A 105,886-nucleotide genomic window follows, 5' to 3' on the forward strand; every position below is an offset into this window, starting at 1 on the left:
TTGCCTGCTGCTGCCCATTGAGTGGATGTTTTCAGAGAACTATCCAAGATCTCTCTCTTGAGTGGTAACAGCTAATTTTAGACCCCATCATTTTATATGTATAATTGGGATTATGTTTTCCAATGTGCATTACTTTGGATTTATCTATATTGAATTTCATCTGCCATTTTGTTGCCCAGTCACCCAATTTTGTGACCAATGACCAGTTTTTGTGAGCTATTTAATGACTTCATTTAAAGCTATTTTAAAATCTATTTAGTTGTCCTCATTAACATCTAATTTTTGAGTGGCCAACCCCTCCAAAATTCATAGCTTTTGCTAAGTAATGTAACTTTTCTGTAAACATTGTCTACTTTTCATGTGAGTGCAGGTAATTCCTTTCGTTGTAGAAAAGTGGAAAATGCTCCTTTGTTTTAGTGATCTTCCAGATTGTAAAATTATTCTCTGTGCCCTCAGGCTCGACCCATCCAAAAAAGGTGGCCTTTACTCTCCCTAAGGATGACTGACAAGCAAGATTAGGTAGCTGTTGTAACAAATGGATAAAACCAATAAAATCAAAGCTGAACTTGACCCCGTGACGCTGAATGAAAGTAAATAGCAATAAGAGGCAAATAGGATAAATTAGTGGCCTGAACCCTGAGGCCCCTTCCCCCCCACCTTCCCTGCCCCTGCTTTGTGCTGCTGTTATAGTGCAAAAGGGAGTGGAAAGCAGCTGGATCCCCTCAGTGGGTGCTGCAAAATGTCTGAAAACCCACCTGCTTCCTGAAGCTTTTCAGCAATTCAATAGAACACTGTGCCTATGTCTGCTCTGCAGTTAGACACCTGTGGCTGACCCATACCAGTGAACTCGGGCTTGCCGGGCTCAGGCTAAGGGGCTGTTTAATTGCGATGTAGAGGTTCAGGCTTGGGCTGCAGCCTGGTAACCTCCCACCTCGCAGGGACCTAGAGCCCCGGGCTGCAGCCCAAGCCTGAACATCTACACCGCAATTAAACAGCACTTTAGCCTAAGTCCTGCAAGCCTGAGTCAGCTGGCACGAGCTAGCCAAGGGATTGCTCATGTGCATACAGTTAGGTACATGATAAATGTTCGCAGTATTGGGACCCAAGATCATTAAAAAAAAAAAATTGGGGGGCGGGGCAAAAATCCAATTATTAGCATGGTTTCCCTCTTTTACAATACAAGGTGCACCTCTGATGCTATATAAATAGGTTTTCGTGATCTTTGGCTTTATTCCTAATTTTCTTATTTAAAAATCTATTTGTGTTCTCCGTATAATTTCACTACCATTAGCCTTTTGAGAAGCAGAAACTGGGAATTTCACAAGTCTGTCATTCTAGCCTCCTGAGGAGCAGACAACATCCTCTAACTAAACTCTAAGAGAACATAAGAATGGCCATACTGGATCAGACCAAAGATCCACCTAGCCCAGTATCCTGTCTTCCAACAGTGGCCAATGCCAGGTGCCCCAGAGGGAATGAACAGAACAGGTAATCATCAAGTGATCCATCCCCTGTCGTTCATTCCCAGCTTCTGGCAAACAGAAGCTAGGGATACCATCCCTGCCCATCCTGGCTAATAGCCATTGATGGACCTATCCTCCATAAATTTATCTAGTTCTTTTTTGAACCCTGTTATAGTCTTGGCCTTCACAACATCCTGTGGTAAAGAGTTCCACAGATTAATTGTGCGTTGTGTGAAGAAATACTGCCTTTTGTTTATTTTAAATCTGATGCCAATTAATTTCATTTGGTGCCCCCTAGTTCTTGAAATAACACTTCCTTCTTTACTTTCTCCAGAGCAAAATGACACCTCATTGTTTGGACTGTTTCCCAGTGTCTTCAGGAACTGACATCTTTGTAAAGTTAAAGGTCCTTTTTTCCAATTTGCTGATTCTTCCCTATTCAGATTTCTGCAATATATTTTGAGAGCTGTCTGGACAGTGGTTCTCAAACTGTTTCATATTGCAGAACACTTTCTAAGGTTGAGGGAGATCTTTTCATGGGCACTTTTCCCTTTCCATCTTCCAATCCTAATACCTTGCTATAGCTAACCTGCATGGTTACATTCAAAAGTATTAGTATTAAGGAGAAAAAGGAGAAAATAAACTCAATTAAATATGACAAGTGGCAGCAGCATGGCTATTTCTCCCTATTATGTGTCAGTGCTCTCTAGCTCCTCTCCCTTTCTGTAGTATTTTATATATTAGTTTATATTAGTTAATTCCAAACCTCCTCATGCTAGCTGATATCCCTACTGCTCTATTCATGACACTTTACAATCTGAACTTTTCTTTTATTTGCACCTCTCCAATTTTGGTGCCATCCGCAAACTACCTTTTTTGGTTTTTTAAATATTCCATGGACTTGTTTCATCTTTTCTCACAGCCCTTCCCTTTCTGCTCTTCTCACTCCCCACCTTACCACCAGCATCAACACCTTGTTGTCTACTCCCAGATATCTCCTTATCCCTCCCCAGAATTCCACATTCTTGGTGAAAGACATCCTCTGTTGCTCTACCTCAAAGCCCCAATTCAGCCAAGGCACTTAATACGTGCCTAACTTTAAGAATGTTACTACTGAATCAGTCCCCAACTTTTCCATCTCCTCTCAAATCTCATCTTAAAGCATATCTTTCACCCTAGCGTATGCCTCTTACTTTTCTCTCTTTCTGTTATCTAATTATCTGTGATATTTACAATAATTCTATAAATTTTTTTGAAGGCACAGTTTTAATAAAAAAACAGAATATAAAATAAAATTGTATCAAACTATATTGTTTTAATAGAATAAGAGAGAATTGGCAGCGAGTGGTAGCTTCATATCCAAAGCTGCATATAACCCTACAGCTGCGTCATTTCCATTTGTGCTGAGCACTTAAACTCACCTTAAATCTATGCCAGCCTACTGTCTCTCTCAATATATTCTAGAGACATGAATTTTATGAACATTTTAAAGTTCCTTAAATCGTTGCTAATGAAAACAGCAAACAAAATCTTGAGGTGCACAGTAATTTATGTAAGACTCAAAAAAAGATTATGGTATTACTGACATGCTTTTCGACTTTAATCCAAAAGCAAACTGATCAAATAGCTTTATATGAAATAGATTGGAATATACTTGTCTAAAATATGCTTGCTTTACGCCCTAAAATCATACATTCAGCTCCTTGGTTGGTCTAAATTTGACTTCAACTGAGCTATTTTAATTTATAACATCTGACCCATTACATTTACCCCAGGATCCTGCCAGACTGTCACAATTAAAGGAATTAGAATCAAAGTACTATCAGACAACTCAGCTAAAATACCTACTGGATTGCCTATCTCAAACATCTTTTTTTCCCCTGGTTAGGCATTTTATTGCACCCATCATGGTCATATATAGGAGCCATACATACTTTTTTTTAAAAAAACACGATAAATTCTAGCTGAAAGAACTCTATGGCATGAATGCAAATGGAACTTATCAAAACTATATACAGGTAATTGAAATCAGTGTCCTTTAAAGAACTTCCAGAAATTAAAACAGATCTAAACAAAGGAATGGGTCATTAATCCCATAAATATCTGGAAACTCACAAACAGGAAAATGAACACCAACATTGCTCTTTCTTGCCTGCTAAGCATCTTTGACATCCCAGAGTTTAACCTGGGTTTTCCACACAATACCAAAGCTATATAGAAACAGGCAATTTAATATAATAAATTTAATATAGCATTCCAAAAAATAGCATTTTTTGGAATGCTAGCCTAAACTCACTTGACTCGGTAGCTCCAGAGGAAACTATCAAGAACAGGGGCCTGATTTTTTACTTTTGTGGCACTGACTTTACACTCGTGTATCTCCACTGGGGCCAGTGGAGTTACATCACTTTAAAGTGAATGAAACAGAGTAGAAAATAGGGCTCCAAAGTTTTACAAATATCTTCAGGTGCAGCATTATCTCTTTGCCAGAACTCATAGCAGCCCATGAAACACACCAAAAGAATCAGATTAAAGACTGGAACTAAGTCCTAGGTCACACAAAAATATGACATTCTGTAGGTGTCTCTCTAGATGTTTTAACCAAGTTTGTTGCTAGAAAGATACTAATGCCATTTCCATGACCAATTTAAACACGGCATAAACATATTAGAAAATAATTTAAAAAGACCATACTATAGCTAATGCTATCATATAGCATGGTTCTGTAAATCATTTTACATTTGTCTATGCCTGCAATTAGCCAAGTATTTCTTGCTGCAAGGAATTTATATCTATTTAACGGATGATAAGGTTGGATTCATTGGGTGCTTTTGTCCAGGAATAAATATTATGTCTCTCTGGCTGTTTTGGTCAGTTTTGCTTTCTGAGATTCTTGAGAAACTCAAGGAGTTCTGACTTGTGAGCTGGACTCATGCCCCAATGGCTTATTAAATTCAATCAGTGCGGGAGGGCTGGTGTTAGGTCCATTGTTGGCTAAGATAACATTTGGGCAGCCTGCCAGCTCCCTTCAAATGAGTTGCCATTAGAACCATGCTCAAGAACGTGTATTCATGTTGGAGATCTCACCAGTTGTTATCCCCTTGTTTTAGTTAAGGTTACTGAGAAGGGGTTGTGGTCCTGCAAGTTTGGCTTCATCTGAGGTTTCTTGATCCCTAACAGTCTGCCAGGTAGCTTGGGTATGACAAAGAGACCTGCTATTGCTGTTGGGCTTCTTATAAAAAAAATCTTCTAGTGATGGGTAGTCAATAGTGATCGGGAATCCAGGATGTTTTTTTGTCTTTTTTTTAAGGCTCTGTAAGTAGCTTTTCATTATAGTTGAACATAAAGTTTGGGGGGTTTCTTTACTCACCTATGGACCCTTACTGGATTATGAATTACCAGGCAAGAGAGTTCAGTGTTGATGTTCAGGGATTTGGTATGTATGTATGTATGGTATGTTCTCACTGTACTGATAAATCACTGCAGGAGGGGGGGCAGTGTTGGATAATTGCTCATCAGCCTTGATGGCTCCCTTGTACCAGGGTTCCAGTCTGTCAGCTCTTCTGTACAACACGTATATGAGACCACCTGGGGGGTGATAGATGATTTGGGCTACAGTGCCATCGTTCCATAGATGATGCATAACTTGGCATTTTTTAATTTAATTTTTTTAAAATTAAAATTAAAAAAAGATCTCGTACAGAGGCACTGTGTAAAATGAGGCATTGAGATCCATATGAGGAATTTCAATATCCGATAGCCTGAAGGCTTATAAGAGCCATACAAGACTCATTACATTATGGGAACAACAGGACTCCACGATTATGTAGAAAGCCCTGTTACAGAAGCATGACTAAACCCTGCTCCTTAAGATACTTCGCTCTACACTGATTTCATTGAACCCAGATGTTGTAGTGTCTCTCCTTTCCCAATGCTTGGCTGAACTAGGGACTTGGATGAGAGCAAGCTGGCTGAAACTCAGTCTGGAGAACACAGAGATGTTGGTGATGGGTTGTGGGAAGCACTGTGTTCAATTGTGTCTATCCTCATTATTCAGAGGGCTTGCCTGTCCTTTGTTAAAAAGGTTCACAATGCAGAGGGTTCTCTGGATCCCTTTTTCTCAAATAGCATCAGTGGATAATCATGTTTTTCTAGACGTCAGTGATTGGCACCAGGAAGAGCTCAGGTAGATCTAATGGATCCTGATGTAAAGGACTTGCAAATCCCTTTTTGGGATTATCATTTTGGTCCCACATACAAAATACCTTTGGGACAAAGTTAATAAGAAGCCAGTTAGAAATATTTGTAAGAGACACACACAATAAGGTAGCTGTGGAATGACAGTGTGTCTTTCTATAGACCCCATTTCTTAATTGAAAACTATAATTTATTTAAATAGGGAGAGAAAACTCTCAGTATTGTAATGGAATCCAGGAGACTGCTGCAGAATTACCTCTAATGACAGAGTAGTCTTTAAAGAAACTTTAATTAAATATAAAAGTTGGAGTCTATTGCAAGTAGTTTTAGATGAAATAATTGTGGCACTGTCAACTTTTTGTACATTTATTTCTTATACCTGAGAAAATATATAAGGAGAGATGGTAACTTTTAATTTGGTGCTATCATGTCTGATAGTCATGTGGGTGGGGTAATAGTTATATATATTAATTTTATATATAGTAACTATTAGTTTAGTTCTGAAGCAAAACTGTAGAACTGAAACTAAAAGGCACATGGAAATAGCGGGACAGTTATACAGACAACTTGTACTTTGATTGTTTGCCTCTGCTCAACTTCACAGGGATTCATGTATGTCACAAGTATTATAATAGGAACAATTCAGAAAATATTCACATCATTGCTTAGAAATGAAAATGAAATACATTTTACACATATGCCTGAGTGTGATTCAGTGTTTGGGGTACTCTGGCATCTGTGGTCATTTTGTGTCAACTGGATAGGTTCAAGTGCATATGGGGAGGAAGGATGGAGTTGGAAGGCATGAGATGCAGGTTGTGTTCCCAGCTCTGTGGCAAACTTCTTATGTGATCTTGGGAGCAAGGCACTTAATCTCGCTGTGCCTCAGTTTCTCTTTATATAAACTAGGGGGAGAATAAGAGTAGTACCTTAATTACTTGGGTATTAGGCTTAATTCATTAATGTTTGTAAAGCACTTTAAGGAAGCTGGATAGAAGTTACTAGAAGCGGCTGATTCAGCACATCCCACCACCAGGATTTCTCTGGATCCCAAGGCTAAATTCCTCCTGGAGCAGTGTCTATGGCTGGTGCTGTGTGCTGTAATTTGCAGCTCCCAATACCAGTGGAGGTAAATTTGACCCCCATTTTCTTCTGTCACAGATAATTAATATAATTATGTATCTGTCCAACCATTTGAATTTTTACAGCTTTTCCTTGTTAATACTACAATAAACACACCCAGCCTATTTACAGGAAATCTTCCATAAATTACTTCTCCCCTGTGAATGGCTAGGTCCGTACAGGGATCTCTTAGAAAACAGTATTTGTGACCTATATTAAATTGTATTTAAGAAATAATTTTATCCATGTACTTTTACTGCACCCATCATAGTAATATTGAGATAAATGAGAGTTTTGCCATTAACTTCAATGGGAACAAGTCCCATATGCACAAATGAAAAATGGTACAAATTCCATCTGAGAAGACCCATGTTCTCCATTGTTTACATAGGTCTCTTAATTGACCCAACTTCTAATAACTACATGCATTACTCATAACATCAGTTGTTTAACACTGCACTGTATTATTAGTGTCAACTACTGTACTTAACTGTATACAAAATACATACTTATGTAATCTGTATAACTATACTGTGCCAAACGTCAGTCTGTGTACTTACAAGTTTGTGCTTTCTATCAACATGTGTCTGAGTCATTAAAAAGAAATTGTTCATTAATATATTTTTGCTCAGTATTCGGAAAGACTGAAATGTACCATAACCAGCGCTTGGCACTGTGGAATGTGTTTGATAATTAATATTTTTAAATTACAGTTTGCACTTTTAAAACTGTTACTAGTGACCTCAGTTGTACACACCTTTGCCATCTCTCTGGCCTGGATAAAAGCAATGCATTATCCTGGGATGCAAAGCCCTTTAGAAAATTCCAGCTGGTACAGCAATACTGGCTACTGGGAGCACATAAAACCTGTCCTCTGCTCTCTGCACTGGCTTCCCTTAGACTATTGAGTTAAAATTCAAGATCATTCCTTATCTTCAAGGCGCTCAGTGTGTTGAGCCCAGGATAGCGACAGTATCAACTAAAATTCTGGGCTGAGGCTTGTCGTTGAAAACTGTGCCCCTCTGGCACAATGGAACTTCCCACCAGTTCCAGGGCAGAAACCTGAGCAACCCTCTGGAAATCAGTGTAACTTCTCCCACGAGTAAAATAAACAGGGCTTGGGCTGTGGTGCAATGTATTGATCCTCCAAGGTGCTGAGGGCTCAGTACCTGCTTCGCACCTTGCAACATCAAGCCCCCTTACAATTTTTAAAATTCTTTCATCCTGCCTACATTGCACGGGCTGAGATTCTGCGAGGCGCTTCCAGGAGGTGAAGCACAGACGGGCAAAGCCCATGGGAAGTGGGGGGGAGGGGCGGCAGTGGCTTTAAGCCCATCCGGTTCTGGGCTGGCCCGGGGGGCCAGTGCAGCCCCTGGCGGGAAGTTAAACGGAAACCTCCAGCCGCAGGTGTCTGGGTAGCGCGGTTCGGTAGGAAGGTATTTGTACAAAGCCTCTACGCCGTGGCAGCATCGCTTTATTCGCTGCCAGGTGCGCCGAAGATGCGGAGTGCGAGGCAGGGGCGGCGGAGTGTTGTGAAACCGGCCCCTTTGGCCAGGGGCTGGTCCTGACGGAGCACCGAGAGCCGTGCCGGGCTATCCCCCCGGAGGCTGCCGGAGGGGAGCGGCTCGCTGGAGCTCGGGGTATTTGCTCGACGCCGCTCCCCGGCGTCCTTCGCTTCCCCGGCGCCCCTGCTGGCTGCGGGCGGCGCTGCCGCGCCCCCCTGCACCCCCCGCGCGCTGGGAGGGAGCGCGAGGGGCTCGCGGCTGCCGCGGCCGGGCGGCTCCCACAGCAGCCAGGATTAGCCGCCGCCGGAGGCCCCCGCAGTTCAGCTTTCAGCGCAGCGCGGCGGGGCGGGGGGCGGCGCTGCGAGTGCCTGGGAGCGGAGCGGCGAGCAGCTGCGCTGCCCTGCATCCCTCCTCACGCCGCCGCCGGGGCCCCTAGACTTTTTTTTTTGCTCCCTCCAAACATGGATTTGTTCTTCCTGAGGTTACTCGCGGTGGCCTGGCTTCACCTGGAGGCTGCGGCGGAGTTTGACGGAAGGTAAGGCGCGCCTTCGGGGGGAGAGAGCCCCTCGCCAGCACTGCCCTGGCCGGGGGAGGCAGGTCTGTGGGGAGAGGCAGCAGAACACTTAAGTGTAGTGGCTTTCCCTGGAGGTTTTGCTTAGAGCAAAATGTAACGAAAAGCACCTGCAACCCCCCCCCCCCCCCCCAGCTCTCAGGCACGGAAGGGGCTCGTGGGGGAGAGAGAAAGGTACAGGGCTGACAGCTTGCAGGCACTTGAACTGAGGGGATTTGAGTTGTGCAGTGGAGTTGATAGAGGCACCTGTGAAGCTCAAGAGACACCAGCCATTCAGCTCTCTCCGACCCTTTCTGGCAGAGCCAGTCCTGAAGACTTGGCATCTAAATATAGTCCGAAGTTTTCAGTGCAGCGATCTAAACCTATTTTTTCCCCTCGTGGTGGGAAGCTAAGAAAAGGAACTAAGGAAAACTCAACGCTGATTGTCAGGTCATAAACAAGTTGTTCTCATTGTTTGTATCTTCAGTTTAGGGAATGACTGAGCAGCCGCAATTGATTGTCCTCTTTTGAAACTTTGACTTACCTAATGGCAGGATTTTATTTTTTCTAAAGAGACATCTATGATAGACAAAAGTGAAGAACTGAATAAACTGTTTTACATGTGCAGTGGAGGGATGAGACTTAGCATCTTATTTGTTTTTCTTTCCACCACTAAAAAAATTTGTGGCCACTCCAGATTTAACCTTCATAAGTCTCTCTCCCCCTGTGCATATCTCCCTTTCGCACTCATATATATTAGTGTGTTAAAATAATTCTGAAAAGCTATACGTATTATAGTGTCTTACATGAACATATCTCAGCTGTAAAGAGATGTGAGATATGCATGCTATGACAGGTTTGAACAACTCCAGAGTTCTTTTAACTTTATTATGCAGCTGATACTCCTACAGGCTACATCAGTACAGCTGAAAATTCCAACCTGTGTATTATCTATGTATAATTCATCACAAGAAGTCCTGGATGATTTGATCCTTTAAAGCAGGGAACCTATGGCACACAAGCTGATTTTCAGTGGCACCTCACACTGCCCGGGTCCTGGCCACCGCTCTGGGGGGCTCTGCATTTTAATTTAATTTTAAATGAAGCTTCTTAAGCATTTTAAAAACCTTATTTACTTTACATACAACAATAGTTTAGTTATATAGTATAGACTTATAGAAAGAGACCTTCTAAAAACATTAAAATGTGTTACTGGCACACGAAATCTTAAATTAAAGTGAATAAATGAAGACTCAGCACACCACTTCTGAAAGGTTGCCGACCCCTGCTTTAGAGGATCATTAAAAATGTATGTAGAAAGTCTGACTGATGCAAAGCATTCTCACTTCTGGAGATTGGAGTTCAAGCTAGGGTCAAAAACAAGTGAAGCCTTGAGGTTTTAGCCTCCAGTGGAATCCTCTCTACATTCTCTCTTCTCCACTCTTCTTCCCCACTCCCCAAGCCAAAAAAAAAACCCACACCTGGCTGTTGTAAAGCTTACTGTGGTCTTGAAATGAATGAACTGGGAAGACTGAATTGGTTTCTTGCTTCTCAGGACTTTGTTGACAGAGGTGAACTAGCTGAGGCTAGTAGAGAAGTAATGCACCCTCCTGCGTATCACCTGGCATAAAGCAATTTAAAGAGGTATGGGGCTTGGTAGGCAGTCTTTCATGGCATCTAAATTATACAAATTTTATTTATACAAAGTGTGCGTATACACACACACACACACATTTTGTATATATATGTGCCTATAAATTAACTATTGTTCCTGATGATTATTATTAAATCATCAAATAAATTATTATGATTATTATTAAAAATTATACACAAGTGCTTATGGACATATACCGCAAGATTTTAAAAATGCTTCATATAACATACAAACCTAAGTAGTGCCAAGAGGCATTTAAACAATATACTGAAAAAAATAGCAACTCAAGTTTAAACATGAATCTAGATAAATGAAATGTGAAAATAAGTGTTGAGGTACAGGAATGTGTGTAATCAATATTGTTAAACTGTGTCAAATTTGGTGAAATATTTAAACACAAATATGGGAGTAGTTCATGTATAATGAAAGACTGAATAGGTTTTCAAATGAAAACATTAACTTTGCTTTGCTGTACATGGAAATCAATTAACATGCACATACCAAATATTTATTTTTATTATTTGTTCAAATAGTTTTTTCTTGTTTTGTTTTACATTGTTGTTAAAATGTAATAATTTTATGACAATGCTTTCTGAATATTTAAGACTCCAAATGTAACCTATTTCATTTCACAGGGATGAGACCCAAAAAAAAAAAAAAAATTAAATTCCCCTTTTCCCATTATTGCCTGTTTGCAAGACAGAAACTTGTCTTAATTTTTGATTTCTAGGACAGGTTTTAAACTTAGCCAACTTAACTTTCAGATTTGTGAAATCAAGTTGAAACACTGTTGATGACAGTTTATTACTTATAAATGTTGTAAAATTCAGATATCTAATATTGCTTATGACCATCCTGTGAGTGGCAGCAGTGAGCATGCTACAAAGTATATTAGTATATTAGCTGCTATTTCTGGTTTTAAAATGTCTCTTTGGTTAACACCCCCCGCCCACACACACACACTGTCAGAGTTCTACACTAGGACAGAAATACTACAGACTAATATTAAAGCAGATATTATAAATATTTATGTTAACCAGAAAGATACTTATTTTAAAAAGTAGCATGGACGTTCTTTAAAAAAGATTTATGAATTGTAGATAAGGGTGTTTTTGTTTTTGTTTTTGTTTTTTAACTATCTTGTGTAGGTGGCCCAGACAAATAGTCTCCTCTATGGGATTGTGTCGGTTTGGAAGTAGAATTGATTGCTGCTGGGGCTGGGCCCGTCAGTCATGGGGGCAATGCCAACGTGAGTATTATCACTGCTGGGGCTTTTAGCCACTTAGAAGGGGCTTGTACACACCTATGACTAGATTTCACATATTCACATACACACATAATTGCAGGGTTTATGACATAAATGGAGCATATTTAAGGGACACGGTCAGGTTAAAAAAACGTACATTTTAAGAAGCAATTTGTGTTATTAACAGCACTATAGATAATTAAAGCTGAAAGAAATATTGAACCTAATTTACTCTTTTGCTATTAATACTGTTGGTTGGTATATTTTTTCATTAAATTTTGTTTAGGCAATGAAAATAGACAAGTCAATTTCTCTTTTGTTTCTCATCAATTTCACTTTCTAGCTCTCATGGCCTAGGAGAAGGCTGCAGTGTTTTGGATTGCAAAAACTGCAGGGAGGAAATATTTACATCCTAGGGAAAACAAACAACCTACTGCTAGAATTTGAACAAAAAACATCTTGGAAATGTTCCTTATTGGTGTTAGGTTAAAGCCCTTCTTTTATAACCCAATCTACGGGTTTAAATCAACCTGACAGTGTCCTTTTAATAGATCACATATTAACAGAGACATATCTGAATTTTTTTCCATTGTTATAATCCTTGTTATAACTATTGATAATCATATAAATAAGACTTCATTAAATCAATTTTAAAAAATAGCATTACACTGGTAAGCAGAGCAATGCAAAAGTGCAGATTTTTTTCCAGGGTGGGAGAAAGAGATCTCAGTTACATTTATAGGTTTTTGCCCTGAAAACACTTAATATATACTTAACTCGTGGGTAGTTTCCCATAGGTGTTTGCAGGATCAGATCTTTGGAAACTTTTGCATTTTAATCCAGAGGCAAAAGCTTGCAAAATTAGATGAATTTCTGCCAAACAATATACAAGCAGAGCTAAGAGGTGAACATTGATTACTGCTCATTTTGCAGTGCTGTGAAAGTAAAGCAGCAGGTGAAAATGACAGCAGAGATCCCAGTCTAGTCTCTAAGCAAAGGTTTTGGTCAAATCTGTAAATAAAAATAATAGTTACCACTTATAAAGGGAGAAGGTTAATACAGTACAGCATTGAAAGGATAATAAGATGACTAATTAAAAATAGATGTAAAGTGCTACTGGAATATAACAAGCATGGAATTCTATTTAGCACCCATGAGCTCACATCATCAGTCCTTTGGATTTTAGAACTGCAGTTTGTAAGAGAAATAGTCATTTCCCTGATATAAACATTTGTAAAGGGAAGGATTGCGCCCAAGGGTAATAGAATCTATGGCCATCTTTTATGACACAAATATACAAATGCAAATCAAACCGAGAGCATGTGTATCATACTACAAATACTCTAAGCAGCAAGGCATAAGTGAGTTTCACTAAATAGTTCTCCTGGTTTCCCTTTCCCCAGCTAAGTTCTCACTTTTGTTGTGACAATGAGCTGAGCTCACCAGGGTGGTAACATTCAGATGGAAACCAATATGTATTTCATATTTGACCTTCAATTCCCCACCACTGCCAATTCTGCTTTGATGTACGTCCTGTATTATAGTTTCAGGAAGTGAATGGCTCATGGTGATAATGGCACAAACTATGTAATTAAAGTGGAAAGTGAATTTTTATTGCCCTATAGCAAAAGTAGTGATGAGCTTAATTTTTTCAGTTTTGTGTACAGTTGGCATGAAAATGTCCCTACAGTTCTAGGAGTAAAATTTGATACTGTCTTGAAAGTTACAGTGTTGCTGTCCTAAAGCAATTACCAGCTATGAAATGGGAGGGTGACAGAGTCCCCCATTCTGTCTCTTGGCAGCATGGAAGACATCACACAAACTTTAAAGATTTCTCCCCCTTTTCCCTGTGGTCTGTATTCTCTTTAAGGGTGTATGTTCCATGTTTCAGAATTATGGTAGTGTTCTGAATATGTCTCAAAGACACAATTAACCATTTTCTAACAGAAAATAGAGGAGTATTCCATCTCTTTAAATCATACTTTCATAATATTTCTTATTTAGTCACAGGAGCTGTTTTTAGTTGACCCATAAATTGTCCTTGAAAATCTGATGCACAGATTTCAAAATCATACTGCTTAGATTTGATTCAGGCACAGAGTCAAGTCCAAAATTATTCTAAAAAGGAAATTAATTATGGATGGGCCTCCCTCTACTTATTTCTTAACTGACATGTCTAAGTGACTTTGTGGGCATGCTTTCAAGTCTACTTATATGAAAAATGGGCATTTGTTTGCTATTCTGAAAATTTCATATCTTCTGTTTCAAACTCGGTGGAATATTTGGTAATTTATTCCTGATCTCACTGCTTCCAACAGGGATAACTGGAAAGTATGTCAAGGCTACAAAATTATTATTATTACTTATTTAACTGCAAAGAGGCATCTGATCCTAATGCCTTTAGAATTCAGTCATAGAAACAAAAGAAGTCAGATGCTTCCTACATGTGTATTTCATGAACTATGGGGAAAATGGTTCTATTGTTACTGTGAGGTTTTTTCATACACACGGGTAACCATATTATTCCAGTCTAAATTTTGTATTAGAATTTTATTTTAGATTAAGGGAAATAACAAAACAAGGAAGAACAAAAGCTAAGTGTTCATGAGATAATACATAGTTAGCATTGTCTCTGTCACATGCTGCATCAACTATGCCTGACAAAATGGCAGCAGCTCCTACAGACCACCAGTTTTCAATTATTTACAGATGTAGTACAAAGAAAACAGTTGCATAGCTAAATCCATCCTTTTGGATGTCATGGTGTCTCTCTGCTGTTTGTTCACATTATGCTACTTACTGCTTTCATTACTGGATGGTACACCCTTCCCCTTTTGCTACTGATTCTGTTTTTGAATGATGTTAAAAGCTTAGAAACATTGACTGGCTGCAGTTCTGATGTCATTATTTGGGTGGCCTTGTATTATAAGGGGCTGCTCTGTTGCAGCAAGCACATCTATACTAATTCCCACTACTTAAATCTTTCATATTTTTTCTGTTTGGATTTTGGAATTGAATAGGGATGATGTCATTCATAGTGACTGTAAGAATAATTTTTTTTCAGATTCCCTTTAAAATATTTTGTAGACTAAAATGGGGGCAAAAATCTCCCCCTTATCTCTCTTCTGCTATATTTTTAAAAACATAAAACTCCAAGCCTATTATTTACATCGTCTTCACTCTCAACTAGCTTTTCAAAAGAGCTCAAAGATGGATTTTTTCAGTGCTCCATGCCCACAGTTGAGGCCACATTTTCAAAAGACCTCAGCACCCAGCAGCTCCCATTGAGACACTTGTGGCCAAATGACTTCCAACATACTGAGCTCTTTTGGAAAAACTGGCAATTCCTTTTGGTGCTTAAATGGGAGACAAACTCTTGTGTGGGAGGGGAAGGAAATCTGGCTGATTATGGATGCTGAGTCCTTTAGAAAATTCTGTCCTGTAGCTCATGATGGGAGGTTAAACTAAATGAAAGTGAATCTTTCTGATGCTGGCAACTAAATTGCAAATCTGCCCTCAGCTATCCATTTCAGGGTGCTGGTGGTCAATATGAGAGAGCGAGCTGGAATAGAAAAAGGCAATCCAGGCCTCGCTGGGAACTTTCAGAGTGTTTACTGTACAGAGGGAAATCACTGAAAAGTTTCCAAAAATGCAGGTGTGCAATTATTCTCCTACTCCCATTATGGTAAAATAAAACTCCCACTGAGAGCAGAATCGCTCTCTATAAGCAGGGCTCTCAATATACACAGGGCTTCTTCTACTAGCCATGTGTTTTCTTTGCCACTTCTGAGCCCACTATTCAGTGGAACAAATCTCATTTATGCAAAGACAAAAAGTATTGAGTGAGAATTAAAAATAAACCTACAATGGACCAGACTCAGAAGGGAGAAGAAAGTCTGGAGGGAGTTTAAATTGGGGTAACTTTAGGGTGACCATATTTCCCTGAATACGGGGATCTGGTAAAATTACTCATTCAAGCGAGTTCAATGGCAATCAATCAGAACTATGCTGTATAACGGTCTGTTGTACAATGTTGAAATTAACATCAAGCTGACTGAGTCTCCATTAAAAAGAAATATTGTGTAGCTGGATTCTTTTTATTTACCTTCTTATCTTTAAGGCTTTAGGGTTCACACAGGGAAGGGTGACACATGACCCTCCCCCCACCCCCCAGACAGGGAGGGGTGACCGACTGACCCGACCATCCCTGCCCGGCGCTCTCTGCCCTCCATGCTTGGCTGGGCCCTTGGGACAGACCCGCCTCTCTCGGTACCTGGAACCGTGTCTTCCCAAGGCAATACATTGGGGGAAGAGGGGGAAAGCACATTCAGGGTCACATGCCCTCTCTTCCCCAGATTTCTGCCAGGCTTCACACCAGAATGTGGACAGCAGCTGCCTTTTGGCACTGTGTGGGAGGGAAGGGACGGGAGCTGCTTCCAGCTGCAGGGGAGGATGAAGGGGAAGAGATGACCTGGCCCGTGTCTTTGCTGAGCTTATCTCTTCTCCTTCGAGAGTTGTCCCTATGGGTGCTCCACTTCAGGTCAAGGTGCGTCCCTGCACCTTTGATCAGAGATTTTCTCAGCAGTTCCCATACGGGCCATGCACATGTGGTGCCTGCCTTACACGCTGTCAGTGCTTGAACAGCGTGTGCATGGCCCGGACTCCTCAGTTCCTTCTCTACCATCCACTGCCAGAGACAGAGTTTAGCAGTCCCACTAGTTTCACTCTTCATAGCCTTTATTTAGATACAGTTCAAGTAGTTCATTAGTTTTTTGTTACTTATTTAGATAAGTTTTAATTATTACTTATCTCCTATTAAAAAAAAAAAAAGTCTTTACCTCAGAGTTAGTGACTCCCAATATACCTGGTTCTCCAGGCTTCAAGAGACGTATAACATGCAGAGACGCCATCCCCAACTCTGATGGCATTCTCAGTGCATACGATGTTTGGGGGAATCTCATGTACCCCCAAAATGCGTACTATATAGTAAACTTAAAGCCCGGACTCGGAAGGACAGTGACCTCAGACTGAAGCTCACCCTCCTGGAAAAGTCCCGGGCCAGCAGTCTTCCTCCCGACAAAATTCACCACCGAAATCCTCAAAGGATTTAAAAAAAATGGCAAAGAAATGACTGGCTTCCTTCCCTCTCAGGGAGCACAATCTTCCAAGCAGTGGTTGACGACTTCAGCTCCGTCAGTGCTGGCCGCTCCGTGGCTCAGCACATACACTTCTCCAGGCCACTTCCGGCACCACTGTCCATCGATGGCCACACGCTCCGGTGCCGAGGCTCAAGGCTTTGAGTTGCCCGCTTCCAATGTGGCACCGTTGGTCACTGAAAAGAACCCAGTACCGACTAATGTGACGACACTGATGCCATGAACTACTGCTGCAGCGCTGACGGATCCAAATTTGGCACCGATTCAAGCTCCGACCCTCCATGCTGCCTGTGCCATACTTCTCAATGCTGACCCCTGGGTCTACAGCGCCTACACCATCGGCACTGGCTCAGCATGAGGTGCCTACAGTGCAGATACTGCCTCAGGCAGCTATATCAGCACAGCACAGAGCACGGCCAGTACAGACTCTGCCTCCTGCATCGGCCCATTCTCGATACACGGCGCTTCACCATTCAGCACTGTCAGCCGCCACACTGGCCCAGTTTCTCCACCATAGAGACCTGGCTATCTCTCCCACCCCAGAGTCTCCTCTACTAGGCACTGATCTCTCACCGGAACCATCAGCACCTTACTTACAGTTAGCCCCTGCTCCTTCACACCTCTCAAGTGAGGAGGAGGAGGATGTTGACGGCGTTTTTTCTCCACGCTCTTCTTCCCCTGTTAAGACATCTGTGACTGGAGGACATCTTCGATCCCACTCCTCATATACCAGGGAATTCCCACTGTGGTATGGCCACCCTTGGATGGGACCACCCATACCTTTCCCCCGGCCAATGGCCATGCTGGAATCCCTGGGAATCTTATAAGAGACATTCTAGCACTCATCCTACCTCACGCAGAGAGGATCATAGATCTCCTCCCCCAACCACAAACAATGATGCTGAGCTACAAGACGAACCAACAGCTTCACCAGCAGAGAACGTTGCACCTGACACCTCTCCAACTAATAAACACTCATCTGTCTTGCCCGAGGAGGCTATTATGCCTCTGCCACTAACAGCTGACAATTTCACACACTTCCAGGACTTATTTAAAAGAGTTGCCGATCAGCTCAAGATTAATCTTGAGGAAGTGTCTGAACACCAATACGAGCTTACCGACATTTTACAACTCACCGCATCTTCCAAAATAGCATTGTCGATCAATGGAGCCATCATGGAACCAGCTAAAACCATATGGCAGACCCCGGCCACTATATCCCCAACCCGCAGGAGAGCAGACTGCAAATAGTACATCCCCTCCAAAGGTTCTGTTTTTCTCTTTACACACCTGTTGCCCAATTTGTTGGTGGTTGAGGCGGCCAACTAGAAAAATAAACAGCAATATTTCTGGTCTACCCCATCTGATAAGGATAGCAAGAGGATGGACTTATTTGGCCATGAAGTGTAATCATCTTCCACCTTACAATTTAGGGTGGCAAATTATAAGGCTCTATTAGCAAAGTATGACCACAGGAACTATGCTAAATTAATGGAATTTATTAATGACATTCCTGAGGGCAAGCAGCAACAATTTAAAGCCATGGTCTCTGAGGGACAGATGATATCCCATACGGCTCTTCAGGCCACCGTTGATGCTGCTGACACGGCCGCCAGACCAACAGCACAGCCATTGTCATGCGGTGAGCTTCATGGTTCAGCTGCTCCTCCTTCCCACGGGAGATATAGAACACTGTCAAAGATCTTCCTTTCGATGGTGAGATGCTATTTGCAGCAAAAACGAAGAACCCAACAATGACGCCCCCCACCATCCACAGCATCTCAACCCCCTCCACCGAACAAGCAGATTTGAAGCCTTGGTCAAGGGTATAGAAGACCTCCCACGCACTCCAGCGCCTACTGCAACCATCCATCCTTTTGGACACCATCTGCTCCCATTCCTCACCAACTGGGAAGCTATCACTACAGGCAAATGGGTCCTAGAAATCATCCGATCGGGCTATATCATGCCCTCCCTCCGCGTCCTCCTTCACGGACCCCTTTCACGAACACTTGTTCTGTCAAGAGGTGCACCATCTTCTATAACTAGGAGCAGTGGAGAGGGTACCCACTCAACACCAGGGGAAGGGATTTTATTCCCACTATTTCTTGACTGAAAAGAAAAGTGGGGGGATGGCGACCTATTCTTGATCTTCAATAACTAAACAGGTTTGTCAAGAAACAAAAACTCAGGATGGTTACACTGTCAACAGTCATTCCGGCGTTGGAGACAGGACATTGGTTTTCAGCCCTCGACCTGCAGGATGCATATTTTCATGTTACTGTACACCATGCCCACAGACTCTTTCTCAGATTTGTGTTGGGCGTGGATCATTACCAGTACAGGGTTTTGCCCTTTGGCCTTTCAACTGCTTCCTGAGTTTTTTCCAAAATTCTAGCACACCTCAGAAAAAAGGGAATCATTATTTTTCCTTACCTGGATGACTGTCTCCTGAAGTCTCATACCTGGTTGGAAGCCATTCGAGGGACCACACAACCGTACATTGCTTCCACAGCCTTGGCCTGCAGATAAACATAAATAAATCTACTTTACATCCTACCCAGCAACTAGACTTCATAGGAGCCCACCTCGATTCCACCACAGCTCTCGCATCACTTCCAAAGGACAGATTTCACACACTGAGTAACTTAATTGTGAGCATACAGAGAAGCCCATAGGTCACCGTTCGAGACTGCCTAGAACTGTTAGGCCACATGGCCGCATGCACATTAATCATCATAAACGCACGCCTGCATGCGATGCCTACAGGACTGGCTGGTTAGTCAGTCTACAAACCCAACATGCATAGACTAAGCAGACTGCTAACTATGCCCTCAAAAGTCAAAGATTCACTCATATGATGGACCCTTTCTCTCAACCTGTGTTTTGGGGTCAGCTTCCGGCAGGATCCTCCCTCCATTATCATCATGACAGATGCATCCCTCACCGGCTGCGGAGCACACATGGACCATCTCACGCCGACTCAGGGTCTCTGGTTTTTCTACACAAACAATGCTTCATATAGACCTCCTAGAGCTCTGAGCTGTCTGCAATGCCTGCCTCCATTTTCTTCCCCTCATCAGAACCACATGATCAGAGTCATGACCGATGATATCTCATGTATGTTTTACATAAACAGACAAGGGGGAGCTCAATCCCAGTCCCTGGTGCAACCGAGGCTATAAAACTTTGAAACTGGTGCCTCCAACGCAATATTCACATCTCAGCCTCACATCTCCCAGGTTTCTCCAAACGCCACAGTGGATGAGCTCAGTCGATCCTTCCCCCTCCATCATGACTGGAGCTAAACGACACCATTCTACACAACATTTTCCAGAGCTAGGGCTATCCCCAGCTGGATCTCGTCACAACTACAATCAACAAAAAATGTCCAACATTCTGTTCCAGAGCAGGTCTGGGAAAGCATTCTCTGGAATACGCATTCATGATCACTTGGCACGACACTCTGCTGTATGCATTCCCACCAATACCTCCGCTAAACAGAGTGGTACAGAAAATACGGGCAGACAGGTCCCAGGCCATTCTAATTGCTCTGACATGGCCCAGGCAACCGTGGTACCGCTTTGTCCCGATCTCGCTTCCCCCACTCCCCAACCTACTATCACAACACAGGGGCCAGTTATATCACCCCAATATAGCGATGCTCCACCTCAAAGCATGGCTACTCAGTGGTTCTCTAATGAGGAACTAGCATGCTCAGTACAAGTCCAGGCAGTTTTACTACACAGCAGGATACACTCCACGCTCACTACCTATCTGCAGAAATGGAAAAGGTTCAGCACTTGGTGTTCTGCCAGATACACCCCTCCGGCTTCCGCCCCTCTTCCGCTGATTCTAAACTACCTTCTAGAACTTGAAGTAGCTGGGCTTTCTCTTAGCTCAGTAAAGGCTCACCTAGAGGCAATCAAAACATTCCACCACAAGGTAGATAATGCTACTGGTTTTTTGGCCCATCCTGTCGCCAAAAGATTCCTCAAAGGTATCCAAATGCTCTACCCAGATATAAGACCACCGCTGAGCCATGGGACCTACACCTGGTCCTCCAGCTTTGATATACAACCTTTGAACCCTTGGCTACCTACTCCCTTTTACACCTATCCATGAAAACTGAGTGAGTAGCAATTACATCCACCAGCTGCATGGGGGAACTTGGAGTGCTGATGGCCGAACCTCCGTATACTGCCTTCTTCAGAGACAGTTACATTTCGTATACATCCTAAATTCCTTCCTAAGGTGCATTCGTCCCTTCACCTAAATAAACCTATTCACCTTCCAACATTCTTCCCAAAACCACATGCTAATGCATTTGAGGCAGCAATGCACACGCTTGGCATTCGTAGAGCGTTATCCTTCTATCTTGACAGAACTAAGCCATTTAGACAGATCCTTAGGCTCTTTATAGCTATCACTCGATCTCAGGGCAAAGGGATCTCCACCCAGAGACTATCCAAAATGGATATCAGACTGCATAAGTTTGTTACCAGTTGAAACGAGTCAACCTCTTGCTGCAATCAAGGCACACCTCTACTAGGACCCGTGTCCACTTCCGTAGCATTTTCTGCAACGTCCCGCTTTCCGACATATGCACGTGGCCACTTGGGCGTCAGACCTTACGTTTACTAAACTTTACAGTCTCACTCAGGGTCCATCATCGGACACCCGACTGGGTCGAGCTGTCTTAACAGCTTTCTTACCAGATCCAAAATCCTGACCATTCTAAGAGATACTGCTTTCAGTCCATCTGGAGTGGAGCACACACAGGGACATCTCTCGAAGGAGAAGAGGTGGTTACCCACCTTGTGCAGTAACTGACATTCTTTGAGCTGTGTCCATGGAGGTGCTCCACTACCCACCCTCCTCCCCTCTACCTCGGAGTTTGGAGCAGGCTCCATTGTAGAGAAGGAACTGAGGAATCCGTGCTGTGCACGTGCTGTTCAAGCACTGACAGCGCACCAAGGCAGGCACTGTGCATGCGAGACCTGTATGGGAACTGCTGCAAAAATCTCCAATCGAAGGTGTTGGGATGCACTTTGATGGAGCACCCATAGGAACACTCATCTCGAAGAATGTCAGTTACTACAGAAGGTGAGTAACCTCCTCTTCTCTTCCTCTTCTCTTCTGTGACTGGAAGCAGCTTGTCCATTCCTGCCCGCACACTGTCGGAAGGCAGCTAACATCTCCAGGCTGCTGCTGACCACCAACATAAACCCCAGCCGCCTCCTGTGCCCCACCCTGGCTACAAGCGTGGGCAGGAAGAGGTTAAGCTCTAAGAATGCATGTGCACCAGGGCCTAGGAAATTCTGACTGCAGGGGCTTCAGTCCAGCCAGAGGGTGGCTCGGCAGGGGGAGGGTGCCTAGGGGGACAGGAGAAGCCCCACGCTCCCTGGCGGCAGGACTCAGGGCGGAGGGGTAGGGAGTGGAGAGGCTGCTGTGGAGAATGTAAGTCTGGGGCTTGAACAGGCTGGAAATCACTTCCCCTCCATTCCCCTGCCACTTCCATAAGTTAGCTGAGGGGGCAGGAGAGGCTTTCCCGTGCCAGCGCTGAGGCAGGGCTTTGGCACATGCAGGGCTTGGCTCCTCCAGCCCAGTGCCCACCGGGCACCGAGGGTCTTGGGCTTTCCCAGGGTGCCAGCCCAGCCGGAGGCAGTGGGGGAAGGAAGGAGTCTGCCGGCCAGGCTGTTGGTGAGCTGAGCACTCCGACCAGGGGCTGGTTCCCCACACAGCATTGGGAGCAGGCTATGTCCCGCTGGTGGGGATATGGAGGAGCAGCAGATTTGGGGGGAAGGGAGCAGTGAAGAAGCAAAGCAGGGAGAGGACATTGAGAGGTGGAGCATGTAAAGGGCTGATGGGTGGGCAGCAGAGGTGATATATAACTGGCTGCTGCATGGCGCCTCCCCGCACTCACCAGCCACTACAGCTCTCAGGGCGCAGCCAGTGCCGGCTGGAAACAGGATGCGGGGAGGGGGGCACGGTCCTACTGGCTGAGAGGTGGCATGCAGTGGGGGCTGTGCTGATGGACCAGAGTGGGGAGCGGCCAGCCCCGTGTGCTGCATCTTTACCGCACCATCAGCCTTGCACACCCAACTCCATTGTCAGCCACTAGACCCCCACTCTCACCACTGGTGGGAGGGCGGCTGGCAAGCAGGGATCTTCCCAGCAGCAGGACCCACCAGTACTGATGGGGAGGGTGGGAGACAGAAAATACGGGACAATGTGCCCGTTTTTAAGAAAAAAAACTGGGACTCCTGCAGGAGGGCTTAAATATGGGACTGTCCCTTTAAAAACAGGACATCTAGTCACCCTAGATAACTTATGCCTTCTTATGACCTCTCTAATGTGCATATTTTACCATTTAATACTCCTCCTACACTGGCTTAGACTTCCTTACTTCTCTAGACTAACACAGACTCGCACCTACTTACCAAGATGTAATTTATGCTTCCCGCACTCATCACCTCTGAATTTGGCCTACTGAGGCTTAAATTAGTGTCAGGGAATGGAAGGTGGGTAATTTGTAGCCATCAGACACGAGAGTAGGAAGGAATAATAAACAAGTGGGGGAAGAAGTTGGTTCTTGCTTTAATTTACATCTTTTTTCACCTTTCTAGTGCCTCAGTTTGTAAATTTGCACAAACTTAGATTGTTACACATAGATAAGCAGGTATGCATTAGTCTACTTGACGGTTAGTGAATTTGCAATGCCTTGAACATCACCACTAACTGGGCCCCTCACATCTGTACCATTTCAGTAAAAATAACCTGCCTCATTGTTAAGAAAGGAGATAAAGACCTATGCTAAACATTATGATGATACTCCCAAACTCTCCTTCCAAAACTGGCACATTCAGATTGTGTAACATCCTCTAAAGAAATAATTGAAAGAGCTCCCAGCATTTTGGATTATGCCTCTGATGTTTTCCCAGAATCAGTTTGTGACACCAGCACAAATTCAAGTTAGCTATCTAAGTCCATATTGGGGTTCCTAAATAAAAATAGCAAGATTTTACAAAGGCACTGATCACCTGCAGCTCCAGATGATTACAAAGAGACTTGTATGTGCTCAGCAACTCGCAAAATTGACCCAGGGGGATTTAGGAGCCTAATTTTAGAGACTTTTAAAAATAATTCTTATTTAATACAGTGAAGGATCAAACAGTGTTTCTGGGATTTATAGGTCTGATGTGGAGATTTGGCTTGTGGATTAAACCTGGCATACAGGCCTAAGTTTGAAGTGACTGAAACTTTTAAAACCAATATAATAATTTAATTGGTAGTTTATGTTTATATATTAATAAAAATGGAGACATTCAGCTATTGAGGCCCTGATCCTGCAAATTGCCTTGCACAGGCAGATCATTGCAGTTGTTTGGAGCTCCCTTGATTTCAGTGGGCCTGTGAGTGTACACAGCGATTGGTCCATGTGGCGTGATCTGTAGCATTTCAGCTTTCGTTGCTTTTTGCATCTTTTAAAAGTCCAAAACTGAAATTATTTCATAAATTCCCAGTTTGTGCAACTCTTACTTATGTAGTAGTATTTGTCTGCAGCAAGTGCAGTATGATTCTTAAAATATGACAGGTTTCAGAGTAGCAGCCATGTTAGTTTTGTATCTGCAAAAAAGAAAAGGAGTACTTGTGGCACCTTAGAGACTAACCAATTTATTTGAGCATAAGCTTTCGTGAGCTACAGCTCACTTCATCAGATGCATACTGTGGAAAATACAGTAGGAAGATATATATATAGTTAATGTAGGCCTCAGACTGCTTGAATTGTTCAGCCCTCCATATCTATGATAGGAAACTCCTGGGCAGAAGGAGATTCCAGAGGCAACAACAGCTCAAGGGAATCCTGGTAGCCTATCTCCAATGGAGCTTCCCTGCCAGTGAGCTGACGGGGCACTGAGAGTCCCAGAGCTGGTGATAAGTACCTCTTTCTGACCAGTCCCTGGCCTCTGTATATTCTAGGATATCCACAGAGCTTGAGGGCAGTCCTCTGGTGGGAGAAACTGCACTCCTCTGATGGAATGGTTCAGAGACTACCCTATGAAGGTAGTTTCTTCTCACCAGGGGTTGCCTCCCCTGGATATTTCTATACAAGAGGACAATCCAGGTCTAAACTTGCAAATGTCTCTATTGGGCCAGATGTTGGTATAAATCAGCAAAGCTTTCACTGAAGTCTGTGAAGCTGTGCTGATTTACACTAGCCGAGGATCTGGCTCAACCATGCTGAGGAATATGTTAACCGGCTAGATGACATTTATAAATGATGCATCCAACATTACTGTATACTGAAGAGGATTAGTCTGGGGTTTAAGCATAACAGATAGCTAAGGTACAGGATGAAAAAGATATTGTTTCAATGCAGCGCCTTATAATAGAAATTATATGGCCCATGAAAACACCCTCTTGATTTTTCAGCATGAGAGTGGCAGTTCTGTACCTGCCAACAATTCAGTGTGGTTTGTTTGAGGTTTCGCCCCCCACGCGCATTACTTTATCTAAGCAATAACCTGAGTTCCTCGTAGGAGCAGGTATTCTTTTTTTGACTTATTGGTCCATTTGACTGAATTATTCACTTCTATGTTGCTAAACAAGAACCTAGATTCTATTCAGATTACAAATGTATGGCCACTGAAAGAACCACTGAAACAAGATTGTTTCTATATGTCCATATATTTCTTATGTAAGATGCACCTGCTTTGGACCTGCCTGCATGCCTATTTGCAGCTCATTTGTATGCCAGTTTTACACAGTTAAGCTACACTAAACATTCATGCTGTGCGTTGCCCAGTGAACATTTGTCTTCCATTTTAAATTGTCTGAAATTGTAGTTGAAGTATAACAGCCAAGATATAAACTTCTTTTAGTAAATAAGGTTTTGAGAATGAGAAACGTTATTAAGATAAAGTAGAAATCAAAATGTAAATCTTTTGAAAGAATAGCTATAAAAAGCAATTTGAAGTTTCATTTTGAATGCAGATTGGACAACTCCTTTGCTAGGGACAGTGGTAAGAAGAAATCTTCCTACATTCAAATATGTGCAAATATGAAGGCTAAATCCTCAGCTGAAAAAAACTGGTGGTAGCTATTCTGTCAGCTCCTCAGCTGGTATGAACTGGTACAGCTCTATTGAAGTCAATGGAGCTGTACCAATTTATACCACCTGAGGATATTGCCATCTCTTCAAATACATAATGCCATTGGACAGAAAGTTAGAAGTGGCATATCAGTAGGAAGTGTTTAACTGAAATAAAATTCTTACTGTAGATTTTTTTAAATAGTGATACAATTTATTACCATCCAACAGCCATCCAACAATGGAACTCTCCTTAGCAATAACAAAGTCTATGTGAGATGTCCTGAGAAGTCTTTAATAACGGTGGGTGTACTTAAAATAGCATCTATCTGTCATCTTCCACCATTGAGGTAACTGAGCATCTTATAAAGAAATCTTAACAAAAATAGGCCAATGATCAAATTTCGTACCATCTTCCACTGAAGTAATTGTGATTATGTTTTAATGGCATAGGTGCAGGGCAGTCAAAGGAAAATTAAACAATTCAATACTCATCCCATTGGTAAAAGTACTGTATAAGACTACACAAACCAGCTTCAGTAATGCAGAAGTGGCTTGGTAGTTTTAGCCAATCGTAGTAAAATGCACTATCACAGAGCTGTCATATTACCAACACCAAGGAGTGGGGCTTTCACAAGTATACACAGAGGGTGCTAGAATTGTAGATGTAACCAAGTGCTTTGCTGGAAATTTTGCATGATGCTGCCTTCTCACAATAGCTGCGGAGAAGCTATATGGTAGATGCTGCTGCTGCTGCTCTTGTCTTTATGAGATAAAATACATATTTTTCTAAATTGTGTAATATATTGATAAACATTTTAAAGAGAACTGAAAACACAAGGGTTTATACTCTCATTGATGCCTGCATGGAGGTTTTTTGTAGCTCTCATTAGCATTGATGGGAGTTACCCATATAAATCCCTTCATGCATTGATGGGAGAATAGGCCTCATTGTTTAGGATTCCTGTATTCTGGGCATAACAATGCTTTAAATGGAAATGCAATTCTGTATGGTCTAAAATGCACTAATCTCAACTAAAAGCAAAACCATGCTTTGTGTCGCTAATGAGCCTTGGAAATACTGAGTTGAGACAGATTGGCTGTTTCCTAGAGGGCCCATTAAAATCAGTAGGATTTTTGACATTGACTTCAATGACTGCATGATTGGGGCCTAATTTAATCTGGTATAATTCACTAGATTTGCACATATGCAATATATTGATATATATCTATTTTATTCATATCTTTTTTTTTGTAAAGAAACAAGTTTTTTGTTCATCTTTAAATATTCTAAAAAAAGAACAGACATTTGTATACAGAACTGCACTACTGCTTTAATATTGCTATGTAAAACAATACTGTGGTTTTGCTATTTTTATTCAATTACGTTTTCAGTTCAAAAGCATATTGTTTTAAAATATCAGAAATATTTTAAGTGGTGTTAAAGAAACAGTATCCTCCTCTCTCAGATTGCACCCATTCCACCTGCAAAATACAAGAATTTTGTAATCTGTTTTTTTCCAGTAGTGTGGTTTGGCTATTTAGATTTTTCTCTTGTAGCACTTAAATGTTATACTTAGGGCCTGTTCCAAAATTGATGGAAATCCTTCCACTGACTTCAATGGGCTTTGGAACAGAACTTTAGGGACTTATTATTCTTTCTCTCCCTTGTTTACGTTGATGTAACTAGTGTAAGTGAAATCAGAATCACATTCTGTGATGCTAGAAAACCAAGAACTGTAAGTTTCAGGCTCTTATAGTAAATTAACATAGTGTACCAATCTCAGCTACTTAATGTAACTGACCGTCCATTTTATTTGCAAATATTTGAACTGGGAAACACAGATCTGGTGTTTGGATTTTATTTTGTTTTAGGTTATTTAATTACATATGTTAATAAGAGTAGAAAAGGTTGCTAAGTATTTAATTCAGATGACAATCAAAATTTAAACACTGTAAAGATGACCAGCAATTTATATGCCAGCATCTTTATTGGTGACAGCTGTTCCGATACTTAAAGTGCACATTATTTTAATTACACAAAAGTTAGTATCCAGATGCTAACTCTTTTTATGTTGGCTATATGGGAAAATCTACATAAACTTGTATATTTAAATGAAAGGATACTGTTTCTTTAAGAAAACCATGTTTATGTTCTGTTATTGAAAACACTGAACTTTGAACCCTGAAATAAGATAATTTTTACAGCTGGATGAAGTGGCTATTATACTTTGCCAAATTGGAGCTCATTGACTGAATAAGAATAGCATAACATCATTAATTGCCATCACTTTTATATCACATAATGTATTTGTTAAATCTCATAACGAAATAGTAAGGTGTTTCCATTTTTAAATATGTCCCAGAATTTTTTTTTATTTCAGAGAAGCTTTGACTGTTAAATGTGTGTAAGTCTCCAGGAATGTAGCAAGTTGATAAAAACCCAAGCCAAGTCCATCTTCCTTACAGAAAAAAAAAAAGCTGGAATTTCTTTTTTTGGACATTTGTTTTGCAGCTTTCTACGTCTTAAGGCAGAGAATAGCCAGAATAAGGTGCCAGCCCAAAGGTTAGCTAAACATATTTCTTGAAATAATTTTGGCAAGCCTATGTCTTGGTGGCATGGTCTCAAAATCAGAAGTTTACATGAGAAGTATAAAGAAACTTTAATAGATATTAATTTTAACATTTATTTTTTACTTATTTTGAGGGGGTGGGAGGAAATTTATAGAGAGATGACTGTTTTAACCACAGATCTAATGACTAATGTAAATTTAGAATTCAAATAATCCATGGGCTTTTGTTCAAGGCCCAAGCAATGTTTTTCCTGTCTGGAAATCTAATGTACTTTCAATGCCACATTTACAATCTGATGAATTCAAGAGGCCTGATTCTGCTCTCACCTACATCACTGTGAATAAGGAGTAACTCCACTGAAGCCAATGGGTGTTAAATTTGTGTAAATCAGATTAGAATCAGATCCCAGTTCTGCAGTGCAACCAAATATGATGGTACTCACACTAACCTGCCTTTATCAGGAATTTAAAATTCAGTGATTATTGAATCCATGAAAAATTCAGGTAACAAATGTTTCAAAACAAACATTTGTGTTGGTAAAAAGCACTTGTATAAAATATTGTTGTGACGTGACTAAAGCCATTTAACATGTAAACTAGAAAATTTGCCCCCCAAAATTAAATAAATAAATGATTATTACCTTTTTGGAGGGAAATTTTCACTTGGTTTCTAAGGAAAATACTTAAGCATGTGGTTAAAGTTAAGTGTGTGATTAAGTCCCATTAATTTCAGTGGGGACATTAGCATGTGCTTAAAGTTAAGCATATGCCTAGGTGCTTTGCTGAACAGGGATTGTGGTCTGAATTTACATGTGCATTGTAGGACCCTGCAAATAGCTATAATCAAGCATAGAGTTTATTACCAGAGATAGTCCCCCATTGTTTGCCATATATTATCTTGATGATCAATTGACACATGTGTATGTGCAAACTGAATAGTCCTGACTTATTTGAACAAATGTAGTAGTTGTGCATCTAACATTAGAGACTTAAGCTTAACTTTAACGTTGACATTGTGCCTCCTGAATGCTATAGGTAAGTGTGAATGGTTTTTGAAAGATGTTTTGAATGAGTCTTTAGAAAAAGCATGCATATGTACGTAATATTTTATATAATATGTATTAAGGAGCTGGCAGGTGGGGCCAGGGGGCGGAGAGGAGCCTGTATCTGGCTAGCTGGCTGAGAGAAGCAAGTGGTGGGCAGCGGAGAGCCAGTGGGCTGGTGAGGTCTCAGGGCGCAGTAGAAGTAGAGCAGGTCGGGGCCCCTTCGGAGCATGGGCCCAGTTCCATGGCGCCATTGTAAACCAGATACTGCCTAGAAATTGTACGTTGTACTTCTAATTCTGTTATTTAGGAAATAACATTAGTGAGTAATTCTGTACTGTATGTTATGGTTATAGTATATTGGAAATGTGTCCTTGGGTAAGACGTATTTTTATAATCTAATCTATTGTATAGTAGGTTAGACATTATTTTATATACATTGGGGCAGTAAAACCATGTTGAAAGAGCTTATCTGGTCCATTTTATAAGGTAGATAAACCACAGAGATTAACTAGGTCAAAATTGACGTGGATAAAGCAGATTGTTAAAGTTTTACTTAGTGTGTGAAAATAATGTACTGTTGTTTGTACCTGAAAATGTGCTAGGAAGGTGATGGGGGCATAGTGGCCAAGCTTCAGGGAGAAGACATTGGTAGTTTTTAGAGAGAAATAAGGAGTCATTAACCAGAGGGGATAGTCAGTTGGTCACAGCGTAACAGGGATCCTGTTTCAAGGTTCCTATATGTGAACGCATTTATTTCCTTCAGTGTAGAAGTCTGGCATTAGGGGAACACAGGGAATTGGTGAAGGGGATTCAGGGGAAGTATGTGGAGGATTTGAAGATTAGGAAAGAGATTTTGTTCTGTATTCTGAAGTGAACAGGCATCCAATACAGGTATCTGAGACTGAGTGATGTGTTACTGTCTCCAGGCAGGTGCATACATGAGGAGCTGCATTTGGACAAATTGAATTTCAAAAAATTGTGTTTTAGGTGGACCATAAAGAAAGAGTTTATATTACTTAGGAAGAGCAGATGAAAGCAGAGGAGTTTTGGCTGAAGAATGGTCAAGACAGTTTGTTTCCAATGTAGGCGATCTGGGGAAGGTAGAAAACAAGTGAATTCAAGGTCAAGTTGAACATCTGAGTTCTGAAGATTTGAGGTGAAGTTCAGATTTAAATTGAGGAGGCAGAGAGCAGATGGCAATTTGGATGAGGCAGTTCTTATGGATAGAATACCGTGTGGATATAATATATGAAGGAAGTTCTACAGAATAAGAAGATGACAAGCCAAAGAGAGAGAAACTGAGAAAAGGGGGAAAACAGTGATGAGTAATACAGATTGAATGTATTCTGCGTAGAAGTGATATTCAAGGATGAATTCAAAAGAAGTAGCTGGAGACATTTTAAAAGGCTCTCAGAATGCTGGGGGACACCTTAGTAGAAAAATCTGGAATTTCTATTGTCTGTCACAATATCCATCTCTTACTCCTGGGGGAATTCTGTACCACTGCACGTGCGCAGGATTTATTTCCCCCACAGATTTCTTTGCTTCCCCACAGAAAAATGACTTTCTGACGGAAAAGCAAAGGGAATCCACAAGAGCGGTCACGCTCCCCTCCCCGCCAGTGTGGGTGTGTCGTTTCAGGCACTTGGAGGAGCTGTCGGAGAGAGAAATCACCATGGGTTGGGGTGGTCTGGGGACACCCAGGCTGGTGCTTCCTGCCCTGCAGTGGACTTGGCTGCTAGTCCTGGCTGGGCAGGGGAGGATGGGTCTTATTCCTCTGCAAGGAGTGGTTAGGGCTGGGGCCAGATTAGACCCACACCTAGAAACCTCCCCTGGCTGCAGGAAGCTCCGCCTCCCCTCACTTCGTGCCCCCATCACTCCTCAGCCATGGAGGGGAGGGCTCACTGTATGGGGAGCTGTTCCCCTATCTGCCCAACCCCTGTGCAGCTGGATCCCCCTCCCCCCCCCCAGTACACAGAACCACCACCCCCACTGAGCACTCTGCACCAGAACCCTCATCCGTACCCTGGCTGAGCTCCTCCCCCCTGCATCTGAACCCCCGTGCACCCAGATCCCTCCCCCCGCATTGTGCCCTGCTCCCCCTGCATCCAGACCCCCCACCCCTCCATCTGGATAACTCACCACTGAGCCCCTGAAACTCGAACCCTCACTCTGAGGAGCCCCACCTGCCCTGCACTTGGACCACCCCGATGAGCCCTCCAAACTTGGACTGCCACCCTGATGAGCCCCAGTACCTTGACCCTCCCCAACTAAGCCTCTCTCTCCCAACGCCCCCCCGCTGAGCCCCCGGATCCCCCGCTGAGCCCCAACCACCTTCACCGGGACCCCGCTGCAGAGTCTCATTCCCCTGCACCTGGAGCCCTACAAGAGCCTTGGTGCATCCAGATCCCTCCTGCGCCCAGACCCCACACCAAGCCACCTGCATGCAGATTGCCCCACACAGAACTCTCTCACGCCACAGCTGGATTCCCCCATACGAAGCCCCTCCACATTTGGATCCTGCCAGGCTGAGCCTGCCTGGTCTACACTTGGATCAGGGGCCAGGGCTTGGCATGCATGTGAGACTGTCCCTCTGGCTATCTTGGTGAGCATGGCATGGAGGTGCAGGGCCCTGGGGTGTTTCTGGGGCAGGCCTGGCCCTTGTACTGTGTCAGGGTAGGGTGCAGCTTCACTACTGAGACAGTGTTCCAGGGGGGTGGGGTGCCAAGAGGCTGTAGGATGATTTCGCATCTCCCTGCAGCCAGTGGCCTGTGCTCCCCACTGCCATGTTGGAGCCTCCACATTTATTTATTGACAAATAAAATATGCAGAATTTTAAAATGTTGTTTGCAGAATTTTTAATTCTTTGGCACAGAATTCCCTCAGGAGTAATCGCCCTTGGAGGTTAGCTTAGAAGCTAATTCTGTGTGGCTGCAAAAACAACTGGTTTGCCTGAGCCTATGCTAGAGTAGTCAATGTGAATCTTGTTCCACAAGCATTTTGTGAAATCACTGAGAACCTACACTACAAAAAGAAGGATTCTGAGTGGACTCCTCCTGAAGGTCGGAACAACAGACTGGACTTCTACATAGCGTGCTTCCGCTGACATGCACGGGCTGAAATTGTGGAAAAGCAGCATCACTTGCCCCATAACCTCAGCTGTGCAGAACACAATGCCATCCACAGTCTCAGGAACAACTCTGACATCATAATCAAAAAGGCTGACAAAGGAGGTGCTGTCGTCATCATGAATAGGTTGGAATATGAACAAGAAGCTGCTAGGCAGCTCTCCAACATCACTTTCTACAAGCCATTACCCTCTGATCCCACTGAGGGTTACCAAAAGAAACTACACCATTTGCTCAAGAAACTCCCTGAAAAAGCACAGGAACAAATCTGCACAGACACATCCCCAGAGCCCCAAGCAGGGGTATTCTATCTGCTACGCAAGATCCATAAACCTGGAAATCCTGGATGCCCCATCATCTCAGGCATTGGCACCCTGACAGCAGGATTGTCTGGATATGTAGACTCCATCCTCAGGCCCTACGCTACCAGCACTCCTAGCTATATTTGAGAAACCACTGACTTCCTGAGGAAACTACAATCCATTGGTGATTTTCCAGAAAACACCATCCTGGTCACTATTGATGTAGAAGCCCTCTACACCAACATTCCACACAAAGATGGACTACAAGCCTTCAGGAACAGTATCCCCGACAATGTCACGGCAAACCTGGTGGCTGAACTTTGTGACTTTGTCCTCACCCATAACTATTTCACATTTGGGGACAATGTATACCTTCAAGTCAGCAGCACTGCTATGGGTACCCGCATGACTCCACAGTATGTCAACATTTTTATGGCTGACTTAGAACAACGCTTCCTCAGCTCTCGTCCCCTAACGTCCCTACTCTACTTGCGCTACATTGATGACATCTTCATCATCTGGACCCATGGAAAAGAAGCCCTTGAGGAATTCCACCATGATTTCAACAATTTCCATCCCACCATCAACCTCAGCCTGGACCAGTCCACACAAGAGATCCACTTCGTGGACACTACGGTGCTAATAAGCGATGGCCACATAAACACCACCCTATACTGGAAACCTACTGACCGCTATACTTACCTGCATGCCTCCAGCTTTCATCCAGACCACATCACACGATGCATTGTCTACAGCCAAGCTGTAGACACAACAGCATTTGCTCCAGCCCCTCAGACAGAGACAAACACCTACAAGATCTCTATCAAGCATTCTTAAAACTACAATACCCACCTGCTGAAGTGAAGATTGACAGAGCCAGAAGAATACCTAGAAGTTACCTACTCCAGGACAGGCCCAACAAAGAAAGTAAGAGAATGCCACGAGCCATCACCTTCAGCCCCCAACTTAAACCTCTCCAGCACATCATCAAGGATTTACAACCTGTCCTGAAGCACGATCCCTCGCTCTCACAGATCTTGGGAGACAAGCCAGTCCTCACTTACAGACAGCCCCTCAACCTGAAGCAAATACTCACCAGCAACCACGGAACAGAACCACTAACCCAGGAACCTATCCTTGCAACAAAGCCCGTCGCCAACTCTGTCCACATATCTATTCAAGGGACACAGTCATAGGACCTAATCACATCAGCCACACCAGAAGAGGCTCGTTCACCTGCACATCTACCAATATGATATATGCCATCATGTGCCAACAATGCCCCTCTTTCATGTACATTGGCCAAACTGGACAATCACTACTCAAAAGAATAAATGACACAAATCAGACATCAAGAATTATAACATTCAAAAACCAGTCAGAGAACACTTCAACCTCCCTGGTCACTCAATTTCAGACCTAAAAGTTGCAATTCTCCAACAAAAAAAGTCAAAAACAGACTCCAACGAGAGACTGCACAATTGGAATTAATTTGCAAACTGGACACCATTAAATTAGGCTTGAAAAAAGACTGGGAACGGATGGGTCATTACGCAAAGTAAAATCTATTTCCCCATGCTAATTTCTCCCCCCCCCCCCGCCCACTGTTACTCTCACCTTCTTGTCAACTGTTTGAAATGGGCCATCCTGATTATCACTACAAAAGGGTTTTTTTTTCTCCTGCTGATAATAGCCCACCTTAATTAACTGGTCTTGTTACAGTTGGTATGGCAACACCCATTTTTTCATGGTGTGTGTGTGTGTATATATCTTCCTACTGTATTTTCCACTGCATGCATCCGATGAAGTGGGTTTTAGCCCACAAAAGCTTATCCCCAAATAAATTTGTTAGTCTCTCTAAGGTGCCACAAATACTCCTCAGTTTTTTTTTGCTGATACCAACTAACACAGCTGCCACTCTGAAACCTGAGAACCTGTTGACATTTTTAAACAAACATTTATACATGGATCTTTGGTCAAATTAAAAAGGACTGTTATTGCCATGCCTATTTTCATCAGTAGTATCTGGCTTGTCAATCACTGAAGGGCTTATTTTCACTGCAAAATGGATTGATTCAGCTGTCCAAGATTTTTTTCAGCCAAGTGCCAACAGGTTCAATGAATAAAGCTCAAAATAGAGATAGTTAAAGTTTCTTACCAAATGTGTGCAAATAATATATCATTGCTTGTTCTTTCAAATCCACTTTACTACCTGTTGGGATGTCAGTTTCAAAACTGGCAGAGAAGGAGTTTTTGGGGAAGAATTGATATTGAAATTTTATAGTAGTATTAATAGCTACAAAGTAGAAATCCTATTCAGGAATCAGTCTACATTATAGAATTGTATTTTGTAGATGCTTTTGACTTTATGGAACAAAATTACTCTTTGGACTTAAATTTCTCATGCTGCTTTTCCACCCAAATGTGATTATAAAAAAATGTTATGATTCCATATGGCAGCTTGTGAAGTCTGTGGTCCTTTGGAATTCACTTTCTCCTTCTCTGTAACAGTCTGAATTTGTCAGCCTTCAGATTGTGCTTCAAAGTCCACCTTTTCTCCTTGCCTTATGCAGAAATATGTGTTGAATAGTGGTGGAAATGCTATAAACTGTATGCACAGCATAGCTGAGTTACAGCTGCTGTGAGACTTCCTCTGAAATCTTTACTTTTATGTGTTCACATTCTTAATCAAAACATATTGAATTTCAGCTACCAAGCATAACTGTATGTGGCTTAAAATACACAACGTATGCCCTAATAGAGTTCTTCATGCATAGTGTTTAGTGTCAACTATGGATTTCCAGACACTTGTTTCATATGTGAAGTAATGCATCATCACATCGTACTTACTCTTGGGCATGAATGTATCAGTTTTGGTTTTTTAGCAGGTAAAAGCGGATTTGATTTAGTAACAGAACCTGCTTTCTATATTTAATGACTGACTTTCATCTTACAAATAAATAGTTTGACAGCGTCTTTTTTTCATTTAAGTGTAACGACATAGTATATGCCTTCTGTTTTCTATGCTATGACCACATTCTAGTGCAATGTCATCTGCTTGGTTGATTGACAAGATCTTGATTGATTGATCTTCCATTGTTGTTGTTTGCAGTGTTGTAGCTGTGTTGGTCCCAGGATATGAGAGACTCAAGGTGGGTGAGATAATGTCTTTTATTGGACCAACTTCTGTGAAAGGTAATCACTCTGATTACATCTCTGATCTGAAGAAGAGCTCTGTGGAGCTTGAAAACTTGTCTCTTTCACCAACAGAAATTGTTCCAGTAAAAGACATTACCTCAACCTCGTTGTCTCTCAAGCAGGATCAAAGCAACCACATGAATTGGATGATAAAGTTACAGGACCTCTTCTCTAAGATCTTGTCTACACAGGGATAATTAGGAAAGTTCATCCAAATAAACCTACGGTGTGAATTTAAAATAGATTAGTTAAACTGCATTAAGCCCCTGTGTTGGCTTTCTCATCCAGAATTAAAGTGGCCTTAATTCCATTTATCTTAATTCACTTTGGAATGGAGGCTAACTAATCCAGTGGCTCTCAACCTTTCCAGACTACTGTACTCTTTTGGGAGTCTGATTTGTCTTGAGTACCCACAAATTTCACCTCACTTTAAAACTAGTGGCTTACAAAATCAGACATAAAAATACTAAAATGTCATGGCATACTATTACTGAAAAATTTCTTACCTTCTCATTTTTACCATATAATAATAAAATAAATTAATTGTATTTACATTTCAGTATATAGTATATAGATCAGTATGAAGAAGTCATCGTCTGTATGAAATTGTAGCTTTTACTGACTTTGCTAGTGCTTTTTTTGTAGCCTGTTGTAAAACTAGGTAAACAGCTAGATGAGTTGATGTACCCTGGTTGAGAACCACTGAGCTAATCCACGTTAAAAATTCAATCGAATTAACTTTCCTGAGTGTCCCCGTGTAGACGAATAGTAAGAATCAAATATTCCTTCACTAAAATATGCAAACATTTTCTTGTTTGAGTTTTAACAAAGATAAAAGCCTGATTCATCTGTCACTTAGAGTAGTGTAACTCTACTGAATTAATTTGAGTCATCCTAGTGGGCCATATCCTGAGCTGGTGTAAATTGTCAGAGATCCAATACTGGAGCTCTGACAATTTACACCAGCTAAGGATATGGCAATAGTGCTTAATATTTTTAAAAGATCTGTTATCTAGAAATATCCATCTTCAATATATGAATCTTTTTCAAGATCCATTGAAATCTAATATAAAATCTGTTTGAAGATTTTCTGTTTATACTATATCAGTATATCCCTGTTTAAGTCTTTTTTTAATTTATTATTAAAATTTACATGAAAATGGGGTCTTTGTTGCCTAGTAGTGGTTCACTCATATTGCTCAGCTGAAGGCACTGACCCAGTCCTGCTCCCATTAAAGTCACTTTTTCCATTGATTCTAATGGGAGGAAGATTGGTCCCACAGGCCCCTTTGCATCATCATCATCGCCCTTTGTTACTGGGGTGAAGTTATTGTGATATCACAAACAGATGGTTATGGTGAGCAAGTAGAAAGTAGAACTCTAAAGCAACAAAGATCCTGTTTTCATGTAAGTATCCTTTTTAATTAAAAAAAAAAGAAAAGGAGAACCAAAATGAGAAAATAAATTTGATGCCAGCAGAATTGTTACTCAGTAGAGTATTTTTATTTTTCCGTGAGGCCTCAACTGCTCTTTAATCAAAATATACTTTCCATCAGTTCCCTAAGTAAGGCACCACTTTAAACAAAAATTGGATAAGCAGATAATTGCTTTGGGAATTTTAGAGAATTCACTTTAGGAATGTATCATGCTTTCTTTTGCTGGTTGACGGATAGTATGATATTCTCTCTCTCATTGGTGTTTCAACATCATCACAACAATAACCATTTTTAAAGAGGAAGAAGCTATTTAATTGAAAGATGTTGACCTAGACTAGGGTGACCAGACGTCCTGATATTAGGGGCTTTGTCTTATATAGGCAACTATACCTCCCTCTAACCCCCACCCCTCCAAAAAAAAGTGTCCCGATTTTTCATACTTCCTACCTGGTCACCTTATCCTAGACTACAGAACAATCTAATTTCTATAACTGTATTTATTTGGATACTCTTTGGAGGAAAACATCTTGCATTTTACCAACAGTGACCCCTATGCCTTTCAAATAAAGTGGCAACTAAAAAAAACTTTAAAATTACTACCCACATGCTCTTTAGGACAGATTTGGCAGCAAGTCAGTTACAAATCTGCCAGGGAAAGGCATTAAGTGTAATGTTCTGTGTCAAAAACAAATCTTAAATTGGAAGAATGTTGATCAAGGTCTTATTGCTCTCTCTGGAATGGAGAAGAAACTTCACGGGCCAGATGATTTTTTTTCTTTTTTTCAGTTTCCGGGTGGTAGAGTACAAGCATTGCTTGTGATTTATGGATGCAGGTAGAACAAACTCTTTCCACCCTAAATTGCTTTAGTGGGTGCAATTGTGTAAACTGCGAATTCTGTGATCTTTTAATCAGATGGCATGGGAGCAGGGGCACAGATGCAGCAAACAGAGCTGTAAACAGGGGAGATTGAGTGGGTGTTCTGTTGGAGGAGAAGGGAGGAACAAGTTCCTGATCCTTAGGTGCAATGAGTGAGTTTTTTGTGGATGTTGTGGGTTTTTTTTCTGGTTTGCATAGGTTTTTTCCCTCGTTCAGTTTGTAGAAGCTGGTAGGGGGCAGTGTGCTGTGAGAGAAGCAGAGTCCTGATTGCGGGTGGGGCTTCCCTGATTAGAGGGCCTATAAAGGCAGCCAAACAGTCTTCCAGCAGCATAGGTGCAGCACACAGAGCTGTGAACAAGAGAGTTTGTAAGCGGAGTTTGGGGTGGGGGTGCAGTGGTCTTGTTTTGTTTCGGTGTGTGTGTGTATGGAGGCGGGTGGCGGTGGTCGGGGACTCTCTCCTCAGGGGGACTGAGTTATCTATCTGCCGCCCCGACCGGGAAAACCGAGAAGTCTGCTGCTTGCCAGGAGCTAGGATTCGCGATGTGACGGAGAGACTGCCGAGACTCATCAGGCCCTCGGATCGCTACCCCTTCCTGCTTCTCCACGTGGGCACCAATGATACTGCCAAGAATGACCTTGAGCGGATCACTGCAGACTACGTGGCTCTGGGAAGAAGGATAAAGGAGTTTGAGGCGCAAGTGGTGGTCTCGTCCGTCCTCCCCGTGGAAGGAAAAGGCCTGGGTAGAGACCGTCGAATCGTGGAAGTCAACGAATGGCTACGCAGATGGTGTTGGAGAGAAGGCTTTGGATTCTTTGACCATGGGATGGTGTTCCAAGGAGGAGGAGTGCTAGGCAGAGATGGGCTCCACCTAACGAAGAGAGGGAAGAGCATCTTCGCAAGCAGGCTGGCTAACCTAGTGAGGAGGGCTTTAAACTAGGTTCACCGGGGGAAGGAGACCAAAGCCCTGAAGTAAGTGGGGAAGTGGGATATCGGGAGGAAGCACGAGCAGGAGTGCGTGAGAGGGGAGGGCTCCTGCCTCATACTGAGAAAGAGGGGCGATCAGCGGGTTATCTCAAGTGCCTATACACAAATGCACGAAGCCTGGGAAACAAGCAGGGAGAACTGGAAGTCCTGGCAAAGTCAAGGAACTATGATGTGATTGGAATAACAGAGACTTGGTGGGATAACTCACATGACTGGAGTACTGTCATGGATGGATATAAGCTGTTCAGGAAGGACAGGCAGGGCAGAAAAGGTGGGGGAGTTGCATTGTATGTATGAGAACAGTATGACTGCTCAGAGCTCAAGTATGAAACTGCAGAAAAACCTGAGAGTCTCTGGATTAAGCTTAGAAGTGTGAGCAACAAGGGTGATGTCATTGTAGGAGTCTACTATAGACCACCGGACCAGGGGGATGAGGTGGACGAGGCTTTCTTCCGGCAACTCGCAGAAGTTACTAGATCGCAGGCCCTGGTTCTCATGGGAGACTTCAATCACCCTGATATCTGCAGGGAGAGCAATACAGCGGTGCACAGACAATCCAGGAAGTTTTTGGAAAATGTAGGGGACAATTTCCTGGTGCAAGTGCTGGAGGAACCAACTAGAGGCAGAGCTCTTCTTGACCTTCTGCTCACAAACCGGGAAGAATTAGTAGGGGAAGCAAAAGTGGATGGGAACCTGGGAGGCAGTGACCATGAGATGGTCAAGTTCAGGATCCTGACACAAGGAAGAAAGGTAAGCAGCAGAATACGGACCCTGGACTTCAGAAAAGCAGACTTCGACTCCCTCAGGGAACTGATGGGTAGGATCCCCGGGGGGAATAACATGAGGGGGAAAGGAGTCCAGGAGAGCTGGCTGTATTTTAAAGAATCCTTATTGAGGTTACAGGGACAAACCATCCCGATGTGTAGAAAGAATAGTAAATATGGCAGGCGACCGGCTTGGCTTAACAGTGAAATCCTTGCAGATCTTAAATACAAAAAAGAAGCTTACAAGAAGTGGAAGATTGGACAAATGACCAGGGATGAGTATAAAAATATTGCTCGGGCATGCACGAGTAAAATCAGGAAGGCCAAATCACACCTGGAGTTGCAGCTAGCAAGAGATGTTAAGAGTAACAAGAAGGGTTTCTTCAGGTATGTTAGCAACAAGAAGAAAGTCAAGGAAAATGTGGGCCCCTTACTGAATGAGGGAGGCAACCTAGTGACAGAGGATGTGGAAAAAGCTAATGTACTCAATGCTTTTTTTGCCTCTGTCTTCACGAACAAGGTCAGCTCCCAGACTACTGCACTGGGCAGCACAGCATGGGGAGGAGGTGACCAGCCCTCTGTGGAGAAAGAAGTGGTTCGGGACTATTTAGAAAAGCTGGACATGCACAAGTCCATGGGGCCGGATGCATTGCATCCGAGAGTGCTAAAGGAGTTGGCGGATGTGATTGCAGAGCCACTGGCCATTATCTTTGAAAACTCATGGCGATCGGGGGAGGTCCCGGACGACTGGAAAAAGGCTAATGTAGTGCCCATCTTTAAAAAAGGGAAGGAGGAGGATCCTGGGAACTACAGGCCAGTCAGCCTCACCTCAGTCCCTGGAAAAATCATGGAGCAGGTCCTCAAGGAATCTGAAGCACTTAGAGGAGAGGAAAGTGATCAGGAACAGTCAGCATGGATTTACCAAGGGCAAGTCATGCCTGGCTAATCTAATTGCCTTCTATGATGAGATAACTGGCTCTGTGGATGAAGGGAAAGCAGTGGACGTGTTGTTTCTTGACTTTAGCAAAGCTTTTGACACTGTCTCCCACAGTATTCTTGCCAGCAAGTTAAAGAAGTATGGACTGGATGAATGGACTGTAAGGTGGATAGAAAGTTGGCTAGATTGTCGGGCTCAGCGGTTAGTGATCAATGGCTCCATGTCTAGTTGGCAGCCGGCATTAAGTGGAGTGCCCCAACGGTCGGTCCTGGGGCTGGTTTTGTTCAATATCTTCATAAATGATCTGGAGGATGCTGTGGATTGCACCCTCAGCAAGTTTGCAGATGACACTAAACTGGGAAGAGAGGTAAATACGCTGGAGGGTAGGGATAGGATACAGAGGGATCTAGACAAATTGGAGGATTGGGCCAAAAGAAATCTGATGAGGTTCAACAAGGACAAGTGCAGAGTCCTGCACTTAGGATGGAAGAATCCAATGCACTGCTGCAGACTAGGGACCGAATGGCTCGGCAGCAGTTCTGCAGAAAAGGACCTAGGGGTTACAGTGGACGAGAAGCAGGATATGAGTGAACAGTGTGCCCTTGTTGCCAAGAAGGCCAATGGCATTTTGGGCTGTATAAGTATGGGCATTACCAGCAGATCGAGGGACTTGATCGTTCCCCTCTATTTGACACTGGTGAGGCCTCATCTGGAGTACTGTGTCCAGTTTTGGGCCCCACACTACAAGAAGGATGTGGGAAAAATTGGAAAGAGTCCAGCGGAGGGCAACAAAAATGATTAGGGGACTGGGACACATGACTTATGAGGAGAGGCTGAGGGAACTGGGGATGTTTAGTCTACGGAAGAGAAGAATGGGGGGGGATTTGATAGCTGCTTTCAACTACCTGAAAGGGGGTTCCAAAGAGGATGGATCTAGACTGTTCTCAGTGGTAGCAGATGACAGAACAAGGAGTAATGGTCTCAAGTTGCAGTGGGGGAGGTTTAGGTTGGATATTAGGAAAAACTTTTTCACTAGGAGGGTGGTGAAACACTGGAATGTGTTACCTAGGGAGGTGGTGGAATCTCCTTCCTTAGAAGTTTTTAAGGTCAGGCTTGACAAAGGCTGGCTGGGATGATTTAATTGGAGATCGGTCCTGCTTTGAGCAGGGGGTTGGACTAGATGACCTCCTGAGGTCCCTTCCAACCCTGATATTCTATGATTCTAAGTGTCGCTTTTATGGAGAAGATCCGAGGCTTGAAGATGCAGGTGGAAATTATGGTTGCTCAAAGCCCCTTCGAAACTCAGATGATGGAGCAAAGGCAACAGGAGGCTGAAGGAAAAAGTCAAGACCTGCAGATGCAAGCTGGACTGAAGAACTCGGAGGGGAGACTACTGGGTGAGGAAAGTGGTCTGTGGTAGCATGTGACTACAAGAACCAGGCAAAGGAAAAGACTGACTAGTGAAGGAGAAATAGAGCTCAGGAACAGGTTTGCTCAGTTGGAAAATGAAGAAGGGGCATGACAGGCTGTAACTGAAGGAGGAGAGGGCAAGGAAGAAGAGAAGAGCGGCTAGTCCTGTAAGAAGAGAAGAGCCGATGGAAATACCCAGAGTTCAGAGCCCCAGGAGGGTACAGGATGACTTGCAGAAGATTGCAAGGGAGAATAAAAGAGGACTCGCAGCCAGAAAATCACACCATCACCAGGAAAAGGCAGGTCTACGTGATTGGGGACTCCCTATAAAGAAGAACAGACAGGCCTGTCGCTAGAGCTGATCTGGAGAACAGAAGAGTGTGCTGTCTGCCAGTAGCTAAGATACAGGATGTGGACCTGAGACTGAAGAGGATCCTAATGGGAGCAGGAAAGAATGCATTGATTGTCCTTCATGTGGAAACAAATGACACACAGCTAGATTCTTGCTGGAACATATCAAGGGAGACTCTGCCAGGCTGGGGAAGATGTTGAAGCAAATGGAGGCTCAGGTGATCTTCAGTGGGATTCTGCCTGTCCCTGGAGGAGGAGAGTGAAGGAGAGACAAGATTATGATGCTCAACAGATGGCTCAGCAGTGGTGCTATAAGGAGGATGTTGGGATGTTTGACTACTGGGAGGCAGTTCTCATGGGATGGACTCCACCTGAGTAGGGAAGGAAATAGACTTCTGGGATGGAGGTTGGCACAACTGATTAAAAGAGCTTTAAACTAGAAACTCAGGGGAGACCATTGTGAGATGCTATATATAATCATATAATCTCCACGCCTGATTTCAACATTGAGAGGGAGGAAAATCAAGTAAGAAAGGATACAGCAAAGAAGAAAGGAACTGCAGTGGGTAGGAGAATGGAAATTAAGAGGAAGGATCGTGATGATACCAGTCAAATGATAGGCGATACTGGCAGTAGAATGACTGTACCCACTTGGGCATGAATGTGCGTGAAGTCAAGCAGCAACAGTTAAGATGTTTGTACACCAATGCAAGGAGCCTGGGTAACAAAATGGAGAAACTAGAACTACTAGTACAGGAAGTTAAGCCAGATATTATAGTGATAACAGAAACATGATAGAATAGTAGTCATGACTGGAGTACAGATATTGAAGGGTATGTGCTGGTCAGGAAAGACAGAAATAAAGGCAAATGTGGTTGAGTAGCATTGCTTATAAATGATATGGTAGACTATAAAGAGATTAGAATGGATAAGACAGTGTCTGTTTGGACCAAAATCACTTTGGGGAAGAAAGCTACTAGAGGTTCCCCTGATATAGTGCTTGGGGTGTGTTACAGACCACCAGGATCCGATTTGGATATGGATAGAGACATCTTTAATGTTTTTAATGAAATAAATACTACTGGGAATTGTATGATTATAGGAGACTTTAACTTCCCAGGTATAGATTGGAGGACAAGTGCTACTAATAACAGTAGGGCCCAGATTTTCCTGTATGCGATAGCTGACAGATTTCTCAACCAAGTAGTTGCTAAACCAACAAGAGGTGATGCCATTTTAGAATTGGTATTAGTGAGTAGTGAGGACCTCATAGAAGCACTGGTTGCAGAGAACAACCTTGGTTCAAGTGATCGTGAGTAAGGCTGCGTGTTTGTCATGGAAGTCACGGATTCCGTGACTTTCTGGGACCTCTGCAGCGGCTGGTATGGCTGGCCTAGGGGCCACCTGAGCAGCTCAGGCAGCCTCTGGGCCAGCCACATCAGCTACTGCTGGGGCAGTCTTGGGCCATGGCACCCTCCTCCCGCAGCAGCAGCTGGAGTTTGGGTGTGGGAGGGGGCTCAGGGCTGGGGGTTGGGGCACAGGAAGGAGTGAGGGTTCTGGGCGATGCCTACCTTGCAGTGGGGGTTCCCTGGAAGCGGTGACATCCCTTGGCTCCTAGGCAAAGGGGTGGCCAGGGGGCTCTGCGTGCTGCCTCCACCTGCAGGCACCGCCCCCCACAGCTGCGGAGCCAGCGCTTGGCTCAAAGCCAGAGCGCAGAGGTCACTGTCCACGCCTTCGCCTAGGAACAGAGGGAGGGGGGTGTCGTTGCTTCCAGGGAGGTGCAGAGCCAGGTAGGGAGCCTGCCAGCCCCACCAAACTCCCCTCCTCCCTCCCCCCAGCAGGGGTTCTGGGCCATGCACCACTGCCCCCTCCAGCACCCACAGTGCCCCCAGGCCACCCCCACCCCCCGAAGATTTAGTCGGGGCATATTGTACAGGTCATAGGCTGTGAATTTTTGTTTACTGCCCTTGACCTGTCCATGACTTTTACTAAAATTTCCCCTTGACTAAAACGTAGCATTAATTATGAGTTAATTTAGTTTAAACTAAATGGAGGATAAACAAAAATAGATCTGCAACAAGTGTCTTTGATTTCAAAAGAGCTAACTTTAATAAATTAATGGAAGAACTCAAGAATCTGAATTTGGACGAGGCTTGGAATTACTTTAAGTTGAAGCTGCAGAAGCTATCTGAAGCTTGCATCCCAAGCAAGGAGAAAAAGTTCATAGGGAAGGTTCTTTAGCCATATAAATAAGAAGAACACAAGAAGAGAAGAAGTGGGATTACTAAGCACTGAGGATGGGGATAATCTAGACGTGGCCCAACACCTAAACAAGTACTTTGCCTCAGTTTTTAATGAGGCTAATGAAGAGCTTAGGTGTAGTGATTGAAGTCCAAGACCTCCCTGGTAGCATTCTCTGAAATGCTTCCAGTTCCACGCGCAGGGCCAGTTAGACAGGCAGAACTGCAGAGTCTCAATGCGTGGATGAGACGAGGGTGTAGGGAGGAGGGGTTTAGATTTATTAGGACGTGGGGAAATTTTTGGGAAAGTTGGAGCCTATACAGGAAGGATTGGCTAAACCACCTAAATCAAAATGGAACCAGATTGTTGGCACTTAAAATTAAAAAGATCATAGAGGAAAGATCGTGGGGGAAAGCTGACGGATGCGGAGGAGCACATGGTTTGGACAGAGACATCTCTTAGGGGAGGATCTATTAATGGAAATTTTCTATGTCCTAGTAAGGAGGAGAGGATGGAAGATGATAAAATACGGTTAGGATCTGATGAGAAACAGTCAAATGAAAAAGAGGCCCTTTCAATTACATGATGGAGCTAAAAACTGACAGATTTTTAAAGTGCTTATGTACAAATGCTAGAAGTCTAAATAAGGTGGGTGAATTAGAGTGCCTTGTATTAAAAGAGGATGTTGATATAATAGGCACTACAGAAACTTGGTGAGACACAATAATACCAGGGTACAAAATATATGGGAAGGACAGAACAGGTTGTACTGGTGGGGGAGTGCCACTATATGTGAAAGAGTAAAATCAAATGAAGTAAAAATCTTAAATAAACCAAATTGTACCATAGAATCTCTATGGATAGTAATTCCATGCTCTATTAATAAGAATATAGCTGTAGGGATATATTCCCAACCACCTGACCAGGATGGGGATAGTGACTGTGAAATGCTCAGGGAGACTAGAGAGGCTATAAAAATTTAAAAACTCAATAATAATGGGGGATTTCATATTGACTGGGTACATATCACCTCAGGACGGGATGCAGAGATAAAGTCTGACTTCGGTACTGGGCAAACTGGTTAAAACTATAGTAAAGAACAAAATTGTCAGACACATAGATGGACATAATTTGTTGGTGGAAAAGTCAACATGTTTTTTGTAAAGGGAAATTGTGCCTCACCAATCTACCAGAATTCTTTGAGGGGGTAAACAAGCATGTGGACAAGAGGGATCCAATGCAATTAGTGTATTTAGATTTTCAGAAAGCATTTGACCAGGTCCCTCACCAAAGGCTCTTAAATAAACTAAGCTGTCATGGGATAAGAAGGGGGAAGGTCCTCTCATGGATTGGTAACTGGTTAAAAGATAGGAAACAAAGGGTAGGAATAAATGGTCAGTTTTCAGAATGGAGAATGGTAAATAGCGGTGTCCTCCTGGGGTATGTACTGGGACCAGTCCTATTCAACATATTCATAAACGATCTGGAAAAAGGGGTAAACAGTGAGGTGGCAAAATTTGCAGGTGATACAAAACTACTGAAGATAGTTAAGTCCCAAACAGACTGTGAAGAGCTACAAAAGGATTTCTCAAAACTGGGTGACTGGGCAACAAAATGGTAGATGAAATTCAGTGTGGATAAATGCAAAGTAATTCACATTGGAAAATATAATCCCAACTATACATAAAAAATGATGGAGTCTAAATTAGCTGTTACCACTCAAGAAAGAGATCTTGGAGTCATTGTGGATAGTTCTCTGAAACCATCCGTTCCATGTGCAGTGACAATCAAAAAAGTGAACAGAATGTTGGGAATCATCAAGGAAGGGATCGATAATAAGAGAGAAAATATCATATTGCCTCTATATAAATCTATAGTACGCCCACATCTTAAATACTGCGTGCAGATGTGGTCGCCCCATCTCAAAAAAGATATTGGAAATTGGAAAAGTTCAGAAAAGTTCAAAAATGATTAGGGGTATGGAACGGCTGTCATGTGAGGAGAGGTTAATAAGACCGGGACTTTTCAGCTTGGGAAAGAGATGACTAAGGGGGGATATGATAGAGGTCTATAAAATCATGACTGGTGTGGAGAAAGTAAATAAGGAAGTGCTATTTACTCCTCATAACACAAGAACTAGGGGTCACCAAATGAAATTAATGGGCAGCAGGTTTAATGCAAACAAAGGGAAGTATTTTTTCACACAAGGCACAGTCAACATGTGGAACTCCTTGCTAGAGAATGTTGTGAAGGCCAAGACTATAACAGGGTTAAAAAAAGAACTAGATAAGTTCATGGAGGATAAGTCCATCAAGGGCTAGCCAGGATGGGCAGAGTTGGTGTCCCTAACCTCTGTTTGCCAAAAGCTGGGAATGGGCGACAGGGGATGGATCACTAGATGATTGCCTGTTTTGTTTGTTCCTTCTGGGGCACCTGACATTGGCCACTGTTGGAAGACAGGATACTGGGCTAGATGGACCTTTGGTCTAACCCAGTATGGCTGTTCTTATGTAGTGGCAGGGTGGCTAATGGCAGCAAGGATATGGAGGTGGAAATTACCACATCTGATGTGGAAGTCAAACAAATCAGGTTAATGGGACTAAATCGGAGGCCTGGATAATCTCCATCCAAGAATATTAAAGGAGCTGGCACAAGAAACAGCAGGCCCAATAGCAAGGGTTTTTAATGAATCTGTAAACTCGGGGATCATACCCTATGACTAGAGAATTGCTAACATAGTTCCTATTTTTAAGAAAGAGGAAAAAAATTATCCAGGAAACTACAGGACTATTAATTTTACTTCAATTTTATGGAAAGTCTGGAACAAATTTTGAAAGAGAAAGTAGTTAAGGACATAGAGGTGAATGGTAACTTGGATAAAATACAACATGGTTTTACAAAAGATAGATCATGCCAGACCAACCTGATATCCTGCTTTGAGACTATAACTGATTTTTTAGACAAAGGAAATGTGGTAGATCTAATCAATGTCAATCTAATCTATGTTGATTTCAGTAAGACATTTGGTACAGAAGATGGGGATTAATATGAGAATTGAAAGGTGGATAAGGAACTGATTAAAGGGGCGACTACAACAGGTCATACTGAAAGGTGAACTGTCAGGCTGGTGGGAGGTCACTAGTGGAGTTCCTCAGGCATTGGTCTTGGTACTAATCTTATTTAACATTTTTATTACTGATCTTGGCACAAAAAGTGAGTGTGTGTTAATAAAATTTTCAGATGACATGAAGTTGGGAGATATTGTCAATACAGAAGAGGACCAGAATATCATACAAGAAGATCTGGATGACCTTGTAAACTGGAGGAATAGAAATGGGATGATATTTAATAGTGCAAGGTTATGCATTTAGGGACTAGCAATAAGAATTTTTGCTATAAGGTGGGGACTTACCAGTTAGAAGCTACAGAGGAGAAAGACCTGGGTTTATTGGTTGATCACAGGATGACTATGAGCCGTCAATATGTTGCGGCTGTGAAAAAGGCAGTTGCATCCTAGGATGCATCAGGCAAGCTGTTAGTACCATTACACAAGGCACTGATGAGACCTCCTCTGGAATACTGTGTGCAATTCTGGTCTCCCATGTTTAAGAAAGATGAATTCAAACTGGAACAGGTGCAAAGAAGGGCTACTAAGATGATTCGAGGAATGAAAAACCTGCCTTATGAGAGGAGACTCAAAGAGCATGGCTTGTTTAGCCTAACCAAAAGAAGGCTGAGGGGAGATATAATTGCACCCTATAAATACATTAGAGGGATAAATATGAGAGGGAGAGGAGTTATTTAAGTTACTCACCAATGTGGGCACAAGAACAAATGGATATAAACTGGCCATCTACAAGTTTAGCCTCGAAATTAGACGAAGGTTTCTAATCATCGGAGGAGTGAAGTTCTGAAACAGCCTTCCAAGGGGAGTAGTGGGGTCAAGACACTTAACTGACTTCAAGAGCAAGCTTGATAGGTTTATGGAGGGGATGCTATGATGGGACTGCCTACGATGGCATGTGGCCCATCAGCAACTGCCAGTAGCAAAAATCCTCAATGGCCAGAGACAGGATACTAGATGTGGAAGGCTGAGTTACTAAAGAGAATTCTTTCCCAGGTGTCTGCCTTGTGGGTCTTGCTCACATGCTCTGGGTCATCTAACTGATTGCCATATTTGCGGTCAGGAAAGAATTTTCGCCCAGCTCAGATTGGCTGAGACCCTGGGGGCGTTTTGCCTTCCTCTGCAGCCTGGGGCACAGGTCACTTGCAGGCCTAAATGGTAAATTCTCTGTAACTTGATGTTTTTAAACCATAATTTGAGGACTTCAGTAACTCAGCCAGAGGTTAGGGGTCTATTTCAGGAGGTGGTAAGACTCTGTGGCCTGCAATGTGCAGGGATTCAGACTAGATGATCAGGATGGTCCCTTCTAACCTTAAAGTCTATGAAATGGGGAAGATCTTTGGCTGGTCAGAGATTTGTTTGCATTGGCTCTGAGAGAACTAATAGTCAATATTTATTTCTGTTCAATAGCTTGGCCTAGAGTGGAAGCTAGAAAGCTAGATTTGTGGGGTCTGTGTGACAAATTTCTATCAACTAAGGTCCTTAATATGTTCAACTTTATGATGCAAGTTACTGTCTGGTTAATTAAGATGACAACTGACTCTAGTTCATTACTTGGCAAATTTTAAATGGCATTACTATTCTACAGAATCAGTTGAAACATATGGAATCAATAAATTGTAAAAATATAACATCCCAGCTATACCATCCTCTGGTTTCTTGTCTACTTTGTGTCCGTTTTGCTTAGACTATAAACTCGTAAGGGCAGGGACTGTCTGCATTTTGTGTTTTGTACAGTGCTAAACATGTCAATACATGATAAATATTCACCAAAATATCATGGCACTGGAATAAATACTTTCAGTAAGGGAACAGATTTCACTTTTTAAGGAGTTAAAGGCAGTGTGTTTAATAATAAAAAAGACATTAGAACAAAAAAATGCTTGGCGCAGGGTCCTCTTCAAATTGTTTGAGCTGTAAAGCGTTTTCCAGAGTTGTAATGATTCTTAGCAATCTAAAAATAATCATATTAGCATGAAGTGGATCCTGTGGCAATACAAATAAATTCATAGACCTATTTTTTCCCTGTTTCTTTCCATAGTATCATTACTTTGCTGTTGCAGTATTTTAATTACTTGGTTTATAATACATGTACATTTTTATTAGTGTTGTTTCATATTTGTTTTAATTAAAGCATGGCTAGGCTCAGAAAAATGTCGATGTAACAGTGATCCACTGGTGTTCCATATTTACTCTCCATCTGTGGAACCAGAATTTAGCTGGCAAGATTGTTGATGATGCAGGAAGCAAACAGAACATAACTTCATGTTCTGTGATTATTACTGGTTCAGCAGGGTTGACAGTATTAAACACTTGTATCTGTCAGTGATCTAAATGGAAATAACTGAGATGTATGCAGTAACAAAGAGTCATTCTACACACTTGCTTTTTAGCCCACTTCAAATTTTATTTTTTAAATGAAATTTCCCACTCAAGATAGGTTTGAAGAAACGGGTGGTGGTGCTGGTGGGGACCCAGACTGACTATACACTAGTGGCCACTTATTGATTCCTTTGCTCACAACAAGTAGCAACTTACTCCAAAAGTAGTTACCTTGAAATCAACAAAGTAAATACATTCATTTACACAACAACTAACCCAGTGTTGTATACTGATAATATGAAATTCTTCCTCTCCCCACAACTAGTTTGTAAAGTTGAAATCCCACTTCTCCTGGGGCTGGGAATCTCACCATCCACTCCCAGAGGGATGAGTTTGGAAGAAACTACTTCTGGAGATCTGTCCAGAGTATTCTTTATTCTCTTATCCCTCTGCTGGAGGAGGTGCCAAGCTTTACATTCCTTTGGCAGATTAATATACTTGGAAAATTTACTGTGACTATGTTTAGTTACAGAGGATAAATAGGAGCAGCTTGCTTGATTCAGCAAGTTCTTCGTGTTTTCTGTCATTTCCATCTACAGTGATCGACATCCCCTTGTGGGCACATGCAGTTTGTCCCTGCATGCCTTCACTAAATTGCACATAGGATAATATATATGATGAGAGAGCTGATTTTAATTATCTCCTTTGCATAAATTATCCTGAAAGCCTCAGTAACCGGTATATATCAGAGGGCTGGAATTGGGCCTTAAAAGTAGGGTGACCAGATGTTCTGTTTTTAAAGGGACAGTCCTGTTTTTTGGGACTTTCTTATATAGGCGCCTATTACCCCTCACTCTCTGTCCTGTTTTTTCACAGTTGCTATCTGGTCACCCTACTTAAAAGGAACCTCATGTACATGCATTCTGCCCAGAGCTCTCCTCATTCAGACTAACTCTCTCTAGAACCAGTATGTATTGAGGAATATGAGAATGACTCAGTGTTTAAGACAATCCATAAAGTTTACATCACCCACTGTGGCAGAATATATTTTTTTAAATAAAGGTATAATTGTTAATTAACCACTCTCCCTTCCTCCCCTCTTAAAATTTGTACACTAATGCGATGAAACTGTCATTTAGGGTTATTGCTGCTGGGTTTAAATAGCTGAGGGGTTATTTAATGTTTTATATTCATGCTTAATAATGGCCATAAACCTACTGGGTCTTGGTTCTCTGGTGTCATGCAGCTGCTTTCCACTGGCATCATCATAGCAGGAATATCATCACCTCAGTTTAACAGTGACCCTTTGGCAGTATATAGCATTTATTTTTTACATAGCATACACCTTCCCTGCTGGGGTGTTAAAGGGAAAAGGCAGCATGGCTGACCAATTCTCAGTGGCCTTTTTGGGCCCTGTGGCTATTAAAGGCTGGTTTAAACACTGGGGAAATGCACTTCACAGAAGTGCAAAGGTGAGCTTTAAACCACCTTTGCACAGTAACCTCTCACTTGTGTTCTGTGCTTTTTGACTGTAGTCCAACATTCAGAATAATATTTTAAAATTTTGAGAGACTAAAACTTTGCCAAATTACCTTTCTCTTACAACAAAATGTGTATGCGTTTAGAGATGTGTGCATGTAATTACATACAAAAATACAGTAAAAGAACATCAGTAAGGTTGCAAAGTCAAGCTCTCAACAGCTCTTTCTTCAGCTGCCTGGTGTATATGCATTATGATACTAACTTTAATTACATGATTTCATACTATTTTTCCATTGCACCTCTACTTTGTCATTGCGCAGGATGAGATGGGTTTTACTCAATAAGCATCTGTTCAATATTTCATTTTAATAAAATATTTAATTTCCTTATTTACTGTAAACCATCCAAATCCTTCACCAAATACACAATTATTAACTTCCACACAGGCGTCTCAGTGTAGCTTGTCATCACAATATGTGAGTACTTCACAAATACTAATGAATTTATCTTCACAGCACCCTTGTGAAGTAAGGTTGGATCATTATTACCATTTTACAGATGGAGAACTGAGATACAGACATTTATGTTAAAAGTGGGTGATAATTTTGGAAACCCAATTTGAGATGCCTATAGCCTGATTTTTCAGAAAACGTAATGTTTTATAGCACATTATATGTTGAAAACACAGTTCCTGTTAACTTCAGTGCTCAGCGTTTCTGCAAATCTGACCTCACGGTCTTAAATTGGGCACCTGGAAAATGAGGAACACACAATTAGTGGCCACTTGTGAGATGTTTGGTTTAAATGACTGTTCTAGTATTACACAGGAACTTTGTGGCAGAGGCAGGGATAGAATCCAGTTCTCCAGGGTGGCATTCAGTTGCCTTAACAATGAGATCCTCATTTCTCTTCATGCAATCCCCTGCCTTGTTCACCTTCCAACTTCTGCAACATATGGGAAGGTGCAGTACAGACAATAGCTTCATTCACTACACAATTCATTCATTCCCTGAGCACTAGCCGTCCTGTACACTGAATGAGGCAGAAATCATGTGTAAAAGACAGCATGCAGTTGTGTAATTAAAGATTGTATCACAATACATATATGCCCGTGGGCTTTATTAAGATTGCTCATGCTTAATTGTGGCACTTCCTGACTTTTCAGCACTTGCCTTTACAACCTTAATGTTCTTTTAATGAGTTTTGTATGGAATTTCCTAGGTTTTTTTAAAAAGCAAACTGAAAAAACAGAAATGCCATCATGTGGAATTATATTGATATCCACATGATTCATCAGCAGGGTTGGAACCTTTTAGATCCATCATGTGGACCTCTGCCACTTGAGCTAACAGAGTGATGGATAATATTAATAGGTTGTCTCCCTGTATGTGGACCAGCCACTAACGGGATATGAAGCGCATGCTTTGCCAATGGGTTGCACTGCTATTTGCTGATGGTAACAGAATGCTAAGACTCTGGGCATCCTGGGTTCTCTTCTAAGTTCTGTGGAGAATGTTCTCTTCTGGTTATAAACCCATCTGCTCCTGTGCACCCCAACCCCTACTCCTTCTGTCCCTGGCTCCTCCAGTCTGCCCTCATCTTAATCTCTGCTCCACCCACTCTAATCCTTTTCTCAGTTTTACCCCCATCCCTCAGTTCCCAGTCTCCTGCTGGTCCTAGTGACTTCTTGTTCCTGTGGCTGTCCCAGTGTCCCACCCCCACTTGTTCCCCATCATTAATTTGAATGTGTTCTAAGCTCAAGTTTAAGAATCAGGCTTATGCGCAGCAGCAATAATGCTGCTTTTAATGAGCTGTAAGAAGATACAGTGAATAAAGACCTTTTTATTTATTTTTAATTATTAACAAGGTCTTTCAAAATACTGTTTAAATATTTAAATTGTGCCACCTCGCTGTGATAGCGGCAGTGCAAAAGAGGTATCTGAATGACATATTACAAGCTTGGGCCTGGTTCTGCTACAGCTGCTTAGCCAAGTAGTGTCATTGAACTAAATGGAACTTCTTGTGTATGTAAAGATTACTCACATGAGTAAAGCATGTAGGATTGCACTGGTGATCCTTCCCTTCACGGATCCACCTTCTGGAAGCCGTGATCCCAGCCTCAGAGACAAATCACCTCTGTAAATGACCATCCTGTATCCTTCTGGCCCACAAACTCTGGAGGGAGCCTCATTCAATTCTCCTCAGAATAGGGAAGGTCATGGTGACACAGAGCCTTTTTTTGAGTGTTAAAGAATAAAGAAATGGCGGATAAAGAAATGCCATTGTCTAAACAATCCAGGGCAGGGGAAAATCTGTGGATACTTGGAACTGCACTGTTGCTTGTCTGTTACTGAGCTGATAACTCATTGATGTTGACACTCCTACTTCCTGTTCAGTTCAGACATATTCTAGTAATAACAAACTGAATGACGTGCATCACACAGTACATCTGGAAGGCCATGAGTCTGTTTGCTGGTCAGATACTACATAAACTGGAGTATCCAAAAAGTTGAGCATTATGTCCTATAACCCGAGAACATAATGCTTGTTATCAATCTGTTTTCTGATGTGTATTTGTTTTTTATAACTGAAAAGACACTTTATGTGTGCACTGTGGTGTTAAAATGTGAAGTGAGGTACAAGGGCTAAGTATTAGTAGTATTTGTGCTGCTTTCATTAATATATTATTGTTGATTAGATCAGAACAATAATAAATGTTCTATTTTCAGCTATATGTCAGCCTAGATGCAAACATGGTGAATGTATTGGACCAAACAAATGCAAATGTCTCCCAGGATATACCGGAAAAACCTGCAACCAAGGTAAGAAAGCAAATCTTTTAATTAAAAAAACAAACAAACCCTGCATATGAGACTACAGAAGAATTTTTATCTTAAAAAATTAAATAATATTAAAAACATTAAATATATGCATAGCAGCTTCAATTTTCTGCTTATTCATAAATAGAGTATACCTGTATTGAATTCATAAAGGGAATGTACTGTATATTCTGCACTTGCAGCATAATGGACTTCATCTACTAGGTCTTTTACAGATGTAATGTATAATGATAATAAGGGTTTTCTTAGCCCTTGAGTCTAATGGTCTATGGGTATTTAAAGTCCCTTTAATTTAGGCTGCTTTTCACCTCATCACTAGTTGATCAGAGAAAACCAGTTTGGTGTGTTAGTGCAAAGTTAGATAATTGCTTATACTTCTCTAAAGTAGTAAACAATATGATGATTCATATTGATATTATAATATAAAATGAGTCAGTCAAATCAAGGAGTTAACAATAATACAACGTTAAATTGATTAACTACTAAGAGAACAATTTAAGAAGAAGAACTAGTCAAGTTATTGCATTGGCACAACCAGTAATCAAATCACAAAGCTGACACAATACAAATGATTAAATGATTTATTTAATCTTTCTACCCCTATGCATTTACTTAGCAGTTTATACTTTCCCTTGTGGAAAGACTAGGTTAAGGGTTAAATCTTTATGGATCCCAAATAACTTAAGATGAGCAGTGCAAATTTATTAATTGGTTCACCACTTCATCGATGGAAAGTGGATATACACTAGCCTTTGCAAAACCTGAGCAGATTTACCACACACTTCAGGGAAGCTCACTGGTAAAGATAAACAGTTAAATTTATTGGCTACAAAAGATAGATTTTAAATGACTGTAAGTGTTAGGCAAAAAGTCAGAGTTAGTGACCAAAAGAAATAAAATATAAGCACGCAGTCTAAACTCTCAACCCTATTTGACTGGGCAACAACTATACTAAGCAATTTTTCTCACACCAATGGATATTGTAGTCCTTAATATGCAGATTTGTCCCTTAAATCTGGGCCAGTCTCCTCTGTTGGAGTCTTCAGTCTTCTTCTCAGTGTCTTTGTTGCTTGCAGCATAGGTGGGGGCAGGAGAAAGGCCAAGCATGGGGCCCCTGTGTTCTGTTTTATACCTTCTGTCCCATGTGTTTGTAGAACACAAGTCCAGGCATGTTTCATGGGCATTGCTGAGTCCCCAGGCAAGGTTGAACAATTCCCCTGGTGTGGGCTCATGCAGGTGAGTCATTGAATTGTAGCTCCCTTGCTGGACGATGGCTGTAGATGCGTTGTTTGACACCCTGCCCGGACGTTGGTTACTTTCCTTGCTGTTGTCTCTAAGGGTCTAATATCTGGCTGATTCCCCAACTGACAGCATGTTTTAGTGACAAGCTTACAACACAATTCTCATAACTTCATATGCATTAATGATATACATATATGGATAGAAAAATGACTTTCCGGAAATCATAACCTTTCCCCTGATACCTCACACAGCCTGCTTTATATGCAAGACCACAATCATATATAAATGAGGAATACGGGGGTTGCAGAGTGCTACCCCGAGGTACAAAAATGTCTTTGCTTCACACACACACACCTCTACCTAAAAAGGCTAAGAAAGTATTTTTTTTTCTGGCAGGCGTCCTTGCACAGATGTTCAAATGTCCTGCTAAGGAGACAGAAAGTATAAGGTTACTTAGAAAAATAAGTGTGTGCTCTTTAATTTATATGTCTTTGAAGCTTCAGAGTCAGTTAAAAACTGCAGGTTGGGGAGCCAGGCAACGACTTCTGGCTCAGGTACCATCATGCTAGCGGACATCATTCTTGGGTTAGATGGCTGGTCTGCAATGTCTTTGTCTCTGCTTTCCTTGAAAGGTTAAGTATGAATATCAGATATAGTAGCGGTGTTGTGGTGATCTCAAGAATAGCACACTTTTTCCTTGTTTGCCTGGTCCTTTGTGGGTGAAACTCAGACTAATATTGTCCCACTGGACTTCCTGTTGTGACCTTCTGACTGAATCAGGGGATCTGCATTGTCCGATTCTGATTAGGTGACGTCGGTATGAATCTTAGTCCACTTTGGGGTTTCTCCTTTTAGGGTACCGTTTCTTAGTTACATCCACAAGTCTGTGCTTTTCCACAATAAGCAACACTGAGGGAATAAGAGGAGGTGAAAACTCTTATCAAGATGATTTCACCCCCTTGTATTTAGGTGAACAGCTGAGACTCTTCAGTGGCCTCTGGACTGTTGTCTTCCTGGTCATAACATTGTCCTTTGACCTTACAAAAGTACAAAAATACAAAAGTAGTTCCTTACCCATCCACACATCCCAGCTTATGCTTCCTCAAAATGGGCAAGGCCTCATACACAAAATAAACATTTACTGAACTGTTGCCACCTCAGGGATACTGGATTAAAGGTTATTTCATTCTATGAAGGCTAAGAGTCAAGCTGCTTCAAAGCTACTTATTAAATCCATTAACATAAACTTATTAAATATATAATCAATTAAAGTATTTCCTTGATGTCTACAAGATTGTATGTCCACACTACTCTGATGCTGTGATCTGAATATGCAGCGTCACTGGCATCATTAGTGTTTTGAAGCAGGAGAAGCAATTTAGACAATGCCTATTAAAAGTAGACTAGAACTCTCTCCAATCTAACTTGCCCTATTTTTAAGATGTTTTAAATTTTATAATTTCCAAATTTTGAGGCCATATCTCTAAAGTCCTGCAGTCATTGTGTGATTTCAGTTGACATTTTTCACAGGTAAAGGCCTCAGTTCAGGAAAGCATTTAAGTATGTGGGTAAATTGAATTGAAGTCCATGGAATTTAGCACCTCTGTGACATACAATCCAGACTGATGAGTAACTGCTCTGTAACCAGGGGTATCCCTTAAAATGCCTTGCTGCTCACAAACAGTCTCCAGCATGAACACGCTCCCAGCTATGTCTGTGTGTCTGCTGCAGCCAGCCAGCCAGCCAGCCACACCTTGGCTCTCACCAGCCTTAAAAACTACCACAGGGTTACCCCAACATACTCCCGATCTCAGATTTCCCCCCCGAAATATATGTCCTGTACTGCACAGCCCTCTCCTGGAAAGTCGCAAATATACTGAGTCCATTATTCCTTTAAGGGAATAATATACACACAACTTGTTGCCCCAAATGGAGTTACTCAGACACTTCATCTTGAACATAGTTAATTAGATAAAACAATAACATAGGTTTATTAACTACAAAGAGATATTTTAAGTGAGTACAAGTAATAAGACATTAAAGTCAGAAATGGTTACAAGAAAAATAAAGATAATGTGCTTACTGGTGCCTAACATAATGAACTGTATTAAATTCAAGCAAAGTGGTCACCATAGCAGATTACTGACCAAACTCTCAGATCAAGACCTTTTCCCCAGAGTCCAACCATTGCTTTGTCTCTTCAGGTGCAGTGAATGTGATTGAATGAGAGAGAGAGGGGCGCATGGGTTGTTTGACCCTCCTTTTTATAGTTTCAGTCCCCTGCTTGAAAAACATTTCTAGTTGAGAACAGGACCCAAAGAATCTATGTGGAAGGATAGTCCCTTCTGGTTTTTGCACCTGTTTGAACTTCCTTTGTCTTCCCTTCATGCTTGTTGACTCTGTTTACTGCTTAAATGCAAAATCAGCAGAGCACACATACTGTTGTTCAGGACAGACCTGTGGGGTTTGGAACATGTGTCAATAACACCATCCAGGGAAACCTTATAACTTCACATACAATGTTGCTGCATATATTTTACCTGGACAATACTGACCAGCGAATTATGAGTTTTCAAATGACACTTACAAGGCATACTTTGTATGAAGATCATTAGAAGAGTGTACAGGATGTGAATACAGGACTGTTTTCTGTCACAAACTCCTTAAAGTTAAGCATATACATATGTGCTTTACTGAATCAGGTCCAAAAGATGTAGCTCCTGGCCCTTTACAAAGGTAGTGAGGTAATTTCGGCACCAAGCTTAAGTTATGATAGTGAAATAGTTTTTATTTTACTGACAATTTTTAATGCACATGTTTTTAATTGAAATATTCTCTTCTGCAGTGTTGTTAACCCAAAACTACCTAGAACACCCCCCACAATTCATAATTAAAAGCTGAAAACAATGTTTTTCCCTTCTTGCTAAATTACTATAGCCGCAGTTTTAAGAGTCTTCCATTCATGTAACTGACCTCCAAAAATGCAGAGAGATTTATATAGCACAGAACATTACATACAATTATAATACAGGACTTTTATTAAGTTGTGAAGACTAAGACATGTATGTATGCAGTAATATGTCATAAAGACAGTCACAGTCATCCTCTCCAGTTGTCTAAAATGATAGAAAAATCTTTATAGCCTTTTTTTCTGAAAAAGCAGATGGGGATGTTGTAGGAAACAGCCAGGCTGTTATTCAGAATTGTATCCTCTGATGTTTACTAATCCTTCTGTGGCACACTGATTTCTAAATATATTTTCTTTTAAAATATATTCTTTTCAGATTTGCTAATTCTTTCCTGACAGACTTCTTTGGAAATAAATGGTTCCTCCCCTTTCCTCTCCTGCTCCTTATTTCTGCTCTTATTTCCCCTCTTCTTTTCTTTCCGCTCTAGTCCAACACTCATAAGGATGGCATGCTGTGATTTTACTATTTTGAGTACGCTGTCTTGATCACTTTAGAGCTTTACCTAGAGAGTGTTCAGTACAGTTTTAGATGCACAGTAACATATATTAGCTTTATAGTATTGTATGTATGGTACACAGACCACCTCAGGCTTTGATGTCCTGAGCTAAAACAGTGTTGGACCTGAGAAACCGCCCAGAAACCCAGGATGCTAGATGAAGTATGGCAGATGGTTTGGTGGGCGGCCCTCTTGTCTCTTAGTCAGTATTGAGCCAGTGTTCCAGCATGGTACCAGTGACACTCTGTTACTGGAAGTGATACGTAAGGTTTTCAAAATTGCCTAACTAACTTACAAGCACAAGTCCCATTGTCCTCCTAAGTCACTTAGGCACTTAAGAAAATCCTACTCTGTCTTTTTGTTGAATTGTAAACTGAAGCCCTGTTCATAGCATTTTTCAAATCACAAGATTAGGATCATTAACACAGTGTCCTAATCAGATTGCAATTTGAATGACAGCATTCTGCCTGAATAAAACAATTCCCCTTGTGTTTCCATTGAAGATATTTCAATTGCCATCCTGCAATAAAAGCATTATTATGCATTGTTGCTGGCATAGACAGTCTGATGCACTCATCTCCAGGGAAAATATATATATCTCCAGGGTATAAACCACTTTATCTGCAATTGGTTTTGTCTAGATGAAAGTCACTATATGAATACAAGGTGTTACTGCTGTTATTAGACGTTATATTTAATCTATTTAGTACCCTGTTACCTCTTGTGAACCAAGTAAAGGATCACCTGAAATCTCATAATGAGATGCTGAACTTCAACTGACTGGTTACATCTGAAAGTCAATCACTCTTCCCAGGGGCATTGGAGTATAACCTTTAACTTTTGCTTTAGTTCATGAACACTAAATTACAGTTGCCTAGCACCTTTGTATGAGTGTGTTGTTAGGAGGTTAAATTGAGTTGGTAGCTAAATTGCAATACCCTTCTACTAGCGGTAATAGAGTGCTCCCCATTGTTTATTTTGTGACCTTCACACTTCAGTTTTGGTTTTTCAACCTCATTTTGCAGTTTGGGTCAGCGTTTGAGATAGATGGTAGCTGGAGATAGTTAAAAAATGTTGAAAATTTTAAAAAAGTTTACCAGCTTTGTAAGCTAGATGTGAAACAACCAGCATATTTTGCAAAACATATTCTTCAAAAATTTGCAACTAGCTCTATAGTGATAGCTGTTTTCCTGGCCTAATACGTGTTGTGTTTGCTACTTAGTGAATTGATATGTAGTACAAGTTATTAAAGACTCTCAAATTTGTGTTATCAATATAAAATGTTTGCAGGGTTTTCTGTGAAAGGTGATGTATTACAGTAGACAAAGGACGGTTTTCTATATAAAATTAAAGAAATACAGTAGCATGTGTTCCACAACTGATTTTCTGAATGCTATTGTTCCAGGACCAGCTTACAAACATAATGTACGTCTCTCTCTCTTTTTTTTTAATGCAGCTGATAGTCTGCATTGATGGTTTTTGACATAATAAAGTAATACATCATTACAGGGATTTGGCCTTTTGACTATTATTATGCCTTTTCCCCCTCGTGAAGCTGAGCATCTGTATACAAGCCCAACTGTTCGGCACAGTGAACCACCTCTGTTTGGCTCCCTGGATCATCATGCGACAAATGTGCCTTCAAGGGGTGAGAAAGTCCTTTATTTCAGGTGGTGTGCTCCTTCCACCTGCATGGCTTTATACGATAATAAGAAGTTCTTGCAAATGTACTGAAGTACGATGAATTAATGGCTGCCATGTGAAAGCCAGGCTTGCAGTATCATTGGCATGCAAAGCAAATATGCAGTTACACTTTCTTGATGCTGTTATTGCTGTATGCCTGTATTCTGAAAAGACTTGACTCTTGATAATCTTTTTAACTTCCTATTGTTTTTTCTTTTCTGCTTTGTTCTTTCAGGATTTGCTGATTTGCTTTTTCTAAATTCCTTTCTATACCGGCATAGCTAGGTCACTGTAGCTATGCTGCTATAACTCCTTAGTGTAGACACAACCTAGAGTTTTCCTACCAATCAAAGGAACCCCACGTCCCCAAACGTAAGCATTCTTTCGTCGACATAGCTCCATGTGCTGGGGGTTAGACTGGCGCAGCTACGGTGCTTGGGGTGAAAACTTTTAAGTGTAGATCAGACATAAACCAAGAGCAATGGAAATTGTTTATCAGGTTCAGGTGAAGATAACAGTGTGATTTATTTTCCAGCTTTGTTTCAGAGAAAGACCATTGTTAACTTCAGAGTTTGGCTATTATTGTATTGTCTATTAGACAAATGGTGTGATTTGAATAGACATGTCTGAGGGTGTGCAAATCTGCGCACGCTCTCTCTCTTTTAAGTGAAACTGATGACATACTGAAAATAAAAACTGATCTTTTTTTATGTATAGGTGATGAAGGCTTGAATATTTTATCAATGGCTTCCTGTTCTAGCTTAATCTCAGTAAATTCAATAGTGAATATTTGACCTCTGTTTTCCCTGGTCCAAGTTAGAAGGTAGAAACAAAAGTTTGAATGTTATACAAAAGAATGCTAGGCCTTTGTTGGGATTCTGTGAAGGGGCTAATTAAAGAAAACTAAGTACTTTATACAGCAGACTCTTGAGGAAAGAAACATGTCTGCATACAGAAAATCAATCTTTATCCAAGATGATGCCTCAGAGCAATGCCCCTACACTAGTTGAACAAGTCACACCCAGATGTACCGTATACCACCAGTTGTCTTTCCACTGTTTTTACATTTTTCATCTCTCTCCTTTTGAAATGTAATATTTATGCTCAGCAGCCTGCGCTTATGTTCTGGACCTGCTTTCACAAGCTCCTCCAATACCCAACCTGCTTTTACATTTAGCACTTTTTAATATGTTACTTGCAGCTAAGAATGCTATTTTTGTATTGACTGTATAATTACAGCACTTAAGTTTAAGTGGTTTAATGGTAAAATTGTCTAGTTTGGAATAATGAATGAAGATCCCTGTCAGCAGTATAATGGGACTTGCTAAACGCCTCATTTGATGTTAATGCACCTTGTATTTTTAATTCCATTATAACTTTCTTAAGGAACAAAAGGAGTGACGTTATATTAAAATAAAAATAATGTACAAGTTTTATTTATGGAAAGTTCTGATTTTAAAACCTTTTACCTTTCAATCTTTTAGAGGAAAATTCTGCTGTTTTCTTTTTCCCTTTTGATGGAGGAGTATTTATTCTAAGTGAGCTATCATTATAGACACTGTTTGAAATGCCAAATTGATATCTCTAGATAAGTAACCTGACCTTTCTTAAAACCACCATATGTTTGCAGTATATTCAGTGTGTTGCTATAGATGACCCTTTAACTGCTAACATGAGCCTGAACCTGTTTAAGAATAACATGACCTTACATAAATAACAAAAATATAAAGCATCTGAAGATGATGGAGAATGCTAATAGCAGGAATGTTTCTGAGCTGTAAACAGGTGCCAGAGAACAGGGATGCAATATGTATGCACACTGACTGATTCATTTTTCCTCTTGCCCATATGCAGAATATCCATAAACTTCTGAGAAGGGCATGCTGTTGCACGTAGTCTGAGTGTGGAGCTATATAAAGAGAACCATCATTGTGTTAATAAAAGATTTTATGAAGAACCAAATGAACCTCCCAGTGACCGTTCACCTAGGAAATTGAATATTACATGCTGTGGTGTACAGAGTATATGCCTATCTACACGGAAATTGGGAAGGAAGCTACAGTAGTGTTGGCAAAGAGGGGTTGAAAATGCTACACCTGGGAAAATAAAATTGGACAGTAGATTTGTTAGTAAGCCCATGGAGCAGCACATTGTAACATTTTAGCCTATTTTGAAAGCACTGGCTTTGCAGTTAGGTAATCAAGGTGATGACACACACTTTCCTTCTCACTAATACTGGGAGATTTTGTAGCATGAGTTCAGATTAAAGGATTAACGACAAACTATCTCTCAATAGCAAAGCGCAAAGGCAGAGGGGAAAAACATTTTTAAATCTAATGGAGCTGTACGAAGGGTCTTACTTTGGCTCTCCTTTGATGTTGAACCATTAGCATGACAGCCATGCTACCACTGAAACAAATCTGCATCTTTGTTTAAAGACCAGGCATCTTCCAAGTATTTACAGCATGCTTATCAAGATCTGAATCGAAAGCATTCAAAACCAATACTGGGACTGCTTTCATTCACATGCAGAAGTGGAATTAAGGCTTGGTCTACACTAGCAACTTACGCTGGTATAACTGCGTTGCTCAGGGATATAGAAAATCCACACCCCAGAGTGACACGGTTATACCAAGTTAACTCCCGGTGTAGACAGAGCTATGTCAATGGGATGGCTTCTCCGGTAGCCATAACTACTGCCTCATGTGGAGGGGAGTACCTATGCCAACAGGAGAAGTCCTACCATCAGCATAGGACTTTGCTTCTGATAAATTAACAAGTTTTAAGTGAAATTGTGTGGTTCACAAATGAACAACCTGACTATTTTGAGTGACCAGGTGCTTAGCCGGTATAGAGCAGCATAGCTACATTGACTTCAACAGAACTATATCGTTTCACATCAACTGAGGATCTGGCCCATAATGTACAGTACTTTAAATCAGAGAGATTTACAGGTCAGTAACAAGCCACAATTTGAACCTGTAATTACATAATAATTTACCAATTAGATTTGTAAGTAGGTTTATGAATAACAGGGTTTGTTTTTATTTTTACCCTTTTAAGATGTAAATTGTGGGCCATGCATTATTAGCTCTGTACTAAGTCAGTACTCCCTCTCATACCACCAGCATATCTGTGCTTTCTTACTGAATTTGAATTTTGTGGGCATTCATAGTTCAGTCCTTATTTTCCGTTACAATTTTTTTGTTAGCTAGAGCTACAATTGTGGGTTGAACATTTTCATAATGTGTAATTCATTAGTTCCTTGGTGTAGTTCAGTTTAAACCTGAAATCCAGAATCACAGGTAATCTTTAACACATACATTAGCAATGCCAAATACCTTCTTCAATAGATAGGTAAAAATATACCTAGCTTCTTCCTCCCCTCTCCCCACACAGCCTTCTACATTTTACTTTTACAGTACTCCGAAAACGTATTGGACTGACAGATCTAGATAATGAAGTGCCAAATTTCTCTCCCAGACCGGTACAACAGTGGCAATGCCAGCTTTCCCATGCTATCCCACTAATTTCCTCAAGCAATCTAAAGGGAATACCTCTAGAAAGGAGATGGTAATTCAGCCTCCATACACATTCAGTCAATGTCGTCTCTGCTGAAATTCCTGTTACTTCCAGTTAATGCTAATAGTGCCAGTTAGTGCCATTTCTGAGAGTGGAATTTGTAATGTGGACAAAAAGGGGAGTGGATTAACTGGTAAATGAACCGAACAACATTATTTACTTCACATGGGGTACCGAACAGTGCTCACGTAGCCAAATCTGATCATAGTTGAGATGAGCTGGATATGAAAGACTCATCCCTTCCCCCATCTTTTCTCAACTTTTAAAGTACTAGAACAACTTTAAATGCTCCTTTTTCATGCGTAATTTGTTTGTTTGCTTGTTCTCTCCTCTCCCTGTTAATTTCAGATCTAAACGAGTGTGGATTAAAGCCTCGGCCATGCAAACATCGATGCATGAATACCTATGGTAGCTACAAATGCTATTGTCTGAATGGATACATGCTTATGCCAGATGGATCATGTTCCAGTATGTCAAGACTCCTTAGCTTTCTTTTTTCAAACTCCAGTTAATATTTTTTAATCCCTTGAGGTGCTCAGTAAATATCTACTGGACAAGGATCAGTCCCAAGGCAAAAGCCTCCTCTTTCTGAAAATTGTGCATCAATCTGGTAAAATTAGATTCAAACAATAATAAATAATTTGATTTTTATTAGTTATATTACCCATTTTCCCAATCTGTTCTTCAGCTGTGTAAATCACTGTTATTCTGCCTCTGGGGATAGGCACTTGCTGTGCTCTCAGCAGCAAGATATGTGCAATGCTGCTATATTATGGCCACATACATGTAAAATTGTTAAAGAAACAGATGCCTGCTGGCTCCACAGTGTACCACTGTCCTGTGATCTTACTAGAAATCCAGTTCCTCCTCTCTCCCATAAAAGTAGATATTTTGAGTATATGAACAGAGAAGGAGCGAAAGACAATAACCTTTAATTAAAGATATTAAACAGGCTTCACGGCAGTCAGGAGTTGGCATTTTTAAACGAGTGCATCCGTGAAGGATTTTTAGTGCATATTGGGGTTTATTTTCAGCATGGGAATTGTGTGCCACAACACGGCTAGCTAAAATCTGTACTCTATGACTTAATGTCTCTTATAAATACAATTTGTGAAATGAGGAGCACAAATTTACAGCATATATATTTGCTTTTGAAGGGCCTAACCCAACTCCTGTTACAGTCCGCAGGAGTCTTTCCACTGACTTTCATGGTAGCTGGACTGGACCTTTATGCTCCAAAGATTTCAACGACTTACCTGTATGATGCTGAGTCCTTTTATTTGGTCTAAATGTGTAACTGTTTCTCCCTAGATGCTCTTTCTTGTTCAATGGCAAACTGTCAGTATGGCTGTGATGTCGTGAAAGGAGAGGTACGCTGCCACTGTCCTTCTCCAGGCTTGCAGCTAGGGCCTGACGGTAGAACCTGCATAGGTAAGTTATTAGTCACGGTTACTGATTTCACTGTTTTCCTCAGGATGTTTTCTTCTTGAACCAAAACACAGTTTCAATGAATTTATCACATATATAGGGAATACATCATAGTAAGGTGTGGTGTAAAGATTTTATTGACATGAGTTTGGATAGCCACGTTACTCAGATATTCTCAAACCAGTACCAGTCATGTATTCTGTGTATATCGTGTTACAGAAATAATATTTTCAGCGAACTTTAGAGAGTTAAAAAAATTATTGGGACTATATTTTCATATCCCTTTGCCTGTAAAATCAGGTGCCATAGCTAAACTGTGCAGGACTCAGAGGGAGCAATAAAACCTCTATAAATGACTTGAAGCAGCTTTTCTAGACATAAAAAGTCATGGTTTTAAGGACCAATATTTTGAGCCCTTCCAGAGGTAGAAGCAAGTGCTGTGCATTCCACAGGGAATCTGGGAATCTTCCCTCTTCAGTAGTGTAAAGCTCCCATTTGTAGCCAGCAGGATATCAAGACATCAAGGAAGGACAGCTTCTCCACATATGCGGTGGTGTAAATATGATGATAGCCATGTATCTCTTGAAGTTTACTGTACTTGTATAGTATAGAACAAAATATATACACACCTGTTCAAGGAGGACTACGTTTCAAAACATTTTGTGTCTGAATGATATTTCAGATATGTTTATTATTTATTCTACTTACCTGCAATTCAATGTATTATTTATAGTTTACAGCCCACTAATTAAAGGCTCCCAGTGCTTGAGAAATTAAGTACTACTTTGGATGTTTGACATATGTGTTTGGGGCATGTCCCCAGTTTGTTTCTGCTTTATACCATCATCCTTGATGCAGAGTGTGTAAGTAACCATTTTTCTGTCCAAAAAACTGCCCACTACACCCTTCAAAATCTGTCCGTATTTCTGGGATTCTCTCTACAACCTTGAGCCAGCTAATATAAATCAATTAAAACAGTCAATGTAAAGTAAGGCTACTCTTGGTAATTTCTAAACTTAACTCCCACCAATCTGAGCATAATGTCTATCTCTTTCTTGCTGTGCTTTCTGTGTTGGCATAGGAGATGTGGCATATAAAGGGAGCACAACCAAAAACTGAATTCAGGTCTTCCATAGGGTAGCGCCCAAGCATTGGTATAAGGCTACCAGACTGGGGCAAAGAGGAAATTTTTAAAAGATTTTTGACAGTTCAGATTGCAAATTCAATTTTTGAGAGTTGAAATCAATTTGAGGCAGATCATATCTTAGCTATATTATTAAGAATGCAATTAATTTGTGTTTACAGATGTTGATGAATGTGCTACTGGGAGAGTTGTCTGTCCCAGATTTAGGAAATGTGTTAATACTTTTGGAAGCTACATCTGCAAGTGTCATAAAGGCTTCGATCTGATGTACATTGGAGGCAAATACCAATGCCACGGTAATAAAATCCATTTCTTTCAGTGAGTCTTGCATGCATAGAGCACACATATGTTTCCTGTAATACCAATCCAAGGTTTATTATATTAGTATATTAGCTGGCTTATAGAGACTGTATTAATCACTTTATTATGGGCTGAAAACAGATTGCTTTAGTTTATCCTATATTAATTTTATGAAATAGAATTACATTGAATATGAAAATGAAAAAATATACATTTAAGCCCTGATCCTGGAAGTGGCTCAGCGTGGTATGATTTCTGTAGATTTCACTGGGGCTTCTTGCAAGCAGTTGCTGGTCTGGGGCCTTAGTGAACTTCCCTAATTTTTCTCAGTGCTTCAGCTGATGATCATATTAAAGAAAAGTGATGTTGGAGATTAAGTTGTGTTGCTTCACATGTGACCATGCTTCCAGTTACTTCAATGAGAAGGCCCTGCACAGAGCACCTGCAGGTATAGGGACCTTGTTTGTGGCACTAGTATAGTGAAATAATATAAGATATTGTAAACAGTTTCCACCCTGGTATAATAGTGGTTAAAACACAGATATAGAGCAGGCTTAATTGCTTTGTTGGATCAGGGCCTTATAAATCACGAGCTCAATTATTTCCCACCCTTACAGGTCACCTTTAAAAAGTGGTCACAGAAATTATAAAATTTACTTGTAGAAACTATCTGTTGCCACAGCACAATATTAAACATGGTGATGCCAAGTTATATGCCTGTGTTATATAGGAGATTATTAGATGACCATAATAATCTCTTCTCGCCTTTTAAAATCTATGAAAAAGATTAATTTAGGATAAAATTCTCCTGGTTTCACTGGTGATACAATGTTATTGAATTTTAAAAATTTAGAATATTTTTAAATGATGACATCTGCTTATTGTAGGGTTTTTTTGGAGGGGGAAAGCATGTTCCTTCTCTCATGTGAATGACTTTTTTATATGATTTTTTGTTACAGATGTAGATGAATGCTCAATTGGCCAGTATCAGTGTGGCAGCTTTTCACGATGTTACAATACACAGGGAACCTACAAGTGTAAATGTAAAGAAGGATACAGAGGCGATGGAATAAACTGCCTACGTATGTAATGTGCTCTTTTTTTTTTTCTTTTGGGGCTGGAGGGGTGTCATGAACCTCAAAGCCAAATGTCAAACACCAAGGCCATTTATTAGGAAAGCTGAGAAACATGGTAAATTTTGAGATGCAGTAGTATCAGGCTCAGTTTCTCTCAGCTGTTTTTGAAAGATAATAAAGGATCAGATATTGTATTCAAAGTTTTAGGAGTCTTAACATGCCTGGATAAAAATATCTTTCCTTGAGATCTTTTCGTTATTAGAAAGAAATCCAGTGAACCCTATTCACAGCCGCATTCTATAAATGACTGTAATTGTTCTTGTTCTGAGCAAGTGCTAGGGTGTAGTAACTGGGGTAAGGTGTGATCATATACTACATCTTACTCTTTCTCCGTCTGTTGTATGCACTCTGAGTTCCGTGCCAGTCTCGTAGCTCAGCCAGACCCCAATGCTGAAGTGCTTAACTGAACTGGGGACTACATTATCATTGTTTGTTGCATGCTACTGGATTTTAAAAGATATTTAAGTAATTAGGGGGGATTTTAGCCTTTTAGTATTTGGGGGACTTTATTAATGGATAGAGCTATTTCTGGCCAATTTGCTATTTCTTTATGTAAAATCAGGCGTGAAAATGGTGAATAACAAATGGACGTACTCATTGTCAGATCGCGAAACCAGTGCTAAAGAAGGATACGATTTGCAGTTTGTGTGATTTACACATAATCTTGATTACTGTCAGGTGGCAAACATGTAAGACTTTGAAAGGTCTGCCAAAATAAATTAAGATTCACTGGAGACCTGGGTCCTTGGGGCAATCAACAGATGTCTCTGCTGATAGTACTAAATCTTTCAACAGCTTACAATACTGTAGATAATCAGATGGGGTTTGACTCTACTGAGGGACCAGACACTGGTGGATGGAATGCCTTTGAAATGGTTCTCTCAGACATCTCAGAGGGTTATGTTGGGCAAGAGACTGTCTCTTGGTGTTTCCACAGTTCCCAGCACAGTGGGTACCCAACTTTCATTAGGGCCTTTGAGTGGTATGTAATATAAATAAATAATAAAATAGTAAAGCATACATGACAATTATTCTAATAATCACTCTTTTTTCCCAGTCACATACAAACTCTCACTTTTTGACACCAACCAAGTTAAATTTTGTCACTCTTTCTGATTGAAGATTCTGGGGCAAACTGTGAGACAATATGGTGCCATTATTAGGTACATGGCACTCTACATAATAGTGAGACTAGATAGCTCTAAGTCTCCTTTTTGGGGGCCAAGATTAGGGTGACCATATTTCCCTATGCTGAATATGGGACACCTGGTAAAATTACTCATATTCAAGCGAGTTCAATGGCAATCAATCAGAACTATGCAGTACAAACATTCAAATTAATATCAAGCTGACCGAGCCCCTGTTAAAAAGAAATACTGCATAGTTGGATTCTTTTTATTTACCTTCTTATCTTTAAGGCTTTAGGGTTCACACAGGGAGGGGTCACACACACACACACACACCCCTACCCCCCCACCCCACCCACACGGGGAGAGGTGATACCTCTCTCACACATGGGGTGAGGGGGGTGACTGACCGACCCTGCCCTCCATGCCTGGCTGGATCCCGGGACAGACCCGCCTCTCCTGGTACGTGGCACCATGTCTTCCGAGGCAACACGTTGGGGGGTGGGGGGCATGCAGGGTTACATGCCCTCCCCTCCCCAGATTTCAGCCAGGCTTCACACGAGAATGTGGCCAGCAGAAGCCTTTCATCACTGTGTGGGAGGGAAGGGACAGGAGCTGCTTCCAGCCGCAGGGGAGGATGAGTGGGGAAGGGATGACGTGGCCAATGTCTTTGCAGAACTCCTCTCTTCTCTTCCCAGCCCCCTCCCCACCCTCATCTGTGACTGGAAGCAGCTTGTCCCTTCCTGCCTGCACAGTGTCGAAAGGCAGCTAACATCTCCAGGCTGCTGCTGGCCATTGACATAACCCATCCCCTGTCTACAGCGTGGGCAGGAAGGGGTTAAGCCCTAAGCATTGTGCACCAGGGCCCAGGGAACCTGACTGCAGGGGCTTCAGCGAACCCTCCAGAGACGTGGCTCAGCAGGGGATGGTGCCTAGGGGATGTAGCAGCCCCACGTTCCCTGGGGACAGGACCCAGGGCGGAGGTGTAGGGAGTGAAGAGGGTGCTAAGCCTCTGCCCCAGGGGCTGCTGTGGATCCTGCAAGTTCGGGATGTGAACAGGCTAGAAATCATTTCCACTCCCTTTCCCTGCCATTCCAGAGCTTAGCTGAGGGGCATAGAGGCTTCCCTGTGCCAGTGCTGTGCAGGACTTTGGTACAAGCAGGGCTTGGCTCCTCCTGGCCAGCCTGGAAGGAGTCTGCAGGCCAGGCTGTTGGTGAGCTGAGTACTCCGACCAGGGGCTTGTTGTCCGCACAGCCTTGGAAGCCGGATGCGCCCTGCCGATGGGGATATGGAGGAGCAGCAGGTCTGGGGGAGGGACGAAGGGGCAAAGCAGGGAGAGGACAGTGAGAGGGGGAGCATGTAAAGGGCTGATGGGTGGGCAGCGCAGGCGACATGTAACTGGCAGCTGCTTGAGGCCTGCCTGCTCTCATCAGCCACCACAGCGCACAGCCAGTGCTGGCCAGAAATGGGACGGGGGGCAGGGTCCTACTGGCCGAGAGCTGGCATGCAGCAGGGGCTGTGCTGATGACCCGGCAGGGTGGGGGTGGCTGGCCCCGTGCGCTACATCTTCACCCCACCACCAGCTTTGAGCCCCCCCTCCCATCATTTGCCACTGGACCCCCCTATTCCCCGCTGGTGGGAGGGCGGCTGGCGAATAGGGATCTGGCCAGCAGCAGGACCCTCCAGTACTGATTGGTGGGGAGACAGAAAATACAGGACAATTTGCCCATTTTTAAGAAAAAATCAGGACACTTGCAGGAGGGCTTAAATACGGGACTGTGTCTTTAAAAATGGGACATCTGGTCACCATAGCCAAGATGACACCATCTTCTTGCTCCTTCCAGCTTTTGGCAGATAGGGGATCTGGATGAAAGTGGCTTAGGTTCAAGCTGTATAAAACAGAGTTGATGCTTATTGGCAGGAAGAAGCGTTTTGAAGAACTGGTGAAGCCTGTAACTATTCCTCCAATCTCTGTCCGCCCATGGTCAAATCTTGAGGTCTTACTAGACTCATCTCTACTCCAAGTCTCCAAGGTAGCAAAATTGACCGAAAACACTTTTTTTGGGCTGGACAAGAGATTGAACTCTTTCTTCTTAGATGTGGACCTTTGTCTTTTGTTAACTCAAATCTAGACCTCTTCTATACACAATAGCTGCACCAGTTTAACAAAAATCATTTTAAAAACCCCCAACAATTTTAGTTAGTTCAGAGCAAACTCCTGAGTTTAGACACTCTTACATTGGTTTAGCTTGCACTTCTGAATTTACTAATGCGAATTACACCAATATTACCTGGATGTAAATCAGTTCGGTGTGTCTACCTAGGATTTTTACACCAGTTTTATTGTATCAGTTAAACGTAGTTTAGTTACACCAATGCAACTTTCTGTGTAAACCGGGTCCTAGACTATTACAACATGTGGCACCTCAAACTAACTTTGAAAGCTTCTTGGAATGTAGTGCAGAATGTGTTTGCCCCACCTTTTGAGTGGGGCAGAATGATGTGAGTACTTTTTAGAGTCCCAATTATCTTGAAGACTCTCTCTGTCAGTCATAATCCCCTACATTCAACTGTAGAAGACTTCAGCTATCATCCTAAGGGAGGTGTTTGCAGAGGCAGAGCACTCAGTTGCCATAACTAGCCTCTGGAATTCACTCCTGCTTGGCTGGACAGATTGCTTATGAGAGCGTGCAATTTGGTCCCTTTTAGAGCTCAACGTCAGATGTACCTGTCTGACCAGCTCTTCGCTACCTGTCCCTCCTGGCTAGGTTTTGCCACTTCTGTGCCTTAAAGTTATCCATTTTGGGGCTGCAGGGGATTGAGTATAGGCTCCCTATTTTGGTAATGGGTTGTCCTTAATCATTTTAACCACATAACTTGTTCTCAAAATACCATGATGAGAGGCACTTTATAAATGCATGTGATAATACAGGGGTATTAATACTAAAATCTGGGGGGATTTTTATGAGTGGAAAATCAAACAAAAGGAACTCATTTCAACAAATACTCTACATATATTCATGTGATATTGTAACATTTTAGTTTGTGCAGAGAGATATTCAAATACCAATTGTTCTCCCATTTTCACTCTCTTTTCAGCTATTCCTAAAGTTATGATTGAACCATCTCGTCCATATAATATATTCAAGGGCAATACTACACTTCCGAAGGGCAGCAGCGGTATGACCAATAGGATTCCTGACATCAGAGGTACAAGACAGCCCCTGAGACCACCACATATACCAGCTATTATTACAGCAAGGCCTGCACCCAAGCCAACAGTACGGCCTACACCAAAACCAACAATGTGGCCTACACCCAAGCCAACTACTAGGTTTGTACCAAAACTGATGACAACAAGACCACCACTGAAGCCAGCAACAAGGCCTCCAACACCTCCACAATCTACAACATCAAAACCTGCACCCACAGCAAGAACCCCACAGTTAACAACTGAAGACTCTTCTCTTATTCCCACTGAAACTACCTCTCCCCAGGGAATTACAGTTGACAACAGAATACAAATAGAACCTCAGAAACCACGAGGGGACGTGTTTAGTAAGTACACCTATATGCTCTTTCATTAATAGGATGTGTAAATTGCAGGTGAAAGGAAGTGTTGCATTCTATTGTCTTCAGAGAATTATTTTCATAGGTGGCATGTAGGATATGAAATTGCAAATGGTGACATTGTGATAGCCTTTACCACTGCAGTGCCGTATGGACTTTTGCCATTGGACATTGCATGCCTCTGTGAATATAAAGTATGTTGTACCGCTTGTTATCCTATTGAAATATGTGCCATATTAAACCTACATGGCCATACAGATAACCGCTCACTTTAGCATTCAAGGGTTAACAGGCTTTCAGTTCAGTCCCCTGGCCTAGCGTTGTTGAGGTCCATTGTTCTCCTTCTGAATAGGGTCCCCTGGGGTCCCGGCAGGCAGCAGTGTGCCATTAAAAATCCGGCCCAGCCTGCTCTTCTCCGCACCCTGCCCCCTCCCGTGGGGACAGGGGGCAAGGGGCAGAAGCTTGATCCTGCCGGCTCCCCTGCCTCTTCCCACAGTGTGCTGGGTTCCTGCTGCTCCTCCTCCTCCTCTTCGTCCTTCCCTCCCTGCCGGCCCTTGCGAGGGAGGGGGTGAGGGAGGAGCGGAGTCAGAGTGCTCACTGCTCCCGGCGGAGGCAGAGAAGAAGTGGGGGCAAGGCCTTGGGGAAGCGGGGCATATCCCCTCCAGCCCCCTGCCATGAGCACCGCACGACCCCAGCCCTCTGCCCTGACCCCCCCCCCACACACACACCCAGCCCTCTGCCCTGCAGCCCCGCACACCCCCAAGGCCCCTGCCCTGAGCCCTGTACCCCCCTCACACACACCCAGCCCTCTGCTTGACTCCTTCACCCCCCCTCACAACCCCAGCCCTGACTCTGGCACCCCCCCACATACCCAGGCCCCCCACACCCTATGCCCTGACACCTGCACCCCCCTCACATGCTCCCAGCCCTCTGCCTTGACTTTTGCACCCCCCCACATCCCCACCCCCAACCCTGAGCACCAAACGGGAGCTCCTGCACCTCCCCCTACCCCCACATTCCCACCTGCACCCCTCCCACCAAATGGGAGCTGCACAGGTAAGCGCTCCACACCCAAACCTCCTGCCCCAACCCTGAGCCCCCTCCCTCATTCTAGCTCCTGGCCAGACCCTACACCCCAACCCCCAGCCTGCTCCTTCACCCCCAGCCCTGTGCTCAGTGCACTCCCACCCTCAGCTCAGTGCAAAGAGAGAGGAAGAGAATGGCCAGAACCAGGGAGAAGGTAGGTACCCACTGTGTGTGGGCAGGGCCAGGACCCCAGACTGGCAGCGGGCTAAGCAGGTCCGGCAGCTGGGATCCCGGCTGGCAGGAGCCAGCGGATGGAACCCCTGAGCAGCAGCGGGCTGATCCGCTCAGCCCACTGCTAGTCTGGGGTTCTGGCTGCCGGCCCCTTGCCAGCTGGGGTCCGGGCCGCAGGCCCCGCTCAGCCAGCTGCCGGCTTAGGTGAACGGAACCCCAGACCAGCAGCAGGCTGAGCAGGCCAGCGGCGTAAGATCAACATTTTAATTTAATTTTAAATGAAGCTTCTTAAACATTTTGAAAACCTTATTTATTTTACAATACAACAATAGTTTAGTTATATAATATATAGACTTATAGAGAGAGACACACCTTCTAAAAAACATTGAAATGTATTACCGGCACGTGAAACCTTAAATTAAAGTGAATAAATGAAGACTCGGCACACCACTTCTGAAAGGTTGCCGACCCCTGTTTTAGACAATAGGTTTAAAAGTTGAGATGTTGAGTGACTGCATGAATCTGAAAGAAACAGCACTTGCTGTATGAACCCCAGTAAGGCTTTGTGTGTGTTGTGTGGATTCATGTAGTAGTCTCTCTAATATTTACTGCTAACCCATAACAAAAACACACAAAAAATAATACTGAGGCTTGTTTTATAGAATGTGCCTACAAAAATCAGCTCATGATACTGAAGATGCTCACAGTGTGTAGAAGCGTCATTTTGAGAGCTTCCCTGAAAGATATTGCAGTATTTTTGTGCAAGCTTTACTACATACCACAAATGACATAGCTGGTGCGTGTAGTTAAACATGCCTGCCAAGAAATACTCAACACCCTATTTCATCTTTAGTATTGTGGCTGCAGTTAATTATAGAGATTGGGAGTGTGTGTTAGATCAGCCCTTTTCTTCAGCCAGTAAAGCTGCTCAAGCAGTATAGGAGGAAAACATTTACTGTTTCAGAGCAGGGGGACAAGCACTTGTGGGGGTTTTTTTGTTTTGTTTGTGATTCTGATTTCTATACAGTAGCTTCTAGGGGTGTGTTCTTTATGATTACACAGTGAAATATTTCATTCTTTAAATAAAGGATTTGTTTTTCTGGTAATATTTTATCTGCTGCAGGCAGTTTGACTGTTTTGTGGTGGAGAAAAAAATGAACTAGAAAGAATTAAGGAAGATAAAAAGTTTGTTTCTGAACTACTCAAAGGATCTTTAAAACTGTTTTTCAAGGGTCATTTTAAAACCATCACTATAACTTGTTCAGTCTAAGAAACTGAATCTTAAATATAAATGTTTTTTGTAAAAATACTGTCAATTTAACATTCAGTAAGGTGATGGACCCAGCAAGTCCATGTTCTTATAGGTCCTTTCCATCTCTAATTGCTACATTACTAAAGTATACTTTGTATTTCTGATGACTGATCCTGATCGCCCACAAGAGCAAAGTCTATAGTTAGGTAATTTCTCAGCCTAGTAATGAGTAACAGACACATATTTAGGCTGGTATAAGCAGCAGGTAGCAAGGAGGAAACATTTTTAAAATGTTAAAAGTAATGTTATATAAAGCTGTATCTGTCACTCCTAATTCCCTCTGTGTTCTGTGTGCCTGGAGTGGTAATACTGTCCTTTGTTCATGACATGTTTGGGGTTTTGTTCAGATAATGAGTGTTCTGTAATGGGGGGAAAATGTTCCTTCAGGTAGCTTGCAGCCTTGAGAAACTAAATGACAATTCCTCTTATAGCTCCTACAAGATTGTAGTTCTGTCAACCATATTGAAAAGGCATATAGAATTTAATAGGGATGAAATAATTTGGTTTCTACAAAAATGGAATAGGGTTCTACAGAAATTATTCTAAAAATCTATAGAATTCAGCAGTCAGTGATCTCCCGTCTACAGGGTTTTTTGAACCATCCTATAGAATTTTATAGCAGAAAGATAATTTTCTACTAAATTGTATAGGTCAGTTTAAAAAAAACCTATAAAATATATTGTTATCTACTAATTCTGTAGGATTTTTCTGCTTTGAGGAGTATGCTTTCATTTATGTAGAGATCAAAATATAGAGATTTGAATTCTGGCAGGTACAAGCTGTTTTTAAGTTTGTTTGCTTTTTGAATGTGATCTTAAATTATTGTAGTTGCAAGGAACCTAAGGAAAAGAGATTATCTGCGGTGTGTATCATATTTTGTTCATGAGTGCTCAGGAGTAGCCATTAGTAGTTTGTGAAATATATACATAGCCTGAGATCAGTTGTTTATCCTTCAATACACTTCAGTACGCAATACAGCCTGATTCTGAGAGGTGCTGTGCACCTGCTACTGTCATTGACTTCAATAGGCCATATTGGTACTCAGTTGCCCTCCATATCAAGCCCACAGATATGTGCTTTTTAGTCTCATGTTATCCCTTCTCTTCATCCCATATTAAATATTTATTTGATATACATAAAATAAAAGGTGTGAGCAAGATTCAAGATTCCATTTATGCCCTAGATGTTGACAATTTGTAGGGCACTCCTGGTGTAACCCTCAGCAGGCCTGCTTTGCTGTCATTTATTTTTTTAAATTATTTGTTGTCAAGGTTCCTTCCCCACTCTGAACTCTAGGGTACAGATGTGGGGACCTGCATGAAAAACCCCTAAGCTTATTTTTACCAGCTTAGGTTAAAACTTCCCCAAGGTACAAACTATTTTACCTTTTGCCCTTGGACTTTATTGCTGCCACCACCAAGTGTCTAACAAATATATAACAGGGAAAGAGCCAGCTCGGAAACGTCTTTCCCCCCAAAATCCTCCCCAAACCCTACACCCCCTTTCCTGGGGAAGGCTTGATAAAAATCCTCACCAATTTGCATAGGTGAACACAGACCCAAACCCTTGGATCTTAAGAACAATGAAAAAAGCAATCCGGTTCTTAAAAGAAGAATTTTAATTGAAGGAAAAAAAGTAAAAGAATCACCTCTGTAAAATCAGGATGGTAAATACCTTACAGGGTAATCAGATTCAAAATATAGAGAATCCCTCTAGGCAAAACCTTAAGTTAAAAAAAACACAAAAACAGGAATATCCATTCCATTCAGCACAGCTTATTTTACCAGCCATTTAAACAAAACAGAATCTAACGCATATCGAGCTAGATTACTTACTAAGTTCTAAGACTCCATTCCTTTTCTGGTCCCAGCAAAAGCATCACACAGAGAGAGAGCCTTTGTTTCTCCCCCTCTCCAGCTTTGAAAGTATCTTGTCTCCTCATTGGTCTTTTTGGTCAGGTGCCAGTGAGGTTATCCTAGCTTCTTAACCCTTTACAGGTGAAAGGGTTTTTCTTCTGGCCAGGAGGGATTTTAAAGCTGTTTACCCTTCCCTTTATATTTATGACATTTGTATTTTGATAGTACCCAGAATATGGTGGACACTGCCCCCGTCCCCAGGCACTTATTAAGTGAGCATATTATAATGTTCACTCTGGAAGTGAAACCTGCAGTCACGGTTGGAAAACAGTTTCCAACACAGCTCTGTTTTTGTTGTTTGTTATTCAGTGAGCACTGTCTGTGTACTCAGCACTATGTAGCATACAGAAAGCCATGCCTGTTGCCCTCTCATGCCCTACTGCCACAGAGAGCTTTCAGGTATGGATAAGGAACAATGTCCTTGTATTTAAGAAGGGGATAGCGTGTAGCATATAGGAAGGAAGCAGTTATATTCCCTCACTTAGCACATTCAGAAAAGATGGCAATTCTCATGTATTTTCACGATACTGGCTTGCTTTGTTTATGTTCCCCAATATTGTTCCAGATTGAAAATGTACATAAGGGCTGCATTCCTATATAGATGTTAGATTCCTACCACAGAGACTTTTTTTTGTCTATTTAGTGCAAAAATTACAGTTGGTGAAAACTGTCCTCCCTGTCAGCCCTGAATTCTCTCCCCGCTCCCCTCCTAAAGTTGAAATCCCAGATGCTGCGCTTTCTTTGCCATGTGTGTCAGCCACCTCCTATCCCCTTCCAATGTTCTACTTGTATGAACAGGCTCTCCACCCTTTTCTGGGCCTCAGTGCATCACATCACCCCATTGCACCAGTCTCATCATCCTTGGGATTAGTCAGGTCAGCACTGGAGCTCCCTTCCACAGCAGTAAGGTACCATGTTGGACGTTAGGATTTTTCCTAAGTGTACATTACTGGTATGTATGTATTGTTAGAATGTCAGAGAAACAGCAAGAGTAGCTGTTTGGTGAGGGATTACCAGAGGAAAGGGCTTCACTGAAGCATTATACATAGCACAAAGGAGCTGCCAGCCTTGCTGACTTAACTAGCTGTACCCAGCTCTGCTCCCACCCCTGGCTGGTGCTGTAAATTACTGGGTAGCTTTAGAGCTTTGTTCCCACCTTCCTTTGTAATGCAAAGGCCAAGTTCAAAGTCAAGCTCAAGTTGTTCCTCCCCCTCCTTTTCTGAACCGCTCCTTATCCCCTGTATCTTGCTTCCTTCTCCCTTTCTGTTATTTTGTTGTGGGCTCATACCCAAAAGTGGACCATATAGCAGACTGAGCAGTGTAGAGAGGTCACCTAAAGAAAGTGTTACAATCAGTTAAACACATTCTCAGTGTGCTCCCCAAATAGGCAGCTGCCTGTGAGTTACATCCCCATGTGGAATCCTCCGGGTCACCAGATCAGATCAGACACTGCCTGACCATATTCAAACCCAAATGCAACATCTCCTTCTTGGATAAGTGGCCCACCCTGAAAGTGACATCTCTCCAAGACTCACTCACAGTTGGACAAATGGGAGGGGGAGTGGGAAAGTAGATAAGGTAAGACAAGATGTAGAAACAGTCAAACAAAAATCTATACAGCATAATGAGAGCAAGGAAGAGATTGTGCAAATACTTCCCTTTAGGGTATGCATTTTTTAATTGTTTCATGGAGCTTAGATATTATGATGACAGGTGTTTTAGAAATGCCATAGATTAGATAGAGGTTCAAAGCTGCCCAGAATTTTGAGATAGTGCATGAGACAGCTGTGTAATGTTTAGGATATTGACATTTATTTCCTTCTTGTACAAAAGGAGAAGCAACATTCCCAAAGTGGATCAAAATCTGAATCTATTTCTAGATTAAAAAATTAACCAGTCAGTCAATCAAAACCTTAACAATATCAGCTGAGAAGTTAACTAAAAGGTTATGGTCAAATAAACTCTTTATAAAAAGAAAAGGAGTACTTGTGGTACCTTAGAGACTAACAAATTTATCAGAGCATAAGCTTTCGAGAGCTACAGCTCAGAAGTGAATATTTTTGCGAATACAGACTAACATGGCTACTACTCTGAAACCTAAGCTCTTTATAGTTTCTCTTCATTGCTAATTCCATTTGATATGGTATTGAAGTTTCAAAAACTTATAAACATCCTAAAATTTCCTGCTAAGGCTGTTTCTAACACTCCAGCAGATTTTCTGGTAAGCCACCCATGATTCACCTTGGCTAGTATGCTTGAGTCCTACCGATGACCGTGATTGATACCCATGTCTGGCAACAGAAGCTGTTCCTTTTGTAGTTGGCTCACTGCTAGATGTCACCAGGGAAGTGTGAATTGCACTGAGGTCCCTGTCGCTCCCCAGGTGGGACCTGAGGGGGCATGAAAAAGATCAACTCTTGCATGCTTCATTGGCCCCACAGCAGCAATGCAGACATGTTGGAACCATCATTGTACGCCTGGAAGGGGATGATTTGGTGGATGCTACTAAGGTCAGCCTCCTCACTGAATGTGATGCAGGACTGAACTGAGTGTAGTAAACTATTTCCAGGAACTGTGCTGGCTTTGTTAGACTAGTTCCCCCTCAGTACACGGCTGAGGGCTCACAATAATACTGCAGTGGGGCAATCATAAAAAATGGGAAACAGGGAGATGTGGTACTTTGTGGCACAGACTAGGGGGCAGTACTGGGCATATTGTCCAATTGTTCAATCCTGTTCTGTCTTTGTCTGATAGCAGCTTTTAAATTTGGACCTTCAGGCTGGTTTATTCCCTGGGGTGGGTAGCCATTGCTGATCGAGGGAGATTGTGACTTGGCTTTCTAGCTGTGCATGCACTACCTAAAGGGCTTGAGGAAGTAACTTCTTCAGTATAATGTCTCCTTGTTTCCAACAGTTAGTGCTGCAGCTGATTGATAGCTTAATGTTGCAAATGATGGCCCTTTCTGGGAGCTCAGCTGACCACCACCAAAAGGTGGGTGACGTTTTTGGTATATTATACTTGGATGGGAGGAAGGGGTTTCAGTAGGTGGCAGGATATGGGGCACACAGTGAAGGGAAGTGATGCCTCAGCACCATTTGACTATATCCAGCAATGAATTCATGGTGCCTCAGCATATTACTGATCAGATCAGCAAAGACAATGTGCCTGGTAATATTCTTGTAGAAAACAAACATACATTTCAGGTTGTTTTTTTTTTTTCCCTTCATTTATTTTTCCTAAATCTATTCTCAGCCATGTCTCTGCTTCTCTGGCTTCCTGCCCCATACATGAGGTGAAATTCTCTGAAATATCCATTGCAAAATGTCCCTGAATCTGTTGCTTAGCACTGTCATTCGGACCACTGTAATTTTCATTAGTCTGCTAAATGATGACAGAGATCACCGACTGGTGTAGGTTAGACTGATATTTAGATAATGTGGTCGTTTTTTGGAAAGGTTTTAGATTACTTTGGTATTTTACTCATTTACCAGTATTTACTACAGGACTAAAAAAAGGACTATCTCACTGTCAGAAACAAAACAAGACAGTAGTTTGGGTTTTGTTCATGGACTTGCTATTCTTGTCTTCTGAACCACTTAGTCAGATGAGGCAATGGCATCTGGAAGCAAGGTTAATCTTTTCCTGATATTGACACAGCGTGAATGAAAACTTGCTGGAATGTAGCACGGGGTTAATATTCAGCTATTTAGGATCTGATCCAGAGCCCACTGAAGTATGTAGGCATCTTTCCGTTGACTAAAATGGACTTTGGATAAGACTCTTAATGAGCAGACTTTATTAGTTTTTAAGGTTGAGATTTTCAAAGCCACCTAAAAGATTTGGATATTCAATTCCCATTTTTATAAAAAAGCTTGTTTTATATTAATGAATTTTTGGGGCCCTCTTCTTAAGACTGAAAAGGCCTTAGAAGGTGCAGCAAGTATGGTTATGTAATCCTTTAATCTATTTAAATGAGACAGTGCTAAAGGTAAAGAATGTAGACCCTCAGCCACTGATGTCAGTGGAGTTACATTATTTGGATTAGTTTGGCCCAATTATTCTGATACCTTTTAAAAATGAGTTTGGCTTAATGTTTTTTATGAAAATAGATGTTTCATTGTTATGTGGCATCTGGAGCTGAGTCATAGGGCCTGAATCCTTTACATAATGGGTAAATCACATACTTCCAACATTCTTCCATGCAATTTTCTGTTCACACCCGATTCTTTCAAGCTTGTGCTTGCTGTTTATGATGGTCTATCTGTGACTCATACTGATTGTATAGCCATTGTTCATCTTCTAGATCTGTTTGCTGAAAGAAAAGCAGTTCAATTTTTGAAGAGATTTAACAGGACATGTCTTGTCTTGTATAAACGTAGAATTGTTCAAAGTGCACGTCAATATAAGTAACAAGAGTTAGGTTAAAGAAGTTAGTGGACATTATACCTGCCTGAAGAATACAGAATTGGGCTCTACTTGAATTAGGGCCATGTTGCCCTCTCTTATGTATAATGGTACACAAGAATGGGAGAGACTGCAGGAGTTTTCCTGAAATCATCATGTTCCTGTCCACCCAAAAGCCTGCAGACCTTCCAGGCTCTCAAGAAATCTGCCAGAAGCACAAAGCTGTCCACGAAGAGACTCTCTGTCTCCCAGATGCTTGCTAATATGCAATACAGCTGCACTGCCAGTTATGACTACCAGTAGCTGCCATTGGAAACCCTCCGTAAAGAGTTTTGCTTAGGAGGGGGCATTCCCTAAGCAAAAGTTAATGTGGCCTCAGGTTGCAGAATTTTAGGTAACACACCATGGGCAGGTGGGGTGACTTGTGGTGGGGTAAGATGATGTACATCTCCCCCAGTCTGACCTCTGCCCCTCCCCTCTCCCCCGCCCCCCCCGCCTCAACCCCAGACACACCCATCTCCTCTCCTGCTTGGAGCAAAATAGGAAGGTGCTGTCAAAGTGGTTCAGGGACCGAGGGCCATGATCTAGCCCCTGACTGTTTAGCTTTCTTTTAGCTATTTCTAATATATGTGAGCACTGGAGACCTCGTAACTGTTCCTCTTTTTATTTTTTGAATTAAGAGTTTAACCACATTTAATTTGCTTTAAGTATGGAACTTTCATATCTGTTTCTCAATTACATTTATTGACAAATGGGAATTGCATGCATAATTGCTCCAGTATGGAATCAGCTACGTTTAAACTGCATTATATTTTATTATTTTTGTTATTATTTTAGTATTATTAATAACGATATGAAGCTGTGCTTCAGTTCTCAATTTCTTTTTTGTTATTGAAATTGCCAAAAAACTGAGGTGGCCATAATCATGAATAACCCCAAAATATACTCACTATACCTCAGCTTCCCAAATTTAGCCATTGGTGAACAGATTAGAGAAGTAACAAGACTTTTTCAAGATTAAAAGGCAGCGTGAGAATCGGTCTTATGTATCTGGTAAAAAAAATATCTCCCCTCTCTTCCCATCCCTTTATGAAGAACTTTACTCAATAACTTGAGGAATGCTGTAGAATTAGTGTATTGGCTCACCCAACTATGTACTTCTACTACACAGCCTCCTTGAGAAATACCATTCAGTGTATATAGTTCATGGAATCTTCTAAGAAGAAGTCAAGTTTATATTTAACAATCTTATCTAGCAGTTGAAGTAAAGTGAAAACTACACTGATATGCTAAGTAAAGTACTCACGAAAGGTTTGGAAAGCTGACAAGAAATAATTGTGCCAAATTCTTTCTCCCAGGATCTCCACTCAGCATACGTAGCGGTCTTAGGAAAGAAGAGTACACATGGACCATGTTAAGATTCCTGTGTCTTGTATGGTAGCTCCCTTGTTTGCTGGATATGAATGCACATTCCTTTCATTAGAATGCAGCACTGAAAAGAGCATTTTTAAAGCATTCTCAGAGGTCGTGAAATTAACATTAGGAGGGGTCTTTTGGAAGAAGTTTTGGAGAAATCTTTGTCTGGGTCCCTAAATTATACATAGTTCTATTAAACTTGCTATACATGAATGTTCATGTCTATATGGTAAACAGGGACTGGAAGTGGAATTTCATTTAGTGACTTGGGGACCACTTTGCCCTGTAAAGCTAGAAAACCTGTGTTAGGGTCAGGAAACTATCACCTCGCATGTGAGATTTCCTGCAATTCATTCTGCAAGTGGGGTGGGCAAAATGATAAGGGTCTCCATGTAGCAGGCAGCGGGCATGACTCTCCTAACCTCGGGAGGCACAAAGATCTGCCAGAATGTCCTACAGCTCTCAGGGCACCTGCATAACTCAGGGACATCAGAAAATACTCCCCATTCCCTCCCATGGGAACATGGCTATTGCAGAGTCTTACTGCCATGGACTGCTGGCCAGTCTCCCTAAACTCCTGCCCTGAGGTAGGGGGAGGAGGGGTTACAATGTGTGGAAGAAAAGCTGCAAAGGATAATGCTAACAGGGTGAACTTTGTTATGTTAAATGGTTACAGTTTATCAAAATAGGACAGGGAATTCACCAATACTGGTCCTGGGTACTGATAGCATGGGATGAAGTGACACTGCATCATATTGGCTGATGGGACAAGCTCAGGGAAGTGAATGGGAACAAGATAATAAATGTATCTAAAAAGAGAGAGTTTCCCTGAACTGACCCATTGCAATTGTAACCAACAATCAGCAGGTGCATAAGATCTAGAAGTTTGTAGGCAATGTGCTTGTATTCTCAAATCCCTCCCCACTATACATCCCTTTATAGAGTGCTAGGAAAGAAGAGGGAAATTACAGGGCCATTCAGTTGCCCTTGGATTCTGGCTAGCAGAGGAAAGATGGCAGGGTGATAAGAACATATTGGGTCAGACAAAATCGTCCATTGAGTCCAATATCCTGTCTTCTGACAGTGGCCGGTGCCAGATGCTTCAGAGGGAGTGAACAGAACAGAGCAATGTATTGAGTGATCCATCCTCTGTCGTCCACTCTCAGCTTTTGGCAATCAGAGGCTGGGGTTGTGTCCCTGACCATCTTGACTAATAGCCATTGATGGACCTATTCTGCATGAATTTATCTAACTCTTTTTTGAACCCAGTTATACCTTTGGCCTTCACAACATCCCCCTGGTAATAGTTCCACAAGTTTACTGTGCACTTTGTGAAGTACCTCCTTATGGCTGTTTTAAACCTGCTGCCTATTAATTCATTGTGTGACCCCTGCTTCATGTGTATGTAATGGGGTAAATACACTTCTTTATTCACTTGCTCCACACCATTCATAATTTATTGACCTCTATTATATTCCCCCTTAGTCAGCTCTTTTTCAAGCTGAAAAGTCCCAGTCTTTTTTAATCTCTCCTCATATGGAAATGCTCATGGAAAATTTCTCCTATAAGATGTCAGTGCTGCTCCATCCACTGGTGTGAAGCACAATGAACTTCCAAGACAGCCCCCAGCTCCTGAGTATGAATAGCACATAAAATGGATCTCTGGCTGCCAAAGCAAATTTGCAGTTTTTATTCAATTGCATTTTCTTGAAAATTTATTTTTCATTATTCATCTAACTCTAGTTCTATACTACTTTGTCACTGGACTTTCAGCAGACTCCCTCTTTGATAGTTACTTATTCTGTTTTATTTCATTTAAAAACACTTCTGTGGTATCTTTCAAACTGATTCACTTCTTATTGTAATGCTCTGTGTAGCGATTAGAATTTTTTAATACAAATTCTTAAAAATCCTTAATGGAAATTTTACTGCCAATTGATAAGTCCCTGATTCAACAAAAATCCATCACACTAGTCACATGCTTCAAGTTAGGCAGGTGCAAGTTAGGCACCTAACTGAAATGGATCTTAAACCTTTTGTGTAGGCATTACTGCTAAACTTGCCTATCTGAAAGACCATCTCTTTCCCGGTGTCCTACTGCCATAGCTCCAGTAGGAAGAGAAGTTCAAGCTGGATCACCCTCATTGTAAAAGAAGAGCAGGGTATTCTCAGTGAGGGCCCCAGGACTCTGAAACTTGCTCCCCTCTTTGGTCTGAAATAGCCTGTACTCAATAACATGGGCATGCTGCAAATGTCATTTGTTGGATAGGGTTTTGGGGAAGGAGTAGGTCTTTGTTTACAACAGGGGCTCAGAGTCTTTTCTGGAGCTTTTCCATTTTGGTTTGTTGGCTTGCTGAGGTTAATGATTATCTCCACTTGTATATTAGACTTACACTAACCACGCGATAGCATAAATATTAACTATTTTCAGGGTATGTAGAGCTTTTATATGGGCTTTTTTGTAATGTTAAAGCTAAAGAAAATTAATGTATAAGCAAAACAGATGTTAAAAACAAAATAGCGAAAACTATTATTAAAAATGATGTATTGCGCTATAGATGAAAAAGCCAAATTGTAATACTCTTACTTACACTATACCTTGCTCTTCAAAGGGTCACACTGAAGTCATTGGGACTATTTGTGGAGGAGGTGCTATTCAACATGAGTGAGAGTATAAGAACATGACCTACATTACTTTACAAATGGACAGACACATTCCTAATGCTAAAGAATTTACAATGGAAGAAAATAATAAGAAAAATAACTGTTCTTAAAGATGACCGAAATATAAAGGAAAATATCCAGTTTACTGCAGATTTTTTAAACCTTTTGTTTGATTAATAGACAAGGTGGGTGAGATAATATCTTTTATTGGACCAACTTCTGTTGGTGAGAGAGACAAGCTTTAGCGCTTACACAGAGCTCTTCTTCAGACCTGGGAAAGGTACTCAGAGTGTCACAGCTAAATACAAGGTGGAACAGATTGATTAGCATAAGGAGTTAACATGTTGCAAGTGACCGTTCAAGGTGAAGTGGGCAGTTAACACCTCTGCAGTCATAAAAGAAAGGTGGGTTAGTGGGTTTTAGGAATTTGTAATGAGCCATAAATCTAGTGTCTTTATTGAGTTCATGATTTTTAGTGTATAACAAAATTATGAATTTACACTCCCAGGGTTGTCTTTTGAAGGTGTTGTGCAGGTTTCCTTTGAAGATGAGGACTGAGAGGTCAGATATGGTGTGATCGTTGCGTGAAAAGTATTTGCCCACAAGTGATATGGTGTTTTTGTCTTTTATTTTGTCTTTTGTTTTTCTGTGAGAGTTCATTCAAGAGTGTAGTGATTGTCTCATTTCACCCACACAGTTGTTACTGGGCCATTTATTGTACTAGATGAGGTATATCACCTGTGATCGGTATGTGTAGAACCCATGTGTTGTGATCGATCATCGTAATTGTGGAGATATGTCTGCAGGTTTTATGTCTCTTTTTATGGCAGGGTCTAGTGCCCCTTTGAGTTCGTGGGTCCTGGTCCGTGGGGAGCTTGCTTGATTATTAACATACATGAATGTTGCATACAAGGATTAAAAATATCTTATTCATAACATGTAATTTGTTACCGTTAAAGGACATATTTGTGTTTGGTCAAGCTCTTATCATTACCTGGTTATTTTGTTCAAATTCCAAAAGTTGTAATCATATATTATAAAATCTATTTGATCCTGATTTAAGATTCTGTTTATATTACTGAGTGTTTTCCAGTTCCCTGGATTTGACAGGTTAGAGTACCCATTCAACAGTGTTATTTACACATTGCTTCCAGTGCAAAAAAGACTCTGGATAAAAAGTGTTTTCTTCCTCAGTTTGGGTGTGATTTAATAGAAATAACCATATTAATTTCTGGTCAGAATCTTAAATCACCTAAATTCATCTTTATTTTCAGTCATCTAAAAAGCCTATTGGTACAGTTTAGAAGTTATTTTAAAACTGAATTGCGAGCATGCATCTTGTTCTTATTTTATGTTTTGATGGCATGAATAATTAAATAAAACCATAAATATTCTAAGCACCACAGGGAGCTTTAATATCTGAGGACAAGTCTGAAATGCATTGCTACTGTCATCAATGATGTGCTGTATGTGTGGCTGGAAGAGGAATTTTCAATTCAGCTGTAACGAGTGCAATAATCTATTTAGCTACAGCTTACAGCTGTCCTTCAGACACAACATTTGTGTACTGTATCTGGAGACCTAAATTTGGCACACAGATGTGGTTAGAAGAATGCTACAGAATATCTTGAATCAAGGCAGCACTGAGAACCTTTAGTATAATGAGGGTCCTTGGAACTGTCTGGAATTTCAAGGTCAGTGTATTTAAGTGGCAGTATAAGTAAGTAACAGTCATTGCAGCCATTCTATATTCTGCAAATATGAATCCCTCAAGGGCCTTTTTAATTTCAAGGAGTCCTGTCTTTTACAAGTTTCATAGTCAAAGAATCCCTCATGGGCAAAGGGATTATTTCCTTTCTGTGTAGTTGTTACACAGCTGAGCGCAGCAACTGGGGCACAGAGCCTGTATTATAGCGACAGCTATGTTTATGGTTGAATTCCAGCTTCCATTCTAAACTCCCCCTTTTTAACAGCTCCTAACTTTCTCACACACATCTCTTTATGGCTGAAATTATCAATGCTCTCTGCCCAGATATTTTTTTGGAAAGTTTCAGAAAAATACCTCTCGCCATTTTTGAGTCCTTCATGCTGGGGGAAGAGGGGAAGTCAATGAGGCATTTGGCTCTAGAGCAGTGGAGAGTCAGGTAACAGGAGGAGATAGGACAAGGGTGTAGTGAAGGCAAAGAGTATGGCAGGGATTGAGATGTGCATAAAATGAGACACAAGGGTGATGCAGGAACGGATATCCCGAGTTCCTACGATTCACACTGTAGTGACATCTGTTACCTGACCATTGTGTGTGTCTTGCCAGGTGTGCAAGCGGGAGCTGCACTCTCTCTCCTGCTCCAGTTGGGCTGGAAGTCCTTAAGCAGGAAGGCTGCCTGCCTATCCCGCCCCTTCTCTCTCCCTTGTGCCTGAGGATGAGACCTGGAGACATTTGGCTCATGCTGCCTTGCAGTGTTTGAGAAAACAGAGGCAAATGGAACATTAAAGAGAAATGTGTGGCACTTGGGAGGCCTGTGATTATAATTTGTATTGTAGTAGAGCAGAGACCAGTGCCCCATGATAGGTACTGTACAAACACAGAACAGACAGTCCCTGCCCCCAAAGAACTTACAGTCTGGCACTTAATATTCTTTAGTGAGGCCTTGCAACATCCTTATTGGGTAGGCAAAATAAAATGTGGAGAGGATAAGTGACTTGTCCAAGATCACAAAGCAAGGCAGTGGTATTCGGGTCAGTGTTCAGAGGGGCTCTGGTGCTCCTGGCTGGGGGTTAATCCTTCTTCCCTCCTCCTCCTCCCAGGTGCACATGGTACTTAGCTCTCAGGGCTGGGAAGCACCAAATCAAGAGGTTGTGACATCGTCCTTTGGAAATGCCACATCTCCTGCATTTTTCAGAGTAACAGCCGTGTTAGTCTGTATTCGTAAAAAGAAAAGGAGTACTTGTGGCACCTTAGAGACTAACCAGTTTATTTGAGCATGAGCTTTCGTGAGCTACAGCTCACTTCATCGGATGCATAGCATATCGTGGAAACTGCAGAAGACATTATATACACACAGAGACCATGAAACAAAACTTCCTCCCACCTCAGTCCCCCGCTGGCAACAGCTTATCTAAAGTGATCCTCAAGTAGAGCCATTTCCAGCACAAATCCAGGTTTTCTCACCCTTACCCTTCCCCCCCCCCCCCCCACACATACAAACTCACTCTCCTGCTGGCAACAGCCCATCTCCCTTTGAAACCCCTCTTTATAATGCGCATGATAATCAAGGTGGGTCACCTCCAGCACTAATCCAGGTTTTCTCACCCCCCCCCCACACCCCCCCCTTTTTTCAAAAACCACACACACAAACTCATTCTCCTGCTGGCAACAGCTCATCTTACAATGTGCACAGCAATAATCCAAGTTTAACCAGAACGTCCTGGGGGGGGGTTTGCAGGAAAAAAACAAGGGGAGACAGGCTACCTTGCATAATGACTTAGCCACTCCCAGTCTCTATTCAAGCCCAAATTAATAGTATCCAATTTGCAAATGAATTCCAATTCAGCAGTTTCTCGCTGGAGTCTGGATTTGAAGTTTTTTTGCTTTAAGATAGCGACCCTCATGTCTGTGATTGCGTGACCAGAGAGATTGAAGTGTTCTCCGACTGGTTTATGAATGTTATAATTCTTGACATCTGATTTGTGTCCATTTATTCTTTTACGTAGAGACTGTCCAGTTTGACCAATGTACATGGCAGAGGGGCATTGCTGGCACATGCTGGCATATATCACATTGGTGGATGTGCAGGTGAACGAGCCTCTGATAGTGTGGCTGATGTTGTTAGGCCCTGTGATGGTGTCTGGACCCATCATCTGGACCCATCATCTGGACCCATGGAAAAGAAGCCCTTGAGGAATTCCACCATGATTTCAACAATTTCCATCCCACCATCAACCTCAGCCTGGTCCAGTCCACACAAGAGATCCACTTCCTGGACACTACAGTGCTAATAAACGATGGTCACATCAACACCACCCTATACCGGAAACCTACTGACCGCTATTCCTACCTACATGCCTCCAGCTTTCACCCTGACCACACCACACGATCCATCGTCTACAGCCAAGCTCTGCGATACAACCGCATTTGCTCCAACCCCTCAGACAGAGACAAACACCTACAAGATCTCTATCAAGCATTCTTACAACTACAATACCCACCTGCGGAAGTGAAGAAACAGATTGATAGAGCCAGAAGAGTTCCCAGAAGTCACCTACTACAGGACAGGCCTAACAAAGAAAATAACAGAACGCCACTAGCCGTCACCTTCAGCCCCCAACTAAAACCCCTCCAACGCATTATTAAGGATCTACAACCTATCCTGAAGGATGACCCAACACTCTCACAAATCTTGGGAGAAAGGCCAGTCCTTGCCTACAGACAGCCCCCCAACCTGAAGCGAATACTCACCAACAACCACATACCACACAACAGAACCACTAGCCCAGGAACCTATCCTTGCAACAAAGCCCGTTGCCAACTGTGCCCACATATCTATTCAGGGGACACCATCACAGGGCCTAACAACATCAGCCACACTATCAGAGGCTCGTTCACCTGCACATCCACCAATGTGATATATGCCAGCATGTGCCAGCAATGCCCCTCTGCCATGTACATTGGTCAAACTGGACAGTCTCTACGTAAATGGCTCTACTTGAGGATCACTTTAGATAAGCTGTTGCCAGCGGGGGACTGAGGTGGGAGGAAGTTTTGTTTCATGGTCTCTGTGTGTATATAATGTCTTCTGCAGTTTCCACGATATGCTATGCATCCGATGAAGTGAGCTGTAGCTCACGAAAGCTCATGCTCAAATAAACTGGTTAGTCTCTAAGGTGCCACAAGTACTCCTTTTCTTTTTATCTCCTGCATTGATATGCAGCCTTGGGAAAGGGAGGAGAGGAGGCTGAGGAGGTGCTCTGCGACTGGGTGATGGGTGGGAGGAGCTACCTCCTTACCCACCCATCACCCAGTCCCAGAGCACCTCCTTAGCCTCCTCTCCTCCCTTTCGCCAGATTGCACATCATTCAGTTCCATAGGCAGCAGCAGTGGGGGAGAGGGACTGGGAGCAAGTTGCTATGTTACTTATTTGTCCAGTGTCCCTCAATGTCCCATTCTTGAGCAGTACTCAGCATGTGTATTAATTCTGGTAAATAGAAGACCTGGCTCTATTATTTTGCTACATTAAACTAGGTTTTTGCATAGAATAAATTTAACCAATAGTGCAAAGGAGGACAAAAAGCACAGAGGCAGAAGCCTGGATTTTTTGGTAGACTATTACTCAACTGAAATACGTTTAAAACAAACATCTGACTTCACATTTTCTCTTTTGCATGCTCAATTATCTCTTCAGATTACTGTTTGACCCTCAGGCAGCAGTATTGTAAATCGTATCACCTATTCCAAAATATAATCCTGATCTTCATCATTTAGGGATTGTCAAATTTTATTCTAATCTTTTGTAGTGAGATGGTTCAATGTCTAATTGTGTGTTTCTAAATGCTGGTCAGGTGCATGGGGTATTATTGCAGATTCTCACGTGTGACATCAGACTCCCATTACCATCAGTGAAAGTTGGATCCAGAACCTTTGAGACGCTGACTTGGTGCTGATGAGGCTTTAGCAGAGAGTACATTTGATTGTTTTATTTATTTGAAAATGTATTTGCAGAGAAAATCCTATTTTAAGGACAGAATTTTTTTGAATCACCTTTTACAGAGCCCAGATAAATGTTCCAGCATAAATCACTGAGGCGGGAAGTTTATGAATCTTCATGTGAAATGTAATTAAATATAATGAATTCATCAAGAAGAGCCTAAGCCTGAGGCTTTCTCTCTGCCTTTTATTAAAGATAAGGAAGTAGGTCATTGACTACTTTTATCTACCTCATTCATTTCTTTAAAAATTACTTTCTCTTACAGTACCACGACAGCCTGGAGTGAGCAATAATCTATTTGAAATATTTGAAATTGAAAGAGGGATTAGTGCAGATGAGGATGAAGCAAACGATGATCCAGGTACTTATCAAGTTTTCTATTCAGGATAGAGTTTTGCAGGATACCTGCATATCAGCTGTTTTTATACCATCTGTGTTTTAACTTTGTCCCGTCAACTAACTGGTCTCATTTTTTACAAACATGGATTTTATTAACACAGGTTTGTGCTCTAAATAGTATCTTAAGTGATACTGTTATTTGCCTAGTACTTGTTAATATTGCTGGAGCTTCTTTTTGTATGGCTCAATATATTGCACTTTATTTTTTGTAAGGCTTGTAAATTCTATCCAGTCAAAAAGTGGGTCAGTCGTCCACCAGCCCTAAGGATCAAGAACTGTTATGATGTGTCTTTCTGGTCTGTTTTTTGCAGGTATCCTGGTGCACAGCTGTAACTTTGATAGTGGTCTGTGTGGATGGATCAAAGATAAAGATGATGATTTGCACTGGGAACCATTTAGAGATCCATCAGGTAGAATAACTTTGTCTAGTCACACCTGTTTTAGTTTAAAAACCCAAGCTTGCTCCCCTTGAAGTTGGTGACAGAGCTCCCATTACATTTAATCTGAGCAGAAGGAAATTCTCAAAACTTTGCTAATTTACAGTAGTTTAAGAAATGGCCTACAACTCAATGGTTTTAGGACCTGCTCCTGCTCCCATTAAATGTAGGGGGGGGAGGTTGCTACCAAAATTTAATGGAACTACACCAACATATGTCAGCTGGCTCTTTGTTAGCCTGTATCCTTTAAATAGGAATGTTTATGAAGGAACAGTAAAGTGTTTTCCCTATTCAATTAAGGAGGAAAGAATAGAACTTGGAATGTGGCCCAATTTATTTTATCCTATTTGAAGTAAAATTTATAGTTTGAAGGTATGAGGAGATATTTTTAAAATTGCCATTCCACCATAATTATTTGCATGGTAATACTAAAATTGTGGGCAAAGCTGGAAATAATTTTGGCTCTACTGTACAAAGTTCTGTTTCTACCTTAACATTCCCAAGTCAGAGTGAAGTTTACAAAAATCCAATATAAAATATTACAAAAGTATGTACACAAGAAAACTGTTTTAGTAAAAAGGGAAGGAGGGTAGATTTTTACTATATATGATTTTTCAAAATCTGCAGCGTACATCTTGGGTAGCAAAAAGGGACCTTGGAATATTCAGCTGAATGGAACAAAAAAGGGCACTAATGAACCATGTCACAAATCACAGGCTCTTTCTGGATCCCAACTGGTATTCACTCAGGGCAGTGAACCACTGCATACTGACACACCTCAGAGAATCTGCTCTCTTTACCAAAAGAATACAGTGAGTTTAGACAAAAAAACAAGGCTGGAAGCTAGTCAATTTTTGCCACCAAATCTGTCTCCACATAGTATTGAGAGCTATACGGTGAAATTCTGTTTTAAACATACAGTCCTGAACATGCCTTCCCCTTCAGCCCTCTCACCAAAGGGATGGAGATTAAACACACTCCTTTAGCTCTCCATTAGACCCTATGGGATTACATCATAGACAGAATGCCTTATGTGACTGGATTGTAGACACTGAAAAGAAATGCATTCCCCAGTTGTAAAATACTCTGAGTTAAATCATAGCCTCAGTGTGGGTGGGAGGGTGCAGGAAGTCCTTTCCTCCAGCACTACAATAGAGGCATCCTCATCTGATGGAGTCAGGCCAGGGCCATCATCCTTGAAAGGTGGCCGCACTGGGGGCAGTACTGATTAAAACTGTTCAACAGGTGTAGCAAGGAGCATGAGCTCCACACTTCCCCTCCAGGCTTTATTGGTATTATGCCTTCCAGACACTTTATATGGTGCCTCTAAGCACCACTCCTTTCTCATGTGGCTCAGAAAAGACATAATTTAGCATGACATACAGATAAGGTTTAAGATGCTTGTGTCCTAGAACAAAGTGTGGCCTACAATGAGTTTTTGATTATAAAGTGCATGAATTTTGTTTACTCAAGGGTTGTTTTGAAAAGCATCAGTTTAAAAAATATCACTTGGCTAGCTGGCTGGAACTCTTATATGTTTTTTTTTTTTTACCAGTTACATTCTATGTTCCCCAGCTTCATACACATACACTGCTACTACTTATAAACTGTTAAAACCAACCAAACAAAACCCCAGTTATTTCACAGATTTATTCTTGCAACTGGCCAATTGTTTGTTGGCTTTCAAAAGCCCTGATATTTAGTTGTTTTTTTAAAGTGGTTTGTCAAAAGCTGCATTTTAAAGGTGCTATGCTATTTCTTCAGGTTTACCTTGTATGTAAAAACAGGTGAAGGTCTACACACACACACTCTATGAAGTTAATTATCATAGAATATCAGGAGGTCATCTAGTCTAACCCCCTGCTCAAAGCAGGACCAATCCCCAACTAAATCATCCCAGCCAGGGCTTTGTCAAGCCTGACCTTAAAAATATCTAAGGAAGGAGATTCCACCACCTTCCTAGTGAAAAAGTTTCTCCTAATATCCAACCTAAACCTGCTCCACTGCAACTTGAGACCATTACTCCTTGTTCTGTCATCTGCTACCACTAAGAACAGTCTAGAGCCATCCTCTTTAGAACCCCCTTTCAGGTAGCTGAAAGTAACTATCAAATCCCCCCTCATTCTTCTCTTCTGCAGACTAAACAATCCCAGTTCCCTCAGCCTCTCCTCATAAGTCATGTGTTCCAGTTCCCTGATCATTTCTGTTGCCCTCTGCTGGACGCTTTCCAATTTTTTCACATCCTTCTTGTAGTGTGGGGCCCAAAACTGGACACAGTACTCCACATGAGGCCTCACCAATGTTGAATAGAGGGGAACGATCATGTCCCTCAGTCTGCTCGCAATGCCCCTACTTATACAGCCCAAAATGCCACTGGCCTTCTTGGCAACAAGGGTACGCTGTCAACTCATATCCAGCTTTTCGTCCACTGTAACCCCTAGGTCCTTTTTTGCAGAACTGCTGCCGAGCCATTCGGTCCCTAGTCTGTAGCGGTGCATGGGATTCTTCCGTCCTAAGTGCAGGACTCTGCACTTGTGCTTGTTGAACCTCATCAGATTTCTTTTGGCCCAATCCTCTAATTTGTCTAGGTCGCTCTGTATCTTATCCCTGCCCTCCAGCGTATTTACCTCTCCTCCCAGTTTAGTGTCATCTGCAAACTTGCTGAGGGTGCAGTCCATGCCATCCTCCAGATCATTAATGAAGATATTGAACAAAACCGGCCCCAGGACCGACCCTTGGGGCACTATGCTTGATACCGGCTGCCAACTAGACATGGAGCCATTGATCACTACCCATTGAGCCCGACAATCTAGCCAGCTTTCTATCCACCTTATAGTCCATTCATCCAGCCCATACTACTTTAACTTGCTGGCAAGAATACTGTGAGAGACCGTGTCAAAAGCTTTGCTAAAGTCAAGGAATAACATGTCCACTGCTTTCCCCTCATCCACAGAGCCAGTTATCTCGTCATAATTAAATGTTTTCCTACTGATTTAGATAAATCTGTGCAACTCTCTAGAGTGGATGCAGTTCTACTGGTTTAAAGTGTTTGTACTAGTATAACAAGCACCTTTATCCTGGTATAACTGTGTCCATGTTAGACAGTCATACTGAACTAACAGACATTTTTCTACCAATTTCATTGTACTGTTCCAAAAACTATATGTAGACCAAGCATAGCATTTTTTTAAGTAGATTGTACTGCATGACTGTTCCTGTCTGAGTAGCCAATTCAGCAATGCATTTAAGCATGTGATTTGTCTCATAGAAGTCAATGGAATTCAGGCAGATGCTTAACTTTAAACATATGCTTAAATGCTTTGCTGAAGATTATAGACTTTTTTTTCTTGTAATTCAATTGTTTGCTTTGTTTTGGCACATTGTTAAAATCACATTCCTATTTTCTTGCAAAGAAATGATTTTTAAAGAAAATCATCATAGCTTTGCTTAGAACAAACATTTATGCAACATTAATGATCAAACTCAACAAGAAACATTCAAGTCTAGTTTGACTAAAACTGCGACTAAACTTCATAGTAAAAGGTTGAACTATTATAATTAAGTAAATTCTGTATCTCTCTACAATATGGAAAAAATATTAATTAAGTCATAAATGTTCCATGAAATCTGAGCTGTTGAAGTCTGAGAGCCTGAAAATGCTAAGACCTTTAAAGTGAATTTTGACATTCTGCTGTGATATCAAAGCTGTTTGTTTTATGGTTAGAACATGGAGTTCTCAGTTGGATATTATTGTTTTGTAATTTTTTTCCAGTAATTTCAGATTTGTAAAAAATTGTGTTCCCTCCCCCTTCCCCAGGGTCCCATTCCAACTTGAAACCCTGCTCTAGCTTTAATCAGTTCAAATTTTTTAAAAAAATCCTCTTGGTATGGTTATGGGATTTTTAGAAGAGCTAAAATCTCATTTATCACAGTTTAGCAGTCTACATAAAAAGGAGCACTAGAAGACTTTGTTGAGATTACATGTTTGATTTTGGCTTTTACAAATATCCTGCCATGAGGTCCTCTAGTTTTCATTTATTGCATTATATTTATGTGCAGGTATCTCTCACTAAAGGAATGGGGATATTAATGGGTTTTTGAATGACGTTTGTGACGGGTTGGGTCACAGAAACCACCTTCGGACTGCCATTTTATGTGCGGAGACTACCTCTAAGCCCATTTTCCCTGGCAGCTTGGGACTTCAGTGCCCTGCCTGGTTGTGCCAGACACGCTAGCCTGCTACAAACACAGACCCAGGTCTGAACCACATCCCCCAAAAGCTGAAGCTTAACTGAAAACAGTTTAAGAAGTGCTCCTGTCTCCAACACCCAGATACCCAGTTCCCAATGGAATCCAAACCCCAAATAAATCAATTTTACTCTATATAAAGCTTATACAGGGTAAACTCATAAATTGTTCACCCTTTATGACACTGACAGAGATATATGCACAGCTGTTTGCTCCCCCAGAAATTAATTACTTGCTCTGGGTTAATTAATAAGCAAAACGTGATTTTATTAAATATAAAAAGTAGGATTTAAGTGGTTCCAAGTAATAACAGACAGAACAAAGTAAATTACCACGCAAAATAAAACAAAAACCCACAAGTCTAAGCCTAATATAGTAGGAAACTAAATGCAGGTAAATCTCACCCTCAGAGATGTTCCAATAAGCTTCTTTTACAGGCTAGACTTCCTCCTCATCTGGGTCCAGCAGTCACTCACACCCCTGTAGTTACTGTCCTTTGTTCCAGTTTCTTTCAGGCATCTCTTTGGGGTGGAGAGGCTATCTTCTCAGCCAGCTGAAGACAAAATGGAGGGGTTTCCAGGGGCTTATATAGTCTCACTCTCGTGAGTGGAAACCCCTCTCTCCCCCTGTGTAGAATCACAGCTACAAGATGGAATTTTGGAGTCACATGGGCAAATGACATGTCCATGCACGACTCGGATCTCTACAGGCCGACGCCATTGCCCACATTAGTCCGAACGTTCCCAGGAAAGTTCAGATGTGGATTGGTGTCTATCAAGGTCCATTGTTAGCTAAGTACTCCCAATTACTTGAATAACACCTTCACACTATGTTGACCAAGTGCTGCCTTAGGTGCTTCCTACAGCAAACACTTTAAATACAAGCACAGAGCCAACGCTCATAACTTCAGCTATAAAAATGATACATGCATACAAATAGGATGAATACATTCAGTAGAACATAAACTTTGCAAAGATGTGTTACATGGCATATCTAGCAAAAAACATATTCCAGTTATGCCATATTTACACTCAAACATATTTCTGTAAAGCATTATGGGGTGCAACGTCACAACATTCACATGAACAGTATCATTCTAACAGAAGACTCACTGGAGAGTGCAATGAGACTTAGGCTACTCAATGCCTAAGTCATCTCTGAAAATGGGACTTGAGATTTTTCAAAAATTTTACCGTTTGTCCATAGTGTAAATGTATTAATGACAGGTTTCAGAGTAGCAGCCCTGTTAGTCTGTATCCGCAAAAAGAAAAGGAGGACTTGTGGCACCCTAGAGATTAACACATTTATTTGAGCATAAGCTTTTGTGAGCTGCATGCATCCGATGAAGTGAGCTGTAGCTCACGAAAGCTTATGCTCAAATAAATGTGTTAGTCTCTAAGGTGCCAAAATTACTCCTTTTCTTTTTATGTATTAATGAGAATGCCTAAAACTTGTCATTTCATAACTGCTATCTAGAATAATGTTTAGGAGGCTTAGTTTATCGTTAAGGCTTCTGAGTGAAGTTTCCTGTGCAGCAGTGTTGTCAAAGAGTCAATGACTTGTAACGGAAATTTAAATCTCCTCTACCACAGCTAATGCAGCACAGCAACACATTTGCAACAGTGATTTCTAAGAAGTCCTGGAGTTTGAAATCCCTAAGAGACAGGAATTTGCAAGATTCATGGCACATTAAATACATGCGACTTTGTACGTGAAAGGTACTGACCTCGCTTGGAAACATTTAAAAAGAGCTGCCTTTTCTTTTGCAGGTGGACAGTATGTGACTATCTCTGAACCCAAAGGCAAAGAGGGAAAAGTAGCACGTTTGGTCTTGCCACTTGGCCAGTTAGCTCATTCAGGGGACTTGTGCCTGTCCTTTAGGCATAAGGTATCTGGACTACACTCTGGTCTACTCCAAGTGTTTTTAAGAAAAAATGGTGCTCATGGACCAGCAGTTTGGGGAAGAAATGGTGGCCACGGCTGGAGACAAACACAAATAACTTTGCAAGACTCAGGCATCAAAAGTGTAAGTATAGCTGTCTATACAGTTTTCAGTATAGGAGGTTGAAGCATTGGGCTAGCATCTCCTAGGTCTAGTATCAGCCTATGTTTTATTTCTAAATAAAAGGGGCCAAATTCATGCCTGACAGTGGAGTCACACCAGGGACATGTTTTTCCTCCATCATATGTAAAAATACTAATTACCAATATAAAATATTCTGCCTGACTAAAAACTAAACAAATATAGGAGGTCACTAGAACTTGTGAACAAGGACGACAGCACCTAGAGATGGATTTATAAACACCTGCTCCTTATTCTTTTAAAAATAGTCTAGAGGCTCTCAGAATAAGGCGACATCACAGCTCAGCAAACAGACCCTTTATCACAAAAACTCCAACAACAAGATGCATTTGCAAGATAGCTGATATTTTAAAATATGAGTAATCATTTTCAGCACCCTAGTTTTTGGATGCCCATCTTCACAGCCCTATGGGCTCTCCGACGCTTTCTGGGGAAAAAAAAAAAGGTCTTTTTAAGGTGCCTCCAGTGGGTATCCAAAACTATTTCTGAAAATTTAAGCCTATACATACTGTCTTTTTGCTTGAACTTCCCTCATTAATCCAAAAGGCCTAAAGGGAATGTAGTAAACACCAGAATTATTTTACAGAATTGATAGTAGATCATGCTTTTGTATTGACTTTTTCTACATCAGTAATAAAGTCTGATTGTAGTAAAGTATTGCAAAATCCTACATGAATTTATCTAAATTCTAGTTTTGACAGGGTCACTGTGTACATATCCTGTTGCTGGGTTTTTTTTTTAAAGGAGCATGCATGTGTCAGGTTCTCCCATCTAAGGAGGGAATCTTGCTGGAATGTTTGATTAATTTTCAGATCATGGACAAAATAACATTTGCTCATGTTAAAACAGTTCAGTCTTTGAGTGCAGCCGTGCAGGTGATAGATACTAGTGATTGTAGATGGATTAAAATAAACAGGCTCAGATACAGTTTAGCACCAGTTTGGCTTTAGGGAACATTCTACAGCATATTATTCTGCCATGGTTCTCTCACCTTATAGTCTCTTCTTCATCCTACTTTAAATTTGTTGAGCTCTCCCTCATTCAAACTAGGTGCATTTTTAGTTATCTGTTTAAAACACAGATACGCAGCATTTGCTACATCACGTTGTAGGAAACCTTAGATTAGCACATTTTTGCAGAAGCTTGGAACATGTTATACAGGGGATACTATTTCTAGATCCAGCTTATAATACATCCAGTGTTCAAACTGATCAATTTGCGAGGTGGAAGGGAAAATGTTTTCAAAATACTACAAAAAATAAAATGGCTCTTTAGAGGTATCTTTAAAGCAATGGATTAGATATATTTAAATCATTCCTTCCAGTAAAGAGAAGGATCACCATCTTTGGAGACAGAGATTCCTCCCTGAACACTGCTTCCATCAGCAAAGTACACTTCTATAGATCACTGGAAGTGTTTTATCCATTACAAATACCAACATCCAGGGATATGTCTCTAAGTTCCCTGAGGCTAGGACTGACCATGCTCTTGCTGGGACCCTTCAGAACAGGTAGCCATTCTTGTCAAGTTGTTTTAAGTTTACATCTGATTGTGTCTTATTTCCTTCCCCAGGTTATTTTCAAAGGTGAAAAAGGGAAAGGCAGAACCGGGGACATTGGATTAGATGATGTGAGCGTGAGGAAAGGCCGCTGCTCTGAAGAACATTAGCAACACCCCTAGACTGGCAAAGAACATATACAATTTCTCTTTCCCTTTAATCCTATTCCCATCAAGTTAAAAGAAAACTGTGGGCCAAAGTGGAAAATATGGACCGTGATCACCTAGTTAGCCCACTTTGTGCAAATCCCAGTGAAACTCCACTTAAAATAATGTAAATTGTCTGTAAGGATGCAAACTTCAAGCCAATATTGGGTGTTTTTACTATTATTCCTTGTCCACATACTTGTGTGTGATAAAGGTATATTGTACCATGCCTGAAAGATGCTCCTATTAAATGGGCGGGAGAGCCAAATGTGGCTAAATGTCATCAGAAGAGACCTCCAACTCACAGTGGTAATATTAACTGCTGTTCTGTGTTTTGCCATACTGCTACTATTACACTGACGATAATGATATGCTGTGCGATTTGTTTGACTTCATAATCTGAAGTCAACTGAGGCCTGGACCTGAACTTTGGCTATTTTACTGCCATTAACTTTTAAAGAAGGGTGTGTTACGTATCAAATAGCATTTACTCTGCTGTATCTATATTAACAAAAGGCTGTTATGTAGAGTAGGCACTGCATCCCTTAATATTGCTAGTACTATGTTGTGTAAATGTGTGTGGTTACTAATGTATTTATGTTTCTTATATTTACAGAGTTCAGCTGCAAGGTAAATGGCAGCTGTGCCTTCAAGCTAAAATACAGTATGTGAGCTCCGTGTGTTCTTTGACCATTGATAAATCAGCAGTGTCCTGACATTTTCTATCTTTTGGCCCTAAATACTAGTGTGATTTTGTTCATGAGGTTATGACTGAAAACAAAGGGCCAGATCCTCAGCTGGTGTGTAATTCAATGGGTTGTCATAGTACTAAGCTAGTTTACACCAGCTGATGAGCACGATGCTGCCTACTATTAACTCCCATTGATCTCTCTGGGAGTGTAGGATGCTGAGCACCTCTGAGGAGGTGCTTTTACGATCTGCAGCATTGAGTTTGTTGAAGTCAGTGGCAGTTTTGCTATTGACAGGATGGGCCACAGTCCGTGCTGATAGTAACTGTTACTATCTAAGCAGCACAAGTGAGTCAATTGCTCTAATGCATTGAAATATAACTGGCCACTGAATCTTGCATCTGTACAAGGTCCTTGTCAGACTGCTTAGAAAACTACAACACAACGTTCAGAGCTAAAATGTTAGTTCTAGGTGGAATAAATATTTGTCAGAATATTGGGCTTTTTCTTTTAGTCATCCATTTTGGGTGTGAGAAATGTACAACTCCGTGGAGAAATGTTGAATTTCTCCACTTGTCTAGCCTTTTTTAAATGAAAAAGCTTTATTATCAGCATCGAAATCAATTTTAAATTTGACAAACTTATCTTTAAGAAAGTTAGAAGCAAAGTTAATTGTTGTTCTAGGAAGACAACCCTTAATATTTCAAAAAGGTACAGCCAGAAGACAAAAGGCCTTATGACCTTTTAAAATAATTAAATGTAAGCTCAATGTATCATTATGTATGATCTTATAAAAGTTATTTCTGGTTTCAACAAAAACCTGTGTCTGGTCTTGCACACTCTGTCCATAAGGATGACATTGCAAGACATTAAAGTCCTAATTTCAAACTCTTATTGGGACATACCTTGGGTTAGCTCATCCTAAAAGGATTAAAACATGTTACAGCCCTTCGAGGTTCAGGTAAATTGGTTAGAATAGGGATCTATTTCATCCCCAGAAGAAAGACCCACCCAGGTTTTAATCATTTTGCAATTAGGACTGGGCATATGGAAGTTTTGTTAGTGCAGATGCTATATCACAGGTCAGTGCATTTCTTCTGCCCTTTCAACATGCAAATGTACAGGCATGTACCAATAGGTGGATCTCTGAATTTTCATTGGTCTCATAAGTAGTGAATGGACCTTTCATCAGTATTGCAGTATACAACATTATTATACCACTATCTATGCTCGAATGGGTTAAACAAATGAACAATATAACAAGAGGCAAGATTAATACTATAAACAGCTACATTTTCACTTTGTTGGTGTACAGCATATAATGACTCAGCTTCCAAACCACCCCTAGTCAAAGAGTTCGTCACTCACCTCTAAAGATTACTCTGCCTGATTTGATTGACGGAGTCTACTGAATTGTCACCAGCCCCCTGCAAAAGGTTAAAAAAAGTATTTAAGGTTACTGAGCTTGTTCAGTCCACTTCCATTTTGGTAGAGGAGACGACATTTAACTTGCTCTGTTGGGTCATCTTTTTGCATGATTCTCAGTCCTCCTGCCAAAGTCCCTGATCTTGCAATGAGCTCTATGCAGGTTCACCCCTGAATCCATGCAGAATGTCACCAAAGTGAATGGCAGTTAGCAAGGATGGAGGGGTCTGCCCACATGGAGTTCATTAATTGGGGATGTAACTAACAGACTCTACAAGCTGCACTATGTTAGCAGAGACCACCATTTTCCATATATTTCAGGCACAATTTCGGGTGTGCAGATGAGTATATGAAATCTGAATATAGCCTTAAAACATCATTTATAGCTACCCATTTCCTTTATTGTTCAATAACTGCATAGCTAGTTCTAAAGAAAATCCTCCTGAAAAATCCACTCTAAGTGTCAACGAGAAGATATTGCGCTAACCTCTAATGGAAACAGTTATCAAACGTACTGTATATCATCTTAACTGTCTTATAATTTAAGTTTTTGAAGAAATGTTAACTTTCCTCCCAAACTGACTGAAAATAAAAAGTATCTTTGTAAATTACAGGCACTGATTAACATTGGCAATTTGCATTTTTTTGGTCTTAAAGTGAGTACAACTGAAGTGATAGCTACCTGGTTATGTTTTTAATTTCCACTCACTTCAAAATCCAATAGGTGGGATTTTCAAAAAACTTGGAGTTGGTCTAAGTCTATTCCTAGTGCAGTTTTTAGCTATTGGTAAAGCTTTAATATGCGCGGGGGTGAGTCAACACTGATTGCCTTCAAAAATCCCATCCAGATTGTTTGAAGTGTGGCCAAGCCTCCTGTGGGTTTTCATGGTCAGGTTCCTTAAGAGATCAGTCTAGACAGATAGGGACTGAAGATTGTGATTACAAATCATGGGATGCTGGGCAGCTGATTGACTCAATTTAGCTCCAAGATAAAAATCCACACACCAAAGACAGCTTTCACCAGCAGAATCTACCTCAGACTCCATGTTCTTTCAAAGGGAGAAAAGACAACAGTTTCTCCACCCACCTTTGCATCTTATTGCACAAACATCAACTCCTTCAGTAGCTATCTGCCACTTGTTCCCTCCTAACTATGATGCTTTTGTACGATAATGGTCTTGGCTCCATCCAAACTCCACTGAAGTCAATTAAAAGACTCCCATTGGCTTCAATGGGCTTTGGATCAAGCCACTAGCTGACAGTGTCAACTCAAAAGCAGTTCACTCTGTTTAAAGAGTTGGTAAGTACCTGTAACTTCCACTCAATGCCACTACAGATCAGGACAGCTGTAATTCTTACCAATTAATTTTTAACATTCGTTATGAATCATGGATAAAGTCAAACATAACTTACATGGGGCATCAGACAAAATATTTTAGGCTGAATGGTATCACACTGATGACGTTGACCTTGGAGCTTATAAACTAACTAGGATGTAACAGACTTTCATTTTGGAAATGTTTGCCATTGATTAATTTCACCACTTAATGTCCCTGCACTCAAACACAACATAAACTGTTCCAAATCTTCCTTCTGTGTTTCTCAGATGTCTGAGGGGAATTTTAGTTAACAGAGAACCACCTAGCTTTCACCAAAACCATATGTAGCAGACTTAACTCCATTTATTATTTCTGTAGGCAAGAAAACCAGACACCAGGTTACTATAAAACTCCCTTGCTCATTAAATCACATTCTCTATTACCCATTGTTGTACACCTGTGTACTGTAAGCACACAAGGCTTTTCACTGCAGTCTTTCCAGACCATAAACAGTCAAAATCCACTGACGTTGGGGTTTGTTTAAATTTGCAGAGGGGTAGACTGAAAAGTTGCAAGAGGAAACAAACATGTTAGAAGTCTGCATGACAAAGTAAAATGGCTATGGATCATGCAATTTAGTCTGGGTCAAGGTTTGGAATAAATTCTGGGCGTACCATGTATAGATAATACCCCAGAATAGCTGCTGTTACTGCAAGGAGGTGCAGCTTTACAAAGTGCATAAGTACCTACTTAAGGAACTGTCTCTCCCTGTGTGTAACACTGCTTCATTCTGTTGTAGTCCTCTGAATATATCTTTCATGGAGTCTGGGGGAGATAATGCTGTTGCACTGTTACTATCACAGTTACAGGCTAACTGCACCTCTACCCCTCTCTCGGGCCTCAGGTCAGCACCTGGGATGGAATCATGCTATTTTCCGACTAGGCTGTAGCCCCATATATTGCAGCCGTAATTACCTCAGTAAATCTATTTTGTGTTCACTATTTGCAATTCTCTTCCCTCTGGGAGCAAAGACTGTGTGTATCCAGTAACCAAAGAGCTCTGTGTAGCTCAAAAGCTTGTCTCTTTCACCAAGTTGGTCTAATATATTACCTCACCCACCTTGTATTAAAGCAAAGTATTTAGAACAAAAGACTTTCACAAAAATAGGTCTTAAAAACAGACTATATGTTCACCTTACCAGGTTTTAATCCATCTTCCACATGGAGATGT

General features: G+C 41.6%; 1 protein-coding gene across 6 annotated transcripts; it reads left to right on the forward strand.

The window, feature by feature from the left end:
* The first annotated feature begins 8,255 nt into the window (after positions 1-8,255).
* On the forward strand, positions 8,256-103,947 carry NPNT (nephronectin). 6 transcript variants are annotated; one of them, XM_037897008.2, is made up of 14 exons: positions 8,256-8,822; positions 11,640-11,740; positions 28,503-28,553; positions 54,893-54,985; positions 61,266-61,358; positions 65,324-65,443; positions 66,287-66,406; positions 67,709-67,843; positions 68,807-68,929; positions 73,210-73,668; positions 92,617-92,712; positions 93,062-93,160; positions 99,205-99,461; positions 101,091-103,947. In XM_037897008.2, the coding sequence occupies exons 1-14, from the start codon at positions 8,749-8,751 to the stop codon at positions 101,184-101,186; spliced, it is 1,917 nt and encodes a 638-aa protein (XP_037752936.1). In that variant the 5' UTR covers positions 8,256-8,748; the 3' UTR covers positions 101,187-103,947. The 6 variants fall into 6 exon arrangements, with proteins under 6 accessions (XP_037752936.1, XP_037752937.1, XP_037752938.1 ...); XM_043545296.1 differs by lacking the exon at positions 8,256-8,822 and adding an exon at positions 10,467-10,481; XM_037897009.2 differs by lacking the exon at positions 28,503-28,553 and having other exon boundaries at positions 8,381-8,822.
* The last annotated feature ends 1,939 nt before the right edge of the window (positions 103,948-105,886 follow it).

This window comes from Chelonia mydas, chromosome 4, assembly GCF_015237465.2.
Source record: "Chelonia mydas isolate rCheMyd1 chromosome 4, rCheMyd1.pri.v2, whole genome shotgun sequence".
Taxonomy (NCBI): domain Eukaryota; kingdom Metazoa; phylum Chordata; order Testudines; family Cheloniidae; genus Chelonia; species Chelonia mydas.

Coding starts and splice junctions, on each gene's coding strand:
- NPNT (XM_037897008.2), top strand. CDS start 8,749: ATGGATTTGTTCTTCCTGAGGTTACTCGCGGTGGCCTGGCTTCACCTG. Junction 8,823..11,639: donor GCGGCGGAGTTTGACGGAAG/GTAAGGCGCGCC, acceptor TATCTTGTGTAG/GTGGCCCAGACAAATAGTCT. Junction 67,844..68,806: donor AGGCAAATACCAATGCCACG/GTAATAAAATCC, acceptor TTTTTGTTACAG/ATGTAGATGAATGCTCAATT.